Here is a 142,906-nt window from a genome sequence, read left to right as displayed (position 1 = left end):
CCGGCGGTTTTCTCATGTGGGAAGCCTGGCCAGCTGGGGCAAGGGGCAGCTCTGGTCCCAGGTAGCCGCGGGGCAGGCTGGAAGACCAGTCTGCTCAGCCCACGGCCCCTCTGAGCTCCCAGATGTCTCAGCCTGTCAATCTCAGCCTTGGGACTGGGGGAGGCGGGGTGGGGGGAGACAGGCTAGTAAACCAGGACAGGCGGAGTAGGGGAAGTAAAACCCATGGTTAACCGGCCATGCAGTTTACAGCCATCTAGTAAACTGCGAAATCCTATGTTCCCTAACCAACGGTACTTAGGAGTAAATGGTTACACTTCTCCCCAAGCAGAGGGTAAATAGCTTAAATCACCCTACTCAGGGAGACAGCAGAAATCCAATCAGTGCCAACCACACCCAAGGGCGGATGAAATCAGGGGAATAAATCTCATTTTGGTGAATCAGCATAAAGCTAATGAATATTTTATTGATCCAGCAAGACTTCCCCTAAACTCCCAGCCTTTAAAGCCCTCAAGCTGAAGGGCCAGGCACACCCTCGCCTTTCCCTCCCCGGTACCCCCCCAGGAGCAGCTCTGCCTTCTCTCCGAAGCTCCCAGGGCCCTCCGCCTCTGTCACTTGTCTGCTGAACCTCTGCAGCCCAGCTGGCTCACTCCTTCTACCTCCGTAACTTTCTAAATAAACTTGCTCTTAGAATTTGAGTTCTTGGCTCTGAATTCTTTCTTTGCCAAACTCAAGAACCAAGATCCAGCTTTGCCGCCAACACAGCCGGTAACAAGGGCAGCAAACTTTTCCAAGTGGAAAATGACGAAATCCTTCTGGAAAGCTGACTTTCCCAGGCTCTGGTGGGTCCAGCTGACAGGGAAACCGGAGCCCTGTGGCAGGCAGGGGGTCCAGAGGCAGGGGACCCCAGGGCCTCTCCATGGCGGAGTGCTGGGAAGCTGCTCCGGGGCTGTGGAGGGCCTGTGGCTTGTAGGCCCCCTCGGCGGGGGCGGGGGAGTGGGTACCTGAGTTACCTTAGCCCGTGGTCACTACAGTGTGCCCAACCAGCAGCCAGAGTGTTGCGGGACAACAAAGTCAGTTCTGTCTCCCCTCGTGTCCCCTCCCGTATTACTCGGCGTCAAGGCCGAGTCCTTACTGCAACCGGCGATGCTCCCCGTGTGATGCCAGCCGACCACCGCCCTGCTGCTCACGCACTCTGCTATAGCTTTGTAGCTTCCTTAGTCTCTGGACATGCTGGGCACACTCCTGCCTCAGGGCCTTTGCATGGCCTACCCTCTGCCTGGATGTTTTCTCCCCAGATATCCACATGGATGGCTCCCCCACTTCCTCAAGGTCTTTGAAGATCACCTCAGGGAGGTCTTTCCTGATCACCCTAAGTAATACTGCAACCTGTCCCCTCTCCCGACCACAGCCCAGCACCCCTTCTGCCTTACCATGCTTTATGCTTTCCACAGCTCTCATCGTCTTCTAATATACGTGCAGCATGTTGAAGGGTAGTCCCCAAAAGATATGTCCAGGCCCGTATCCTTGGAACCTCTGCATGACTGTTGTGGGTAGACTAGAACAGCAGTGCCCCTCCCCCCAATCCGGGTCCATCTAGAACTCAGAATGGGATCTTATTTGGAAATAGTCTTTGCAGGTGCATTTAAGTTAGGGCTCTTGAGAGGAGATCATCCTAGATTTAAAGTGGGCCCTACCTCTAATGACTGATGTCCTTATAAGAAGAGAAGACAGAGAGATGGAAGATGGAGAGAGAAGATGGAGGGATGCAACCGCAAGCTAAGGAACTCCAAGGATTGCTAGGAGCCACCAGAAGTGGGAACAGGTGAGATTCCCCCTTGAGACTTTGGAGGGAACAGGACCTTGCTGAAACCTTGCTTTCAGACTTCCAGCCTCCAGAACTGGGAGAAGCTACATTTCTGTTGTTTTAAGTCAAGTCTGTGGCAGCCACAGGAAACAGGTGCAACACTCTATAATGTACTAATTAATTATTTTTATTGTCTATCAGCATGCTCCCCCCAGGCCCCCACCCCTCAGTCTGAGCTCCAAGAAGACAGGGATTCTTCTTTATTTTGCTCACTGATCAATCCCATGCCTACCACAGTGCCTGGCATATAGCAGGTGCTCAATCAATATTTGTCAAATAGTTGGTGAATCAATTAGGAAAAAAGCAAGGATTGCAGGAGCGGGTGTGGGGGGATGGCATGTGGGTCCCCAGGGGACCGACTTGGCTGCCCGACATCGGGGCCATCAGCGCTCACTCAGTGCGTGGAACTCAGCACCTGGAAGAAGAGAGGGAGACTTGGAATCCCCGGGGACCAGCCCCGCAAGCAGGTGGTCCAAGCTCTGAGGCTTGTTTTGTGAGTGAGGCCACTTGGATCATCTGAAGGCAGCTGATTAAATGACTTAATCCCAGGTGAGGCCTGGAGAAGAGCCAGGACGACCTCAGAACTGTGAGAAATTAATAAACCGTGTTGTTTTAGGCCACTAAGTGTGAGAGTGGTTTGTTTGCAGCCATAATAACCTCAAAGGTCCTTCTGAATCCAACATGGTAGGACTTCTGGGAGCTGAAGCTAGAAATTGGTTCCCTGCGGGGTGTGGAGGGGCTCACAATCCAGTCTCTGCAGATGGAAGGTCTTGAGCTAGAAGGACTTAGCCGACTCCAGGATTCTGAGTGTCCAGGGAGACCAGCCCCTCTCAGCTCCATCAGAAAGTTTCCCCCTAAGCTCACGGGCCTCCGCCCAGCTTCAGTCCCAGCCCAGCCACTAGGACCTGGGCAGAGAGTAGGGGCAGAGCCAGCGAAGGTGTCCGGAGTGGCCGGCAGTCAGTCCCTTCTTTCTGTGTGTCCCCTGCTCTGGAGAGGCCATTGGTGAAAGGGCCTGTCCCAGACACAGCTCGGAGGTGTCAGGACAAGCCATGACCAGCGGGAACCTAGTGGGGGCCAGGGATGCTTTCTCCTGCTCCAGAATGGCCGGTGCTCAGTCTGGCCGCTGGGGGCAGAGAGAGCTATGAGACATGGCCACGGGAGAACACAGCACTGACCTGGTCTCCATGGCAGAGGAGAGTGGCCGATGCAGGTGTAGGTGTGTTCTGACTGAGACTCTTCCTTCTCTCTGCAAAGGGTGTTTCTCAAGGTCACCCTCTGACCCTACCACTCCTTCCACACCTCTGGGTGGCCCCACCCACCCCAGGGTCCAAATACCCAAGCCCTCACTCAGTAGGGGATTCTCCATGTGACCTTGAGCAAGACAGCACCCCTGTCCCAAGAGGAAGACGAGAAATTTCCTCAGAGCCCAACCTGCAAAGGCCCCATCTCTGCAAGTGCCGGGCCACCTGCATGCCCTGTCTGAGCCCGTTCTGATCCCGCGTGTACACCATGGGCCTTGCATGCCTGTTCTCTACACATGTCACGTGGGCCTCTGTGAGGTGTGAGTTCGACTAGCATGTGACGGGTAGGTCTGGACACAGCACGAGGTGGTGCCCACGACCCGGGTAAATAAACCTCCTGTCTCGGCTTCAGCATGAACATGGACGGTCCTGCCCGTGCCGTGGACAATGGCTACCTTGTGTGAGCCAGAAGGAAAGCGGGTACTTATAATTGCTGATTTGGGCAAGGCCCCAAACAGGCTCGGAAAGGGCCAAGCCACGGGGGGTCTGGGGAGCCAGTGCCAATGTCTGGGGCCTGTAGATGGGCAGGAGGGTGCTGGGGTGCAGCCCAGGAGGAGAGCTGAGACGCTGAGTAGGGAGAAAGTGGAGGAGCCTGAGTGAGCTGCTTGAGAAAGGAGGTGAGGCTGGCTGGGCAGGAAGTACACGCATGGGGCAAGGCCGGGGCTGGGAGCAGCCAGGCTCTGCGGGGGGGCCTCTGGCGACACTTTCAGGCAGAATGGATTCCGCTTCCTTCCTTCCCCCAGGCCCCTGGGGGAGGGAAGCCCTTCCGGAGCCAAGCCAGGCCGCTCTGGTCTTAAGCTGCACAAAGCAGCGCAGAGTTCTGAATCCTCGCTGCGTACTTGCCCACTTCCACGCTGACGGCCAAGCTCGGGGCTTTCCCTGGCTGCAGGAAAATATTTTTCACACTCTGAAAAGCTGGCCCTGCAGGAAGCTGCTGATGCTGCAGATGGCTTTGATGGCGGCAGCAAAGTGGAGGCCTGGACCGGACACTCGGGTCCAAGTTCCTCCGTGCCCCAGCACTTACTCTGGCCCGGCTGCGGTGACCAGCTCCACACAGGCTTTCTGGCTGTGTGCAGGTGCTGTCAGGGGGCGCCTTGCCTTGGCCAGGGCCCCCCCTTCTGCAGGAGGCTTCTCTGAGGTCCCGCGGGTGGACGCCTGTGGAACCACTCAGCACTCAATGTGCGTCGCCCGAAGGGAGACCTGGGGGACGTCTTTGCCCAGTGGAGGAACAGGACCCAGTGGATCAATGTCTTCCCCTTTCGCCCTCCTGGGCAGAGAGTTTCCGGACGCATTTCATAAGGCTCTTAAATAGGTCCCTGCAGGGCCACCTGTCACCCATAGGGCGGCCAACGTGATAAAATATCCCGGAACCGGCTGATCCCCATTCCCTGTTTCACTCTGTCCCCTGCCCTCAGCCCTCAGCCCTGTTCCCTGGAGTCACTTCCCAAATCAGCTGTCTGCACCCCAGCCCAAAGCCCACTCATGCTCTGCTTTTAGGGGCAACCAGGCTAAAACAGAGGCGCATTCTCTGAAAGAGTCTGATTGTGGGGACGGGAGAGGGAGGTGAGGGGAGCAGTTGGTACTGGCCTCGCTGCCCCCATGGACTGTCCCGGGCCTGAGCATCTCCCCGAGATCCTGCGGAAGAACCTCATGGCCGGTGATCCAAATAATTAGCGTATTTTACACCAGTAGCAGGTTCAAGTCCATTCCCTCCCCCATGGGTCCTCCTGAGGGAGAAGGTGGTGACCTTGGCCCCTACTGACTCCCAAGGGCAGGGCCCGGCCTCCTCTCTCTGACCCTCCCTGTTAGCACAGGCCTTCCACTGGCAGGGACTGACTTCTGCTCGGGGCTCCTGCCGGTGCGGACCCTGCCCAGGGACACCACCCGAGATGGGGGCTCTGAGATAGCCCTGCATTCTTCTGATGCCTGGGAGACAGCAGGGCTGTGTCACGGGAACTGGGCTGGGTTTGCCTGGAGCCAGGGGCTAGGAATGCAGGAGAGCTGGCTGGGAAGCTGGGCTGACCTGGGGCCTTGATTCTGACCCACTCTAGGGATAACCCACGTCTCCTCCGACCTTTGGAGTATGAGGAAGCACTGATTTCCTCCCCGATCCCCCAGACTCGGGCTCACTGAGTCACTGGCCCCCGCCGTCTCCCGGGGCCTTCATTTCCCACGTGCGCAGCTGCCGGCCGGGACGTGACGGGAAGCCTCGCTGTCTCCATCCCGAGTTCCTCTTCCTCTTCTGGATAATCTGCCCTACAGGTTCCCCGATCCCCACACCCCCCTCTGTGCTCCTCAAGGTGCTCTGAGTGAGCGGGAGCAAAGGAGAGAGAGGATGAGGAGAGAGGGACACCTGCTGGGGGTTACCTGGGTGGGGGCAGCGTCGGGCTGGAACCTTCGGTCGAACCCGACTCTGGGGGGAGAATCTCAGTGTTGAGCAGGCTGAACCCTCCCTGCTGCTGTGAGGTGGAAATGACCCAGACCTGAGAAGGAGCGCGGCCCCACAGCCCATGCTGACCCCAGGGGTTTGATGACAGCGTCTGTGGTGACCTCAAGGTCTTCCCTCCTTAAACCAAGGGAAGTGTGGAGTTCCGGCCAAAGTGTGGGCCGAGAGCTGGGAGGACGCAGGTCTGAAGCCAGCTTTCCCATCTGCTGGCTACGTGGCCTCTGAGCCTCAGTTTCCTCAGCTGTGCAATGGGGATGGTGGTGTGAGCCTGACTAAGGCTGATGTCAAGAGGAACCGAGGTAATGAGCTTAAAAGGCCTCCATGCAGGTCATACCCTTCTCTCCCTGGGTGGGGGCACCAGTTTCCGGTCCCGTCCCTCTCCACTGGGTATGCTCCGAGGGACCAATGTCTCTTCTGCAATATGACACCCGCTGCATACAGAGGGGCTGTGACCTTGCTTGTCTCCTCCTACCGAGGTCCCACCCACCCTCAGTCTGGTGACCAGAGGGTGTCCTGTCCTGGAGAAGGTTCTGGGTGGCATGCTAGGGCCAAGAGCAAGGCAGGAAGAGGGGTCGCTCAGGAAACATGTGGGTGGACCCTCAGGTGCCCCCTAGTCAGGCCCACCAACCTTCCTCTGATGCTCATTTCAGGCCAGGACTCTTGCTCCCCTCCCTTCCTGTCATTGCTTGTCACAGACCCGAGGGCAGGAACACAGCGTCTGTGCGTCACCACTAGAGGAATGGCGACTTGGTTCGACTGCATCTCAGCGGTGGGAGCGGCTCCCCTGTTGGACCTCAGTTCATCCCCTTTAACCCAGCTGTGGACCAGAAGAGTTTTCTGAGGGAGGGAGGGAGGGATGGGGTGGGGGAGAGCCCAGATTTGTACCCTTTGGGACCTGGCACCTGCCTGAGCTTCAACTGTTCTGGGTCAGAATGTCCCCTCTACTTGCAGCCCAGTGCCTCTGATTGTCCAGCAGCTCCGAGGCGGGAGGAACAGACTGAATCTGTCTGCCCCAGTGTCCCCCCTACGCCACCTCTTCTCCACTGTCCATCTCTGTCCACTTCGCAATTCCACAGCCCGAGCATCTTCTCTCTGCTGGAGTCTGTCCCCTGGGGCCTCGTCACCGGACGGCCTCGCCACCCCCACTCCCTCCCGGAGGGGACAGCAGGCCAGAGGTGGGTGCTCTAGAGGGTGTAAGTGGCATATTTTTCCCAGAATGGCCATGACACAATTTCCCATCCTATATGTTCTAAAACCTCGGCACCCCCCACCCCCAAGGGTTGAAGTCTAGTTCCCCGTCGCCTTGAATCTGGATGGCTTTGTGACTTGCTTGTACCCAAGAGAAAGTGGCAGGAGAGACACCACATGTGCTGGACCAGAAAAGATGACAAACCTCCACATTGCTGGCCGGAGCCCAGGACGGCCATGCTGTGAGGAAGCCTTGTGTGGTGAGACCCCGGGTGACGCCTGAGGTTGTGTGAAGCGAGAGATGCCGGACAGCCTCCCCCGCCCGGCTCCGGCCACTTCCCACTGAAACTGCAGGAGGGAACTGTGACACCCCACCCCACGCTGAGCCCTTCCCAGGCCCCAGGCCCAGGCACAGGGAAGCTATAAAATGACTGTTTCAGCCACTCAGTTTTGGGGTGACCCATTATGGTCAGGTGGTGGGAGGTTCTTAGTGGCGGGGGCGGAAACAGTGCTACCTGGCCCGGCACTGGAACATCCCTGCCAGCACCTGGCCCCTGTGACTGCAGGCACATGGCTTCCTTCCGTGGACGTCGGTTTCTTCTCTGAGCGCAGGGCTGGGACTGTGGACTCCGAGGCCCGGTACCCGCACTGCTGGGACAGCAACAAGTCTGGACTCTGCGGCTCTCCCTCCTCCTACAGATCCAGGCCCCTGGCACTACCTCCGTTATGAAGCTCCCTGATTTCTCTCTCGCAGGACACTTGGCACGCAGAATACCCAGCCCCTCCTCTGCCTGTGCCACAGATACCAGGGAGCTGGCCTTTCCCTCCACGTAGCTGGCGAGTGCTTGAATCTCAAGGGCCGTCTTCCTCCACTGTGTTTCCCCCAAGCTTTAGACATAGTGCCTAGCACATAGCTGACCCTCCTCTCTTACCCCTCATTAAAACTAGTTAAATTGCCCAGCTGGTGTGGCTCAGTAGTTGAGCGTCAACCCATGCACCAAGGGTTTACTGGTTCGATTCCTGGTCAGGGCACATGCCCAGGTTGTGCCCGATCCCCAGTGGGGGGCATGCAGGAGGCGGCCACTCGATGTTCTCTCTCATTGATGTTTCCATCTCTCTCTCCCTCTCCCTTCCTCTCTCTCTAAAATCAATAATGAAAAAAATAAATAAAACTGGTTAAATGAATGAACGAATGACGTTGATCATCACTCTGATTGTCATATTGGGCACTTAATTATATGCCAGGCACGGTACTCAGCTTTTTACAAACATCAACTTATTTAATCTTCATAAGAACCCTGTGAGGTGGGCGGTATCTCCAGACCTGTTTTACAGTGGAGGTCACCAAAGCACAGAAAGGTTAAGTAACTTGCCAAAGGTCACAGAGCTTATGAGTGGCCGAGAAGATGGGAACCCAAGGAGTGTGCTCCTAACAACTACTTTATGGTGCAGTTGATCATTCCTGCTTAATAGGTGAGGGCAGTGAGGGTTGAAGACCCTCAACAAACCACCAAATCACATCGCTGGTAAGGGTGGAACAGAGACGTTGATCTGGTTCTGTCTGCGCCCCAACCACTGGGCTCCCTTCGCATAGCAGGGGCTGTGATGCCTCACTCTGCACCTGGGGACCATCGTGTCCTGCTGAGAGGACAGGCAGGGCACACAGAGACAGCCACAGCCTAGAGAGGGGCTGCCGTCCCCTCTGACGTGATGGTGACGGTGCAATCAGGGGCCCTGAGCACTCCTGCTCAGTCCTAGGCAGGGGTTTTTTGTAGGGAGGGCCATGAGCTGCCTGACACGGCCATCCTCTCAGCCCTCTCCACTCTCTCTTACTTTCCCTCTAACCAGATGTGAAATCTCTTAACTCACGGGGCTTGCATCTCCGCTGAGCAATGTGAGAACATGTGACTCAGACAGGGTCCAGTGAGGCCCGGCAGGGCAGGGGCTGCCTGGGGCTGCATTGCATTCCCCACTTTGCCAGCCGATCACCCCATTCTCTGTCATCGCATGCTCTGCGGTGGTCGGTGGTCGGTGGTCGAGGCCCAGGGGGCTTTTCTGGGACAATGCATTCCAGGCCCTGCCCACAGCTGCCACTGTGGTCAGCGAGCTTCCTCTCGATGTTGAAACTTGGGTCCCCGAGGAGCTGCTGGTGTGCTCCTGACGTTCCCTGAGTGGGGGCAGGAGGGCGCGTGGCCCTGGAGCTGGGTGTCTGGGCTGATGTCATTCAGATGGACTGTTGGGAGCAGCACTTCGGGGTGAGTGCGGAGGAGCAATCAGTTCAGGCCGGACCCCTAGGAAGGAGTTTTTTTAGGCTCCTGTTATTTTCTACGTCAAAGAAACAAAATCCTTGCTCTTTAGTTTATTTAGGCATTATTGGACTCAAAGAAGTGAGTTACTGAACCAAGATGCTTATATGAGAATGTCCAGAGCATGTCCAGAGCAGCACTATTGACGACAGCAAAAACTGGCAACTGCCCAGATGCCTCTCGGCCGCAGAGTGGACAGACCGGCTGCAGCTGTGTGGTCACGTACTATACAGCCGTCAAAACGAATGACCCGCTCTGCACGCAACAATATGCATGAATCTTGGCAACGTGAAATTGAGATGAAAAGGTCCCCAGAGATTATGTACCACATACTCTTTCTATAGAATTGAAAGTCATTCAAGTTAAAAAAAATAAATTTGTGAAATCCATGTGGAGGCACTTAAACTCAATAAAACACTAAGTCAGGGAATGATGAACCTGGAACTCAGATGACAGTTACTGCAGGTGTAGGGACGGGAAGTGGAATGGGGGGCCATGGTTAGATGCGGTTTTTGTCAAGGACTAGCTATTGTTCTGGGTGGTGGGTTTATGGATGTTTATTGAATTATTAACACCAACTAACCAATGTAAATAAAAGTGGGCTGTGCCTGGACCATTAACAAGTGTCATGGACCAAGGATTCTATTTTTTAAAAATATGTTTTACTAATTTTTTTAGAGGAAGGGAGAGAGAGATAGAAACATCCATCGACAGCCTCTTGCACGGCCCCCACTGGGGATCGAGCCCACAACCCGGGCATGTGCCCTGACCAGGAATGGAACCGGGACCTCTCAGTTCATGAGACGATGGTCAATCCACTGAGCCACACCAGCTGGGCTGGACCAAGGATTCTAAAAGCGTGAGATCCAAACAGAGGAACAAAGCAAAGAAAAACAGAAGTCATGAACTGGGAAGGTCCTCATGCACCCTCTTCCCCCAAAAGGAGGCATCAAGAAATGTTCGAGTGGTGGAGAACGAGAATGGGGGCCCATGAGGCCCAGCTCTGGGGCCCTGGGGAAGGCCCTCGTATTAGTTTTCTGTTGCTGCATAACAGATTGCCACAAACACAGCAGCTTAAAACCACACCCATTTGTTTTCTCAGTGGCTGTAGGTCAGAAGTCCGGGTGCAGCATAACGGGGTTCTCTGCTCAGGGTCTCACCAGACGGAACTCAAGGTGTTGGCTGGGCTACGGTCTCCGCTGAGGCTCCCCTCAGCCACGTTCCTTGCAGTTGTGGGACCGAGAACCTCAGCTCAGACGTCACTGCCACGTGACTCTCTCCACCACATGGCAGTTTGCTTTTTCAAGCTCAGCAGAAGAGCACCTCTGCTGCTTGGAACCTCTCTGACTTCTTCCATCTGTGCCCTCTGGTCTCTCATTTAAAAGGCATATCTGATTAGGTCGCTTCCACCCAGGAAAATCTCTCTTGTGATAAACTCAAAGTCAGCTAATTAGGGACCTTAACTGCATCTGAAAAATTTTTCATTTTTGCTGTAGAATGTGATCCAATCACAGGGATGATATCTTATATCCTTAGGTCCTGCACCTACTCAAGGGGAGAGGGTTTTATGGAATGTGTACACCAAAAGGTGTGGATGTTGGAGACCATCTTAGAAAAATGCCTGCTACAGTTTTTCCAAGCCTTGCTTTTCTCCTCCACAAACTAAGGAATATACTCTTTACCCTGTAGGGATTGTGAGAAGATTACATGAGATTACAGAAGTATTGTCATTCATTCAGAATAGTTAGTGAGGGCCTGCTGCATGTTGCTCAGTGTGCAACATGGATGTGGTTTCTTCACTCATGTGGTCGATAATCAAACAGAAGAGACAAGTATTAGCTGAACAAACAAAGACCATACCATAATATGTGTCTTTTGTATGCTGTAAACTACCAAATGTTGCTGCAAGAAATCAATGAGAATCTATATAAATGGAAAGGCATACTATATCCATGGATTGGAAGACTCAACATAGTAAATATGTCAATTTTCCCCAAATGAATTGTAGACTTGACTCAAAACTAATTAAAATACCAGTAGGATTTTTTGGGGGTAAATATTAATAAGCAAATTTCAAGTTTTTATGGAAAAGCAAAAGAACCAGAATAGCTAAAACAATTTAGAAAAAAAAGTGAGAGGAATCTACTCAATTTTAAGACTTAGTATAAAACTATGGTATGGTATTGGCAAAGAGATGGATACATAGATGGATGAGGCGGAATAGAATGCCCAGAAATTGATCCACACAAATGTGATCAATATGTACAAAGGTACAAGGGCACTCTGATGAAGAAAGGGCAGTGTTTTCAACATGTGGTGTTGAAATGACTGGTCATCCATAAGCAAACAAAATAAAAAACAACCACATAAAAAAGTCAACGTAAACACAAAGAGGAACTCAAAATGGATCATAGATCTAAATGTATAACATAAAACTATAAAACTTTCAGAAAATCTTCATGACCTAGGGTTGGGGAAAGGACTTTATAGATGATATCAAAAGCATGAGTCTTAAAAGGAAAAATTGATAAATTGGACTTCATCAACATTAAAAACTCCTGTTCTGCTGAAGACACTGTCATGATAATAAACAGATAAGCTACAAACTGTGAGAAAAATATATTTGCAAATCACATATCTGATTAAGGAATTCTATCCAGATTATACAAGGTGGGGCAAAAGTAGGTTTCAGTTGTTCGTATAAAAATTAATACTATAATTGATAAATAATAATACAAGAATAAACTCTGTGTTTTGTGTACTCACACCTGTAAACTTTCATCTGCCAAGCCCTGTATAAAAAGCTCTCAAAACTCAACAGTAGAAAATAAGCCACCCAATTAGTTAATGGGCAAAGGACTGGTACAGACACTTTACCAAAGAGGACATAAGGATGACAAATTAACATAGGAAATGATATGCAACATCATTTGCCATGAGGGAAATTCAAATTGCAACTATGATGAGATACCTCACACGCCTATTAAAATAGCTGTTATAAAAAATACCGACAGCCCTGGCCGGTTTGGCTCAGCGGTTAGAGCGTCGGCCTGCGGTCCAGAGAGACCTGAGTTCGGTTCCCGATAAGGGCACGTACTTCGGTTGCAGTTTGTCCCCGGCCCTGGTTGGTCGTGCGGGTGGCAGCCACTCGATGTGTCCCTTCACGTCGATGTTTCTCTCTCTCTCTCCCTTCCTCTCTCTCCTTCCCACTCTATCTGTACAAAAAATGGAAAAATATCCTCGGGTGAGGATAAAAAACAAAAACAAAAAACCGACAAAACCATTTGCTGACAAGCATGCTGAGGAACAGGGCTCTCATGCACTTCTGGTAGGAATGTAAAATGACACGGGCACATCAAAAGTGATTTAACTTTCTTGTAAAGTTAAACATACACTTACATATGACCCAGCCATCTCACTTTTACATATTTACCTCAGAGAAATGAAAACTTTACTCACGTGAAAATCTGTACATGAATGTTCATAGCAGCTTTATTTGTAATGGCCAAAAGCTAGAAACAATTCTAAATGACCTTCAGTGAGGGAATGGTTAAATAGAGTGTGGTACATCCACACAATGGAATACTACTCAGCAATAAAAAGAAATAATAGTGATACATACAACAGCTTGGATGGATCTCAGACGCTTATACTAAATGAGAGAAGCTAGTCAGAAGGTTATATACTGAATGACTCCATTTATTTGATAGTCTCTAAAAGACAAAATTATAGTGATAGAAAACAGATTAGTGGTTGCCAGGGTTATGGGTGTGGTGAGGGTGTAACTAGAAAGGGCTAGCATGAAGGAGCTTTTGGGGGATGATGGAATTGTTTTGTATCTTGAATGGGGTGTTGGTTACATGAATCTATACATGTGTTAAAATTCATAGAACTGTACACCAGAAGGGGGAAAAGTAAATTTACTGTATGATAATAATAATAACAATAACAACAACAACATGGACATGGGCTCTAAGAGATGCTTGGGATACAGGCTCATATTTCCGAAAGGTTGTCCATGTGGTATAGAGCAGTTGGCACAGTGAGTAGGACTTAATGCTCGATACATGAACAGTAGCAATAAGGCAATAAATGGGTTATGAACTCGGTGAGTCTAGGAAGTAATGTCTCTCCGAAACCAAGCAACAAGTTCTTCTGGAAAGTGGATTTCTGAAGTGAAGGCATGGTGCCAGAAGATGCCCAAAGCCGGAGTTGCCCTGACACAGCTGGGAGATGGGACTGTCCCCTGAGTGGGACATAGTAGGTGGCCTGCAGACTCCCTCTTTGCTGTGGGACCTTGCTCAGAGATGCCCAGAGAAGCTGGGTCTCCATAGGTGAAGGAGGAGCTCCAGCTCTGAACAGAGATCCTGCTCCTTGTCCCTCACTTCCCAAGTGGCCCTCAGCCATGACCTACCTTTCCTACCTGTCCGCACAGGTGAACTCCCCAGCCCACAGCTATTTTTATCCGAGCGGGATTCCCAGCTATTTTTACCAGCCCAGCAGTGGTGGGAGAGTTAGATTGTAGAGCTGGGATTCCTGTTTCGTGGGAGACCCTAATGGACATTTTCTTCCCTCCTCCCAGTGAGGACAGATCGATCCCACAGCCACCCCTGTCCCCGGTGTTTCTCCTGCTGCAAAGCCTGCAAGAGCTCCTCATTGTCTACGGGATACAGTTTAAACTCGAATTGAACATTCAAAGCTCTCTCTACTGGGACCCAGCTTCCCTTTGGTCTCATGTCTCTCTACACCTCATGGCCGGCCCGCCCAATGAACTGCCTAACTCAGGCCACTTGCCAGACGATGACAAGGCCTCTCGATTTCCTGCCTGTGCACCAGCTGCTGGGAATGTCCTTTCCCTTTCCTGTCCACTGGGCCCAGAGCCAAAGCCACCTCCTCCATGGAGCTGTCCTTGATTGCCCAGCTGGCAGGGATTGTGCCACTCCTAGAGAACTATCTTCCCAGGAATTCTCAGCTGGCCCTCTCTGCTCCTCTGCCTCAGGGGTGTATGTTTGTAGATCTGTCTGTCTCTGTCCCTGGTTCTTGGGGCCAGCACTAGTCCAACTCCACCCCGGCACAGCACGCGTGCGAGGGTGGCAGTGTGCTGCTGTCTCTCCTCCAGCCTCCAGGCTGCCCTGATGCTGGCCTCCTGGGGTAGGGCGGGGGCTCTGCCATCTGCTGGCTGCTGGGCTCGCCACCTCAGTGAATCAGCAAACCCTCCCCAGGGCCCACAGTGGGCTCAGCACTTTTCTGAGGGCTCCGGGGAGGGTATGGGGAAGGAAGTCAGAGGCCTTGCTCATCCGGGTAGCCTGGGCAGGCAAACCTGAAGCTCCAGGGACTACACACATGGTGGGGCATGTTTGGGGGTCCTCTGCATTTCACCCACCTCCTCCGTCGCCGCTGTCCCATATTTCTCCTCTTTCTAGAGAATGTTCCTCCCCCACCCCCCTTGGTCTGCCTTCAATATCTGCCTCACCCCACAATCTAGCCCTTGTCTCTGTCCTCTGCAAACCTTGCTAGGACCTCCTGGGCACCAAATCTGCTGGGTGTCATTGAGTTCTTATCTTCCCGGCCCGCTCAGAGCCTCCGATGCTGACCTCCCCTGTTCCGAGGATGCCTTGCCCCTGGGTCTCTTTCTTCATCCCCTTGAAGGGCTCGCGCCTCTGCTGGAACTGGGGAGGGCAGACGTCCTCAGGGTGAGACTGTTGCCTTCGTGAACCCACACAAGGCCTCAACCGTCAACGCCAGCCTCCAACCCCATTCTTCTACCATAGTCCTTTCCCCTGCGCCCCAGACCCCACAGGTTCCCACGGTCCCTCAAACTTACCTTGATCTAAACTCAACTACTCCCTTTCTTCCCGAACCTGTTCATCCTCTGCTCCCCCGGCCCCCCGTGCCCCCCGCCCCAATCTGGAGGCCTCTCCCTCTCAGTGCTGCCTTGGCTTCCTAAGCACCCAGGGCAGGCCTCCTGTTTCCTAGCCGCCCCAGCCTCCTGCCTTCCTCATTCCTGCTCCTCCTCCACGCAGCGGCCTGCACACACCTGGAAGGACCCCTTGAACTCTGTTGTTTGCAGAATGACGTCCAAGAGTCTTAGGAAGGAAGCCAGGGGTGCCTAATGTCAGGGAAGCCAGGCTGCTGGTGCACAACCTGATGAGGGCTGTGTGACCCGGGCAAGTGTGTTTTCCTTTTGGAATCTCTATTTCCTTCCGAGTTTATCAGGCGTTTCTACCCCCAGGGCAGTTGTGAGAACCAAGGGAGACAACAGTGTGATGGGTCCAGAACGGGGTCGGTCTCAGCGGACATGGGCATGAGTGTGATCAGCCAGCTACCCCCTCTCTAGGCTTCCTGCAGCTTCAACCCCCACCTCTTTCCCGACATAAAAGTCTGCATACCGCCCGGCCAGTGTGGCTCAGTGGTTGAGCATCAATCCATGCACCAAGAGGTCATTGGTTCAATTCCCGGTCAGGACACATGCCCAGGTTGTAGACCCAATCTCCAGTGGGGGGCATGCAGGAGGCAGTCAATCGATGTTCTCTCTCATCGATGTTTCTCTCTCTCTCTCTCTCCCTTTCCCTTCCTCTCTGTCTAAAATTAATAAAGAAAAAAATTAAAAAGAAAAAACTGGCATAAAAAAAAAAAAAAAAGAGCCCTGGCCGGTTTGGCTCAGCGGTTAGAGCGTCGGCCTGCGGTCCGGAGAGACCCGGGTTCGGTTACCGCTAAGGGCACGTACCTCGGTTGCAGTTTGTCCCCGGCCCTGGTTGGTCGTGCGGGTGGCAGCCACTCGATGTGTCCCTTTCACGTCAATGTTTCTCTCTCTCTCTCTCCCTCTCTCTCCCCCCCACTCTCTCTGTACAAAAATTGGAAAAATGTCCTCAGGTGAAGATAAAAACAAAAATAAAAAAAAATAAGAAAGTCTGCATACCTCTGACCTTGCTTTTCCTGCTGCAGGAGATATTTTCCATCTACCTGCCCATCCAGGGGACTTGGTTAACTTCAAGGCCAACCGTGAATTCTATCTCTTCTGTGCAGCCCTGCAGAGCTCGACCAGTGCCCCCCTGGGGCTCACAGAAGGGAATGGAGCCACCTACCCGCCATGTACCCCTGGGGCCTGTGCCTGGCTCCTGCTCCTCGTTCCAGCATCCAGCATCCAGCGCGATGTCAGGGCCCTGCGGGGCACAGCAGGAAGTATGTCGAACAGCCATCAGAGTCTCAGGGACCTCAGGCCCCCAGAGGAGCCTGTAGCATAGGAGGGGTCCTCCAGCAGGAGGCCCTGGTGAAGGAGGACTGCTGACACATGTCTGTTTCCCCAACAGACTCAGGTTGCTAAGCATCCACTAAGGAGGGCTGGGTCCCCTGTACGAGGGAAGCAGTGTCCCTCCCTGGTGTCGCATGAGGCTGTCAGCAGTAACAGGCCAGGCTGCACAGGGAGCTCACTCAGACCCCGAAGGCCAGCCCCAGCCCCGGCCTTCCGGGACACCTCTGGGGACAGGTAGGGAGTATGGAGGCAGGTGTGGGAGGACTAGGAAGCCCGCACAGGGGCACGTGGGAGAGGAGCGCTTTCCTGGAAGTCGGGCTAGGAGTGGCAGGAGGAATGCAGAGGGAGGATGAAAGGGACACATCTAGATGGCCCCTGTCCTGCCTAGTGGCTCAGCAGAGTCTGCAGAGCTGAGCTGTCCAAATAGCCCCCGTGGCTATTTAAATTAAAATAAATAAAAGTAAGTAAAAGTAAAATCCAGTTCCCCAGTTGCATGATTCCTGTCTGACTTGAAAACCACGTAGGACCAGTGGCCACCACACCGGACAGTGCAGAGTCAGAACATGCCACTATCGCAGGAAGTTGCAGCTCAAGCGGCAGCCCTCCTCCGCGACCTGGGCTGCTAAGCCTGGCCATTTGCTGGGCCTCTGCGCTTCGGCTTCCTCTCTAAATGGGGACAGCAGCCATCATTAGGAAGATTAAATGACTTAACACATGTAAAGGACTTACAACCGCACCTGCTACATGGAAAGGGCCTGTCCGCCTGCTGGTAGTCAGCGTAGCCTATGCACGGCGTTAAAAAGAAGATACTGTGTACTTTGTTGAAGGCCATGCAAAATTCAAATATACAGGGAGAAGCCACCATGTCACCCTACCATTGGCAGTGTGCTCCTGCCTTGTGTGCTAGGATGGCATTGTCACCTCCCTTCTGCAGAAGACAGAAAGGACCCGCTCAAGGCCAGCGAGGTGCGAGAGGAGAGCCCCCTCTCTGGACCCAGGCCCGAGCTCACCTCCTCTGTCTTGCTGGGGCCGGTGACCCTGCAGTTCCTTCAACATGCTCCACAGCCCCTCTCCTTGCATAATGTTTGCCGCTGCTTATTGATCACACCCTCGCTCAGAAGTCAGTTCATCCTGATGTCTAACCCCACTCCCACCCGCCATGGGGAAAGCCTGTCTCTTCTTGCCCGTCCTTGGAAGACACAGGGCATTTCCTCCAGGGCTTCCGTATCCTGCAGAGACAGATCAAGGCCTCGCCGCTCCTGACTTGTCTCTTGGCAGGGAGCCCGTGGTTACACAAGGGAGGCGCAGTGGCAGCCCAGGCAAGAAGGCACATCCTAACCTGGCAATCCAGCAAGGAGTGGCCTCTGCCGACCCCTGCGAGGCGCATGCTGCCTGGCGCACAGGCGGGGGACTGAGTCCCAGGGCGCAGAGGGGCTTTCCCGGGGCACACAGCCGGGACGCAGGTCTCCCGGCCTTCGGTGCAGCCCGCTCTCCCGTCTGTCCGGGTCTCTGGGAAGGCATGGGGGGTCGGTAGCGCCCCAGAGCCCGGGTCACAGGTGGAGGAGAAGCAGACTGAGTAACTGTCCTTCACGACTCCAAAGCAGGAAGCTCCTCTTGTTTCCGGAAAGTCCAGCCTGGAGTCAGGAGAGGAGCCAGAAAGAACTCGCCGCCAGGAGGAAGCGAGAAGCACCGCGGGACTCACTCTTCTGAGGGGGTTGATGGGACAGACGGGCAGGGGCTGCCTCGTGCAGTGGTGCTGGGTGTCCACTGTGCTAGGAGCAGAGGGAGGGTGACATTCTCCTTCCAACCAACACGCTCCAAAGGCCGGCGCGGGGGTGCTGTGGACTAGCCGCCCGCTGAGCGTGCTTTGCCCAGGTCTGGCCGGGGAGGGAAGCAGGGGCGTCCTGGGGGCATCCTGGGGGCATCCCACTCGGCCCAGCCTTGTCTGCTCTGCGTCCCGCCCTCCCGGCCACCCTGGCTGCCTCCAGTCTCCTGTGATTGAAATCTCCCTGCTGCTCTCAGACCTGACCTTCCCGCCTTTAATTCAATCAGGAATCACAAGCCCTTTTAATTTAGGAAATAAAAGGCCGGCTGCTGAGCTGGCTGCTCCTGATTGACGGGGCTGCCAGCGTGGTCAAGCCGGCCTGGGGAGGGGCACAGACCCATGACCTCAGCCAGCCTCTCTGGGCGAAGGATGCTCCCCGGAGGCCTGGGGAACAAAGGAGAACCACCCCCATCCCAGCCCCCGACAAAGGACGGGCCAAGGCCACGTGGTGGGGGGTGGCTGCCCTGTGGGTCCAGAGAAGCTGTGGAATGTCAAGCTTTCACTGTAGCCGTGGGGATTCGGGGTAGACATGAGGCAGGACTTCCTAACCAATTCATTTATTTCCCCCTTAGTCGATATGTGACTCTGGGTCGATGTTCCGAAGTGCCCCGAAGACACATCTTTCTTTTCCAAGAAAGTAGAAGTGCTGGAGGAATCCCTGCTGGCTCCTCTGGACGTCATTTTCTCCTCTGTACATGGGGATAGTCATGGGACCCAGCCATAGGGCTGTTCTGAGCAGTAAGCGAGCTAATGAGAGCTCACTGGCTCATGATAATCTCTCATTGAATTATAGCTAATGATACTCCTAATAATATTACTCTGCCATAGGCACACAGAGGTCCCCATCTCCACTTGCAAGTGGCAGAGACTTGGGAGAGAGTGTCCAGGGCCCTGGGGTCTGTTCTATTTCTCTCCCAGGAGACAGCCAAGGGCAGGTCCTCCCAGGGCCTGGTCCCAGTCCCCCGGGAAGCAGGACAGGGTAGCTGGTGGAAGGCTGCTAGCTTAGGGTTAGAATTGTAGCTGAGCACATTTTGACTCTGTGACCGTGGGCAAGTTTCCTTATTGCTCTGAGCCTCAGTTTCCTCCTTTGAAAAGTGGGCTAGTAGTACCCACTGGCAGGCTGGTTTTGATGCCCAGGCCAGAAGCTGACCTAGAAGGTGCTCAGACTATGGTACCTCCCTCCCCCAAACCTGATCAAGTGCTCAGCATCCCCGATCCAGGTGGGAAGCCCTATTACCCTGTGGTCTGAAGCTGAGCTCTGAGCAGCCCCTGCCTTTTTCCTGTTCGACCGCCTTGCTTGATCCCCCCCGGGTCCTGCCTGTGGCCTGGGCCTGCCCCAGCGCTCCCACGGTGGCTGGCCTCACCTTCTTCCTGAGCTGCTCCTGTGGAAGGAACCACCCAGGGCAGACCCCGATGGCCTGCTGCTCCCTGGCACAGCAAAGGTGCCTGGGGAGGCCTCTCCCCAAACCCTGACCCATCCTCCTAGCACAAATGCACTATACAACCATGTGCTATAGTAGCATGCTTTGGTTTCTCAATAAGCAGTTCCATACAGCTTCTGTATAAAATGGGTTTGGAGCTGAAGGCAATTGTCGCAGTAGCCACTCACTGGACGCAGGCTTGCTGCTGCTAAGCCCGGGGCGAGCCACCGACCCTCCCACTGCCCTGCGAGGAAGGCTTCGCTGCACAGCTCAGGGCTCTGACGCTCAGAGACGCTGAGTGCCTGCTCCACCCTCACCCAGCTAGGAAGCAACAGTGCTGGGATCCGAACCTACGCCCTCCATCCACTTGGACGGACAGGTCATAGAAGTCTCTAGCATCCATTGTTTCAATTGCTCTTACAACAACCTTGGGGTTACGCCAAGCATGATTGCCATCACTATCATTCTGTCATACAGAGGAGACAACGGAGGCTCTCAGGTCACACAGTAAGTCAAAGATGAGACAGGGACTTGGACTTTGACCATGTGCTCAGGCCCTGACTCCAAGCACAGACCCCCACCCTGAATTTAAACACAGTGTCTTACTCCTGAAACTCGGTGTTCCAACTGGATGACGCCTTCATTCATCCATTTGGCAAATATTTATCAGGCACCTACTATGTTCTAGGCCCTGTGCCAGAGATGAGTGCGGAACAAGCCAGAGCCTGGCCCCTGCCTGAAGCATACCACCTTTGTGAGCCAGAAACCCAGAAACAATCGGCCACAGAAATGATAAAATGGTAATAGGCATTGTTCCTGGGGTTGGGTGAACGGTCAGGGAAGGTCTGCCCAGGGACATGGAGATCTGAAGGCAGATCAGGAGTTTGCCACTGGAAGTGGGCAGAGCAGCCGAGGCAGAGGGAACCGCATGTGCAATGGCCCTGAGGCAGGAATAGCCGTGTAAATAAGGCTGCGAAGTACTCAGGTGAGCAGGAGGAAGGGGCCAGAGCCTGCAGAGTCTTGAGGGCTGGCCTTCATCCCAAGAGGAGAGCCTCTAGGGTTGGTTTGCATTTCAGGTTAGTGGAGAAGAGATTTGAAGGGGTTGAGTGGATGCGGGGACCACAGTCAGGAGGCAATCCTAGTGGTCCAGGCACAGGGCCAAAGTGGGGCCGGAGGGGAGAAGGAAGAAGGTGGGGCAGGCTAACTACCCACAGTCCCTTCCAGGGCTCCTCCAGCCCTTTCCCAGGGGCTTACTGTAGTGGCCGATAGTGGCTGATGCTCATGGCACCCTGACCCCGAGGCAGTGCTGGTAATTAATGGGCTCTCTGAGGGGGGGGGGTCTTTAATTGTAGCCTATCAGTGGTGTAGAAACCGCCACCATGATTGATTTCAGTGTACCAACCTGAAGTCAATGAATGAGCGCTGGAAGAGATGTTTACAGTTTCCCAAGCCAGAGCAAGTTGGCTCCAACACGGGTCTCAGAAAGGCAGTGATTCTAATGATACGTTATTCACACATGTGTCACTTCTCTGTGCAATCCTTGTGTGTGTGTTGGGGGAAGGAGGTGCAGGCTGAATGGGGAGGGGTTGAAGAGAGGGCGCAGATAAGGAATTAATAGCAATGCCACCCCCACGCCCAGTCTTTCCAGTGACCCTAAGAGATTGGTACTATTATTAGTCCCACTCTCTAGACGAAGAAACTGAGTCACAGAGAGGTCAAACCACTTGTCCAACACCTCACAGCAATAAAGGGCAGAACTGGTAATGCAAACCCGGTCAGCCCTGGGGTGACAGCTGTGTCCTCCTGAACCTCTGTCCTGTCCCCACCGTGAGCTGGCTGAGAGGGAGGGAGATGAGGGAAGTTAGCAGGGAGGGGACAATGAGCAGAGGATGGGCTAGCCGAGAGGGAGGAGGAAGGTGTCAGGGGAGAACGTTGGGCTGAGGGGTCATCTGAAATTTTCTGGCCTGTAACCCTAATTCCGAGGGGGTGACCTCTAGAAGTTAATTTGAGGTGAAGGCAATTTTTAGAGGGTGATCATGAGTTTACCATGCAAATGCCCCTTGGAGAGGGCGCTGCAAGCTGGGCTGGGCACGGGTCAGGCGCCTGGAAGCACCCCTATCCCACCCAGGTTCCTGCGCAAGGTGGGGGCACCAGGCCAGAGTCCACGCAGCTGCAACTCTCTCTGGGTGTGTGGGGCAGGTGACTCCGCCGCCTGGGTCAGCAAGGACCTGGAGCGCCAGGTCGGGTCAGCCCAGCCAGCCTGAGAACCGTCCCAGACGATGGGTTGCCCTGCTCCCCCCGTTTTTTTGTTTTTTGTTTTTTGCATTTATCTTCAGATAGAGCAGGAGGGAGAGAGGGAGGAAGAGAGAGAGAGAAACATCTATGAGAGAGACACACATTGAGTGGCTGTCGCCCACACGACCCCAACCAGGGCCGGGGACAAACTGCATCTGAGGTACGTGCCCTTAGCGGGAACCGAACCTGGCCTCTCTGGTCCGTGAGCCGACACTCTAACCGCTGAGCCAAACAGGCCAAGCTCCCCCCCCCCCCTTGTTTTTTTTTTTTTATTCCTCACCCGAGGATATTTTTCTATTTATCATACGATAGAGTGGGAAAGTAAGGAAAGAGAGAGAGAGACAGAGAGAAACATCAATGTGATAGAGCTACATCAACTGGTTGCCTCCTGCATGACCCCAACCATGGCCAGGAGGAACTGCAACCGAGGTACGTGCCCTTGACCAGAATCCAACCCCGTGACTCAAGTGTCTGCAGCCGTCACTCTAACCACTGAGCAAACGGCAGGGCCCTGCCCCTCTCTTAATTCCCAAGGTGTCAGGCCGCTCCCGCCCAATCCCGGGTCAATGAACTCGGAGTTACCATCTTCTCTGGCTCAGTGCAGATAGGACCAGGAGTGAGGATGGGGCTCCTGCCCAGGGCCAGGAGAGGGACGAGGGGTGCCGAAGAGATCCCTGGGAGTCTGGCGCCCTGTCAAGCTGCCCCCTGCATTCTCCCTGTGGGACTGGTGACGCAGAGTTAGTTCCCCTGTCCCCACATCCACACCCTGCTCCTCCACGCACCACCTTCGTGGTCAGCTCCCCTCCACTGGTCTCTGCTCTGCTCAGGATTGAGTAGCACCTTTGACATTTCCTTTTCGAAGTTCTTTCTGGCCATGGGAAGTGCAAGTCCTGCTTATGTTCTGAAGAGTGAGTGTCCTCTCTGCTTCCCTGTCCGCACGGTAGAGATACGTTGTCATGAGACCGTGAACAGACGAGGCAGTCTACATAGTGTGTGTGTCTGGGGGGAAGGAATTTCAGCTAAGCCCACAGTAGGCGCATTATGGATTGGTTTGGTGGAGTTGCCTTGCTCAGGAGATGGGAATTAGAAAGACATGCAAGGGTCCGGCCAGTGTGGCTCAGTGGTTGAGCGTGGACCCATGCACCAAGAGGTCGCTGGTTCGATTCCTGGTCAGGACACATGCCCAGGTTGTGGACATGCAGAAGGCAGCCAATCGATGTTCTCTCTCATCAGTGTTTCTATCTCTCTCTCCCTCTCACTTCCTTTCTCTCTAAAATCAATAAAGGGAAAAAAGAAAGACACGGAAGGGGCAATGGGGCAATGGGCCTGCGGTCCAGTTGTCACCCCAGGGATGGGTTAGGAGTGGCCCCTCTCTCTTGCCCCAGGACATCCTGCACACCCTCCTTAAATATTACTATTCTCATCACCCTCATTTTACAAACAGGGAGACAGCTCTAGAGAGTTTACATTGCTCCCCAAGGTCATTCAGCTTGTAGGTGGCAGAGCTGAGATTTGAATCCAGGCAGCCTGGCTCCATGGCCCGTATCTCTAACCATTAGACCACATGTCCTTCCGGTAGTTGAGTTTAATGGTCTCCAAAGTAGAAAAGGTTCAGGGAAAAAAAAGACCAGACATTAATATATATTAATTTTATCTCATCCTTAAAAATTTTTTTTGGTAAACATATATTTTAAATGCAATATACACACATAATTCTAAAGGAGCTTTATTGAAAATGATTTATAAGCCATAAATTCACCCATTTTAAATGTACAATTCAGTGATTTTTAGTAAACACAAGTAGTTGTGCAACCATCACTGCAATTTAATTTTAGAACATTTCGTCACTCAGCCAAGGAGATTCCTCCTGCCCACTTGCAGTCAATCCTCAGGCCACTGTCAATCTGCTTTCTGTCTTTATAGATTTGCCTTTCCTGGACATTTTATATAAATGGAATCATACAATGTATGATATTTTGTGCCTGGTTTCTTTAACTTAGCATACCGTTTCTGAGATTCATTCATGTTTTAATATGTATCAGTATTTCATTCCTTTTTATGTCTGAATAGTATTCTGTTGTGTGGATATACCACATTTATTGATCCATTCACCGGTTGAGGGTCATTCAGGTGTTTTTCACTTTTTGGCTGTTATAAATAATACTGCTATGAGCATTTGTGGGTTTTGTATAAACATATTTCCAGTTCTATTGAGTATATACCAAGGAGTGGACTTGCTGCATCCTATGATAAACTCACATTTAACTTTTTTGTTAAAATATGTTTTTAAAATAGATTTTTAGAGAGAGTCAGCCTCCTGCACGCCCCTAGTGGACATTGAGCCCGAAAACGGGGCATGTGCCCTGAAGGAGAATTGAACCTGTGAGTTCTTGGTGTGTGAGATGACACTCAACACATTGAGCCACACCAGCTGGGCTATACTTAACTTTTTAAGAAACAGTAAACATGTTTTCTGAAGTGGCTGCACCATTTACATTCCAATCAACAGTGTATGAGAGTTTCCATTTCTCCACATTCTCATCAATACCTGCTATAATCTGCCCTGGCTGGTTTGGCTCAGCGGTAGAGCATCAGCCTGCGGTCCAGAGAGAGCTGGGTTCGATTCCCGCTAAGGTCATGTACCTCGGTTGCAGTTTGTCCCCGGCCCTGGTTGGGTTGTGCGGGTGGCAGCCACTTGATGTGTCCCTTTTACGTTGATGTTTCTCTCTCTCTCTCCCTCCCACTCTATCTGAACAAAAAATGGAAAAATGTCCTCGGGTGAGGATAAAAAACAAACAAACAAAAAAACCTTGCTATAATCTTTTTTATTACAGCCATTTTACTGGGTCTGAGGTGGTATCTCATTGTGGTTTTACCTTTCATTTCTCTAATGACTAATAATGTTAAGCATCTAAGTGTCTAATTTGTTGGCATAAAGTTGTTTATAGTATTCCCTTATCAATCCTTTAATTTCTGTGAGGTTGGTAGTGATGTTCTCTTTTTCATTTTGATTTTGGTAATTTGTATTTTTTTCTTCGTCAGTCTAGCTAAAGATTAATCAGTTTTGTTGATCTTTATATTTTGGCTTCATTATTTTTTCTTACTGTTTTTATGATTCATTTAGTTCTGCTCTGGTCTTTATTATTTCCTTACTTTTGATTGCTTTGGTTTTAGTTTTCTCTTTTTTTCTCATTTCTTACAGTAGAAGTTTGGGTTATTGAATTAGCATATTTTTCTAGTATAAGTTTTTGAAGCTATAAATTTACTACTAATCACTGCTTTAATTGTATTCTATAAATTAAAAAAATTTTTTTTCCTTTATTGATTTTAGAGAGAGAGAAAGTGAGAGGGAGAGAGAGATAGAAACGTTAATGAGAGAGAACATTGATTGGTTGTCTCCTGCATGCCCCCCCACTGGGGGTCAGGCCCACAACCTGGGCATGTGTCCTGACTGGGAATCGAACTGGCGACCTCTTGGTGCATGGGGTCGATGCTCAACCACTGAGCCACACCTGCTGGATGTATTCTATAAATTTTGATATGTTGTACATTTGCGATCATTTAGTTAAAAATGTTTTTAAATTTGCCTTGTGATTTCTTTTTTGACCCATGAGTTATTTAGGAATGTGTTGTTTAATTTCCAAATATCTGTGGATTTCCCACATCTCCTGTTGTTGATTTCTAATTTAATTCTGTTGTGGTGCAGAACATAGATTGTATAATTTTAATTCTTTTCAATTCATTGAGAATTGTTTTATGGTCTAACATAAAATACCCTGGTGAATATTCTTAATGCACTTGAAAAGAATGTGTATTCACGCTATTGTTGGGTGAGGTGTTCTGTACATGACACATTAAGTTGGTTGATAGTATTATTCAAGTCTTATATATACTTGCTGATTTTCTGTCTAGTTTTTCTGTACATTATTGAAGGTGGGGTAACAAAATTTCCAACTATTATTGTTAAATTCTCTATTTCTCCCTTTGATTCTGTCAGTTTTTGTTTTATGTATTTGGGGGCTCTGTTGTTAGTTGCACATGTGTTTAATTATTACATAATTCTGATGAATTGACCCCTTTATCATTAAAAAATGTCTCTCTCTTTCTCTAGTATAATTTTTCGGTCTTAAAGTCTATGTTAGCTTATATTGGTATAGATACTTGAACTCTCTTATGTTTATTGTTTACATGGTATATATCTTTCCATTCTTTTACTTTCAACCTGTTTGTGTTTATGGATCTAAAATGTCTCTTGTAGGCAGCGTGTAATTGAATCTTGTTTTAAAATTCAGTCTGATAATGTTTGAATCATTCACATTTACTGTAATTATTGATATGGTTGGATTTATCTCTGCAGTGTTGCCTTTTTTCTATATGCTTCACAACTTTTTGTTCCTCTGTTCTTCCCTTACAGCCTTCTTTGGTGTTAAATAAGTATTTTTTCTAATGTACCACTTAATTTCTTTGTTGTTGTTTCTTTATTTTACTTTTGAGTTATAATCTTAGATGTTGTTCTAGAAGTTGTAATATATAATTTTTCAAAATCTACTTCACCTTAATACTAACTCAGTTCCAGTAAATTATTGAGACTTTGCTCCAATAGAGCTCCAGTCCCTTCCCCATTCTCTATGTTGCTGTTGTCATGTGTGTCATAGATCCAAAGTGTTGTAATTGTTGCTTGTACTAGCTTATGTCTTTATAAAACTTTAAGAGAAGAAAGGATAAAAAGGATATTTACAGAATTTTTAATATTAACCTACATATTTATCATTTCTGGTTTTCTTCCTTTTCTTCTGTGGATTCAAGTTGTTGTCTGGTGTCTTTTCCTTACACTGGTGCCCCAGTGTAACTCTATTTCCTCCCCTGTCTTTGTGCCATTATGTATTTGTGACACACACAATGACTTTATTATTTTATGGATTGTCTTAAATCAGTCAAGAGAAGGAAAGAGAAAAATGTATTTATTATTGTGTCTTATACATTTACCTATAAAATAACCGTTTTCTGGTGCTCTTTATTTCTTCATGTGCATTCAAGTAACTGTCAGGTGTCATTTCTTTTCATTCTAAACAAGTTTAGTATTTCTTATAAGGCACGTGCACTAGCGACAAATTCACACTGTGTGGAAGTGTCTTTATTTCACCTTTATTTTTGAAGGATACTTTTATTGGATATAAATTTCTTGTTCGACAGAGTTGTTTTTAAATCCTCACTCGAGGATATTTGTCCATTGATTTTTTCAGATAGAGTGGGAGGGGTGGGAGGGAGGAAGGGGGGGAGAGAGAGAGAGAGAGAGAGAGAGAGATCGACTAGCTGCCTCTGGCATGACCCTGACCGGGGCTGGGGACTGAACTGCAACCGAGATAGATGCCCTTGACTGGAATTGAACCCACAACTCTGTTCCATAGGCTGACGCTGTAACCACTGAGCCAAGCTGTCCAGGACTGTTGTTTTTTTCTCAGAACTTTGAGTATGCCATTCCACTTCCTTCTGGCCTCCAGTGTTTCTTATGTGAAATAAGCTGTTAATTTTATTGTGGTCCCTTGTATGATGCATCATTTTTCTCTTGCTACTTTCAAGATTTTCTCTGGCCCTGTCTTTCAACGGTTTTACTATCATGTCTATGGGTGTTTATGTGATCCTCCCATTTGAATTTGGTTTGAATGTGTCAATCAATGTTTTTCATCAAATTTGGAAACTTTGGGGTTATTATATCTTTAAATATTTTTCTGTTTCTTTCTCTCTCTCCTCTTCTGGAACTCCTATTAAGTGTATATTGGTATGTTTGATGATATTCCACAGATCTCTGAGGCTCTGTTCATTTTTTTTTTCTTTCTGTTCTTTAGATTGGATAATTTCAATTGCTCTATTTTCAAGTTTGCTGATTCTTCCAGATCAAATATACTATTGAACCCCTCTAGTGAATGTTTTATTTTAGTTATTGTACTTTTCAACTCCAGAATTTTTATTTGGTTCTTTTTAAAAATACGTAATTTCTTTATCTTTATTGATATTCTCTACTTGATGAGTCTTTCTTTTATTTATACATGGTTTCCTTGTTTCTTTGATTTATAATAGCTGCTTTGAAGTCTTTGTCTGCTAAGTACAACATCTGGACCCCCTCAGAGACGGTTTCTATTTACTGCTTTTTCTGCTATGAATGAATCACACTTTCCTGTTTCTTTTCACATCTTGTAGTTTTTGTTGAAAATGGACATTTTAGATAATACATTGTAGCAATTCTGAATTCTGATTCACGACCACCAGGATTCTTATTTGTTTGTTTAGTGACTTGTCTAGACTAATTCTATGGAATCTGTCTTCCTCACAGTGTGAGGCTGCTGATGTCTCTGCTCAGTTTCTTTTTTAAATTTTTGTTTTGATTTTTTAAGCCTTGCTTCCTAGTCACCGGCCCATGTCAGCATAGCTCAGTGTTATGCCAATGGTTGGTCAAAAATTGTGCTTAAATACCTCAATCCAGTAAGGCTTTTCTACCCTCTGCCAATGAATCTGTGAGTGGGTTGGGGAACACATTCAAGATTCAAGCAGTTCAATAATCTGCCCCAACTTTTACTCTCTATGTGCTTAGCCAGGGATGAACAGATAGCTAAGGCCCTCTCCAGTCTCTTCTCGGTGTGCACACCGCCTTCCAGACCCCCAGGGATATGCGGGAACTTATCAAGTCTCACCATGGCTTTCTTGTTCCCAGATATCCCTGTAAAATGTCTTGCTGTTCTGCTGATTTGGTTCTTGCCCAAACTAGTGTTATACCTCAAGCTAGCTGCAATGTTGGCCTTCTATACAGAATTTTAAAGAACTGATACACGCTCAACAATAAGGTTGCACAATGAAACAAGTTTGGCAGCCACTGGTCTAGTTTGGGGTGAGAAGCACTCCTGCTAGGGGCTATGCCTGGATGCTGAGCTCTGGACCTGACATCCCTTGACAGGGGTGGGGAACGGGACACTTGAAAAGAGCTGTTGCAGCAACAGGATTCTCCAGAAGGCACCTCAGGGACAAGTGGTGGTCATTCAAGGTGGTTGAACTTGCCTCTCAGGGACAGCCGGCCCTGCCCATTCTGGCTCGGCTTTTGCTCCCACAGGGGTGCAGGCCTGGCTGCTCTGTCAGCAGGCATCGGGTGGGGAGCCAGGTGCCCTCTACACGGCTTCCAGTTACTGGAAGCCTGCCAGGCACTCGGGAGGAAAATTTAGTGGAGCTGGGAGAACGATCAATTCCCTCAGGTAAGGGCTGCCAACGAGGGGGGTCACCCAGGAAGCGGCTGGCTCCGGCCCCAGGAGCCCAGCCTGGAGAGGGCTGGGGCCTGTGGACGCCTCTGTTCCCTGGGTGCTCACTTAGATGACAAGGAGTCAGAACAGTGCCCTCCTCCCTGGGAACTGCCCCTGTCCTTGGGGTGGGCACGTAGAGAGGCCTGTGCCAGTGAGCTGAAGGTCAGTGTGCTCGGCAGGCACTGCGGTTGGGAGGGGTGGAGGGCACAGGGGAAAACTGGGCTGACAGTCACGTACACTGATGTCACTGGTCACTCCGCCTCCGCGAGGTATCGCTTTCCTCATGGTCAAGCCTCAGCTGAGTTCAGGGGGCAGTCACGTCCCTTCCCTGGCATGGCTCTTAGCCTTCACTGCACCACCTCTGGGGCTGCTGAGGTCAGGGTGGCACCAACTAGCACTGCCTGGTGTCAGCGCCGCTCTGACGGTGGAGAGGAGAACCCAGGAGTGGGGAGAGTGTCAGGGACAGGTGCCGGGGGCTGGCAGTGGCCAAGCTGCTGAGAAGGTATCCCGGGGTGCCTGGGGGCTAAGCTGGGTTTATCTCACAGGTGAGCAGTGGCACAGCTCAGGAGCTCCCACTGTGAAGGGGGTGACAGCCACAGACAGCTCCCAGTCTGAAGGAGAGGAGAGAGCCAGTCTGTTCTCAGGGAGCCTCCGGCCCGACGGAGGAAGCGGTCCCTGTCTGCAGACACAGGCTGTGTCTGGGCTGGGCATGGTGGTGGCAGTGGCTGGAATCCCTCCCCTGTTCTCTCCTCCAGTGTAAGGCTTCAGGTCACCCAGAACAGATCCTTTGGAGGATCCCTTCCCCACACACTGGGGGACCCAGCAGGTGCCCCGAGGGTGACCACCACATGCAGTGGGGAGGGGCTGCCAGAGGCTAAGTGCAGACAGACAGCAGTGTCCCTGTGTCTGAGCCCGTCCTCAGGGCTGGGTCCAGCAGAGGGAGCTGACAGCCAGCAGGAGCTGAGACACTGTCCCTGACCTCTGCGATGGCCTTGCGGAGCTCCCGCTGTCCACCCAGGGTGGGGCATTCACCCCATGGCTGGAGCTGGAGTGTCAGCGGCGTACATGGGGGCTCACGCCTCTTCAGCCCACCCCAACAGCGCATGCTGCCCCACAGAACCACACCTTCCACCCGCTTCCAACTAGGCCTAGAAAGTTCTTCCCACAGTCCCCGAGGGTAGGTAGTCATGCAAGGGGGCGAATTCTGCTAGTTCCGGGCAAGTTACATAATCTCTCTGGGCCTCGGTTTCTTTATCTGTAAAATGTGCTGCTGCAGAGAGAAGGTGCGTGAAACTTCCCATTCCATTCCTCTTTACTTCACTCAGGGGCGTCTCCCTGGGCTGAGGCTGAAAGGTCCGAGTGTGCTGGAGTGAAAGCCGGCCCAGGGTCCGGTGGCAGGAACCAGGGCAGCTTTCTTAGGAGATGAGAACTGAGTGGGGTTTGGGGAGATGCCCCCTCTCAGCCCCTAGCTCAGGCACATCAAAGAGCAGCCAGAATGAGGTATTACTGAGGGGGAGGAGGCATAACCCTACTGGCTCTCCGCTGATCATCCTGCCTGGCAGCTCTTTCATTCATGTGCCCCTGGGGCTGCAGGTCGGCCCCCAGTGGGACTGTCTGGCCTCCTGCCAGCCCTCTCAGTGCGGAGATCTCTTTGGGGTATGTAAGTCTCTGGGTGTTCCTCCCTTTCCTGTTCAACGTATTTACTGAGTATTTAGGATGTGCCAGGCTTTGGGGAGACAGCGGTGAGCAAAACTACAGAGGTTCTGACCTCACGGAGCCGACATCCTAGTGGAGGGTTAAAATATTAAACAAAATAAGTATATTAGAGGGTGGTAAGTGTTCTAGAGAACAATGACGAAGGGATGAAGGATAGGAGTGTGAGTACAAGGGAGTGATGAAATTTTAATAGAGAAGGCCACATTGAGAAGGTACCATTTGAGTTACGACCTGAAAGGGGGGAGCCATGTGCATAACTGGGGGGAAACAGCATGTGCAAAGGCCCTGGGGTGGTAGCAGAGCTGGCTTGTTTGCAGGCCAGCAGAGGGGCCAACATGGAATGAGAGAAAGAGTAGTAACAGATGAAGGCAGAGAGGTAGGAGGGATCCGATCCTGTAGGAAGTGGTAGGCCACTGTCAGGACTTTGACTACAGAGCAAACATGGGTACAGAGAAGGAACTGGGGGCATTTTTTTTTTTTAACCCTGATAGGCAATGGGACATTAAGGAATTGTCACCTGGTCTCTGTCACTTTTTCAGATACACTCAGAAAGAACCAGCCCTCTGAGTTGGTGTGGCCAACAATTCCTTTTCCACTTGGGGTCTCCTGCGGGATGTCTATGCTGGGTCCTGGGTGGCATTTCTGTGACTGAGCCGCATTACATGCCCCCTGCCCCCAGCACACACACAGCTCAGATAGGCAGCACCTTCGGAGGCTGACCTGTGCGTCAGGAGTCCCACTCCTGAAATCCAGTGTCTTGTCTGAGGCCCTTCTCCTTCCTCCCTGAGCCACTCCAGGAAGACCCACCCCTTGTGCGGAGCCCCCTACACCCCCACGCAGGGCCGTGGGCTTGTGGACCTCAACCGAAGGACTCCAACCGCAGGCAGTGATGGGGACTGGCCTAGAGCCGCGTAATAATACGAATGACAACAACAATGGCAGCAACTCACAGTTATCAAGCGCCGACTCTGCCTGAGTGTCCTAAACATGTCCCTGCGATATTCAGCTAACTCAGAGGCCTCCGTGCGCAGTTGAGGGGACCCGGGCTTCAAGAGGCCAAGGGACTTGTCTGGGGATACTTCCAGGTGCCCGGGCTGGGTGGGGGTGGAAGACCTGCAGGTTCCTGGTCCAGAACTACCCCCTCCTGCTGTGCCCTGGAGCAGCCAAGCAGAGGGGTTCACCCCAAGGCAGCCCCATCTCCCGTGACACCTGAACTAAGTATGTCAAACCCCGCACCACCCTTCAGGGGAGAGGCTGGTCCTGGAGTTGGGGGCGTGAGCCGGGACAGCTGGGGCTGTGGAGTCTGAGCGGCTCCCTGGCTGCCGCCGCAGGGACAGTGGAGGTGGCTGCCAGGGCGGTGTCCCCAGGGGCGTCCCCGGTCTGCCATGGCTGCCGCTGTCGCCCATCCTTTATCTCAGGCTGGCCCCTGGGAAGAGGCGCTGTCAGTAGGGACAGCCCCAGCCTTCCTCCCAGGCTGAGAACGGGTCTCCTGTCTGCAGAAAACAGATCTGGGGAACCTTGTGTGCAGAGGAAGACCCCAGAGAGCCTTCTGGAGCCCGTGCCCCCCACCCGGGTAGAGGAGGCTGAGAGCAGGGTCCCCTCGCCCCTCGCCCTGCTCACTCCAGCCTCGGCTACCCTCTCCGGGCCAGCGATGCCGCCTCCCTCGCCCGCTCAGGGGAGGCGAGAGGACAAGAGGCAGGAAAACTGCAAAGTTGCAAAGCGCTCCGCAAACTGGGGTTCACACAGTGTCACCACCTTTCACAGCTGGATGGCCGTTCCCCTCTCCGGCACAGCTCACCTTCCCCTTGACTGCTGGTCGATCATGCACATGCCTGACCCCCGAGCACAAGGACAAGCCCGGAGGAAGGCAGGACTTGGGTGTGAGTCTGCTCAGCACAGGACCTGAGTCAGAGCTGGTTCTCCTTCCTGAGAACAGCAGGACGAGTGGGTAAGGGGTGGGGAGTGAGGCCAGGTGGGCCGTGTGCTTACGGAACAATAGAAAGAACCTGGGCTGGGGTTGTGCTCTGGCTCTGCCCAGCTGCTCCTACTTCCTGTTTGTCTCCCTCTGAAATGTTGGAGGGCAGGAGAGATGCCTTTGGGAACACATGCTCAGGCATCAGACCAAGGTTCTATAAGTCTCAGAACCCAGAGCTGGCAGTACGGGACGATGTACTCCTGATAGAGATTGCAAAACTGCAGAGAGGAAGCCTGCAGAAGCAGCCAACCCCACCACCTTGACACGGGCAGCATTTCCAGCCAACCCATCGCTGCAGCCAGGGGTGGCTAGGTCTCCTCGCGTCTCCTCCAGGGCAGGAGCTGGGACGGCTTCCATTGATTTCCCAGAGCCCAGTGCAGCATCTGGCCCGCAGCCTGTCCATGACACTTGATTGTTGAACACATTTGGCCAAGGTGAGCGGGTCCTTGCTTTTGTGAGCACCAGCTGGAATGACCATGGCTTTGTCACTGTGGATGCTTGCTCAGCAGGGAGCCTCAGGAAGTGGGCCCAAGGGGGATGGGCATCCTGGACTCCAGGAAAGGAAGGACCCAAGGGCTTTACACTTTGGAAGTCATCGAGAGATGCAAGGCGGGGAATTACAGGCCTTTCCAGACCATCACGGCCAGGCCAGGGGGGAGGGGGGAGGGTGAACTTCCGGTGGCGCTGGGCGGGGAGGGGGTGCTGAAATAAACTCCATTTTGAGAGCCTTTATTCAAAATCTGATAAAATTAACTCGACCTTATACCAGTGCTTGGCTCACCCTGCAGAGTAACGACGCTGAGGCAGGAGGAGCTCAGAGCTCAGGGATGAAGACCTCAGATGGCATCTTTCTTTTAGCTCTGTTGGAGCAAGAAATAGCCCCAACTCTTTCTATAAGGGGGATGAAACAAAAGCAGAAAAGAGCGAGTCAGTCCTGGCAAAGACAGGGGACATTAGGCTGGAACGGGCCACATTCACGGGGCTCTGGTCTGGGCCACAGGAACTGTCGTCATCTCCAGAGCTCAGTCTCTGCTGCATGGGGAGCGCAGAACACCGGCGCGGGCCGACCACGTTCTCGTGTTTAAAGGTGGGAAGAGTCTAGTTGGGAATGACAGACTTCTGAGCTTGAAGCCAACTGCTTGGGAGTTGTTTATTTAGCATGCATATTCCTAGATAAGGAAGACAGACCGACAGACAGAGAGCAGTAGAACTCTCCTTCAGACAAGTCATTTCATGTATTGTCACAACACGAAGAGGTGGGTTTTGTTACTACCAGTTGGCAGGTGGGGACTCTGAGGCCGCTGGAGGTTAAGCAGTTTGTCCAAAGTCATGTAACTAGAAATCGGCAGATCAGGGTCCCACCTCTGATGACCATGAAGACTGGGGGTTCGCTCTCCAGACTCCAGCGGGTCTACTTAGTGCAAATAACGCCTCGTCAACCTGCCTCGGGTCCCTTTCTCACCAGGAGGCAGGGCTATAGGGGTGGGAGTGCTGCATGTCCACCAGACGGTGACAGCCTGTTGGGATACTCAGGTGAGGCTGACACCCTGAGGTAACAGCTGATGAATGGACCTGAAATTCTCTAGGGCTTGCATCAGGGACCTCGTTCTTGGCCTCACCATCCTGGATGGTTTAATCAGTGGCTTGAATAGGGCTTGAGGGGCTACCTCCACTGCTTGCTGATGACCCACCGCCGAGAGGAATGGGCTCAGCAGTGCAAAGAAGACCCAAATCTGCCTGCCTGTGCCTGCGATGACGGGCAAAACCAACGAGAGGTCAGCAGTAGGCAGAAGTGACAAAGTCCAGCTCTGGGGTGGAAACAAATCCAAATCAAGGGCACATGGGTATTGATCCTGCAGAGGTGCTGGCACATGTATTGGGTGGCTTATGTGCAAAGGTAGTCCCTACAGCATTGTCTGGGGTGCTGCAAAGGACTGGAAACAACCTAAATGTCCACCATCCGGGGATGGGTTAGATCCCCTGGGTGGTTCCACACAATGGAAGGCACAAGCTGATACACAGAACCAGGGAAGAACTTATATACTGATAAGGAAAAGTCTCCAAGATAGATGGTTAAGGAGAAAAGCAAGGTGCATGTAAGTATACTCTGATAGTGGAGACTATGCTTCTCTCTGTGCAATCAAGAATGTGTGCATATATTTGTGGAATGACAGATCACCTCCAAAGGATACACAAGAAACCAAGTAAGTGGTTGGGATCTTGCTTTACACTGTATATCTTTTGTTCTTTTATTTTGTGTGTGTGTGTGTGTGTGTGTGTGTGTGTGTGTGTGTGTGTAGGAATGGACAAAGCAGGACTCATAGCAATTCTACTGAAAAAAACCTAGAAGTTTGACTGACCATGAAGTCACTGAGAATTGCTTTTAAAAAAAAGCAACTGGCCCTGGCCGGTTTGGCTCAGCAGTTAGAGTGTCGGCCTGCGGTCCCGAGAGACCCGGGTTCAATTCCCTCTAAGGGCACGTACCTCGGTTGCAGTTCGTCCCCGGCCCTGGTTGGTCGTGCGGGTGGCAGCCACTCGATGTGTCCCTTTCACATCGATGTTTCTCTCTCTCTCTCTCTTCCTCTCTCTCCCTCCCACTCTACCTGAACAAAAAATGGAAAAGTGTCCTCAGGAGAGGATTAAAAACAAACAAACAAACAAAAAACAAAAACAAAAAAAAGCAACTGTAACCCTAGGTTATATTAACAGGAGCATAGGACCCTGGTTGAAGGAGGTATATGTCCTGCTATACTCTGAGCTGTTCAGGTTGTACCCAGAGTGTGGGGTCTCTCTGAAGGAGCCATGCTTGGGGAGAACGACTGTTAGCTAGGTCAGAGCTGAGGGGACCACCTGGCTAGAATGGAAGTGGGGTGGATGGGGGAAACTTGACAGAAAGAGATGCTGAAGTCATGGAGGTCATTGAAGGGCTTCATGGGAAAGCAGGAGGGACCTGACTATTTAATTCAATTTGCTCCAAAGAATAGAACTTGGATCAATAGTTTGAAAGGTACAAGGAGATAAATTTTGACCTCAGGAAAACCTTTCTAATAATTAGAACTAAATATAATATAATATAATATAATATAATATAATATAATATAATATAATATAATATAATATAATATAATATAAATAATATAATAAACATATGCTATAATTTAACAATATAATATAATAAGAAGTACTTTCTAAGGATTTGTACAGGAATGAGCTCCATGTTACTGGGTATATTCAAATAGTCACTGATGACATCTACCTAGGATGTTGCAGAAGGTATTAACAGAACCACTGGGACCTGTATTTTGGCCTCACTGCAGGATTATTGAAGCTGAATCTCTGTAGTCAAAGTCTAGAAATCTGCTTTACCTATTTATTTTTTACCACAGATGCAGACAATTGAACTAATTATACTCCGGTTCACAGTATACTATCATTGGTCTGTTCAAAAACCCCTTTAATGTCACTTTTTCTTTATTTTTCTCTTTCACTCCCGATCTTCATTCCTATTCCCCACTGTCCCCAACCCCTTGCCCCCCAGACCCACTTACATAGGTCTTGAAATATGCATCATCTTTGTGTAGTGGGCTGTGTTGTTTTCTGCACATTTTATAATTTATATAAATAGTTTTATGCTATAACTCTCCTGTTTCTCACTTTTTTAATTCACTACTGCTGCTAAGATCTGTGCATCCATGTATGCACCTGGCTTATTCCTAGCAGCCACTTGGAAGGAAGCCACCACACCTTACTAACCCATTCTCCCAGGTCTGGTCACCCAGGCTGCATCCAACTCCCACCACCCTCAATTTTAATGGATACCCTGTACATGTCCTCTTTCTGCCTTGTATAATCTTTTCTTTCTTTTTTTTTTTTTTCAGGCTATATACCCATTTATAGGATTCTGGGATGCAGGGTGTATGCATTATTAGTTTTCCTAATTACAACCAGATTACTGCTTTCAGAATAGATATACAGGCATATCTTGTTTATTGCACATTGCTTTCTCGTCTTCATAAATGTTGCATTTTTCACAAATTGAAAGCAAGACCCTCCACCAGCAAAAAGGTTTTCACCCCCTTTATTGCGATACTCTTTTATGGTGGTTGTCTCCGAGGTATGCCTGTATTAGTTTAACCTCTCATCTGCAGGACAGAGTGTCCCTTCCCACATCGGGTATATCCACCCACCCTTCTAACCCGTGCCATTCAGTGGGTGTGGCGAAGTATACTGTTGTGTGAGGTATGCATCTTTTTTCCCCCCATTCCTCACCTGAGGATACTTTTCTCTTTATCATCATATAGACTGGGAGGAAGGGAGAGAGACAGGGAGAAACATCAATGTGTATCAACTAGTTGCCTCCCGCACAACCTGACCAGGGTCAGGGAGGAACTGCAACCGAGGTACATGCCCTTGACCGGAATCAAACCTACGACTCATTGGCCCTCAGACTGAAGCTCTAACTGCTGAGCCAAACCGGCCAAGGCTGAAGTGTGCATCTCTTTACATCTCTCTAATGACTAGTGAATTTGCATATCTACTCATATACTTGGCCATTACACTTCCTTTTTTTGTGACATGTCCGTTCATATTTTTTCAAAATATATTTTTATTAATTTTTTTTAGAGAGAGAGGATGGAAGAGATAGAAACATTGATGTGAGAGAGAAACATCCATCAGCTGCCTCCTGTACGCCCCCTACTGGAGATCAAGCCCAAAACCCAGGCATGTGCCCTGACCGGGAATCAAACCAGGACCTCTGAGTCCGTGGGGCGACACTCAGTCCACTGAGCCACACTGGCCGGGATGTTCATGTTTTTTGCTCATTTTTCCTATTATATTTTCTGTCCTTTTCTTGTTGATTAATAGTTTAAGTTTTAATCTCTGGCATATTTTGAAGTTGTGAATATCTTCTTCCAGCCTCAGAACCTTCCATCTTAGCAGGTGATCTAAGCATTGGCCAGGTTAGATACATGCCACCTGAGATCATTTCCAATTCTACCACTGCATGTTTTTAATATTCTTGGGATTTCTGAGGGGTTTCCTGGCCACTTTTGTGGGGAAAACAGATGCCTCAGGAGGGGTGAGGACAGGGGGTCCTTGTGAATGTGGATGTGGAGTTGGGGCACCCCCTATACCTTGACCATCTCTATCAGTGTGTTGTGTTGTGAAGATATTCATGTGACATGGCCCAGACAGGCTTGTGAGGTCCTTCTGTGGCTGATACACAGTTCATTGGATAAACTTTAGAATATCTCATTGTTCAGAAGAGATCATCAATCCACTGGAATTTTCTCAACAATAGAAGCTTAACTCTTTGATCTCTGTGGAAGTTTTAAAATGTGACTGCTAATTTTTTTTTTTATCTTCACCCCAGGACATTATTTCATTTTTTGTTCAGATAGAGTGGGAGGGAGAGACAGAGAGAGAAATATTGACGTGAAAGGGACACATCGAGTGGTTGCCACCCACACGACCCAACCAGGGCCGGGGACAAACTGCAACCAAGGTACATGCCCTTAGTGGGAACTGAACCCTGGTCTCTCTGGACCACAAGCCGATGCTCTAACTGCTGAGCCAAACCGGCCAGGGCGTGACTGCAAAATTTTTAACATTCCTCACATTAAGAGGTAGTAGGGAAAGGTCTGTGTTTCTCCTCTTGAATCTGGGCTGGCTTTAGTTACTTCTTTGTGTCCAATAGAACTTAATAGAAGTGATGTATGACTTCTGAGGCTAGATCAGAGAAGGACCTGCATAGCTGCTTTGGGACACTCACCCTGGAGAAAAACAACTGCCATGTAAGATGTCCAACTATCCTGAGACTGCCATGCTGGAGAGGACATGCATAGGTGCTTGGTCAACAACACTAACTGGGCTCTCAGCCAATGACCAGCAGCAACTGCCAACCATGTGAGGGAGCTGTCTTGGATGCCCAGCCCCAGCTGACATCTGACAGCAACTGTATGACAGCATGGAGTAAGAACTGCCCAGCCGAGCCCTTCCTGAATTCCTGACCCACAAAATTGTTATTTATACCACTAAATTCTGGGGTAATTTTTTACACAGCAATAGTAATCACAACAATGTCCTGGAACATAGAAGTATAATTACTTTAAATTTTTGCTGATAACTCTAATATATGTATTTTTATGGGTCTGTTTCTATTGCCTATTGTTTCTAATGTTTTTAAAAATATGTTATCCGACTCCTCATGTATGTGAGTATTTTTGATTATGTGTTGGGCATTGTATTTAAGGACTTGTTTGTAGATATAACTTGAGACCTAGAATGATGATACCTTCCTTCAGAGAGGATTTGCATTTGTGTCTGCCAGATGCCTGGGTCACTGACAATACCCAATCACCAACTTCAATTTTAAGGACTGAGTGATTAGAAACTGAGCCATCTACTTGTGGTTCACCCTTAACTCCTAGGGCACAGCCCTTTGGGAGTGCTTCCTCAGAAAGAGAGTTCACTAAGTCCCATCCCTTGATAAGCCCAGAACACTGATCCAAAACGATTGTTCTGCTTCTTGGACTCCTAGCTGACCCCTCCTGAATGGGCAAATACCCTCAGAGGAAAAAACAATCTCACATGCCACTCTTTGTTCTCTATGTCTCAATCATGACCCAGAAATGCGTCACTATCTTGTTAGCTCCCTGAGGCCTTCAGACAGATTTTTACAATATTTTCTCCTGCTGTTCTAGTTGTCCTCAGTGGGCGCATCGGCCTAAGTCACTCAGTCTGCCATTATTAGCTCTCATTTACTTAATTCTTTAAATGTCAAAAACACAAAGAAGTATGAGATTGTGTTCTTTAAAAATCCTTGTAAAAAATGCATCACACCATCTCAAACCTCCTTAAACAGAGATTATCCATAATCCAATTTTCCCCTGAACACTCAGGGTCCCCATTAAAAATAACTCCTACTGTAACTGAAACATAGTGATGCCCCTAGGAGGTGGGGTATGTCATTTGCCTCTACCCCAAATAACTCAAGATTCATTTAGTTTTTATTTATTTTTTTAAATTCTTACCCAAGGATATTTTTTTTCCATTTATCTTCAGACGGGGGGGGGGGGGGGGGGGGGCATTGATGTGAGAGGGACAGATCAACTGGTTGCTTCCCACAAGACCCCGACCACCAAGGCTGGGGACAAACTGCAACCAAGGTACGTGCCCTTGACCAGAATCAAAGCCGCGACCTTGGTCCTTGAGCTGACACTCTAACCACTGAGCCAAACCAGCCAGGGCTGATTTAGTGATTTAGCTTCTTAGTTCTTGGGTTTACTTTTTTGTGTATCTTCACCACCTGACACCTTTTGCTGTCAATGAGAATATCCTTAATGACCTCTTTCCCATTGTGATTTTATTCCTTTAATACACATGTACATTAGATTGCCAAGTTTATTAGGACAGTAAGGTAAGAGCAGATGCAGGTAGGGAAACATCAGTGAGTGAAGTTCTAAAATGTACTTGTCAGACTCCTGCCAGGTAATTGTCAGGAACCCCTTTACTGTTCCCAGAAGCCTTTTGAGTTCGGATCCCCGTCTGGAGGGTAGAGATGGTCAGGTGTGTGGGCTCTGGATAAGTGAGGGGCTGCTGTCCTTTCCCCGGAAGCAGGGACTCTGGGGCATGCTCAGTGCCCTAGAGCAGATCAGGGGCTTTGGCCAGCCCTTCGCTTCTCTCTCTTTGTTTCTGAGGCCCCACCCTGTCTCCTGGCCAAGAAGACTCAGGAAATCCTGGCAAAGAATACGGTTCCCTGCTGCCCTGCGGAGATGACCACTTCATGGAGAGCAAGGGAGGAAGGAGGAGAAAAGCGAAAAGAAAGGTCCTCTTTCAGGCTTAATGTGGAGTGGCTGTCCACGGCCTGCCAAGAGCTGACTCACCGGCCGGGACAAGGCGCTACAGGTGCACTCGGGCCAGCAGACAACAGCCGCCTGTTGCAGCAGCTCCACACCCGAGACAGACCACTGGGGTCAGGTGGAGACAGTTTCTGAGGGAGTGTGGGGGCTGGAAGGGCAGCGAGAGAAGGCTGGGCTGGGAAGCTGTCCCTGTTCAGCCTCCCCAGGGCCTGGCTCTGAGCGCTGACAACGATGGATGGGGACGCTGTGATTTCATGGCCAAGGGACAGGAGCGCTGGACCAGGCATCCAGGACCTGGTGTGGGGTGACCTCTAACGCAGGCCTCACTCCTAACCTCCCGGCTCTAAAGTTCTGGTTCTAACGGTCACTGGCTCGCTCTGTGACATGACAGAAGGCGCACACACCTTCCAAGCTTCATTTTACCCCTCTCTGGGTGACTCCTTCACCTCCAGGAGCCCTTTAACTCTTCACTCTCCTCTGAAGTTGGTATCATTATTAGTCCCGCTTTGCAGATGAGGAAACTGAGGCACAGATGGCCCTACGATGCGCAGCTGAGAGGTAGGTTATAAAGCCACAGCCATGTGAGTCTAGAGCCCACGCTCGGCCCTGCATCAGGCAGCCACCCAAGAAGCCACTCTAGTGACCCAACGCCCTGCAGCTTGGCAAATATAAAGACTGCTCTGGGGGTCTTGCAGAGGCGGTGGGGGAGTGCGGTGGTCAGGAAGCTTCCTGGAGGCAGGGGAGATTGGGCGGCTCCTGGCATGGATGGGCGGCCCGGGAAGTGAGGGTTGGGAGCTGAGACCTGCATTCAGAGCTGAGTCCTGCGTTCAGCTGACTCGGGGTGGGGTGGAAGCAGGGGGAAGGATGCTTCCTTCCACCTCACCTCAGCCCTGAAGAGTGACCTGGGACCCCTGCCAAGACCGGGTGCCAATCGTGTGGACTTGGGCCAGTTCTACAGACTTTCCGTCTTCAGTGTTCTCATCTGTAAGATGGGAATTATAATATGGACCTCATGAGGTTGTTAACATAATGAGATTTAATTAATAAAGTGACTATGTAGAGGCTTAGAACAGTCCCAGTACCCCTCACCCACACCTTCCCGGCTCACTCTCCTGCCGTTCCTGAGGCCTCCTTGCTGGAGTCTCAGATGTCCCCTGTGGCCCAAATCACCCCTCCCCGGGGGAGTTCACTCCCTGAGCAGCCAGCTCCTCCTTACCCTGTCCTCTCTCGTCTCCTCTCCCCGTGGGGCCTACAGCCTGTTCCCAGGCCACTCTGCCAGTGGGACCCCAGTCTGGGACCCCATAGCGTTCTCTCCCCGCCTTTGCCCCCCTGCCAGGAGATGAGGTCCAAGATACCGGGGTTGAGTGTCTGGAGGCCCGGGTTCAAGGTGGGCTCCAACGCACTGAACGGTTGAGTCAGCCATCAGCCCTCACTGAGGTTTCCGGTCTGAAAAGCAAGGTTGTTTGGGGATCAACTCCCATGGGGAGCTCAGGTTCCAGTGTCTACACTCCCTGGGGAGGGAGGGGCGGATCAGGTGGGAAGGAGGGATGGAGGGAGAGCTGCATGTACCTCCCTCCCTCCTCCTGTCCAGAGGCCTCCAGGGTTCTTTGCCTGGGAAAGAAGCCGTCTGCCCTCCCTTGTCAGAAGACAGGGCCCTGATAAAGAATTAGGTGAGCAAACCCAGCTTGCATGTTAATCCTTCCCTGCTCTGAGCTGGCCAGAGGACGGAGCGAGGGCCCCGCCCCAGGAGGAGTCATGTCTAGACCTTAGCTATCAAGGTAGCAGACGATTAGCCAATTAGCCTGGAGGAAACGGGGTCTGGCTCCTGGGAGCTCTGGGCTGCATCGTCCCAAGAGAGAAGGGGCTTCTGGGAGTGCTGGTTTAGGTGAACAGGGGCCACTGTGGGGCCATGCCCAGAGCCCACGGCATACCCAGAGGAGGGGGCCTTTCTGCCTGCCATGTATAAGGGAGGGGGCAGCAGGGCTCAGCACACCAGCCTGGCCTTCTAGGTATGAGTCCTGTAATGGCAGAAAGGACTTGGCACCTAGCCAGTGCTGGGTGAAGGTCAGCCACTGTCACTATTATTATTGCTGTTATTGTTTCTACCATGCGTTGAGCGTCTACGATGTGACATTATCTCTAAAGTCATATAATTAACCCCACTTTAAGGATGGGGAGAAATTGAATGGAGATGCCAACTCAGGTCTCTAAAACGTGATTTCTCAAATATTACACTTTGCTGTGATTGTGCCACCCTGGGTCATTTGGGTGACCCACTTTTACAAATGCAGATTTTCTGACCCACCCCAGGCCTGCTCAGTCAAGATCTCTTGGGGACGGGGACAATCCCCCGGAATCTGCATTCTCACTGAGCCCCCTACCATGACCTCTCATTGGACTTTGTAAACATTTTTTTTCTTTATTGATTTTAGAGAGAGAGAAAGGAAGGGAGAGGGAGAGAGAGAGAGAGAAACATCAATGAGAGAGAACATCGATTGGCCGCCTCTGCATGCCCCCTGCTGGGGATCTGGCCCACAAACTGGGTACATGCCCCAACCAGGAATCAAACTGACGACCTCTTGGTGCATGTGTCAATGCTCAACCACTGAGCCACACGGGCCAGGCAGTCTTACCGTACTTTGATGCAGATCTGTGGTCTGACTCTGAGAAACCCCAACCTAAGAGACCCCTGTGCCTCCTTCCCCTCTTCCATGTGCCCTCTAAGATGCTGGGCAGGGGAGCCCCACTCCTTTGAGGGGAGGAGAGTTCCTCTCAGCCACTTCTCCTCCTCATTCACTGAGGAACACCCGGTGCCTCTGGATGCTCACCAGAGGCATGGCGATGGTGGGAGGGCAGGCAGGCAGGTGGGTGGCATCCCTGGCAGAGGGGCTCACCAGCCTCACCTCAAGCCAGCCTGGCAGCCCTGACCTCATGAATCACTTCTCTGCAGCTATGACAGGGAAGGCAAGGCCCCGCGAGGCCCTTGGCTGCTCTGAGGCCGCTCCGATCCCGGGAGAGGGAAACCCTCGGACTTACAGGTTCCCACACTTGGCCCACCCACACCCACAGGCAGCTCAGTCAGGTCTGTTTCTCATCAGCCTCTCTGAGCCTTGAGGAAACCAAGGCTTGAGGCCGGCCAGCAGCCTTGTGGTTTTGGAAGCAAGAGGAGGCCAAGTCTTCGAGTTCCCAGGGCCTCTGTATTCATCAGCCTGCACAGACATACGTGCACACACACACGTGTGCATTGGCAGGCATACATGCAGTGTGCAAACCCCCACATGCACATGTACTCGGGGCCAGGGCTGCGGGCCTGAGAGGGAGCCCTGTTACAGACTTTGACCGCCAGGGAGGCAGGAGGGCCGGGTCTGAGAAGGCCTCACTCTGGCTGGGCATCTCCCAGCTCCGTCTCTCCCTCCTTGGGCTGCTTGGACTAGGACAGGGGAGCCATTGGCTCGGCATTAGCTCTGAAAGTCCTCCCTTTCCTACCTGCCCTAGAGGGGCTCCTGGCCTGGTGAGGGAGCCTCGTGAGGGATGAGGAGCCCCCATGGTGAAGCCTGCTCTGTCCTCTGTGCCCACACAGTGAGGAATAGGACTGGTGTTTCAGGAGCACTATGGCCCTGGCACTAGTGTTGCCGGGTGGGTCAGGCAGTCACGTCTGGGTGAGACCTGAACTGACCGCCTGGCACCTCCTCCCAGGTTAGCTTCAAACAGGAGCTGACTCCCCCAACGGGGTGTAGGGCGAGGTCCTGCTGTCCTGGGCCAGGAGGTGAGGGCATCAGGGGCCTGGGCCATGAACACAGTCCTGGTCATCTGGCTCTGCCTGTCCAGGGGGTGAGCCAAACTGACTTAGGGAAGGAGCATCCCACCCAGTCTCTCTTTGAATTTGGGGGCTCAGCTACCACCAGCTTCGAGATCTCTTTGAAGGCTGGGGCTTCCATCCCTCCATGTACATCCAGGCCAGCACTGCGCCAGGTGCACAGTAGGTGCTCAATGCACACTGAGTATGCCAACGCACCCCTTTTGCTTCCAATCCCTTCCTTTCTGTGTATTTGGTTTCCTTCCCCCTTTCTTGCCCTGCTACGTCTCAGACCTAGGACATCCCCCAGCTCTGCTGAGTCTGATTAGGACCCCCGGGGAGGCTGAGCTTCCCCATCAGGGGCAAGTCCCCCAAACAATCCCTGAGATGAGGGCTGTTTCTCGCCAGCCTCTCTGGGCCTTGAGGAAACTGAGGCTTGAGGTGAACCAATAGGATATTTCCTTCCTGAGACACACTTCCGGATGGGGGAGGGAGGAAGATGCTGGGGAGGCCATTTGGAGATCAGTACTCCCCCAGAGTCGTTACGGGCAGTGCCCCTGCCCTGGCCACCTTTGATGTTGCGATTCTGCCAACCCTCAGCACCCACCGTCTTCCTGGAGGGTTGGCCTCCTGGCCAGCTCAAGGTGTCCAGCACTGGGCACACGCTGGGCCTGGCGTTGAAGAGATTTCAGGCTCTGCCCACCAGTGGCTCACAGCCTGGCTTGAGAGATGCCCACTCTCCACAGAGAGCTGAACCACAGGCAGCAAGCCAAGGCCCAGGAGGGGTGCGTGCAGGGTCAAATGCAAGTCACTTCTCTCAAAGATGACGCTTCGGCCCTGGGCAAGAAGCTGGGCACACAGTGGGCCTGTCACAGGGCACCCCGCAGGGGGAGGGGCCGGGGGAGGCCTGAGGTGTCAAGCCAGCCTCAGGCTGCGAGTTAAGCAGCCTGGACTTCAGAGCTCAGCCCGGCCCAGACCACCTGGTCTGCAGGCAGCTCTGACCCTCGTGAGCTGAGGCTGTGGGCAGACAGCACTTCTGACGGGCCTCCCTGGTAGAGCTGTTTCCGGAATGAAGTGAGCTTCCCGAGATAAAACGTTTAGAACAGTGCCTGGCACACAGTAAGCCCTCAGCTGACATCAGATATTCTTGTTACAGACTGGAGTAAACTGAAACGCACCGTAAAAGGCTTTTATTGACTGTTGACATTTGGCTTTTCTCCGCTGGACTCTGAGCTCCCAGGCCCTTTATCTCCGATCCCTGCCACATTTCAGGGACTCGGAATCACACGTTGAAAGAATGAACACAGGAACGCGCGAATTAGGGAGAGTAGGGCATCAAGGGAGACTTCCTGGAAGAGGCAGCACTGGGAGAAAGTGCCCCATAAAGGTGGGAAGGTAGCTTGGCCGAAGACTGGGAGGCCCTGGCTGGGTTGGCATCAGGGGAGGCTCTCACGGAGAGGGGCCAAGCCAGGCCTGAGGGGCAGGGAAGAGAGGGGGCCGGAGGGAGACTAGCCACCCACAGGGGCTGGACAGCCGAGTCCGCTCTCCTGGGTCACAGGGGTCTGGATGCAGGCTGCCCCCAAGGTGAGGACAGATGGGAAAAGAGCAGCAAGAGGCACCCAGAGTCTTCGGCTTAAACCCCTCTTCCTCCTCCACCCAGGCACCCATGGGCTGCGTATGGAGCTTGGCATTTTATTGTCACCAGGAGAGAAACCAGCCTCGCTCTACAGACCCTCAACCAACCAGGGGAGAAGTAAGTGCTGGAGATAAGAGGGTTTAAAACAAATACACTTCCCTGCAGAAGACTTGAAAGAGGAAAAGGTTGTGAGTTTTCTCTTCTTCCTCCCCTCCCCTCACCTCTCTTCCCCTTCTCTCTCCCTCTTCCTCTTTTCCTTCCTTCATTCTCTCCCTTTCTCCCTCCCTCTTGTCCTTCTTTCCTTCCTATCTTCTTCTGTCTGTATTAGCGACTCCCCCCATCATGGTGTCATCCTATGCTGAACACCGGGAACCTATAAAAGGTTTTATTGACCAGAAGAGTCAATAAAAGGGTCATCATGTCCATTCTCCTGCCTCCTGTTGCAACTGCGTGGAGATCTCCACGGGTGATGCCGTTTCCCTCCGAGGAGCGCGGGGCCTCTGCTCGGGCCCGCGGTCCCCCATCAGGCAGCACCCTGGGCGAGATCCTCAGGCAGCGGGGGCCCCGTCTAGACTCAGTGCCAACCACTGAGCACGTGCAGCTGTGCTGAGAGCAAGTCGGGCTGGATGATGGGCAAATGTCACTGAAGGAGGACATACAGCCCTGTCCTCAGGGACCCCCGGTCTGAAGGGAGACACAGCCTCTGCTCTAGGAACCCCCCACTTTTAGGGAGTGGATAAGTAACAACACCACGGATGGGGTGGGGCAAGGGCCACCCAAATCCGTATCACACTGTGGGTGAGTAAGAATGTGTGCTAAGCTGTCAAGTCAAGGAAGAGTGGGGAAAGCTGTCCTCTCTTAGTTCCCTCTTTTCCTTTTCTGTCCCCAGCCTGACTGACCACCAGGGAGGGACAATGGAATCCAGTGTCCCCTTGGGGCAGGGGACAGTTCGGGCTGGAGAAGCCAGGGGTTGGGGGAGGCCTCCTGAGTGGCCACGAGAGAGAGTCCCGCGATAAGGGGCAATCAAGCCCCCTCACTCAGCAGAGTCTGTGGGCGATAAGCTGCGCCCTGCAGGGCCCAGGGTGTGTGTGGGGTGGGGGGTGGGGTGGATGCCATTCAGGAACTCAGCCTGGGTCCGGGCTGCTGGGCAGCCTCCCGGCTCCTCCCCAGTGGGACCTCATTAAGATAGAGATGCTGGGGATGGAGTGTGAGGGGCTCTGGATTCCCAGCGGCTTCTCGGTTCCTCCCCAGTCACATCATAATGAGTGTGAGCTGACGGCAGCAGGCTCGGCCATTGGTCCACTGGCCCTCCCTGAAGCCCATGTGACCTGGGGACCAGAGGGAGTCTTCCGGGGGGAAGACTGAGCCTCAGGATGGCGGAGTTGGCTGCGGCCTTTCCACCACCGCGCCATCCTCTCTGGGGCTGGGGTGATAAGGTGGGGTTGCCTGCATGCATTTGCAAAAGTCAGCACTGGAAAGACTCTTACGGTCCAGAAGGGGAAACTGAGGCTCCAGGCGGGGAAGGGCCTCGCCCAGGGTCACACAGGAGCTGAGAGTTTTCATCTCTCGTCCAGGCTGCACCAGAACTGCACAGGCGTCCACTCTGCTCTGTGCGTGGGTTTGCCTCCGTGTGTGCGTGGATGCCGGGGGCGTGCTCCGCAGGCCCAGGGTCCCGGCCCCTGACCCTCTGGTCAGCTGAGGTGACTCACAGGGGATGGCCCCCAGACTGCCAGGCGACACTCACTCATCACTCCATTAGCTGCTCTTCGGCCGACAGTCCGACAGTCCGCAGGCAGCTCTGGCCTGGCTCTCCCCTGGCCCGGCAAGAGCGTCAAGGACACAGCTCAGCTTACAGTCCTCAGGGACCTGGGGAGCGTACAGCAATTTCAGCAGGAGCACCGTGCAGCCAGGCAGGCAGCTCAGCTCGCAGGAGAATTGTGTTCAGCCTTCACCAGCAACCCCACAGAGAAGCACTGGGATTGTCTGCAGCTGGGCATGGTCCGTGCCCTGTCTTCCCTTCCAGAAGGGGGAGCAAAAGATATGGGGACAGGCAACAGGGCAGAGAGCAATGACAGAAATCAATATGCCTGAAATGAATGTGAATAGGAACATGCTTTATGCAAATATATTCAAATAGGATGCAAATCCACCCAGGGTGGGGGGGGGCATATGCAAATCAGGGCTCCAGAAAGTCCTGACAATGAGGCTCTCTGTTCTAAGGAATGGGACCCCGGGGTCCCCAAATATGCCCTTGCATAGAGCTCGGGTCCTCCTGCTCTACCAGAGTCCCACTCTCCCACTCCTTCCTGCATGGGCTCCCAGGTCCCTCAGGGGCTGGGGCCAGAGCACCCTATAGCCCAATGCAACACCACAAAGGGTCCACCTCCCTCAACCTGTGCCAGGCTGCCCTGCTAAATGCCCTCCAGCTCCTAACCACTGACCCCCTCTGAATGGCTGGCAAGTGTCTGTGACTGCCCATCCCCACGGCTGCAATTTCCACCCAAGCCTGGTCTGTCCCTCAAAGTGGGGCCAAGAGAGTGACCTGCCCATTAAAAGATGGCCTTCTTCAGGGGCCTCCTGTTTCTTCCCGCACACAAAGATGAGCAATAATAGATGAATGATGGAATAAATGAACCCACAAATGCAAATTCAAATGCACGCTCACTTCCCTCCGGGGCCACGTGCTTCTTCTCAGTATTTCTCAGCTGCCCGTGTATTAGGGCTGAGAGTGTGCTCCTTTCTCGTGTCCTCCTGGCCCGAGCTTGCCAGGCAGCAGTGTCTGGTCACTGCCATGGCACCACCCTCGGAGGACTCTGCAATGCTGGTTGACTCATGAACACATACACACGTGGTTTATAAATGTCTGCTCACCTCTTCCCCTGCCAGACCGTGAGACCTGCAGGGTGAGGACAGGCTTACTTGTCTGTAGAACCGGGGGCTTGGCACACAGTAGCACTCACTACACGCTGGACGGATAGATGGGTGAATGGGGTCCTCTGGGGTCTCTGCGGACAGATCTGTCTTTCTTACTAGACTCTGAGGGGCTGTACTCCCTGGGCAGATAGAGGATGAAGTGAAGGGATGAACGAGTGAGTGAGTGAGTGAGTGGACAAATGAGTACTGTTAAGGATCTGAGGAGACTATGTCTGCTGTATAGTGTTCCTGTCCTCAGCCCAGGACACATGTGTCCTGTGTTCAGATTCATATTCCTCCTCCAGTGTCTCCCCCAGGGCCTGCTCCAGCCTTGAGTCTTGCTTCTGTATCTGCCAGAGGGCAACAGACATACTCTTCTCCACGCTTCGTTTTCCCGTCCGTGAAATGGGGATAATACTCGCTGTTAGGAGAATTAAACAAGGTTCCGAATTGACTCCTGGAGTGGAGCCAGCTGCTTGGTCAAGTGCTCGATGCGTGGGGCTCCCCTTCCCTCCCTGTCCTTGCTGCTACCCCTGCAGTGCCCCGTGGGGCCCAGGAGAGCCCCCTGCGTTCTGGAAGCAGGGGTGGAGGGCTGCCTGGCTCCTGCAGGGGAGAGGAAGTGAAGCCCTCCGCCCAGGTGCAGGGAAGGGGTCGGGACCACGAAGCCAGAAAACAGGAGGTGCCCTAAGAGGCCATCGGAACTGGAACCCAGGTGTGAAGGGTTCCAAAGTAGCAGCTAAAACCGAAATGAGAGAACTTGAGGTTAGGTATGAGAAAGGATTTCCCAGTACTGGGCGTTGAGGGAGAACACATCGGCCGAGACAGATGCCAAGTCTCTTGACTGAGTTTAGGGGGCTTTGAGAAAAAAAAAAATCATTTGAATTTATCTTCCACTTTCAAGCTTTCAGAATGTTTGCCTAACCCTCATTTTATTTCATCCCCGTAATAATCCTTTAATCCGTGGCAACAGTGTCATTTATCAAACAGGTGTGGTTTCACGGGACCGGCCCAGGGTTGCCCAGAGGAGGGTCAGGGAACTGGGATGAGAGCCGTCTGAGGACAGAGCCCACGTGACTGGCTGTCTCTCGCCCTGCCCAGGGTTTAGTAAACCTGGCATATTTTTTGAAGCTGAGGTTTAATGCTGATTTCTTTGCTTCTAAGGGAAGAAAGAGAAGTGGGGGGCGAGGGCGGTCTCCCCAGCACCACTGTGAGTGCAGTGAGGCCCGAGTGGCCCTGCATCCCTGGGGCTGGGTGGGGACCGCTGTGGGGGTCGTGGGGAGGACTCTGAGGCAGGAAAGGGACCATCAGGGCAGGCGGAGGGACTGAGCCTCTGGGCTTCTATCTGACACCTCTGACCCCATCTGGGGGGCCGGCCTTTGGCTGCCTGTGCGGTCAGTTCCCCACCCGGTTCCCACCCCAGTCCGGCCCATCTCCGCCTGGCCCCAAACCTGCAAACAATGCTTGTTGACAATCTGTAGGGGCTAAACACTCGATAACACGGTCCCGCCATGCCAGACATCCTAACAGCGGGGAGGGCTCTGCGCCGTGATGGGAAGATGCTTTAAATACATCATCCTGTCAACTGAGTTTATTATTCTTTCGTTCAAGATAAACTGCAGCCGCCAGCGAGAGGCTGTATAAATTCCAGGCTCAGAAGTCGAGCAGGCCCCACTCCATGTTAAATACGCACTCACACACGCACGTACACATAAATCCTGCCCAGAAAACACCCCCCTCGGGCCCCCAGGTCTCTTCAGGCCTCAGTAGCCACCATCTCATGGGGTGGTCCCAGGCGCAGCTGCAGACATCGGGGACCCAAGGCTCGGGCCTACCCTCGGGTCACTGCCCTGGCCAGGCCTGAGCAGCCTCACACAGGGGTCTAGGGAAGGTCTCCTCATGGGAGCCAGCTGTCCCCGGGTTAAGCCCAGCTTCTTGACTCCTGGACTTCTGTCTGTCCAAGGCCACATCCCTGTGTGGGTGGCCAGAGCACCCAGATGACTGGGTCGGACAGAGAGAGGCTTTCAGACTCCAGAGCTGACAGCCAGGGCCTAGAGAAGGTGAACCCAGATGAGGCCATCAGGAGCAGCCAGCATCCTTCCTGGGGGGAAGGAGGCCCCGTGGCCTGCCCCCCTGCCACACACACACACACACACACACACACACACACACACGAAATGCTGAGGCACCCACGTGAACTCCACGTGCTATCCAGTGACGGCGTCCCTGGACCCAGCATACAAACCCAGCCTTTTCCTCCCAGGGCCCCTGGCGAGGACCCTAGGGAAGGCCCTCTGAGCTCATTCCAGTCTTGCCCTGTCTCACTTAGGGGCTTAGAATAAAATCAAAACAGAAAAACAAAACCCCATGCTAGATGCAGGGACAAGATTGGGAGGCAGCAGGATGCAGCGGGAAGGACAGGAGTTTGGGTGATGGACCTGGGTTCAGCTCTCCAACTGTTTCCTCCTCCGTAAAACGGGAGAATCGCTTTTCATGCCAGAGTGCCACCAGGACAGGGGCAAAGCATGGCACACAGCAGGTGCCTGCATCATGTCCCGCCACTCACCATGGCTCCTCCTATTCTGCACCAGGCCCGGGAGATACCCGTATTATCCCCATTCTGTCGATAAAGAAGCTAAAGCTCCAAACAGTCCAAGGCATCGCATATAAAAAAGCTCATCTCACTTCTAACTTTAAACCACGATTATCACGGAAAATTTATTAGCACCTCTTGTATGCAGGGAACTGTACTGGATGTTGAGGGAGCGTATAGGACTTCGACCTGAGGTTACCCTTCTGGAGTGCAGGCTCTGGCCAGGCGGGGGTCCGTCTCTGTCTGTCTGTCTCTCTGTCATCTGCAGGGCATCTCTCTTCTTGTCTAGTTTGAGGACTTGAGGTTCAAGGATTGGTCTTGCCACTCTTTTAGGCACGTGACTCCAGGCAGGTCACTTTATCTCTCTGAGCCTCATTTTTCTCAGCTGTGAAATGGCCACGGGGTCGGGATCTTGGGGAGGATGGTTGTGGAAGGACTTGGCCAATTCCAGGGGCCGGGTCAGGTAGATGTGTTCTCACGATTCCAAGGCAAGAAAGGAGGGTGGAACCAAGATGCCATAGGTCCTGCTCATGTGGAAGCCAATTCCTGCCCCCACCAGCTAGACGGCTGCCACCCACTACACTGGTCCCCAACAACGTGTCTGAGGCTACTTCCCAAGTGTTTGCGACGTGCCTTCCTCCTCCCCAGAAAGGACAGCAAGCAGGTGAAGGAACCTGGCAAGCTCATGGTGTGCCCAGCCCCAGGGCCGCCCCCACCCCAACCCCGTCATCAGCACCCAGGCCTCCCCAGAGCTCAGAGCTGCAGTTAGGAGCAGGCTCCTTGGAATGCTCCCCAAACGGGATTTATGGGACCCACATCAGGGCCACTGGGCCACTCCAGGGGACACTGCTTAGGAACCAGAGGAAGCAGTACAGATGTATAGAACTCAGGACATCTGGCCAAGTGCCTATGCTCTCCAGAGACACCGGCTCAGGAACTTGGTCCGTTATGCTTTAGAGTAGTGGTTTCTAGTGCCAACCCTTTAATACAGTTCCTCATGTTGTATGTGGGCGTTGCTGCATGTAGATGTATCTGCATGTGGGCGGACCTGCCTGGAGACAGATAGAGGAGCCGTGTCTCGGTTTCTAAGACCATCGGAAATATGTGTTTTCCGATGGTCTTAGGCAACCCCTGTGAAAGAGTCAGACACCCAAAGGGGTTGCGACCCACAGGTTGAGAACCGCTGCTTTCGAGGCTGCCAAAGGGATAATGGCCTGAATCACACCCCACGCCCTCAGATAAAGCTCCTTTGACCTGTGTCGTCATACCTTGGGCTCCACCTGAGACCTGATTGAATGGAGAAGTCTAAGGCTAGAAAGCAAGTGCGAATTCACTGATGGAGCTCAACCCTCTTGTTTCACAGATGAAGAGACCGAGGTTCCGAGAGACTGCAGCCACTCAGAGATCAGAGAAGAGCGGGGGTAGGCTCCTGGCCCAGTGCTCGCTCCTCCACGCCAGCCTGCCCACAGCCATTGCTCGGTGGCTCACCAAAGCTCAGGTCACAAAGACTCTGTCAGAATCCAGCTTGTCAACATTGGAAAACGTTCTCTTAGATTCTTCATGAACTCCCTGAGTGATTCTAATTCATGACTGGGAATCAGTGCTCTGGGCCGTCGAGGGTCACAAATCATCAGTATAGACTTACAGGCCTGCTGTGTGACTTGGGCAGATTACTTTTCTCCTCTGTACCTCAGTTTCCTCAGCAGCTAAAAGGAATAACAACAGCACCTGGCACACAGCACTGCTATGCTATTAAATGAGTCGACATGACCAATGCAATGTTTCATCTTCTACGCTCTCTTCTTCCCTCGCCCTACACCAGCCCAGCCGCCTCCTGGCTGTTCCCTGAACACACCAAGCATGTTCCTGCCCCAGGGTCTTTGCACTTACTATTCCCTCTGCCTAGTCTACCAGATAGTCCCATGCTCCCTCTCTCAGCCCCTTCAGGATTTGCTTGAATGTCACCAAATCAAAAGACTTCATTGATCACCCCTTCTCCTCATTTACTTTTCCTCACCCAGACTATTTTCTCTCTACTCGCTTTTTGGCGTATTCCGTCTCTCCCAGTAGAATGGAAGCTCCCTGAGGGCAGGGACTTCGTTTGCCTTGCTTACTGCCGTATCCCAGCACCTAGAACAGTGCCCTGCATTCAATAAATAGTATTATTGATGGAGTGAATGAAAAGAAAATACTTAACACTATGCCAGGCCCATAGCAGGTATCTAATATCTGTAATTATTATTGTCATTCATACTTCTACCTACATTGGTAGGGACCAAATATGGGGCACGGCTCAACCCCAAGGTGGGAAAGAAGGAAAGGATGCGTTTTACAGGCTGAAATTGGTCCCTATAAACTGTGTGACCTTGGGTAGGTGTGTCCACCTCTCTGAGTCCCAGCTTCCTGTCCAGTCAAATGGAAACACCATACCTGTTCTGTGCTTTCTCGTTGCCAGGAAGGGTATCCAGGCACTATATCTCTGCTGATATTTTGGTTCTCAGCTCAGAAGCAGACGGGACCCAAGGACAGATGCCTGAGTGAGGTCACGACTTAGGGATCTAATGTCACTTTGACATGGGAGCAGAGTGGTCACCTGCCTGGGCAATGCAGACGCAAGGTCAGTCGCCTCACCAACAGGAGGATGTGCTGGGAGCTCCTGACAGGTGGGAGGACACCTCCAGGTGCCCCCCTTCCTGTCACCGCCTCCTCACACCGGCGTCTGTTGACTGAGGGAGCCAGGAGATTGCGCATCCAGGTGCAGGCCCTGCTGGGCTAAGCACACGGGGGGGGGGGGGGGGGGGGGGCAAATGCCCCACTGCCACTGCCCCTCCCCCACCCACCTTGGGGCGGCCTGCACCGGGGAGTGGCTGCAAGGACATCTGCCCCTGGGGTCAGGAGCTTCTGGGGAATGCTGACAGTGCCTTCAGTGAAGTATTCGAAGCGGACGGGTGTGGTCCTTTCCCCCCTCTCCTGCTCACTATGTGTATTCACATGAGTAAGTGAATGAATGAATGAACACATTTTCCAGACTTCACCCCACCCCTCCCCAGCCCCAGGCCTTAGGCTACACCTGCCTCTTCTCCATTGTGGAAAAGGCAACAGCTCACCCAGGAAGACACTTCTGAGGACTGGCTGTATGCAGGTCCTCCCCCAGGGAGCTCACGGTCTAGTGCGGACACAGCAGGGATGGCTTTTGAATGCGGCTGGCACTTGCTAAGATAGAACTGTGCTCAGGTTGGGGAGCACAGAAGGGGCACCAGAAGGAGGGCTGCCGGGAGGAGGTGATCCTGGAGTCTCAGATGCCGAATGTAAACTGGTTAGTTGAACGGGGTGAACCTGGCAGTGGGAACGGCTTGTGCAAAGGTGTGGCGGGGTGAAATCGCGCGTGAAGTGCTGGGAAGGGGCCTACTGCTCAGGTGACTTGGGCTGCATGCGGCTGAAGAGGTGACTTCAGTGCTTTAAGCAGGCGCAGGGCACGATCGGAGGCGGGAGCTTTAGCAATGTCCCGGGCCTGTGGAGTGGCAGAGGGCCCGTGTGACCCTCCGGGATGACGCTGGGTCTAAGAGCACTGCTTGCTAAGATTCCAGCCCCATCTCCACCTACTCGTCCGCAGTACAGATTCCTCTTCATCAGTGTAGAATCCAGGAAACTGAGGCCCAGAGAGAAGACATGGGGGCCACACCGAGCGGGCAGCTGCAATCTCATCCCTGCACTCAGAATGAAACTGGGGCCAGGCCTCGTTCAGAGAAAGTTTCCCATAGCGCGCTAGTTCCTCAACTCTGTGGTTTCCTTTCAAGAGAGAACTGAGTTCATTGAACTTAATATATCCTTGTTCTTCCTCTGCAGAGATAATGAAATTAATGGGATTACTTCCTGCGTGTAAGAATAGGGCTGCCAAGAAAGCATTGTGGAGTGAAGGCTGTTTGCAGAGGCCGGACTGAAAGGACAAAGCTTTGCCACCAGGCAGAAGTAAAGGGTGTGTCCCCAAAGGCCGGGGGCACCGTGCCACCAGCGCCTTGCTTTGCCTGAGCCTGCCTCATGCCTCTTGCCTGACTTCCTTCTGACTTCGGCTCAGATTGCAGGGCCAACAGTCCCGTCTCCCTGGTCCCCAGTGTGCAGGTTAGCTGGCTACTTGGTTAGCTTTTGGCAAAGCAGTTCATCCTGGACCCAGATAAGGTCCAAGCTGGATTCTCAAGATTGTCTCTCATTTTAAATGGGACACTGAGGTCTCAGGTCACATCGCCAGCTGTGGCTAGGCCTGGTGAGGAAACTGAGGCTTGGAGGTGGGAATGGCTTGTCCAGTCTCCCACAGCCTGCTGGTGGCGAAGTCTGGGGTTGATCCAGGTTCCCAACCCCCAGGACAGAGCTGGCTCTGTCATCAACCTCGGATCCCGTGTGGGCCCTCCACTCTTTCTCCACAGAGAGAGGGCTCAGAGGATCACTGCAGTCCATCTCTGTTTGCCGAGCCTCAGTCACCCTTGACAGTGTCTCCAAACCCCCTGCTCAGCCCCTTTAGATCTTATCGGTCCAGCCCCCGTGAGGGCTCCTCACCTGGACCATCCTCAAACAGCATCCGTGTGCACAGGTGCACTGAGTCCGCGGGGGGCTGGGCATTCCAGCAGCAGGTAGACAATGGCTGGGTTAAGAGGGTCATCTTCTTTTCATACCTCTTGATTCCTCAAGTTTGTAAATCATTATCCCAGGCCACACAAAGCAGGCAGTGAGCAGGCCTTGTCGTAGCCCCGTGACATGGTAGGCAGGGGCCATGAGGGGCAGCTCCCAGCCCCACACCCCTTCCTGGTCCCCGGGATTGGGTTACCCATCTAATCCCTGCTCCTCTGTCCGCGCTCTTTGTGCCCATTGTAATTTATAATCGAGGGGCATGATGCAACCTGCTAATTACATTGCTCGATTTTGAACACATCTCAGCTCCTGTGACTCAGGCAGCGGAGGGAGGAGGGAGCAGCTGGCTCTGCTTTGTGGCTTATCAGGGCTGGGTTATTCCGCTCACACCCGCTCACGCCACCCAGGCCCTCTGCCTTTGTTAGCCGCGGCTTGCATCGCCTCCTGCTTTCCATCTCCCTGGAATTTGTTTTAACAGCTTTTTATGAGCTGCTCCATCTTGTTAGCTAATGACTGATTGTGGAGCAGTGATGGGATTGCTTTGCGTCTCTATTAAATGTTACATGATTGCAATTATAAGTTAACAAGGGACAGCTAATAAAAAAAATAATCTATTTTGCGGCCTGGGGCAGACATGAGACTCTCATTGCCTGGTTCCCAGGCTGAATAATTCCAGGCCCTCGGTACCACCAGCTGCACAAGAAATCGACCGAGGGAAGGATGGATGTTTCCAGCCAGGGCTCTCTCTCCAAACCTCTTCAGAGGCCTCCGCACCCACCCAGAGAGCCCAGGCTCCCATAGGCAGGTGTCTGGCCTACTGTGGTTCCTTCTCGGCCCTTCCTGTGCCCACCATTGCCCCCACAGTCCCTTCTCCACGGTCCAGCACAGTGGGCGTCTACAGAGGACGCCGGCTCGGCCTCTGCCCTTTCAAACTTCTCCCCGTGGCTGGCAGGCTTCCTTCTGTCGCTGGGCCTGTTTCAGCTCTGCTCTCGGTCGGCCGGCCCTGTGGCATGCTTGTCCTCACCAAGCCTTCTTGGGAGTGGGCTGGGCCCTGGAGGACGAGTGACCCCACGCGGTGGGCAGTAGGAGGGTCTGAGAATGAGAAGGGGTGATGAGCATGAAGGGCCTGCAGCCGGCTATCACTTCCTGCGGAGGAGCCTCAGACTCACCTGGTGTGCCCAGGACCCTGGGGCATGGAAATGGAGCAGCCCTAGCCTCTCATCACCGCTCTGAGGAGCCAAGGGGTAGGCTCTTGGCTTGGATTGTCCCATGGGGTCTGCTGCGGTGTGTCCTGAGGATGGACACTGAGCCTTTGCAGGTGATGGGTACACAGAGGTACCTAGTAAATGCTCAGTGGTCTGAAGGGATGGGAAGAGGCATGGATGATGCCCACACACCATCAAGAAGACCCCAAATCATGCCCTAATGATGAAACCTGGAACACAACCTGTGCCCAGGTCACACAGCTGCTGAGTAGCAGGACTGGTGTCTCGTCTGCAGGACCAGGGACATGACAGAGCCTGTCACTGAGGGGTGTCTGAGAAGTGGAGGAACAGGACCCCTAAATCCCGATGTAGGCTAGTCATATCCTCTCCCTGGGCCTCGGTTTCCCTGCCGTCTGAGCTCGCACGTCAATGTTCTGTCTGCACCTAGTTAAGTGGCTTACATTTCAGCCCATAACCACCCCAACACCCCCCTCCCCTCACCCCACTTAGAGTGTGAGCTCCTTCTGTAGGGCTAACTTTGCTGGCTCAGCTTTGCACAGTACTTAGGAAATGCTGAGCTCAGGAGCAGCGGAAACGAGCAGGTACCCACTCTGCCAGGCTGCCTACCAGGGGCTCGCTGGCTGCCACCAGGACCCTCCTAGTAACCCTGCAGGAGGACCTCTGAATGCCCATTTACAGCTGAGGCAACTGAGACTGAGGATTTCCAGCCGCTGTCCGTGAGGTGAGCGGAGCCGTCTGCCGTGGGCTCTGCACCAGAAGCTGAGTGTGGGCTGAGGGCCCCCCTTCCTGGCTTCATGGCCTGGGTGGCAGCAGGCCACCATAGGGCAGGAGTCGCCAAGGGCCACCACAGGCTGGGCGACAGAAGGAACACAGTCTGAGGACATGGCTGAAGTGCATCTTCAAACACTGCGGCCGCGCTGTGGGCGCCGAGAAACCACAGCCGCCCACATCTCAGCAGCCGGGCCAGCCCAGGGCAGGAGGCCGAGCTGCAGAAGGGCCGGGAGGGAGTGTGGGGTGGGCTGTGCCAACCTCACCCACAGAAAGCCTGAGCCAGTGGCAGGGCTGGCTACACAATTTATGGGGCCCTGCTTCAGCCACTATTAAATATTTCAAGTTGGCAACAGCAGGACATTAAACCAAGGCTGGGACCCTTGTAAGCATGGGCCCTTCAGGTTGCACATCTGTGCGTTGTTTGCCTGGCTCCCAGCGCAGGGTTCTTGGCTTGGCACTCGGGTAGTAGACATCGTGTGAAAGGTCTGGCCCCTCGCTGCCAGGGCGGGGCCTCTGTGACCCACAGCGCAGGGCATGGCAGGGCAGGCAGAGGGCCAGTCATCAGGAAGCTCTATTTGGAGGCTGTGTGGACAGGCCAGGGCAGCATGCTGCTGGGAGGGTGGGCCGGCAGCCACGCAGCGTGTCCACCGTGAGTAAGATGGGGAGAGGTCTGGGCCCTGCCAAAGGGCCAGAGTCCCCGGCTGGGCCACCTGCAGACCTCAAGCCTGCAGGAAAGTCCAGGATCCTGTGAGCTCCCAGAACTGGCAGGCAGCTTGACCTCCAGAGGCAGGGACGCTGTCACCAGAGAGGAGTTGGGATCCTGCTTTGAGCCTGCGTCCCCCAGGCTGACTCTTGGCAGCAGGGACGACCGTGTCCACCGGCTCGTGGCCCCCTCCGCCCTGCAGGGTGCTCCTGAGATGCTTTCACACAGCACTGAGCATGAGGCCCTGTACACAGTGGGTCCTGGGGAAATACTGGTTGCATAAAACACATGAAATAATGAGAGGACTCCCCAATGTGCTTCATTTGTCTTAGGGAAGATACTCAGCGTGGAGGTCAAGTAAACAAAGTGTGCTCTCTTCTTTAGCAAAGTTGGGGGACCCACTCCACTACACATGAGTTGTAGTATGCACATCTGCATGCATGTGTGTCCATGTGGGAACCCACATGTGAGGAATGTCCATGCGTAGGGTGGAGTCATGTGTAGAGGGTAAAGTTATAGATATGCATGTGTGTGAGCGCTTACATACACACAGGATGTGCACACGTGTGGGCGGCAACACGTGCCTGAGATGCACGTGTATGTGCGTGTTTCTGTGGAGGCATCCAGGCCTACTGGGTGTGTACCTATATGCCCAGGGGCACACGTATGTGGACATGTGCCACAGACACTCAGCAATCTTCTGCTTCCTGGACTCCCACTGGTCACCCTTCCCCATCCAAGAGCCAGACGCTCCAGCCGCGCTCAGCCCGGAGCGGTGGCGCAGCGCAGTGGCTGGAGGGCAGGCTGCCCGGTTATGTCTGGACTCTGCCCTCCGCTCCCTGCGCATTCTTGGGCAAGTTCCATGAACGCTCTCTGCCTCAGTTTTGTTGTCTGTAAAAGAGGCACTCCCTTCATGAGCTATAAGGCATGAAAAACCATGCCTAGTACTTAGTAAGGGCTGAGCAAGGGTCGCTGTTTGTGTCCTGGCTAGGGCCACTGCTGCAGCCGGCGCCGGGCCAGTACTGAGAGCAGGCCTGGAGTCTGACCATCCATCTCCGTGAACGTGATGGGCAAGTTCCAAACACCAGCTGACCTGCTCAGGGAGACAAGAAGACGGGAGGGTATGGCCCAGGGCTGCAGGCGACAGGCAGCACCCTGCCGACTCCTCCAAGGGGCCTGGACGCTGCTGAGGAATCCCCAGACTCGGAACACACACGTGGTGGGGCTGGCGAGGTAGGGGCAGCTCTTTAAAAACAGTCCTCCAGGGACATCGGAGCGGGCCCCAGAGGCCACCCACCCACTGCAGGGACTGGCGGCCGCTAGGGGCGAGGTAAATCACTCGCGATTGCCCTCTGGAATGCGGTGGCTGTGAAAGGTAACACGCATGTTACTGCTGCATAAACACAGTTAAACTATTTACGACGGGCCTCAGCCGGGGCCCCAGGAGGCCCTGTGGGGGCGGGTGGGCGCCTCAGCCCTGTGGGGCACGATGGTTGGGGGAGGGAGTGATGCTGGCAGGAGCCAGAACCTTGGCACTTCCATCCTGCCACTCAACCCAAGGGCCTGCGTGGCCTGGGGGAGGCATCCCCTTGCGGACCAGAAAAATGTGTTTTGAAATTATGTAAAATAGAATAATAACAAAATCCCCTTTTTGTTTTATTTTAGCCTTTGTCCTTTGGCCCAGTTGTGGAGGATGCTTTTTTTTTTTTTTTTTTTTTTTAATAAGCAGGAGCTTTTGCTCCTGAATCTCAAGAATGCACTGGGTCAGGATCCTGGAGGAGAAACTGAGGAAGAAGACTCCACCCTGCTCCCAAAGAACCCCCAGAATGTGGGAAAGAACCAGCCCCTGCCTCCAGGAGCCTCCTGTCTTCAGCCCCTCCCGGCCCTTGCCCAGGCTAAGAGCAGAGGGACAGTTCTGTCCCCCAGGATGGGAAGCCCCTCGCCATTTGGGGGATGGACTGGACCACCTGGGGCTCAAGGCCTTAGGTAGAACCAGGGAACAGGCTGCCCAGGGGGCAAACACACTAAGGGTGGCAGTGGCCATCAAGGGAAGTATTGCTGAGAACTCACCTGGATTAATTTCAGAGTAAGGCCCTTCTATACGCTGGGGACAGGCTCTAGCCTGGCCCATTATTTTTCTCCACATGTGCATCACCTACCATATACTTGAACGGTACCAGGGTCACCTAAGAGATCACCAGGGCTGATAATTACTAGCAGGGTGGGGAGGCTTGCTCGCCTCTGAGCCTTCTCCCAGGCCCTCCAGGTCTCTCTCTCCCCTGCTCTGCCTCCGGGCTGCCTCTCCTGTGTTTGCTCCTGCAATTCCTGCACCCGGAGTGCACCCCCGCGCCCCTCCCTGCTCATCCACACGCTGAGCACCGACAGGATGGGCTTCCCGAGCAGCTCAGGCAATAAGGCCTTCTCTCTCCCCCTGTCTATACAGCCCAGCCCAAGCCATTTGGATTAATCTTCTTCTCCAGCTCTTCTGCGAAGACTCACCATCATTAATTGAAGGCCTTTGCCATGCCCAGTGCTGGCCTTGTTAAGTCACATATATTCTCTGCAATTTGCCGTCACCACTCAGTAAGTGGGAAATTCTAGCCCTGTCATAGAGATGAGGAACCGAGGCAGAGAGGTGGGGTCATCTCCCAGGGTCCCACAGTTGGTGAGGGGCCGGGGTTCTGACATCGTGTTCTGTCCAAGCACCACCTTGCCCACTGCACTGCGCACACCAGGGGACGAGCATCAGCATGTCTTCTATTAGGTGGGGTCAGGTGTGTGTGGGGGCGGGGGTTAATAAAAAATAAAAGAATTTACACACATGAGTGAGGTTATCCTTCAAAAAGTTTACCTTAGCCCTGGTCGGTTTGGCTCAGCAGTTAGAGCGTCGGCCTGGTTCAGTTCCCTGCTAAGGGCATGTACCTCGGTTGCAGTTTGTCCCCGGCCCTGGTTGGTCATGTGGGTGGCAGCCACTCGATGTGTCCCTTTCACGTCGATGTTTCTCTCTCTCTCTCTCTCTCTCTCTCTCTCTCTCTCTCTCTCTCTCTCTTCCTCTCCCTCCCTCCCACTCTATCTGAACAAAAAATGGAAAAAAAAATGTCCTTGGGTAAGGAGAAAAAAAAAGTTTACCTTAGAGGAGAGCAGTTTTTCTGATCTTGCTACTTTTCAGTGCATTTTGTTTGATATTTTATTAATTTATATCAAAAGGTACAAAACGGAGGTCAAAAAGCAAACCTTCATTCCTGTCTTATCCCAGCCCACCGGCCCCTTCCTTCCTGACCTTCAGCTGTGGGGACTCCACCCTGCCACATCCCCTGCCCCCGGGACATTCCTGCCCATCTTTCAGTAGTTTTTTTGTTCAGAAGCACTTTTTTTAAAGTTATTTATTTATTTATTTATTTATTCATTTTTTAATCTTCATCCGAGGATATTTTTCTATTTATCTTCAGATAGAGTGGGAGGGAGAGAGTGGGAGAGAAAGGAAGAGAGAGAGAGAGAAACGTCGACATGAGAGGGACACATTGACTGGTTGCCTCCTGCACTACCCAACCGGGGCCGGGGACCAACTGCAACCGAGGTGCGTGCCCTTGACCGGAATCGAACCTGAGACTCTTTGGTCCATGGGCTGACTCTCTGCCGCTGACCCACACCAGCCAGGACAATTCAGAAGCACTTTTAATATCAATTAAACTCATCATATCAGAATCAATTTTTTTTTACCCAATTTAATCCATCACATTAGTCTTTTGCCTTTATTTCAAATCATATTTTTAAAATAAACTCTTTACTTGGAGTAGTTTTAGATTTACAGAAAAGTTGCAGAGGTAATTCAGAGAGTTTCCAGACACTCTGCACCCAGTTTGCTCTGTCATAGACGTCTTAATTAGCATGTTACATTTGTTGCAATTAATAAACTAATGTTAATACATTATTGTCCACTAAAGCTTGTACCTTGTTCAGATTTCCTTATTTTTTATTAATGTCCTTTTTCTGTTCCAGGATCCCATCCAGGATACTACATGGCATTTGGTCATCATGTCTCCTTAGGTTCCTCATGTCCTTGTTTTTGATGACCTTGACAGTTTGAGGAATGTTGGTCAGGTATTCCGAGGAATGTCCCTCCATTAGTGTTTGCCTGATGTTTATCTCATAATTAGGTCCAAGCTTGGAGTTTATGGGAGGAAGAGCACAGAGGTAACACGCCATTCTCATCACATCACGTCGAAGGTACATTCGGTCCACGTGACTTATCACTGATGACGCTGTGGTGCTGACCGCAATCACCTGGCTGAGGCGGAGTCCGTCTGTCTCCACCACAAAGCTGCAGCCCCCCCTTCCCTCCTGCCCTCGTCAGAAGGAAATCTCTACGTAGACCTTACACTGCAGGTGGGGAGCCGTGTTCCTGCTCCTGTAGAGTAAAGCACCCACATAATTATTTGGAATTCTTCTGTATGGAAGATTAGTCTCTTCTTACCCATTTAATATTCAATAATTTATATCAGTATGGACCCATGGAAATTTATGTTATGCTTGGGGTTATAATCCAAAACGATTGTATTTCATTTCTCAAGCTGTTCCATCTCTGGCCTTTCCATTGGCTCCGGTGGGGCTTCTTGAGCCCTTTTGTACTTCCTCTAACCTCATCCTTTCTATTTCTTGCCCCTGTCCTCCAATCAGCCTTTGTCCCAAGGAGCCCCGATTTCTTTAAGTGGAGAATGGTATTAGAAACCAAGATCTGAGCACTGGGTGCGCTTGTCGCTGCTGGAGTGTGGCTGCTGGTGGACGCAGCTGACGGAGAAAGGAAACAGGCGTGTGCGTAGAGGCATACCTGGGAGGTCCTGAGCACCAGGTCGCGACCACTGCAATGAGGCAAGTCACCTGAGTGTTCTGGTTTCCCAGTGCATATGACAGTTGTGTTCACACTATACTGCAGTCTATTAAGTGTGTAATAGCGTTATTCTAAAACAGCAATGTATATGCTTTATTGAAAAATACTTTCTTGTTAAAGAATGCTAACCATCATCTGGGCCTGTTGGAAAAATGATGCCAATAGACTTGCTTGACTTAGGGTTGCCACAGGCCTTCAGTTCGTAAACAAACACGGTATCTGTGAAGTGCAATAAAACTAGGCATGCCTGTGCTAACCCACGTATGTACACATTTCTGTAAATATTTCTGATGTGCCCATCCATACTTATATTAAGCTAATCATGAGTTCATACTGATGTCTCCAACTCTAGTCCACATGGATCATGCTAGCCTTCTCCCCTCACTTGTCTTTCACCCCAACATTGGCTCCCACCATCTTCCATCTACCTATTTCATTGTTCGATTCCAGTATACATGTATAGTATTTTATTGTTAACCCGTATTTCCACAGGGAACAACTTTATCAACTAGAGCACAGTGCTTGTGTGCAGTTTCCTCTGTCTTTAGTCTCGCAGAGCCACTCGTTTCCACGGTGACTTAGGCAGCGTCTTTCTTCCCATCCCCTTCGATGAAGAGGTTTTATGCTTCTGTAATAGAGTGGGATTCTCTAGTCACACCTGCACTCTATCCTGTGATCTCCCAACATCCAAAATGATTATTTTAAATGTGTATACATCAAGGCTCACTCTTTGTGCTATGAAGGTCTGTGGGTTTTGATAATCACAATGTCATGTACCCGTCATTTCAGTATCACACAGAATAGTCCCTTTCCCTGTGCTTCATCGATTCAACCTTTCAGCCCCCTAACAACCACTGATCTGTTTATCATCTCTATAGTTTTGCCTTTCTAGGATGTCATATAATAGGTAGCTTTTTCAGACTGGTTTTTTTCACTTAGAAATATGCGTTCACAATTCATCCATGTCTTTGTGTGGCTTGATAGTTCATTTCTTTTTACTGCTAAATAGTATTACATTGTGTAGATGTACCCCAGTTTCTCTCTCTCTTTTGTTAATCCTTACAGACAATATTTTTCCACTGATTTTTTTTTTTTTCTTTTTTAGAGATAGTGGGAGGGAGAGGGACAGAGAGACAGAAACATTGATGTGAGAAAGACATATCGATTGGTTGTTCCCGCACAACCCCAACTGGGGCCAGGATGAACCTGCAACCCAGGTACACTCCCTTGACCAGAATCGAACCCAAGACCCTTCAGTCTGCAGGCCGACGCTCTAATTGCAAAACAACTCGAGCAACAGTTGTCTCTCTTAAAGGACATCTCTATGAAAGGACAGCTTGGTTATGTTGGCAATTATGAATAAATTGCTGCTATAAATATTCACATGCTGGTTTTTGTGTGAACATAAGTTTAAAACCAGTTGAGTAAACAACCAGGAGAGCAATTGTTGAATCATATGGCAAGACTATGTTTAGTTTTGTATGAAACTGCCAAACTCTTTTCCAAAGTGTCTATACTATTTTGTATTCCCACGGGTGATGAATGAGAATTCTTATTCCTGTACATTTTCACCAGCAATTGATATTGTCAATTTGGGGATGGGGGTAGCCCTTCTAATAGGTATATAGTGTTTTTTCATTATTCTTTTAATTTGCATTTCCCTAATGACAAATAATATTGAGCATCTTTGCATATGTTTGTTTGCTATCTACATATCTTCTGTGATGAGCTGTCTGTTCAGATCTTTGCCCATTTTTAAATTGAGTTGTCAACTAACTTTTGGTTGTTTAAAAGTAACAAGTTCACCTCTGAAAGGGGAGGGCAAACAGAACTGAGGACTATTCACATTTAGGTAAGACACCTAAGAAATATTTGTGTTGTTTTTATTACATTCCATGAAGACCTGGAATCCCAGAGCTAAAAGATACTTCAGAGTCCTTTTATAGGAAGAGAAATGGGATTTTGAGAGGCGAAGTAGTGGAGTGCCAGAGACATTTACTACCCATTACATAGCCACACTGGGAAGTGTGGGGGAACCACAGGACTAGTTCTGGCCAGCAGGCCGTGAATGGAGATGCTGACTGTTACTTCTGGGCCAAGGCATTTAAGAGCCAGTGCATGGCCCTCCTGCTCATTTCTGCCCCTGCAGGCAACCATGCAGGAAGCCACGTGTTGAAATTTGGTGTACCCAACATCCAGGGTCCCTAATCAACTATGTGGAGCGGTACCCCTGCCAATCTGACTTGACCAAATTGTATGAGCAAGAAATAAATCTTCGTGGTTGAATCCACTGAGATTTCAGGGTTCATTTGTTACTGCAGCACAGCATGGCTTATCCTGATCACATAGCCAGTCACCAGGCCATGCCTTTGGCATACTGTTTACGTCCTCAGAGTCCCTCAAACCTGGCGGTGTACTGGCCTAAGAAAACGTTGCTTAAAGGAGAGAGGTCATTTAAATGAGCCAACATCTACTGAGATCTACCACATGCCTGGCCTTATTAGGCACTATACCTCATTATCTGAGGTCTGTCTGGGGAGAAGGTCCATCTTTGCTGAACTGTCTGCTCTTGCCACTTACTGGTTCTTATCTCCCCAGATAACACGTGAGGGTTGACATAAAATCGGAGCTAATGTCCCAACAATAGAACAATCCTTATGTGATACTAAAGGCAGATCTCCCCACCCAAGTCAAGCCCTCAAGATTCCCTATAAACTCCACATCCTCCAAAAGTTCTAAAGAAAAGAACACTTCAGAAACTCTGTCCTACCTTTTGCATCTTTTCTTCAAATTTGGGGCTTGCCTCGCTGACTGTCATTTCTAGAGGAGGGAGATGTCCCCATCCCCACTGTCCAGAAGACAGGCACCCATCTGCCTTTACCAGGCTGCCTCTCCAGCCCTTCACTGCCTAGAGCAACTTGCCCTGGGCTGGGCCTCTGATAGCAGGCCACAGGCTATGCTGAAACACCATCCACAGTCTCCTATCGCAATATCTGGGGGCCTGATGCAGTCGTCTGGACAGAGTGGGAGGCTTTCTCTATGTGAAGTTATGCTCATAAGAGCTCAAAATCAAGACCTTGACCTCATTAGTGCAATGTTCTGGTCAGCTGGCTAGGGGAAATGTGATGATGTTAATTATGTGCTCATTATTTAATCCCTGTTCTTGTGAAATGACTGCATTTGCCTTCCCCTGTTTTCTCCAGGGGCTCTATCCTCCCGGGGGCACAGCAAGGGGTGGGGCTGGAGGGGGAAAGACAGGGCTGGAATGGGATTGCCCAGACCTGGATTTATTTCCTGGCTGCTGTGACCCTGAGTAACCTTCCCGAGCCCGGGATTGAGTAAGGATTATGAGTTTGGCATGGCGCCTGGCACGTAGGAAGCTTGGTAAATGATAGCCACTATTATCATACTGTTAATTATTATTTTATTCTATCAACTGAAGGATGATTTTCCATTGCTCCGTCTTGATTCTTGGGAGGCAGTAGATTGTAGATCGGTGTTGTCCAATAGAACTTTCTACAGTAATTAAAATGTTTAGTATCTGCATGGTCCCATGGGTAGCCACTAGCCACATGTGATTACTTGGCAATGGAAAGGTGGCTGGCACAACTGAGGAACTGAAGTTTTTTTTTGTTTGTTTTGTTTTGTTTTGTTTTTTATCCTTACCTGAGGACATTTTTCCATTTTTTGTTCAGATAGAGTGGGAGGGAGAGAGAGGACGAGAGAGAGAGAGAAACATCGACGTGAAAGGGACACATCAAGTGTCTGCCACCCGCACAACCAACCAGGACTAGAGACAAATTGCAACCGAGGTACGCACCCTTAGTGGGAACCGAACCCGGGTCTCTCTGGACCACAGGCCGACGCTCCAACCGCTGAGCCAAACCGGCCAGGGCGAGGAACTGAAGTTTTGACTGTATTTCATTGTAATCATTTCAGAGTTAAATAGCCCCATGAGTTTAGTGGGCACTGTACTGGGCAGTGCAGGTGTGGAGGGTAAGAACGTAGTCTCTGGGGTGGACCACCTTGTTCCCATCCTGCTTCCAAGCTATAAGATCTTGAGCTAGTTGCTTAGCCTCTCTGGGCCTCAGTTTCCTCATCTGTAAAATGTGGATATTATAGTTCTGATGATCTACGGTGGTTGTGAGGACTAAACGGGCGAATCTGTGTGAAGTACCCGTTCTGGAAGGGCTGAGGGATGTTAGCCATCATCCTGGTTCTCTTCAGCACTGCTGCCCATAATCTACACCTGTGACTGTGTCCTATCAGAGGGCCTCTGTTCCTGCTCTGTTCCTTTCCCAGCCCAGGGCAAAGCAAGCCAGTGCCCGATGACCAGGCAGTGACGGGCACTCAGAACGCCCAGAGCAGGATAAGGATGGGCAACCCTTGATCACAGCCCAGGCGCTGCTCTCCACAGCGGAGCGGGCCTCTTGCCCTTCCCGAGAAGGGATGGGCTATGCGAGGCTCATCCTCTGGGGCTGGGGCATTCAGGGTGAGGCAGCCTGGAAGAGGACGTCAAATGGGCTTAGGGGCGAGGGACTTTCTTCATTCCAGTCTCTCAGGCCAGGGAGCTACAGGAGCCAAACTGTATCCCCTCGACTGTGTCCCCCTTCAAACATGGGGATGATCTGCTCCACCTGCCAAACTCAGCCACGAACCCAGGGAGGCCAGAAGTCAGGAGGGCTCCCGGAAAGCAGCGGGCTTCTAAGAAATGGAGGCTCTGGGTCCAACGCCAGGACCCTGGAGCCAGGTCTTTGGAATTCCCCCGTCCTCCTCACCGGATAAGGAATCGAACTCCTCAATTTCAGGGAACGGGCGCAAGCCTGTGTCCTTTCCCCTCCACTTGTTCCTCCGAAGGGGTGAGAGGGCCACGTGGGGATTTCCGGATCTCAGGACTTCTTGGTGCCCCCAGAGGCACAGCCTCAAATTCCCCCAAAGAATCAACATCAGAAGCCAAGGACCCTCTGAGGGGGTCATAGTCCCTGCCTTCATGCTGGCTTGTTCTTTACCTGTCCTGGACGCAGCAGGAAGTGGAAGGGACTAGGCCTCCTCCGTGAGGTGGCCCAGAGCACTTCATCTCTCCGTACAAGGCCAGAGCCCACTCTGGGCCCAGTGTCTGGGACTCCTGCTTCTGCAGCCAGGATCTGAAGGGCACATCCACCCTTCAGAGACTATGGAACACAGTCTCTAGCGACAGGGCACGGGGCAGAGGCAGGGGATCATCTTTGCTCCACTTTCCCTAATTTCAGGGTAAGAGACAGTAGGAGACACCAAGATTAGACGTCAGGAAGGACTTCCACGTGGTGGGACTGAGACAGTGAATTGCAGGAGCCAGTTATATTAAAGTATCTGATCAGGCTGTTGGGGGAGGGCTCTGGTAGAGTGGAATGATGAGAAATCTGGGATTTAAAATACTCAGGATAGATATTAGGTTGGGGAAAGCAGAAGGGTCGTGGGAGTGGGGAGGAGGGGGTCAATGGGAGAAAAAGGGGGACACCTGTAATACTTTCAACAATAAAAATGATAATAAAATAAATGAAAACGTTCTCTCTCTGTGCTATCCAATATAGTAACCACTAGCCACCTGGGGCTACTGAGCAATTAGAATTGGGTGGCGAGACTACGGAACTGGATTTTTATTTATATTAATTCAAATTTAAATAGATACATGTGGCTAATGGCTACTGGACAGCACAGCTCTAGAGACACAAACATGAGAATAATTAATTCCTTACTAAAGTATAATCATATTCGGCTTTGTTATTCACAGAGTTGTTACAAGGATTAAGTGAGAAAACGTGGAGAACTTCAAGCAATGCCTGGCCCATAGGAAGCACAAAATAAAAGTTAGCTTTTCTATTAATAAAAAAAAATGCACAGGGTACACGGCTGATATGTATGCTCTCTCAGCTGGACTTGGAGTAACACGGATTTAGGGTTAAATCCTGCCACTGGCTGGATGTGTGACCTTGGGTTAATTGTTTAATGATGTTTCTCTTCAGCTTCCTCATCTGTAAAATGGAGATAAAGAAATCCACCACCCAGTTTGATGGAGAGGTGAGGGAGGCCTGTGGGTGCATTGCCCTAGCCCAGTGCCTGGCATATGCTAGGGAATAGAGAGGTGGCCGAATCTGGGGGGTTAGGCACAGTGGGCGGGGGACGACCTGCAGGAAGGTAGGTGGGGGGCAGGGAGCCAGTCCCTAGTAACAGACTGGTCTCACAGCTGGAGACAACCTCAGGCCCAGGTGCAGACCAAGGACTAGGCCCCACTCCCTGTGCCCAAGTGAGAGGCTTCTGCTTCCCAGCCCCATTCCCACACCCCACTTCAAGGCAATCATGGGGGGACAGTGAGAGAACTGGGGCCCCCTCCCCGGAGATCTCTGCTCTTTCAGCAGGCCCCATATCCCACCTCGACCTGAGGACCTTCGTTTGCTAACCCCAGGAAGCCCTTCATCAGCCACTCAGAGACCTTGTTTCCCTCGGACGGTCCTACTCCTTCCCCTGCCAGCCCCCAGGGAGCTCTGAGAAAGACCCTGGCCAGGGCCAGCCTGCCTCCGACCCCTGCTGAGCTTTGGGGTGGGGAGGCCATTGGTGATCTGGGACCAGCTGGGGGGCAGGTGTGCTGGGGCCCCACTTCCCACCACATTCAGGTGTAAACTGAAAGCCCCCTGGACCTGGAGGGGGGTCAGGAAGCGGCTGCTCTGGGCTGGCACTATGGCACCAGCTGGCCCTGGGCTGAGCAGCCTCCGGGGGCTCCCTCCCCTGCGCCCCAGCAGCGGTGAGAAGGGCTCTGTAGCCACTGGGCTGTACACAGCCTCATAAAGTCAGCCCAGGCCGGACGCTCCCCCTGCCGAGGAGGAAGCCGGGGGACAGTGGGGGCTGGGAAGCCCAGAGCTGTACCACCCGGGGAGTGTGTGTGATCCAATTTTAGGTGCTTGGTGCAAAGGAGCAACGCTCCTGTCCTGTGTCAAGGCACAGCCCTCCCCTCAGACTGGGGCCTCCCTGGGGTGCTGTGATTCTCCATCAGAATGGCCTTGGCGGGGGCTCCGTCAGCTTTGACTTACCCTCACCGGCTGAGCAGGACCACCGTGTGTCTAGAAGAGAGAAATCCCTAACGTGTCCAGGATCTGAAAGTGATTCGTTAGCATTGAGGGTAACCCACGTGGGGTCAGGGAGCATGTTTAATCTTCCTTAAGAGCTGTGGGCCCTGCAAGGTTTTCTTGGTCTTCTCCCATTCTTGTTCTTCCCTGACCTTCCAGGGACTGGAGAGTTAGGGGTGGGAGTGGGGATGCAGAGTAAGGCCAGCACCCCCAGACAGCCCCTCTGTCCTCCCAGAAGCCCTGCCATGCCCAGAGCAACCCCAGCAGGGCACCCCCCTCCCTCTTGTGCCCACAGAGGAGGGCTCCCGGCACCCACAGCCAGGTACAGAGGATAAAAATACACAGTGGAAAAACACATGGATCCAGGTGAAACATTAACCTGCAGGACCTGGCATGCTGGCCACATCCCTTCCAGGTTACCTGGCCACCGACGTACGGCTGGAGACAAGTTCCTGTCCCTCTGACCATCCCTGTAGTTCCCAGACGTTTACCCACATGCTTCCAGCAGGAAGCAGCCACCTGAGGACCCTGTGGACAGACACAGATCGGCCCAGCCCGGGGCAGCAGGGGCGATTCTCCTTCTGCTCAGCCTGGGGTCTCCCCTGCAGCTCTCTGGGGTTCAAAGTTCAGCCCAGCTCCCAGGTGAAAATAGCACATCTGACCCTCTGGGGAGCAGGCCAGCTCAGTGATCCTGGATTCCTCCGGTTTTCTGTCCACCTGCTGCAAAAGCAAGCTCACTTAGAGTCCAGAAGGAAGGACAACGGGCAAAGGAAGGAAAGTAGGGAGAGGAGAGAGTCCAGCCAGCAATGGCACACTCTCAGCATCCTGGGAGGCCACCTGAAGGAGGAGCTGGGAGAGGCAGGCAGGTGAGAAGTCCAGCCCTGGCCCCAGTGCACCCCGCGTGTGTCCGCTCTGGTGTTGTCTGGGGCTGGGGAGACCAGGGGGCGTGGGTGTGCTCCCCATGGGCCCCGGTGACTGTCCACGTGCCTCAGGCCTACCTTGGTATTACCAGGCAGGTCCTACTGGCCCTACTGGTCGGCATCCCCATAGCTACCTGGTTTCAGCAGGGTGACAGCCCGCCTGGCCCTCCCTCCTCACACCTCCGGGACTCGGTGCCCAGTGGTTCTAGGAAATGCCTGCACGGCAGCCTTGAGCCTGGGCCAAATGCCCCATATTTTGGTCAGGGAAGCTTGACTGTACACAGTGCAAGAGCAAAGTCCGTCAGGGCACAGCACAGTGCCCCATCGCTCCGGCTCCTGGGGCCGATGGGCTCACCGAGAGTGTGAAAGGGCTTTAGAGAGCCCTGGACCAGGGAAGCCCTCCCGGCCACTTCGATGTCCATGCAGGACTGCAGCCGCACGGTGGGCAGCGTGTAAACACCAACTTTTAAGGGGAAGCAGAGGGTATGAGTGAAGATCAGCAAGGGCCTCGCCCACCGGTCTGGGGGCACTGAGGGCTGGCCAGCTGGGCTTGGCCTCTGTGGCCCTGCCGCCAGGTCGAGAGTCCAGCGCCGGACAGGGAGCTGGGAAGCCTGGGGCTTGGCCGTGAGGAACAGCATGGCTTTCCGGCTCAGGGATTTCCACCCAGGACTGTCCCGCAGGCTCCTGCTGATTGTTTCCCAACCAGGGAGGCCTCACTGCCAGGACAGGGCTCTGGAGGGGGCGCCTGAAGGCCTGGCCCTGCTGCCGACCCACCAGCCACACAGGAGGCCCTGTGGGCTTCGAAAGCCTTGGTTTTGAAGCCAGATTCTGCCGCTTACATAGCCGGGCGGTCTTGTATGCGTTACTAGGCCCCAGTTATCTCATCTGTAAAGTGAGACAGTGACGTCCAGCTCTCAAGGCATTCCAAAGGCCAAGTTAGCTGCTCTCCCTCCGGTGCCCGGCTCGGAGAAGTCATTCTGTGGACGATTGCTCCGGTCAGTTTTTCTCTCCATTCCGGGCTTCAGTTTCCATGGGAATAAATGCCCTGGCTGGTTTCTCAACAGTTAGGGTGTCGGCCCACCGTCTCAGGTTAGATTCTCAGTCAAGGGCACGTACCCGGGTTGCAGATTTGATCCCCAGCCCCAGTCAGGGCACGTGTGGGAGATAACCAATCGGTGTGTCTCTTACACCGATGTTTCTCTCCCTCTCCTTCTCCCTCTCCCTCTCCCTCTCCCTCTCCCTCTCCCTCTCCCTCTCCCTCTCCCTCTCCCTCTCCCTCTCCCTCTCCCCTCCTCCCTCCCTTACTTCCACTCTAAGAAGCAATGGAAAAATATCCTCAAATGAGGGGGAAAAAAACTATTAAAATGGGGGTAATCATGGCCAGGACTAAACGAGCGGGCCTGTATATATTGTTGTTTCGGATGCGCTTCGATTTCCTCGTCTGGATTTGGTCATTTCTATGGACCTGAGCTGGCAGCCAGGCTGCTCGGCACCTGCTCCCTGCACACAGCCGCGCACCTTGCTCTCCTCCTGGCCGGGGCCAGAAAGCATCTCACCGCCCTCCTTATCGCGCCTACGTTTGCTTTGGCTCCCGGAGCGTTTACCTGTTGAGTTGAACAAAGGCTGGGGAGAGAGGCAGATAATAAGAGAGCGAGAAGCCCTGGCTTTGGCAAGAGAAGAAAGCGAGGTGTCGGCCTAAGCCCTGACCTCAGGCCCAGGAAACAAAGCCAGTGATGCGGGAGGTAGGTGTGAGGTGGGGGTCAGGCTTCATTTCCCCAGCTGAGGAGCCAGAGCTGGGGGAGGAGCGAGTTTGCATCTGGATGCCATCTGGATGAGGGCAAACACCAAGGGGCCACTCGAGGAAATGCCTGAGCGCAAATCGGATCCCGGGAAGAAATTGCCGAGCCCTTGAAATGAGTGTCTGTGGAGGAATGTGTCTGGGGAGCGCTGCTCGTGGGGAGACCAGGTCGGGGAGAGAGGCCACGGGGGACAGGAAGGGACCAAAACCGGGGGGCCTCCAGGGTAGGGGAAAGGGCCTCCCTGGGCTGGTGGCCCCTAGCAGATACTGAGGCTGGATATCTGGGGTTGGGGTGAAGAAGGTAGGGCCCCCAAACACACAGAAGGTCTGCGTTGCCTCAGAATCCTGGTCTGGTTCCCTGGGGCCCCCAACCACTTGTCAGAGCCCAGGCCCCAGCGTGCTGCTATCCTTCGGATCAGTGACCCGGTCCCCTCCACACACAGGGCACAGCACCCACGGTGGGAGCAGCCCGGACTCTCACGGCTGTGGATCAGCAGGGCGCCGTGGCTGTGGGTCTAACAGACTCAGAGTCAAATGCCCTCTCTCCTCGAACAGGCTCTCACAAAACTTAACTCTCTTGGCCAAGCCTCCATTTTCTCATTTGTCAAAAAGCATCACCTCGCAGCTTCTAGGGCTCTCTGGGAGCGTGGTCAGTGTTAGCCTCGGACGGGGATCCAGAGCCAGACAGGAGGCCTGAGGGAACCTCCACCCTCCACAGACTGCGTGTCCCCGCCGCTGATGGAAGGCAGCTGCTGCCCCAGCCCTGTCCATGGAGGTGCACTGTGATTAACCCCAAGGGAGGGTCCCGAAACACACTCACCCCAATTCAGCTGTTGGTTGCAGGACCCGGACACCAGCCTTCTCCCACGACTCCCCTATAAACCAGGTCAGGCAGGCACGTGTGTGTGTGTGTGTGTGTGTGTGTGAGTGAGCGCATAGTGTGGGTGTGTTTGTGCACATTTTTGCACCTGTGGGTGTGCACATGTGCTTGTACATGTTTGTACATATGTTGTGTGTGTTGTTTATATGTATATGTTTTGGTCATGTATAAGCACTTATGTGGTTTAACATGTGAAAATATCTGCATGTTATGCAAATGTGGGCATATGTTTCTGTGGGTATATGTGTGTATTTATGTGTTTGTGTGTTTGTCTATGTGATATGTGTGTATACTGTATATATGTTTGTGTGAATATACAAGCATGTGGGTTTGTGTCTGTCAGTAAGGTGTTGTGTCTGTGTAATGTGTTTCTTGTTCATATATGTTTGTGGATATATGCATCTGTGTATGATTGGCAGGCCTGTGTATGATTGTGGGTTTGTGTGCCTGTGTGTGTGGATGTGGATGTGAAATACAATTGTACCTGTATGTAGGTGTATGTAATATGCTCATGTGCAAATGTGAGTGCATAATTAGCAGATGTGAAGAGTGTGTATATGTGTGCATGTTAGTGTGTGTAACATGTGTGGTTGTATGTGCCTGGGTCTGTGCCTAGAGGAGGCAGCCTGGCCCGTCAGGAACAGCCTTGGGCTTGCAGCCAGAGGTGGGAGTTCGAACCCCGTCCCCTGGCGGTGAGGCCTAGAGGCACTTAATTGTCCTTCCTGAGCCTCTGAAGGCACAGCTAGAACCACACCAGCTACACGGCCTGCCTCCCTCCTGTGAGGAGCAGGGTGGGAAACAGGTGGACAAGTAGGCAGCCCAGGGCAGGACGGTCTGGCAGCACTGGAAGGGCTTCCGGATGCAGCCCGCCTCTGGGATTGCAGAGGAGCAGGGCAGGGCTTGCCCTCACCCCGAGCACAGTCGAGCTGTAGAGACGGAAAACAGTGCGGGGACCAGGAAGGGCCTGGACGAGACGGCATCGCGGTGTGTTCCCCGGGGCAGGTGGCACAGGCCCTGCCGTGGAAGAGCCCGGGTTCACAGCCTGGCTTTGCCACTTACTGGCTCTGGGATTGTTTGCAAGTCACTCACCCTCTCTGTACTTCAGTTTCTTCATCTGAAAAATGAGATCATAATAGTGTGACCTCAGAGGACTATTGTAAGGATTAAATGAGTTAATACATGGAAAGCACTTAGCAGAGAGCCTGGCTCAATAGAAAGTGCTCAATAAGCGTTAGCTGTTGTTATTATTATTACAAAGTGAGAAGCCCTTGAATTAGTTCTAAGTACATAAGAAATTAAGCAAACAACCCAAAGGACCATCATCAATTCCAGGGAGACTAAAACATAGTACAAAGGAAATAAGAAGCAATCATAGTTTACTAAATGGCTCGACCCTGGATGTCAATGCTTTTACAAGGTCACGTTCCATTCCCATCTAACCAGAACGACATGGAGATTATGGTGGGGGAGGGTTAGGGGTAGGGGTAGGGGTAGGGTTAAGACCAGGGTTAGGGTTAGGGAAGGCTGTGCACATGAGTTGTGGCAGAAGCCTCTGTCATGGCAATTGACTATGATCACGTCTGCTGGGTGAGACCGCTGTTTGTAAGCAACCTCGTGGAGCTGCGTGACTCTTCGTGCATAAACAGCTTGGATCAAGATTTCTAAAAATCCATTAAAATCCATCAAGTAAAAAGCCGTGCCTATGGCCAAGTGTACCTGAGCACTAAGTACTGAATGCAGTGATGTTGGCTTTCAGTCTCAGCAGAGGGAGAGACAACACCTGAATAGAAACCGCAGGAACCAGGGTGCTGGGGAGCAGAACTCTCCTGACTCCTCCCAACCATGGATGGCTTCAGAGGAGAACAAGGGGGTATCCTGGCAGCTCGGCTCTGGGTTTTAGTAAAGATGACCACAGACCATCATCACTTTGCCCTGCTGACCCTCCCCTTCCTCTGTATTGGCTATTTAGTCATCAATCTAAATGCATGGGTAAGAAAATAATAATGTTCACAAAAACTCTTATGTTGTTTAAGATGTACCACGGTGCTAAGCCTTTTTACCTGTTTTATGTAACTCATTTAACTCTCATGGCCATCCTTACAACAATTTGTTTTGATTTCCATTTTAAAGATGAGAAAATGAGGCACAGAGAGGTTGAGTAACATGCCCAAGGCCACACAGCAAAGCCAGGATTGGAACTCAGGCAGTCTGAGCCTGGTGTCCATTTCTTAATCACGAATTCTTTAAGAAGGCTGGAGGAAGCAGGGTGAGGAAAGACAGACACCTGGCCCAGTGCCTTGGGAGCAGCCGGCAGCCAGTCCACACCAAATGACCTCGATGGATGCGGCAAGGAGAAGCCAGGTTCCCACAGCGGGCGGGATTACTAGGCAAGGCATTCCTGCCTGGGCCCCAGCAACGATGTCCCGTTTAGGCTGCCTGTGAGGGGCCAGGTGGGTGGTAGATAGAGAAGGAGCCAGAGCCAAGAGGCCTTCAGATGCCAAGCGGCTGACTTCAGTCCCAAATCAGTCCAGAAACCCAGGCCTGGTCCCCTCGGCCCTGCCCCACCGTGTGCCTGCATGTCTGCGCGCTGGCCACTCAGTCCCCACTCCACAAATGCCCACCACGTACTCATGGTGTGGCCAAAAGTGCGTTCAGGATCCAGGACGCTGGGGTTTCACTCGTGTCACCTCCTGGTTGTAGGACTGTGGACAAGTCACTCAGTCACTCCGTGCCTCAGTTTCCTCTCTATGTACATGAAGGTCGTAATAGAGAGACCTCACTGGGTGGTGAGGATTACCGGAGCTAAAACCTGCGAAGTGCTTAGCGCAGGGCGAGATCACAGTATGCGCTTAATCAATCCAGCTACTGCTCGGTCCCTTGACCTCGGGATATGAGTAATGACGGGTTGCCCTCGAGGGTCCCCTACTGACTCCCTAGGTGTGGTGATCAGGTAAGGGCTTACCTCTGGGCCCTCATGGCATTTTCAGTCTATCAAGGGGAGCTTGGACAGATCCATAAAAGATGAACGAGGGAGCATTTGAAATCTTGCTCCCCAGCATATGTCTTCAGTTTTGGCTCAGATGAACTGTTATTTTAAAAAAAAAATTTTCTTCCCCTTGAACTAAGGCATAAACGAGATTTTTGTGCCCGCAGGTAGGTACCTGACAATCTCTGGTCCTGGAAAGTAGCCCCAGGGCAATGGGCTCAGATGTGACATTCCTTTTCCTCCTGCTTCGATCAGGAGAGCGAAGTGGGCAGGCTGCCTAACCCTCCTGAAGGCAGGGCTGCGCTGGCTGGCGCTGGCATGGAGGGAGGCCCTGGAGGCACGGCGCGCCCCTCCAAGGCCAGCGAGCAGGGCCTGGAGGAGCCGATGCCCACGGGCGCAGCGCACACGCTGTAGTTTTGCTGATTCTATTCTATTCTCGAACTCGACTGCCACGACAGCCCTCGCCCACCACAGGGCCAGGCAGACCTTCCAGCCTTTGCGGTGATGTTTTCTCCTGGATGGGAATGACGTGACTTCGACTGTGGTTGGATTCCCGCGGTCCAGCTTCTTAGCAGGAGGGGGATGCAGATGGTACGGACAGGCACGTGCCTGGCCTGGATGGCAGGCCTGTTTCTCACCCCTCTGGGCCGATGAGGGTCTTCCTTGGGCGTTGATCACCCTGGGTGCGGTGGAGGAAGGGGGCCAGGACCAGTCATTCCCTGACTCCCACTCCAGATGTGCCAACAGACCCTCACCAGCAGCCCGAGACAGAGGTGAGGGCGCACACCTCTGCTCCCCAGGCTCCCTCTGCCCCACTTCCATCCGGTTGCTCGTTCCATGAATGTTTGTGAGCATCTGCTTGGTACCAGACACCATCTATGACCTTCCTGGGAGGCAGGAGGTATCCCCACTTTACAGACGAGGAAAATGAGGCTTTGAGAAGTTAGTCAGAGCGCTAGAAGGATGTGAAGTGGGGATTGGACATCATGCTGTCTAACTTCAGAGCCCAGACATCAGCTACTACCCCTTATGACCTTCCCTCCGAGAGTCGAATGGCAGTGACGATCATGAGACCATGCATCGCACACGTCTTATGTGCCAGGCATTACTGAGGGCTCTGCGTGTCTCATCGCTTCCACCCGCACATCGCAGGGACTGAGAACTTGTCCCAGGACGTCTGGCTCCCGAGTCATGCTCACGTCACTCCCAGGTAGGGACAACCCCTTGACAAGGGGAATACCATGCCACGCTCCGCCCACTGCTGTGGAATGTTAACAGATCTCCAAGAGATTGCAACTTGGAAAACAGCATGGTTAGGAGGTTATTATTTGCCTGAGGGAGCCCTACTGAGGTAGACCTGGCTGACCTTGGAGGCTGGGGGTCTGGGGCCTGGGGGTGGCAAGATCAGGTGTGGGGGGCGGCAAGGCCTGACAGTGGGTGACCTCTGCGCTTTAGTGGGGCCACAGAGCACAGGGGCTGCATCCTCGGGTGAGCTGGCTTATCAGCGGGTGGAGGGCTCGTGACACCTGACGGAAAGGTCTTGGGGGAGACACTAAGAAGAGGAGACATGCCAGGTGAGGTGAGGCTCTTCCAGGCCTCTAGCAGGTGGGGCTCAGAGAGCCCCGAAGCCTGCTGACGGTGTTTGGTTTTTTGTTTTGTTTTGTTTTTAATTTTCTTTTTCTTTATTGATTTTAGAGAGCGAGGAAGGGAGAGGGAGAGAGAGAGAGAAACATTGATGAGAGAGAACATCGATTGGCCGCCTCCTGCATGCCCCCCACTGGGGATCGGGCCCACAACCTGGGCATGTGCCCTGACCTGGAATCAAACCGGTGACCTCTTGGTGCAGGAGTCGACGCTCAACCACTGAGCCACACTGGCCAGGCTGCCAAGGGTGCTTGTTAAAATACAGTTTCCCAAGACCCAGCCCCGGAGACCCGGCTTTATAGGAGGTCCAGCAATGGGGCCCTGTTTCGTTTGATTTAGAAATTATTTTTATAAGATTTTGAAAAGGTGAAAGGAACAAAGGAAGGAAGAACCAGTACAGAAGAGAATACAGTGAATTCAGCAAATGTGCTTCCTGTGCTCGTTCCTAGGGACCGTCCCCAGGGCCAGCGGCGGCCAGCTACCACGGTCTTTCTAGACACGTCCTTGGCACACACGGCACCATGTCGATGCAGAGAGCTGCTCATTCTCTCTCGTGGCTTTGTTGTAAAGATGTACTTTTAAAAAAACTTTTCAGGAAATTTTGATAAACGGCTAGTTTGGGGAACGATTAGCTTAGAGACCTTCTTTGGAACCGACAGCCCCAGATTCCAATCTCAGTTGTGACATTTACAGGTTTAAGTGGCCTTGGGCAGGATGCAATGAGCTCTCCAAGTTCCAAGACTTAGCTTTCCTATAAATAGAAAGGATTTTAATGAAGATTAGAAACAATTTATGGCCAGTGCCTGGTGCGTATTAGGAGATAGTAATAATGGGGTGATGAGACATTTACACACATACGCAGTAATGGGGATGATCACGAAGAATGTGGCAGCGGATGCAGAGAGTTCCGAGACGGGAGCCTGCAGAATGGGTCCCTTCAGATCAGCGGGTGGAAGACTCGGGAAAGAACGAGGTGGACTAGTGAGCCCCCATCCCCACCATCCACAAGTGCTAGCAGGAGGCAGGAGAGGCGATGGGCCCCATGAGGTGTCGTTCCAGCTCTTGCCGGACGACTCTGAGCGCTAAGAGGTAACTTTCTGGGAAAAACAGACAAGACTGGATGGACTCTGATCTGAAGGATCCGGATGGCAGGTGTCACTAAGTCCCGGCTGGCGGGCCAGCACTTGCTGGAACCTGCAGCTATGAGGAGACTGGCTCAGCTGTCACTGGAGCATTGATCGGGCCCCGTGCTCTCTGTCCCGGGGCCTGGGGCTCAAGGGATTGGGACTTCTTGGGCACCCTATCCAGCATCGGGCACGCACAGGAACTAAACAAATCTTTGTGGAATTACCTTTTGGATCACAAAACTAATTAGAAAAAAAAATTCCATGGAATTTAGCAAAGAAGTTGGGAAAGGGGCGGAGTCAGGAGTGGGTTTGAATCCTGGCTGTGCAATTTCCTAGAGGTATAAATTCAAGTGCACTACATAATTTTCCCAGGCCTCGGGATTAAACAATACCGTGTCTGGAAGGGTTACACAATGTAATGTCTCTAAGGCAACTGGCATAGGGCTTCCTATACAACAATCACAGTCGTCTAAATTCATCATTTTCCCTTTCAAAACAGCCAGTTAGAATTCATGGACTGTATTTGCGAATGCATTTGACAGCTGCTGGGGGGTCGCCGTCACTGCCGGTGGGAAAGCTTTATGAGGAGTTTCTGGTAGGAAATGAGTTCTGAATTAGTGTTGAAAATGAAAATGGACTCTAATTATTTCCTTTTTTTTTCTTTATTGATTTTTAGAAAGAGAGGAAGGGAGAGAGAGAGAGAAACATCGATGAGAGAGAACATCGACTGGCCGCCTCCTGCATGCCCCTCCTGGGGATCAGGCCCACAACCTGGGCATGTGTCCTGACCAGAATCGAACCGGCGACCTCTTGGTACGTGGGTTGCCACTGAGCCACACCGGCCGGGCTATTTCCACAAATTTTTCTTGAGCACCTACCATGTGCCAGGCATGGCCTTAGGCCTTGGGGATGAAACAGGGTACAAGGCAGCCCCAAATCTCTGCCCTTGTGGTGTTGTCTCAGGACTAAAGCTCCCAGTCTGAGAAGGGGGCTTTTCCAGACAAAAACACCCCCTTTTCTTGGTCTTTCTACACTGAGAGGGTCAGGGCAGCCGGCTTCCCCACCCAGGGAGAAATGGCCTGGCCAGTGTCCCTGGGACACTTTGCTGACCCGTAGACGCCCAGTCGGGATGGCCTGGACGACTCGGGGCGCCGAGGCTGCCCCTGCCCAGCAGGATGCTCTAGGTAGTGGCGGGGCCCAACCCAGTCCTGACTCCGTCCAGGCCCAGAGCGGCTCCCTCCAGATTCCTACCCCAGGAGTTGTGGCCTTCTCAGGGTGAAAAATGAGGTGGAAAGGGCAGGGCAAACCCTGCTTCTCACAGGCCCAGGCTGTTTGGTGGCTCTGTCTCTTGAGTCTATAGGCAGTGTCTCCCCTCAGCCTGGGCTCCCCGAGGACGGGGCCGTGTCCCCTCAGACTGGGCTCCCCGAGGACGGGGCCGTGTCCCCTCAGACTGGGCTCCCCGAGGACGGGGCCGTGTCCCCTCAGACTGGGCTCCCCGAGGACGGGGCCGTGTCCCCCTCAGACTGGGCTCCCCGAGGACGGGGACGTGTCCCCCTCAGACTGGGCTCCCCGAGGACGGGGCCGTGTCCCCCTCAGACTGGGCTCCCCGAGGACGGGGACGTGTCCCCCTCAGACTGGGCTCCCCGAGGACGGGACCGTGTCCCCTCAGACTGGGCTCCCCGAGGACGGGGCCGTGTCCCCTCAGACTGGGCTCCCCGAGGACGGGGACGTGTCCCCCCTCAGACTGGGCTCCCCGAGGACGGGACCGTGTCCCCTCAGACTGGGCTCCCTGAGGACGGGGCCGTGTCCCCTCAGACTGGGCTTCCCGAGGACGGGGCCGTGTCCCCTCAGACTGGGCTCCCTGAGGACAGGGCCGTGTCCCCTCAGACTGGGCTCCCTGAGGACGGGGCCGTGTCCCCTCAGACTGGGCTCCCTGAGGAGGGACCGTGTCCCCTCAGACTGGTTCCCCGAGGACGGGGCCGTGTCCCCTCAGACTGGGCTCCCCGAGGACGGGGACGTGTCCCCCTCAGACTGGGCTCCCCGAGGACGGGACCGTGTCCCCTCAGACTGGGCTCCCTGAGGACGGGGCCGTGTCCCCTCAGACTGGGCTTCCCGAGGACGGGGCCGTGTCCCCTCAGACTGGGCTCCCTGAGGACAGGGCCGTGTCCCCTCAGACTGGGCTCCCTGAGGACGGGGCCGTGTCCCCTCAGACTGGGCTCCCTGAGGAGGGACCGTGTCCCCTCAGACTGGTTCCCCGAGGACGGGGCCGTGTCCCCTCAGACTGGAACTCTTTTCCCCTCGCCTGTTTTTTAGGCGCTGGCCGCGGGGAGCGCGTTTCCGAGGTGATGCCCTGCAAATTAAGAGCTGAGCTGTCTTGAGCCCAGTCCCCCTGGTGCCTGAATGCTGTCCCCCACACAGGACGTCTTCAAATTCCCAATCTCCCTTTATCTTCCAACAAGCCCCACAGTGGGCTGTGTCCTGTCTGTTCAGAGTGGGGCCCGGCTGCCCTCCGACCTCAGGAGAAAGGAGCCTCAGGCCCACGCGGGTCACCTCGCCGGCCCTGCAGGGGGCATCGGCTCCTCTGAAGCCCTCGCTGCAGAGCCTGGGGTTGGTTCTGGTCCATTCACTCATCGGTCTGCTGGGCGCTAGAAAAGCACGTCTCCCTCGCGTAGCACATGTTCAGTAAGGACCGTCAGGTCTGCCCAGGAAGTGCCGGGGCCGCAGGCTTGAAGCCGTACCAGCCCCAGGGAGCAGTCCGAGTCCAGCCCGTTGCCCCCACCCACCTACCGTGCCTGCCCCGGGCCCTGGGCACAGGCCTCCCTCGGCACTGCCCACGCCGTGACAGCTCGGCTGGCGGAGGGAACCCTCCCTGGCCACTCCAAAGTCCTCGCTGGGTTTTTGTATGGGTCCTGACTCCTCCTTCAGCCTGGGGGCTTCCTAGGGCAGAGCTCCCCTCCGACTGGGGCTCCCTGGGGCCAGGGCTGCGGCTCTCTTCTCCCCCAACCCCACCTGAGCCTGGGACCTTCCTTCCTCCCGTCTCCCCGCCCAGCCCAGCGCTGAGCCGGCCACGGCGCCCCGTGCGCCATCCACTGCTGGCAGACAGAGCCCCGGTGTGTGTGCGCGCTGGCCCATGTTAAAGATAACCCTGCTCGGCCCTTCAGGAATTAGTCTAAAATACACGATTGTATTTCAAGAGCCATAACGGTGTTTCTGAAACCTTGGGGCCCAAGACAGTTTTAACATATGTCCATTTTAGACTCTGGAAAATAGGGCGCTATAATTGGAAAAGTTAGCGAAGCACTAAGTACAGGGAGTCGGTCTCTTTACATCTCAAATACCAGGTATTTAGGTGGCTTTCTTGGAACCTGGCATTAGGGACATGTGTGAATAGCCAGGCTCATTTCTGAAGAGTAAGTGGGAACGGCCGGTGAAGGTGCTGGGGCAGGGCAGACAGTGCCCTCTGGGTTCCACTGTTAGTGATTCTGCTGCCTGGCACATGGACCCCAGACTCACCTCCCTCTCCTTCCCCTCTTCTTCTCACCTGGGGTTTCCAAGATCCCAGGAGCCATGGTAGACTAGGGGTAGGCATTCGTGCCCTGAGGCATGCTGGGTCCGGGCCTTTTCTCCAAGGGGGGAATATGTCGGAACACGGTGGCATTGCCCTTGGGTGCTGGTGCCAGACTGTCTGAGTTCAAATCTTCCCATGCTCGCTCAGGCTAGTTACTTAACCTCTCTGGGCCCCAATTTTCTCATCTATAAAATGGGATGAAGGTTATAATACTTGCATCCGAGGGTTGTTGAGATGATTAATACCATGACATATAAAGCATCTTGCACAGTGCCTGGCACAGGATAAGAACGCAATAATGTTTGCTACTATAATTATATTTTAAAAGGGTTAAAAATATTTTCAAAGCAGTTTTTCATTAGACCTCGGCTTTCTACTGACCCTCCAATCTGGAGACCCCGCTATACCCCTCTCACCTTGACCTTCTGCTTTGATCTAGAAGAGTTACTTCTTGTTCACAATTCATTCATTCATTCATTCATTTCCTCAAAATGTATTCATGGGGTCCATTGCTGACACAGACATCCCTCGCCTGACAGCTACTGCTCTCCAACCCTTATCTAAGGGACTGGCACTTCAGCAGCTTAGAAGAAAGCAGGGGTGGTCCCTGGAACCTGTCCTCACGCCCAGAGCTGCAAATGCAAGCATGAAGCCAAGTGAGGGAGAGGTTGAGGGAGGGGCATGGCGTTCTGGAGGGAAGGGTAACCACCACAAGGTCCTTCCAGAGTACGGCAACTTCCTGTGTTGTGTTTTAGTCTCAGGTGGTGTGGAAGGCACATTTGGCATTTTGGTGTAGAAGAAAGTGCAGGGGATGGAGAGTTTTTCAGACAGTACAAAGGGCCCCGGGCCATCCACATGTTCCAGTTACCTAGTGCTACATAACAAGCTACCCTGAAAGTTAGTGGCTTAAGACAACAATTATGTATTTGATCCCGATGCCGCAGTTTGGACAGGATGTGATGGGGACAGCTGGTTTCTGCTCATGCCTCAGACCATAGGACCCACTTCCAGGATGGCTTCACTCACGCACTAGCAAGTCGGCGCAGGGTCAGCGGGGGCTGAGGCCGGGGCCTCAGTTCTCCTCCACGTGGCCTCTCCTCATGGCTAGGCTGGGCTTCTCAGGATTGACAGCTGGGTTTTCAGAAGGAGCACACCAAGAGCCAGTGCTCCAGGAGGACAAGTCCCATTGGGCAAGTGCTCTGCTTTCATCATGCTTGCTTATGTCCCATTGGCCAAAGCAAGTCACATGGACAAGTCCAGAGTTATGAGTGGAGACCACACAAGGGTGTGAATACTGGGAAGGATGATCTATTGGTGACCACCAAAGTAATAGTCTACCAAAACATGGACTCTCCAGCTCTCCAGCGACCAAACATACCCATATAGATGTGCTCGTTCCATTGAGAGACAATGACAGTGAGTATATCGGTTCAGCCGGAACAAAGAAACCCCTTCAAACAGAGGCTCAAACAGGACAGAAGTTACATTCTCTCACACATAAACATCCAGATATGTAGTCCACAAGGATGTGGTAGCTTAGTGGTATCAGGTATTCAGCTTCCTTCAGTCTTGTTGCTCTGTCTTCCTCCTCGCGCTACTTTCATGGTCCAAAATGACTGCTCCAGTTCCTGCCATCGCCTTTGCATTCCAGCCACTGAGAAAGGGAAAGACGAAAGGGAGTGCTCCTTCCTAGCCATCCCATTGGCCAGGACCTAGTCACAGGACCTATGTAACTGCAAAGGAAGCAAGACAATGTAGTCCTTGATGGAGAGCTTAGTCCCCAACTAAAACAACCATAGAGGAGGAGAATAGAAATAAAGGAACAATAGGAGGTCTCAGCCTCAGGAAACAAATGACCAGCCCCAGGACACTCTGCCAATTTTGTGAGGTAGGAGGAACCATATTGAGCAGGGATTTAAAAAACACCCCTGAACTGTGGCTTACGAAACAAGGAAAAAGGTGACCCATGGGTGACAGGCAGCCTGGGCTTTGCACTTTCAGAAACCATCCAACTTTTAGGGAAGCCAGCCGATAGGAGCACCATTTCCTCCAAATTCTATTGACTTCACTGCCCCTGGGCAGCTCCTGAGCATCTCCAAGGCCCAGCAGAGAAAGGTCCACTGAGAGGCCGCCCAAAGAGGAGGCCACAGATAGAAGTTGGGATGGAGTGCTGGACTGCAGAGGCCAAGGTCGCATGTGGGATTCCACAGGTAAACCTCAATTTCTGGCTTCAGAAAACATGTCTTGTGCCACCCCCCACCCCCACCCCCATACACACACGCTATTCTATAGCTGGGAACAGTTGGTGAGAGCAGGCAGTTCAATGCCACAAAATCTGACCTCTGATTAAAGGCTGATCACAGGGGCTTCTCCTGCCTCAACATCTCTGGTGTCCTCACACGTGTCTCTCGCCAGGCCTGGAGTCCTCCCTGCCTGTGGCAGCTGCAAGGTTGACTTTGTAGCATGCCACCATCCAGGCCTTAGCCCCCGATGAAGGCTCTGTCCTCAGAGCTACAGCAGTGTGCCCTTGTCACCCACAGGGTCTGGAGACAGAAGGCAGGAGAGAACCACGGCTTCTAATAAGAATAATAGCACATTTCCACAAAGAGAGGTGCAGACACCGAAACTCTTTCCCTGGGGACTCAGGAGCAAAAGTGTGTACACAGTCAGCTCAGAATCAGATGAAAGAAAAGCCTTAGACCAACAAACAGCAGATGCGGGATGCAGCTCAAGAAAGAGTCCCACAGCCCGGCAGGTGTGGCTCAGTGGTTGAGAATCAACCCATGCACCAGGAGGTTGCCAGTTTGATTCCCGGTCAGGGCACATGCCCAGGTTGTGGACCCGATCCCCAGTGGGGGGCGTGCAGGAGGCAGCCAATCAATGTTCTCTCTCATCGATGTTTCTCTCTCTCTTCCCTTCCTTTCTCTCTAAAAATCAATAAAGAAAAAAAAAAAAAGAGTCCCACAGTATGAGCAGCAAATCGGGGCCCCTGAGAACTTCTAGAGGATGATTTATTCAGAAGAAGAGACCAGAGAGGAAAGGGCAAATGCAGAGGTCCTCCTGGCTGAATCAGTCCCTGTTAAGATGGCCTCGTCCAAGAAGCATGCCAGTTTGGGAGGGAGAAGGTGGTTTCTCAGAAACACAGATCAGGAGGCCAGTCAAAGCCCCCCAGGCCTTTAGGACGAAGGAGAAGTGATGTAGTGAGAAATCATCCTCGATCCACTGCCACCCTGTCGACACAGGGTTGTTCTGTGTGGTCTTCATACCTGTAAGATATAAAGCATGACTCAGCTGGGCAGATGTGGACAGCACACACAAAAGGAAAGGAACATGCAGAAACATGTTCTGCCTTACAAACAAACAAAGAAAACAATTAGCATTTATACCAATTTTCCCATTCTTTTTTTTTATCCTCACCTGAGGACATTTTTCCATTTTTTGTTCAGGTAGAGTGGGAGGGAGAGAGAGGAACAGAGAGAGAGAGAGAAACATCGATGTACATCGAGTGGCTGCCACCCGCACGACCTACCAGGGCCGGGGACAAACTGCAACCCAGGTATGCGCCCTTAGCGGGAACCGAACCCGGGTCTCTCAGGACCGCAGGCCGACGTTCTAACCGATGAGCCAAACCGGCCAGGGCTTTGATAGCTTTTAGCAAAGTTCAATTCTGGGACTTGGGGATGGTCTGTCCACCTGCCTTCATGGACCAGCCCCCTCCTGTCTAATCCCGCCCCCATCACAGGTGATTGGACTTTGACGTACAGGCTGCTAGTCCATAGGCTAGCCCGAGCCAATCAGATTTGGAATATAAACTCAGCTGTAAAAGGCAAAACTAATGTTTGCTGATAGAAATCAGAATCCTTCCCCCTCCCCCAGAAGACAGGAGACTGGCTGCAAAAGGGTACAAGGTACTTTGTGCGGTGATATAAATGTTCTATATTATAATTGGAGTATAAATAACAAGTGTCTATAATGTGTGTATGGTTGTCAAAGGCATACAACAGCACACTTAAACTTGTGTATGTTATTGTGTTTTATAGACCTAAAATTTTTTAAACTCAGAGACACAGAAATGATAGGCTATTGGTGGTGGATTTGGGGCCTCTGTGATTCTAGGGAGACCTGTATAGTGGTCCTGAGGACCTGTTTGAAGTGAGGTGAGTCAATGAGGTAGGGTCTGGGACCACCAGTTACTGACTGCATCTTTGAATGAGTTACTTAGTCTTCACATGCCTCAGCCTCTCCATCTGTAAAATGGGGATCGTTATAATCTCTACCCCAGAGGGTGGTGTGAAAATCAAGATAATCAATATAGGCAATTGGCACAGTGCCTGGGACAAAGTGAGCCCTCCGAACGTGTGAGAGCGGCTGGTTAGAAAATAATATGTGCTCAGAGCTGAGAGCTTTGCTAGGTCAAAACACAGTTCTGGAAAGAGATGGAGCAGGGAAAGCAGAGAAGCTGGGACAGGCAGGCCCCTGGGAGCAGGAGGCAGCTGTTGGAGCTCCTGTTGGCTTCCAGCTCCAGTTTCCCTGAAGCCTGGCTGCACTTGGCTCCCAGTGTGGGATGTATCCTTACATTAAACCTCCTTCATTTTCTTTGGAAAGCAGTTTGGCAAACCACATCAAACGGGGCACAGAAACAGCCTTGCCCACTGACCTGGACACTTATCTTACAGAAATAATTAATGAGAAGGAAAAAGCCACATGCATAAAGATGTCCAGGGCAACTTTATTTATAAGAACAGAAAACTGGAAGCCATCAAATGCTCATGATCAGGGGATTAAAAAGTCCCTTGGATGGAATATTATGCAGCCATTAAGAATGACAAATATGCCTGGCCAGTGTGGCTCAGTGGTCGAGCATCAACCCATGCACCCAGAGGTCGCCGGTTCAATTCCCTGTCAGGGCACATGCTCAGGTTGTGGGCCAGATCCCCAGTGAGGGGCGTGCAGGAGGCGGCCAGTCGATGTTCTCTTTTATCGATGTTTCTATCTCTCTCTCCCTCTCCCTTTCTCGCTCTCTAAAATAAATAAAGAAAAAGATAAATAAATAAAAAAGAATAACAAATATGAAGACCATATAGCAACATAAAATGTTTATGAAAAAATAAGTGAAGAAGAGCAGAACCAAAATAATTGTGGCAGGCTCTGATTATACTGGGTAAAAAATAAATAAAAATAAAATATGTGTATGGCTGTGGACAGGGCTGGGATTACCGAAAATGACAAAACTAAGCTTATTCTTGGGCTATCTAGAAGGAAGGGCTCTCTGAAAGGAGGGGTCTCCTCGATCACTTCCTAGGCACCCCAGCCCCAGGAAGGAGAAGAATGAATGCCCTTCAAACTCCTGGTCCCCACACCCTGCTCCTTGCCAGCCCCCACCCCGCCTCTCTGGGGAGAGGATGCTCAGGGCTTGGGCTGCTGGTATTTTTAGCCAGGCCTCTTGTAGTCCAGTGTTCTAGGGTAAAAATAGCTGGGGTGGAGGGCACAGCACTAACTAACTTTGCTGCTTTCTGCCCCCCCACCCCCACCCCCCGGACCAGGCGCCTCCTGGTCTTGGAGCCACAGCTTCTGCTGCTTCTCTCTGGCTCCGTCCCATCTCTTGAGGCCTCAGCGGCCAGGGAGGAATGTTCTGGTCTGGTTCAGCTTGGAGCCTTGGAATTCATGGAGGCCAGTATTCCATTTTATGGATAAGGAGACTGAGACCCAGATAGGAGAAGGGAGATGCCAGGAAGTAGTTGGCCAGGCTAGTCCCCCTCCTCACCCACAACCCTCCCTTCCTGTCCGGACCCCACTATGAAGGAGCTGGATAAGACCAGCCCCGATGGCGTTTGCATCCACGAGCTGCTTCCTCCATCCCTGGCTGGAGGCCAGACCTGCCTGCGTGTTGCACATTTACTTACCATCTCCCAGGACCTGCCAGATGCTGGGAACTGTCAGTTACCCAGATGGACAGCACACCTCAAGGATTATCTGTGGCTGTCACTGCCTCCCATGTAAGCCTTCCCCGGCTCCAGGCACACATTTGAGCCCCTCCTTCTGTTGGGGTATCTTCTTAAGGAATGCATACTAATTGTAACACCAGCTGAAGCCAAATCTAATTACGGAGTTAAATCTTCCAGCAAAATATAGACCCAAAAGTGCAGTTTAAGGCAAAATACATAAGACTTGAAGACACTCAGTTGCTAGAAGCCTGGTAGTCCTTGCCACTCCTGCAGAGCATAAAAAGTTATCCTAGCAAGGAAGTACCCAAATAAACCCACCCCACCAGAGACTGTCCCAGTGTGGTGTGCCTTCCATGTGGTCTCCAATTCTGCTCCCCTTCTGGACCTCGGCCCTGCCCAGAGAGCATGGCATGCATTGCTGGGCCTGTGATTCCAGTCCACAGTCCTATCTCCTGGCTAGATTGTAAGTCCCTACATATCACTCAGTTTACAGCTCATGCACAAAGGGCTCAAAATGAACTACCTCAAGGGAGAAATCACAATACCTGGAGTCAGAAGATAAGTTGAGCCCAAAGGGACTGGATTAACAAGCAATTCACAGCAGCCCAGCTGCTGGTTCTTCTGGGTGTGTACATGCACGTGTGTGTGCGCATGTGCATGTGTGTATGTGTGCAAGTGTGTGTAGCCCATGTGTGCCACAGAAGAGTCCCAGGACTATTCTAAATGACCCCGGCTTGGTAGCCCAAACCCTCAGGAGTCTGTGATGATAGTAAGGATGGCCACCAAACTCTTTTCATTATTTTAATGAGAATTTTTTTTGGGGGGGGTACGTGCCCCTAGCGGGAACCGAACCCGGGACTCTCTGGTCCGCAGGCCAACGCTCCAACCGCTGAGCCAAACCGGCCAGGGCCTTTTCATTATTTTAAACATTATCCTGGAACTCCTACCGGTTTTCTCCTTTGATAGCAGCTTCTGACTCAAACGTCAGATCTCTGCCCTTAGCTGGCACACTATCAGTACAGAAACATGGCAAATGGTGATGATCTTCGCAATAGGTATCCTTCTTTGATAAAATGGGAAGTGGATCAGTGCATGATAAACGCGGCATATGTGGTAGACAAAACATGGAACCCCAGTGGGGACACTAGTCCTGAGGTCCCAGGGCTGAGGGGTAGAAGCCCCAGATCAAGGACTCTTTGAGGTAGAGCTCAGAGGTCTTGAGAGCAGAGGTGGCTGGCAAGAGGTCTTCACGCTAGGGTGAGTCCTCAGACCACATGTGAGACACTCGTCTGAAAGGAGGATGGAGTCAGGCATGGGAGCGGGGGGCTGTGGGACACGCCCAGGGCACCAGCACCTGTCCTTGTCTCTCGCTGCTCCCCGATCCTGACAGCCAAGGGCACCGCTATGCACTCAGCCCAACCTGGAAAGGATAGAAGTGGGCAGGCGTTTTCCATCCAGCCCGTCTTTCTGCTTCATGTCACCTGTGGCAAGACCCTGAGGACAGGGCACAACTGGGGTCCCTAATCCAGCGAGTCACCTAGCAGGTCCCCTTGGCATAGCCCTGAGACTTCTGAGCTCTCTCTCTGAAAGCCCAGTGTCCCCTAGATATGTGTCTACCATGTGGAGGTCAGGAGGGTGGTCCAGTCACTAAGGTTTGGAAGAAAAAGCCTAGACGCTTAGGTTTCATTGGGACCAGTTGCGAGGCTCTGTTCCCACTGTTCTCTGCTGTGGTGTCCCTGCTGGAAACTGAATTGCAGACAGGCTCCGGGTTCCTTACCAGTCCCACTTGCTAACTAACCTGGAGCAAGTCACTTGACCTCTTTGAATCTCAGTTTCTCTGCCGGTAAAAGGAGGAGGAGGATCCCTGCCCCGCCTTCCTCACTGGACAGGACAAGGATCAAGTGCTGGAGAGCGTGGGCCCGTGGACCAAAGGGTCACAGATTCGACTCTGGTTGGGACCATGTACCTGCGTTGCAGGTTTATCCCCTGTCGATGTCCCGCCCCCCCCCCCTTCCACTCTCTATAAAAAAAAAAAAAAGGAAAATTATCCTCAGGTAAGGATTGACAAACAAAAAGAAAAGAAAGCAAATGAGAGTCTTCATGATCACTGGGGAGCATCATTGTGATGCAGGGTGTCCAGTGCACCCCACCCCGGCCCTGAGCTGCAGCCCTGCCCTTCGCCAGCCTCGGGTGTGCTGGAGAGGTGGCATGATCAGCTCTCACTCTGACGGGGGCGTGAACAGGTACCTGAGAACTAAAGGGCTCCATAGCTGGGGGGGGAGGGGATCCTGGAAACCCGGGCGGGGGGGGGGGGGGCTAATCCAGAAGGCGTCCTGGAGGTGAGTCCCTCCAGGGAATGAAGCCCTGCGGGTTGGAGGGGGCGTGGCTCTGGCCTGGCCCACCCCACACCCCTTGAAGCCCCTTACTGGGCTTTTTAGTTACAACACATCATCGTACTGGTTCTCCAGAACAGCCCTGTTCGTCAGTTTCCACATATGCTCGTTGACAGAGAGGTCCCCTAGCCAAGCAGGCGTGGAGGGGGGCTCAGATGCAGGGCTCAAGAGGCCAAGTGCGGTCGCTCTCAGCGTCTCCCTTATGCTGGCTGCCCTCCCCCTTTCTCTCCAGATCCCTCCTCATCCCGCTACCTGTAGCAAACACAAATGCAGATGGCTCCTTTTATGTCTCCAGGGATCAAAGGGTTGGCTTTGGAAGAAAGACATGCTGCTCGAAAGCCACTCCGAGCCAGAGCCCTTTCGTGCCTTTTTTCCACAGCTCGGGCATGGAGCCCCCCTGGCAGCTGTCGGTGGGCGCCCACACCTGACCTCCCTCTGCCCCCCCACAGCACACACCGCCGAGCCTGCCCCCAACGCTCCCCTGAAGCATGTTCTCTGCGCCTTTGTTGGGTAATTTGTCTGTGGAACGTGTGGTCCCTGCTGGGCCAGGCACTGTCGTGTCTCCGAATAATGGGAAAGGGAGAAAGACAAAGTGAGACAGAGAACGGCAGAGAAACAGACGGGGCCCAGGGTGGAGAAGAAGCACTAAGAGCCCAGAGGAGGAAGAGAAACAGGTGACTAGAATGAGAGAAGGAAGCAGAAACCTGCCAGACACGCAGAGGAGACAGAGGAGAAAACACGGAGACAGCGAGAGGAGACAGGAAAAGCACAGGGAAGAAACAGGACGAGGTAAGAAGGTGAAGGGGAGACTGATGAGGCCCTCCACCGCCTGGAGAGGAAGGACCTCGACTTTCTGATGCCAGGGTGTCTGGGTCCCTCTATTCCCCACCCCACCCCCACACGGACTGGTTGGGTGACCTTGAAGCTGTCACCTCTTCCCTTTGAGCCTCATTTTCCTTATCTGTAAAATGGGAAATAATCACAGCGCCTGCATCACAGGATGGCGGTGAGGATTAGATAAGACAAAGGTGACCTGACCATGTGCCCAGGGCAGAGCCTGGCACGAGGCTGTCCAGGGGTCCCTGTTGTGGCTGTTGCCAGTAACAGTAGCCATGCCGGTGCTGAAAGTGTAGGGTAGAAATTCACGGGGACTTTGGGAAGCTTGTAAGAGCTAAGGGATGGGAAAGGCATCCTAGCGCAATGGCCAGGCTCCCGATGGCTCCTCCGCCCAGGCCCAACTTACCCACCGACGGGGCAGGCTCGGTGCTAGCCCATAAGATGCTCAGGGACCCATGGGAACGCTTTGATTTATTCTAAAATCAGAGGAAAAGTGATGTTTTAAGTCAAAGAAAATGTTTTCATATATAATATGAATATATTTATCTCTCTCCCAACGCAGTTGTAAAATGTAACTTTTGGTATTTGCTCATGGAGAAAGAGGCCCACGAAGCAAAGGTGCCGGTGACCCACAGAAGTCATGATGCTGTCCTGCCGGCCGGTGCTGCTGTGCAGACAGGCCAGGCGTCCTGTTAGTGGCCCCCGTGGATGGATACCAGACCAGAGGACGTACAGGAGGCCGGAAGCCCTGCCAGGGATGCAGCCCTGGGCAGTGGGAAGGGAGAGGAGGAGAGGGAGCCGAGACATGACCTAGGAGAGATTCAGCCTCTGTCCTTGGGGAAGCCCCAGGCCAAGGGGCAAGAATAACCTCGTACCTTGGAAGAGCCCTAATCTAAGGAAAAAGCACATTCTCTATCCTCAGAGAGCCCAGTCTAAAGACAGACAGCCCTGGCTTCAGGGAGTGCACAATTTCATAGAAAAGACAAAATACAAACATTTAAAAGATAGCAAGCCCCGGCCAGTTTGGCTCAGCGGTTAGAGCGTCAGCCCGCGGACCAGAGAGTCCCAGGTTCGGTTCCGCTAAGGGCACGTACCTCGGTTGCGGTTTGTCCCAGGCTCCGGTTGGGGTCGTGCGGGTGGCAACCAGTCGATGTGTCTCTCTTGCATGGATGGTTCTCTCTCTTCCTCCTTCTCTCCCTCCCGCTCTATCTGAAAATGAATGCAAAAATGTCCTCGGGTGAGGATAAAAATAAAATAAAATAATAAAAGAGAGCAAGCTACTAGGTGGGGGTGGGGCCTCAAAGGTTGTCCCATAAGTAGCCGCATGGCCATCGGAGAAACCTGGGGGAGCCCAGGATGGCCGCAGGAGGACTCGGTCAGCAGAGACGGAGGCCCTGGGCAAGGCGGGGAGGGCCTGGAGGAGGGAGATGCCGGCTGCGGTCAGGGGAAGGAGCTGTATGGGGAGGCAGGCCTGTGGGTCTGTGTACAGAGGGGTCTCGATGTCCAGCCAAGCCCCCCCACACCGTGCCACACCTGGGGCCTTCACAGGCCATGGCTGTCCCTGGGGTATCTGTGTCCAGGGCTGCACAGGGACCCGGGAGTCACTTCTGGTGTGGTCAGGTAACCGCACGCCCCAGGTGCCCCCCCAGCCAGGCGCCCTACAGAATTAAATTACCATATTGGAAATAGCAAAGTAAACACCAATAGGTAAAGTGCAAATTAAAGCCGTTCCTCCCAGATACCTTATTTATAGAGCTGAGCTCAGTGGCGCGCCCTCCTAGGCAGGAGCCACAGGAGCAGAGCAGGGCACCTGCCTGGTGCCAGCCTGTTCCCAGAACACTGGGCTTCTTTCCAGCAGGGGTCGGGGCAGGACCCACCTGCGGCCCGGCCACCTCAGCACCTGGTTTCTCTGCCCCTTGGCCTGGGGCCCCCCAAGGGCAGAGGTTGAATCTCTCCTAGGTCATGTCTCGGCTCCCTCTCCTCCTCTCCCTTCCCACTCCCCAGGGCTGCACCCCTGGCCGGGCTTCCGGCAGCCTGTACGTCCTCTGGGCTGGTCTATCCATCAGGGCCACCAACAGGAGGGGGTCATCCATGTGACCTGGGCCTCAACAGCACAAAGGTTGTGGGGCCAGTGAAGCTGGGCCTGGAACAAGGGAAGGTGTCTGTGAGAAATGGAGGTGAAGGGATGGAGGCCCAAGATGAGGGGAACAGAGCTCATGACCAGGTTGGGGGCTGAGATCCACCATGATGACCACAGAGCAGCTGCTGTTCTCCGTGCTGTCAAGCCTGGGCTCACTTCCCCTTCACAAGAGGCCTCTGTCATCCTCATTTCACAGATGAGGACACTGAGGCACAGAGTGGTCAGGCCACGAAGTGTCCGGTCAGGGAGTTGAACCCCAACCGGCTGCTCTCGTAATCACCACACCGCTACCTCTCCAGGGGTCTTCCGAGCAATTGAGACCGGCTCAGGGGCCTGCCGCTGTCTTCGTCTCCAGGGTTTTCCCACCAACACGCAACCAGCCTTCACATAAGAGAGTGCCCAGCCTTGCCCAGCAGCGGGCAGGTACCAGCTCAGGCCTTCTTCGGGGCTGGGAGCACAGAGGTACCCACACTCTCACCAGCCTGCACCTTCCCCAGGCCTGACGCCCCAGTCCTGGCGGCACAGGCCTGAGCTGAGGGCACCCCCTGGGATGCTGGCCTGGCCAGGGCAGAGCCTGACCTTGGCCTCGTTGGCGTGGTGCTCTAACCCACGGAGCAGAGGCCACGGATGGTTAGCCACAGGTTTATTAGTGGAGGGAAGATGTTGGCCAGGGCCAGGAAACCACACTTTGCCTGATTTGCTCATCCCACCAGACCTGGGAAGGCTGTCCCCATCTTAGCGGCCAGGAGCCAGGAACAGAAGCTGTGGGCTTGGCAGAAGGGTGGACGGGAAGAAGAAATGGCCACATTTTGTGAAGAAGGGAAAAACCTCGCCAAAGCCTCATGCTCTCAGACAATCTGCTGCACATCCGAGAGCTGTTTCCAGTTGGAAGCCCAGGGACACCACCAGACTGACCCTTCACAAATATCCCCCACCACTGGGCAAACACCACATGATAAAAATAGCCCCTGTCCTGAGTGGGCTGGCTGGAAGCACCAGCCAAGGGGCAAGCAGGCCCAGGAGACAGCTCAGCCCGGCTCCCACTGGACACACCTGTCAGGGCCCCGCCTTCTCTTGCTGGGATTGGCCAGCAGAGCTCCTTGTGTATTTGATGAGGGGCAGGGAGAAGAGGCCAGTGGTTAAAGATCCAGAGGCAGTCCCTGGGCAGAGAGGAGCCCTGAGGAGGCCTGGGTTGTGCCATCCCAGCTGTGCACTTGGAGTGGTCACTTCCCCCACTGAGGGCTCAGCGACTCCATGCACAGGGGCAGCGATCCTGCCTCGTCTGAGAACAGGAACCATGTGACAGGGGCCAGGGTTGCCACCCAGTACCAGACCCTGGAGGTCTAAGAACACCGACTTTGGTCAAGGGCTTTTTTTCCTTTATTGATTTTAGAGAGAGAGAAATGGAGAGAGAGAGAGAGAGAGAGAGAGAGAGAGACATCGATGAGAGAGAGCATCGATTGGCTGCCTCCTGCAGGCTCCCCACTGGGGATCAGGCCCACAACCTGGGCATGTGCCCTGACCGGGAATCGAACCGGCCACCTCTTAGTACATGGGTCGACGCTCAACTGCTGAGCCACACCGGCCGGGCAACATCGAACACTTTCTATTTGCCCAGCTTGGTGCTAAGCTCTTCACCGGTATCAATTCCTTTAACCCTCATGATGACCCTATGAGACAGGTACTAGCATAGCCCCATCTTATAGTTGAGGGCAACTGAGGCACAAAGGGGTTCGGGTACTACCCAAGATCAACCCTCACCTAACCAGGGCCTGAAACTGAACTTGAACCGAGGCAGCCTAGCTCCAGAGCCCGTATTTTAACCACACTAGACATGTGAGGCATGTGTCGTGTGAGGCGTGTGTCGGGTGGACATGAAAAGGGGTGTGTGTGTATCATCCTAAGTGTTCCCAAGAACCTACCTCTCCTTACAGACTTTCTAGAAGCCAGAGGCCAGGATGAATAGGCAAGTGACCCCTCACGTCCCCGTCGTCTCTGGTTCTCCCCCCGGGGGAAGGGGCAGACAGCTGGGAAAGCCACTGCCAAGCGGGCAGGGTAACCATCGTGCGAAACGTGCCCCGGTCACAGTGCCGGGTGGGGTGGGGGTAGCAGGCTGCCAGCCATGTGGTCCCCAGCCCACGCACTGTCTGGCCATCCGGGGGGTGGGATGGGGGCCCCATAAATAGCAGGCCTCTCACCAGTGTTGGGAATAGAAACCCAATCCAAACAGTGTGGTGAGTCGGGGCTTTCCAGAGTGGCCACAACCCCCAGGGGCCTGCAGGCAGCTGTGAGGGCCCCCTTCTCCTCTCGAGTCTCCTAAAGGATCAGGTCATCTTGGAGAGAAAGCCTAGCTGGCCCCAATCCCAAAATCCTTCAGAGCTCAGGAAAGAATGCCAGGTGGTGACAGGAATACAGCAGGTGGCATTTATTGAGTACCTACTACGTGCCTGGCACTGTTCTAAGTGGATTATCCCAGTTCACTTTACCGCAGTCCTATGAAATAGACCTATTATCCTGCTCATTTTACAGAAGAGGAAACTGAGGCATGGAGGGGCAAATTCATGTGACTTATGAATGTCACATAGTTGGAAAGTGGTGGATGTAAGACTCGAACCCAGGCCACCAGCTGCTGAGTGTGCCTCCTGCTGCTGGGCCTGGGGGCAAAGATCAGTCATACTGGGTCCAACCCTGCAGCTCATCTTGGTCTTCCCCAGCATCCAAGGAGAAGACAATAACAGCTCAAGGTGCATGAACCGAAGGCCCACCAGACCGATTCCCGGGCTAGTCCGCCCTGTGCAACCTGAACACAGGCGCCCACAGAGCAGAGCCTGAGCGCAAGGGGGCGGGAGTCCCAAAGCGCTGACCTGCAGGACGCCAGCTTAGCCTCCAAAGGGAGACCCTGTTCCTGGGCCCACGGGGTCCTGCCGGGGACCAGGGGTGTAGAGGAAGCACGAGGGGACCCCCAAGGCCATAGAAAGGCGTACACAGAACCCCAATGAGAAAGGTCCTGCCACGCTCTCAGAGGCCCTTCTAGGACTCTGGCGCAGACAGAAAGTTCGCGGTCAGGTGTGGATGACTTTCTGAGATTTTATCAGGCTTGGGAACCACCTCCTGCTATGCGGACCTCTTCACACTCTCTGTGTGTGTTTGCTTGTTCCCAGTAACTGTGCTCCCTCAGGGTCCCTCCTCGGGACAGTTGGACACTGATTTGCTGGCCAGGTGAAGGCATTCATGTCTCTCCCCTTTCAGGATTCAGTGCCAACAGCCAATGAAGACGTGGGGAAACCTGGACAGAAGCCTAGTGCCTGTGATTTCTTGGAATGAGGAAGCTTCTCCGGGGCTCGGGCAGGTGGCAGCCTGTGGCTGGTGCTGGGAGCACAGATAAAGGTTGCCCGCCGCTCCCCTGGGGTGGGTTGGGAGAACCAGACCCCTGCATGGCTCCTGGGCACTCCGCAGGAGGGGCCCTGGGCAGGCACTGGGCATTTCAGGAGGAGGAAGTTAGCCCTGGGGTGGGGGAGGGGCGGCGGGAGGGGGAAGGCTTTCTCAGAACCGGGTTTGAGGAAGAGGTCTCAGCTGCCAGGTCTCCCTCACCTCGTCTGCTCTCCTCCAGAGGCTGGCTCCGCCCTGCTGACCCAAGAAATTGCCTCTCTCTCCCAAGGGACTAGGATGGGGTGGGCTGCCCCCTGGGGCTCCCTCTTTTGCTCCCACATTCTCAGCCAGAGCGTGGGGTGAAGGAAGGGGAGGTCTGGGCCCTGCCTCAGCCTCCCAAGCCCCTCCTGCCTCCGCTGCTTGTCATATGGCTTCTGGGCCAGGTCGGGCCAGCCGTGGCTCAGAGAGCTGGGCACGGGGTCCTTGTCCCCACTCTCCGCGTGCCTGGCTCGTCATGATGCTCGGTAGGTGTGATTTCACATAGACAAGTGTACAGAGGGTCCAGGAGGATTTTTTTTTTTTTTTTTTTTTGGTTAACCGTCAGGTAAGGATATTTTCCTATTGATTTTTTAGATAGAGCGGAAAGGAGGGAGAGAGAGAAATGTCAATGAGAGAGAGAAACATCGATTGGTTGCCTCCCAAACGTCCCCGGCTGGGGCCAGGGATCGAACCTGAGACCCTTCAGTCCGTGGGCAGGCGCTCTAAGTGCTGAGCCACACCAGCCAGGGCTGCAGGAGGACTTTCGGAAGAAATTCGAGACGGGGAGTTCAGAATCTGGCGAGCTCCCCTGAACTTGAAAATCAGGAGAATCCAGGGTTAGAGAGAAAGGGCAGCACTGCCCTCGGGCCTCAGAGTCCAGAGAATACAGTGAGGGAGAGGCAGCCCCGTCAGTCCGCCGAAGGAGGCTGAGCAGTCAGTCAGGGCGCAGGAGACAGGGTGCCCGGGGCCAAATTCTCTCAAGATCACTGTCGTCTGTTCCCTCTGTTCCAGGGCTCAGCAGGACCTTGGCAGCCACCCTCCCCAAACCACCGGGTGCCTGGTGGCTCGAGCTTGTCCCGTCCAGCCTTGCACCACCTTCAATCATTCCTCACGTGTTTACTGAACTCCGGCTGAGGGTCACACTGACCAGTCTAGTGGTGAACAGAAGGCAGGATCAGTGCCATCATGGGGCTTGCGTTTTCCTGATAGGAGACGATATGTAAGAGCTACTAAAGAATAGCAATACTGAAGCAGAGGCAAAGGAATAGAGAACACTGGGGCGTCCGGGAAGTGACACTGGAGCAGAGACCTGAGCGGGTGAGGAGGAGCCAAGGGTGGCTGGGGGAGGAGCCTGCCAGGCAGAGGGAGCAGCCAGTGAGTGCAAGGGCCCTGCGGTGGGAGCTAGTGTGGAACGCCCGGAGGTCAGGCACTGGGAAGCCAGATGAGCAAAGGAATGGAGGCCGGGGTAAGGCCTCGAGCTTTTACCCCGAGTGAGCGGGAGCTACTGCAGGGTCCAGTGGGAGGACAGCCTTGGGCTGCCTGTGTCCACTAGTCTGACTTCACCTCTTCGAGCTTTAATCTTCTCTGTAAAAAGAGGATCCGGGAGCAGTGACCTCACAGAGTTGTGGTGAGTTTTAAATAAAGTGGTTTCTATAAAGGGATCTGCCTGAAACATAGGATGAGTCAACACACGGCAGGTGATAACAGGTTATTCTTGTTATCCTCAGTGTGGGATCCCCTCTAGAATCACCCCCAACGGGTAGCCTTGCTGCCTCTGCTCGAATCCCCTTGGTAGCTTTCCAGGAAGGGCTGGGTTTTCACAAAATCTGTTGGGCCGAGCCTGAAATGTTCTCCAGTGTTCGCTCTGGTGCCCAGGCTGTGTCTCCCTGGGGAACACGACAAGGCCATGACTTGGGCAGCAGCCCAGGTGAGTGGGATGGAGGCAGGGGACAGGGAAGAGGTGGCAGGTGCAGGGTTTCTAGGATGGATTAAGGGGGTGCACATGGCTGCCAGTTGTCACAGCTTCTCCCTCCTTCCTGACACCAGAGCCCCAGGGCAGACCCAGGGATACCTGCACTGGCTGGCATTGCTGCCCATCTACCACCATGCTCGGGCAGCCAATGTAAGCAGGCTCTTCTCATTGGTTCCTTGATCACAGATGGAGTCACTATTCTACATAAATATATGAGGCTCTGGGCTTGGTCGCGACCTCAGAGTAACCATGGCTTTGGACCAGAAGCAGCCTGTGACTGGTGAGGCAGAAAGACCGGAAGACCGTTGACGAAGCACCTGCCCCGCTCATTTGCTCCTCTCTATGGAGGAGACTGTTGGTGTCACCCTCAGATCCCCCAGACTCCCCAGATCTCTTTAGCGGGCCCGTCCCCGCCTCCCGTGTCTTTCCTTTCTGTTCACTCTTCCTCGAGTGGCTGCCCCAGGCTAGACGAGCTGCTCTGGGGAGCTGGAAGTACCTGGAATTGTACCCCCCGAAGTGGCCCTTCGCCAATGACTGGGGTGCAGGAGAGTGAGGTCTCAGCTCCCTTACCTCTGATGGGGACAACCCTGAGGTGTCACTTACTCTCCAGAGTCTCCTGCAGGACAGGCTGAAGGCATCCTCTGCCCCTTATCACCCCTTCCTCTCCTGCCCAGCTTCCCCGTCCCTCTCCGGGCCCCAGGGAGCACTCCCTCAGTAACTCTCAAGCCTGGAATCCCCATCTCAGGGTCTGCTTCTGGGGAACTCGACCTAAGACACATTCAAGGTGATCATAGTTGTAGCAGAGGCAATAGGAACACTGATGGAGGGCTTGCTATGTGCAGAATGCTGTCTTCAGTGTTTATGGTATTAACCTCACACCAACCCAATGAGTAGTTATTCCCATTATCCCCATTCCACAGATGAGAAAACCCAGGTCCAGGGAGGGTAAGACATTGCCATGGAGATGTTATTATCTTCATACTGTTAAGTGGCCCAGACAGGATTCTTCCTTGATAGCCCTTCTGGTAAGGTGGGAGCACACACGTATACGCACAGACACGGGCATAAACGTACACACACATGCACACTTTTTAAGGGCCCACGGGCCAAGCCACAGCAGAACCTGTGCCTGGTCCTGGTAGGCATTTGGAGAACGTCCCATGATATGGTGTGGCTGCAGACCCAAGGCAGGCCAACCCGCCAAGTCATGATTTGTTTATCCTCACAGGTTCATCAAGGGCAACTCCGGGGAAATTTCTTGTTCCATCCCACCCTTCCATTCAAGGGGACTGGGCACAGTGTGGCCCAGCGAGCAAGGGCAGCCCTTGGGTCTCCAGATGCGTGGCCATTACTTGGCACATGCCATGCTCATAAAAATCTGCTGAATAAATACCCAAACCACTTCAGGCCTAAAGGTGGGGCCACAAACCAATCAGGATCCACAGAACTAGATTTTTGGTGCAGAAAAGCAAATATGCACATTAAATTGAATCCAAAAAAATTACAGTAACTTCTGAACAAAGAAAACCATAATCAGACCCAGAACTGTGGCACCAGGGCCCCCACCCTAGGCCGCTCATTTTGCCGGGAGCCCTGGGGCCCCGGACATACAGGATAAAGATTCTGACCTTCAGAACCGTACGGCCTACCTGGGCTGGGGTCTTGAGGGGGCCTGGGAAGCATCCCACCAGGGTCCCAGGAGAAGGGACTGTCCAGCAAAGAGCAGCTGCATTTTACACTCTCAACGAAACACATGAGCCGGCTCCACCTGCTCCCAGGCCCCCAGCCCAGCTCCGCGGTCGCTCGGGCCCAGACACACCAAGCAGGTCTCCCACCTCCTACACCTTTCAGGCCCAGAACCAGAAAGAGGGAGAACCCAGCCAAGCCCGCCAGGCGGACTCGGTGAGAGAATGTCGTCCCCGTCTGGATCGCCCCCATCGGGGCTTCCTTGTGCGTGTGGACAGGCGGCCCTCCTCGTCTGGTGGAGGACGTCAATGTACCCTTTGTCACGAGCCCCTTTCAGAAAAGAAGCTATTCAGACAGGGCGGCAAACTTCGGGACCATTCATTCCCAGGCTAGGCAGCAGCCTGGGGCTGACTCCTTCTCCGGGTCTCTGTCCTTCCTCGGGGTGGGGGTGGCATGTGGGGAGTCAGTCTGGGTGGGAGTCCCCCCCCTCCTCTCAGAGCTCCTTGTGGGTGAGACTCAAGCAGATCAAGACTGACAGGGCCTCAGGGCTTCAGCGGTGTCGCTGCCGGCCAGTGTCCTCCGAGAAGCTGCCTCCAAGGCCCCGGCAGAGGATGCCTGCGGTCCAGAGACGGCAGATTCATTTCCTCAGGGCTGCAGACCACCGCGAGGGCTCTGCTCCTCATCTCCCTGATCCCCCTTCTGAGAGCAGAGAAGAGGAGCCTGCACCCTGCCTAGTGCCAGGCACACAATGGGCGATGGGCAGCAGCTACTGAATAGCCGGCAGGTGGCCGCCATCCGCTTATGACACCGCCCCTACCCCCAGGAGAGTGACTGGGGCCAGAGCCTCCAGGATGGAGAACCCACCCGTGCCCCGGCCCCGGCTGTGGTGGACCTCCCTCCCACTCCTGACATGCCTGCGCCGAGCCATCTCCCCCACTGGCCCTGTCCTGTGGCCGCCCTTCCTTTCTCCCCGCCCCTTGCCACCCCACCCTGTTCTCGCCTCCTCATTTTTTCTCTTTCCCCATTCCTCTGCCTCCTCTCCCTTCTATCCACTCAACATATTTTCCTGCACTCGTACACTGTGCTGGAGAACAAATAAGCCGTGGCCCCTGTCCCCAGGCAAACAAGTGGCAGGGAGTCACCATATGTGGACGTTTAAGTGCCAGCGAGAGCTGTGTGCCAGGGGCTGCGCAGTCCTGTCCTGCCTCCGGGAGGAAGTCGGCTTCCCAGAGGAGGGGCTGCGGAGACGACTTCTGACCAATGTGTGGGGTTTATGAAATGGAGGGGGAGCTGGAGGAAGGGCACTGCTGCTTGAAGGAACAGCTCCTGCTGACAGAGCATGGGCGGGGTGGGGGTGCTCACAGATCCGGGGGAGCTGGAGCTCCTGCCCTGCCACTCGGGCCTTCTTCACATCCTCCTGCCCAGGCTCCGTTTCTCCCTCCCTTTGCCCTGACCTGCTCTAAGGGTGGGGGGTGGGGGTCTGGAGTCAGCTCCCGGCTCCGCCGCCTGTGGGGGCCCTGCCCGTCTCCCTGCCCAGCCTCTCCCCCCTTTCTCCTGCAGCACCTAGTGGGAGCAGCCCAGCCCCCACTACGTGCACTTCTGGCAGAACTGCCACCCACTGTCCCCATCGACCTGGCCATAGGGAAGTCCCGGGATCAGAGACGGCCAATCCCAGAATCCCATCCCCTGGGCCAGAATGACTGGTCCCAGGATTGGGCATGTGAAGACCCTCCCCAAGCTCTCCCCGCAGCCCTGCTCTGTGGGTCCCGGCTCCCACAAGTTCATTCCATGCTCTGCCCTGCCACAGCCCAGCACAGGAGCCGCCGCGGGCCATGCCAGGCCTCTGGGGCCGCTCTGCCCACTAGGTGCTGCAGGAGAAAGGGGGAGAGGCTGGGCAGGGAGACTGTCAGCGCCCCCCCAGGCGGCGGAGCTGGGTGCTGACTCCAGACCCCCACCCCCTGCCCTTAGACTTCCCTGGACTCCACAGCCAGCCCCCAGGGGAGAGAGACGCTCTGTGAACCGCAGTGAAGGGCAGTCACAGGACTGCCGTGGAAAATAAGTGAGATCATAATTATGCGATGTAAAGAGTTGGATTCAATGCCTCTCTTAGCGCTCAATTACTGTTACCTTTTGTTTCTATTTTCTTCTCCCTTCGCAAACACACACTGCACAGAGCCCAGGCTAGTCCCGGCCTCTCGTGGCACACGGGGAGACACTGAGCCTGGAGACAGGCCATGACTGGCTCGTCCCCGTCCCCTGACTCGTGGGCAGTCCTCACCCACGGCTGCTCCCCAGTGACAGCGGCTTTCCCACAGTGGCAGGTGCTGGTAGGTGCGTGCGGCTCTTTCTTACGAAAACTGCCGTACAGGACACTGACCCCCCGCAGACACGCCTCAGCCGCCACACGGGTGTCGCTGAGTGAAGACCCTCCCCAAGCTCTCCCCCCAGCCCTGCTCTGTGGGTCCCGGCTCCCGCAAGTTCATTCCGTGCTCGGCCCTGCCACAGCCCGGCGCAGGAGCCGCCACGGGCCATGCCAGGCCTCTGGGGCCGCTCTGCCCAAACCACCACATGTTTCAGAGTAACCTCCGCTGTTCCCGTGGGAGTGGGACAACCAGGAAAAGGCCTCAGAAAACCAACCTGGGAGGCTCTTCAAACAAAAGAGTGTGATTTCCTTCAGGGGAGGGAAGGGAAAGGAAGGAGTACTCGCCGCCGTCCTCCTTGGCTCCAAGAGCCTCAGTCACTGTCCTGGGTGCAGTTAGTGGTTTGGCAACTGTGGGTGGATTTCAAAATCTGCTGTCCAGGCAGAGAAACAAAGGAGGCTGGTGTGGGGCCAGGGGAGACCTCAGAGGACGGGGGTATTCATCTCGTTAAAAATACCCACCCTGTTGCTATTTCTACTGAGGTTGGCAAACAGAGCTGTATGATTTTCCCTTTTCTCGGCCATGCTTTGCTTGAACCATCTGATAAAAATAGTAGATAACAAGCTCAAAAAAAGCTGGGATATTTTTACATGTAAGCCCCACTTGGAGTGAAGTGGGGTGGACAAGAAGCGGAGAAGCCTGGGGTGTTGGGTGGGGGCAGGGTCCGGGACCACAGAGCACCAGGGAAGTGAGAAGAAGGTCAGAACCCAGCCAGGGAGGAGACATGGGTAGGGATGTCATGCTTTCTCCTGTGTCCACAGCTCGGGGTCAACAAACAGAAGCTGGGCCCTCCTGACCCACCGTGGACTTGGCAGTTTCCCAGGCCCTGCTGGCCCCGGCCCTGACCTTCGGCATTGTTCCCACCACCCTCCCCAGAGGTGGGAGGCTGGGCTGGATAGAAGCAGGCACTGGGCATGTCTCTGGGCTGGGTCAGCAGTGCCAGAGTCCATGGCAGGGAAAAGAGCCTCTGGAGAAATACCTGAGGCCCGAAGCTGAGGGACAGACGAGGAAGGATCAGGCTGAGCAGGCTGGACAACTGGCCCATTCAGTGGCATCAGTCAGCACACGGATACTCAGCTCCGAGTGTGGCAGCAGCATGGGCACTCGAGAGAGCCCCGGGGCGTGTGTGTGTGCGCACGCGTGCGGTGGTCATGCACACGGCTGTCTAGGGTGCACTCCCCTACAGTGGTGTCCCCATGGAAGTCACTGCCGGTTCCCATCCCGGCCACCACCCTGAGTACAGAGTGTGTACTCAGGGCCAGGACCTGAACGAACTGAGGTGTGAAGACACAGCAGAGCTCCTTACACTGTAGGAGGCACCAGGGCAGAGGGGCTGGGGACCCGATGGGGGTCAGCCTCCGTGCCCAGAGAGAGGCCTTTATTCTTTCAAGCTAGGGATCAGGGCAGCTTCTCGAGCACTGTGGGGCTTGGTGGAACACAGGGCCAACTCTTCATAATTTGGGCCCTTAAAGTGTGAAGTCTGGGGACTTCCCATAGGCAGAAGTGGGTCTCCCCACAGCTCCCATAACCCACAGCTGCAGACTGTCGGGCAGTGATAGGCTTATGAGATGACAAGCCGGAAGCACAGAAACCCAAGGAAATTCGGGACTCGCCTCCCTGCCCCCAGGTCTGTTCTTACCACCACGTGACCTTGAACTGCTCCATATGTATTCACATTCCCCACAATGACCTTGGCAAGTTGGCAGGGCAACCCATTCCCATTTAAAAGATGGTGAAACCGAAGCAGGGAGATGACCTCGAGTGGGCTGAAGCCACACGGCATGTCAGAGGCACCACCGCCTTCCTGCTGGTCCCCTTAGCCCAGCCAGCCTGGAGAGGTGTCCAGCTCTGCTTCTAGCTCCTGCAGCCCTGAGCTGGGCACAGCCCCTGTCCGCCCCCAGGAGATGAGACAGACATAGACTCACTAAGGAGGGAGCACCTGAGGACGGGCACAGGCTGGCCTCTGCCACCCAAGAGGTGGCCAGAGCAGCTGGGGCACTTGCTGGTCAGAGCTCTGGACAGGGAGTCAAGAGTCCTGGGTGGGCTTTGTAGCAATTCCCAGTGTGACCTTAGGAAAGTCACTTCCTCTCTCTAGCTCTCACTTTCTCCAAGGATTGCTCCTTGTAGAACATTTTTAAGCCTGGCCCCTGGCACACAACAGCTTCAGTACTTTGCATAAGTAGATGGAAGTCAATGCGAGGGTGCCTCAGAGCTGCTGGACCAAGCCCCTTCTGGGCCTGTCACTTCAGCTCCTAGGCCGATGTCCCCCACGGAAGGCAAATGTCCCCAGCTGCCCCCAGAGCCATCACTTGTCTAGCATAGCCAGGGCCTGTCCACAGCGAGGAGGGCCAGTCTGCAGGCCTCCTGGCCCTCCCCTCCCTGGGTTTGTTTCCCATCATTACCTCCAACAGTCAGCCCAAGTGTCACATGCTCTCCAGGGAGCATGTCAGGCTGCCGTTGTCCCCTCCCCTTCATCGTTCCTGGGCCCTGTTGACTTTGCAGGAGCAGCGGGAAGCCCAAGGTGTGAGAGAGTGTGTGTGTGTGTGTGTGTGTGTGTGTGTGTGTAGGGGTGGGCAGCAACTAGACTGGTGGGGCCAGTTCCTTGGCTGAAACTTCAATGCAGGTAAAAGGTAAACAAATAAACAGGAATCCTGGGCACCTCTGCCCAGGGGCAGGGCAGGCAGTGGGGGAAGGGTGCCCATCTGAGCCCAAAGACAATAGGCATTTAAACGTGTTTAAATCTCTCCCTCACTGAGCCAGCTGACTCCTCAGATCTCAGCTCTTCTGGGCTTCGGGATTTGTGCTTTGAGTGCAGTGGGTTCCTGGGGTTAATAGTGACTGTGAGTTGTCACTGGTGAGCACCAAATGTGTGCCAGGCACTGTGCTTGTGTCTCAGGTAGGCACCACAAAAACCCCCCTAGGTAAGTAGGTGAGTATTAGTATCAACCTTGTTTTCCAGATGAGAAAACAGAGGCTCAGAAAGGTTAAGTAATCTGCTCAGGGGCACACAGCTAGAAAGTGGCAGAGCTGGGATCTGACTGCTTTCCGTCCATGACTCACACGGCCAGTGCTATTCCCTATCCAAGCCACCATGTCTCACCTGGACTGCTGCAGGGCTTCCTCGCTGGTCCCCTGCTTCCACCCTCCCCTTGTCCCCTATAGTGAATTCTCTACACATCAGCCAGAGTGAGCCTGTTAGAGACTAAGTGAAAACGCGTCCTTCCTCTGCTCACCTCACTCATGACTGTACTATGACTAATGAGGCTCCACGTAATCTACTTCCCTGCTACACCCCCTCACTCTACTCCAGCCATGCTGGCCTCTGGCATTGTCCCATCAATGCAACAAGCATACACCTGCCTCTGGGCCTTTGCACTTACTGCTCCTGCTGCCTAAAGTGCTCTTCTCCATATATCATATGACTCACTCCTTTAGGTCTCTGCTCAAGTTTTAGAGAAGCCTTCCCTGCCCTGCATGAAACAGCCTCCTATCTCCTATCTACTCTCCACCCCCCTTGACCTGCTTTATGTTTCTTCAGAGCAATTATGGCTACTGACATGAGTATGAGCATGTTAATCTAGTTTTTTACTATCTCTACCTACCAGGATGTGAGCTCCATGAAGGCAAAGGTGTTTATCTGTTTTGTTCATTGCTATATCCCCAGAGCCTAGAATGATGCCCGGCACATAGTAGATGCTTAATAAATAGTTGTTGGAAAAATGAATGAAAGAATAAGTGATTCTAGAACTGGAGTTCTTATGTGCTTTGCTGGTCCCGCCTCTGTGCTCTCTATCAAACTCCCCCTGTGGGTGTCAGTTATGTCTGCGCTCCTGCAGATTGGAAGCCCCTCAGGTGGATTGATGACCACCGCCCCCCACCGGCACCCAGCTCCTCCACCCTCCACCCCAGCAGCCCAGCAGCATGTGGAACCATACTCAGCTTCCCTCTCTAAGATCCTGCCAGATGCTCGAGCCCACTGTCAGGCGCTGCTTCGGGCACCGGATCAGACCCCGTGCACAGCAGATGCTCAACAAAGCCCCTTGTCCACATGAATGAAGGTCCACTCACTCAAACTGTGTTGCTTAACCAGACTCCAGCTGACCCTCCACTAGGGCAGCTGCCCTGGTTCCCCCAGCCGGCCCCACGTGGCAGCAGAGGCCCCTACTGCCATTCCCTGCTCTTGCCTGCCACGGTCCAGTCTGCCTCCTCTCAGCTCCTCTCTGGGGAACCGACATTCTGCCCCAGACACTGCATCCTGGCCCTGCCTTGTTTCCTCGTCTGTAAAATAGGGAGCCCAGGGCAAGCTTTTGGTTCCCTTTAAGCAAACCCAGATTTGTTTGGTTTCCTCAGGGTACCTCCACTGAACAGAGGGATTTACCACGGATCTCTTTAAATAGCCAGTGGCCTTATGGCTTAGAATATAGGATGCAATTGACAAAGTAATCCTGATCGGGGGCTAGTTCCCAGCCCTTGGTACTGCCACACCTGTTCCTGCTGTCCCGGGTAGGTGTCTGGGAGACTGAGGAGAGGGCCAGTGTACTAATAGAACTTCGACAGGCTCTTTGTGTGAAGTTGAGGTGACCTGGTCCCTCTCAGGCCACCTGTCTGTGTCCTGAGGGCTGTGGGGCTCAGTGTGGGATCAGCGTGCTCTGGGCACCGTAGGCATCCTGAGGGCCAGGGTAGTCAGTGCTAAGCCGAGGCCAGGGGAGCTTAGGGGGAGCTTCCCCTGGACCCTAGCAAAGGTGTACATCTGATAACCCTGGCTACTCTCCTGGAATTCTCTGGACAGGGGCGTCAGGACAGGGAAAAGGAAGGGAGGTCTCTTTGTGCCCTGACATGTGGGAAGTGCCACTTGGTGTCTTCACCTATCAAACATTATTGTGCATCACATGTGCCAAGGACAGTGCCAAGAGCGGGTAGAAGTGCACAGAGCAAGCCCTGGAGGACCTCACAGTCTGAAGGAAGCAAGCGTGAGGCCCTGGTGCAGGGCTGGGCCTTGGTAAGGCCTTGGGAGGCACACAGGGAAGTTCCTCAGGGGGCTTTTGTAGACCTTGCCGCAATGCTCTGACGCAGGGACTGTCGTGCCTGTCCTGCCTGTCCTACAGATGAGGAAATGGAGTCCTGGAGAGGTCGGTTTATAAGTGGCAGAGTCAACACCCAAACCTAGCTCTCCTGGCTCCAGGCTGATGTTCCCGCCACTCATTCCCTGAAGTTGGTCCTCTGGGGACTTCCTTCTCCCTTGCTTTTGCACTTAAACTTGAACTTGTATTTTTAGGACAAGCAGTAGATTTTCTCTAGCACTTCCATTTTTCTGTCCTGGATCCGTTGTTTCCACAGAAGCAATCGTCAAGAAGATGAGTGGGAGTTGGACATTCAGAACTCAGTGAGAAAACAGATTCACTCTGGAAAAGCAAAACGGGGTAATGGTTTAGCACAAGGACTCGAGCCAGACCCCCCAGATCCCAGCTCTGCTGCCTGTCAGCTGGGTGACATGGCTTTGCCTTTCTGTGTCTCGGTTTTCTCTTCTGTAAAATGGAGTGAATAATACCCATCTCCTAGGGTCATGAGATAACCCTTGAGTTAGTTGACAAATGGAAGACACCTCAATAGTGCAGAACACAGAGAATACTAGATAAGCATTGACATTACTGATAAGTGAGCTTTTCAGCACCATGTCTGATCCTTGGTGATATGGACCCAAAACTTTTACATAAAAAAAGAGACATTACTACAAACTCCTACTCATCCTTCAGAACCCATTCAAACAGGACTCCCTCTTCCAAACCCTTGCTAGAGTGTTTGTTCTCCCTACTTAGGGCTGTCATAGTAGTTTGCATCCCTCAAATATCCAAAGTAGAGAAGAGAAAGAGAATCCATGTCTATAAGCATCTAACAAATGCCAGGCACTGCTGGGCCCTTTCTAGGCTGTACCATTTATTCTCCACAGTGACACTGAGAAATACTATAATTTCCCTCTTTTTAAAGGTGAAGAAACTAGAGTTTAAAGAAGTGAGAGACTTAGTAAGGCAGAAATCAAGCCCACTTAGCATTTGTCACAATGCATTTACTCCTCGGTTACATGTCTGCCTCCCCCGCAAACCAGATGGCATTTGGGAGTCTTTCACCCAGGCTGGTGACATAGGCCGTTTTCTGGGAGAAGAGCTGTATACTGTTCATCATTCATCAAGATTTGCTTCCAAAAAGGTTAAGAACTCTCGTTTTCCACTTCCTTAGATTCCAGAGCCCAGCAAAAGGCCAGATACTTGTCAGGTACTCAGAAGAATTGAATGAATGAATGAATGAATGAATGAATGAACGAACGAACGAACCAACAAACCAACAAACCAACGAACTAACCAAGGAACAGAGGAAGGAACAAACAAACAAGGCAAACCGTGAGGAAGGGATGGATTGAATCAGTGAGCCTGAAGGAAACAGAATCCTTGTCTTGATTCTCGTTATGCTCCGGAGGAAAACCAGCAGCAGGGGACCAGAGCCGTCCTGGCGGGGGAGCTGGGTGGAGGGTGAGCGTGAGCTGCTTTCCTTCGCCTTTCGCCACCTCGCCACCGGGGAGCACGCTGTTGGTGTTCCTCCTCCCCAGTAAAGCTTCACCCCCCGGGGCCCACTCCTCCACACCTGGCCCCTCTCAGAGGAGGCCCCTCTCTGCACCACTGGCCAGGCTGAGTGCCCCTTGTCCTCGGGTGTCTGCCCTCCAGTCTGAGAAGGAGGCCTGAGAGGATCTGTTGGGGCCTTTCTGGTCTCTTGGTCCCCATGCTTCTCTGGGGGCCAGGGGGGGGCCTGGCGCACAGTAGGGTGTGGTGGTAGTGGCAGGAAGCCCAGCCCAGCTTTCGGCCCTGGTAGGCCCTGAGAGGTCTCAAGTACCAGGGCCGCCGAGGCTCCCTCGGGGCCCCCCGCAGTCTGCCAGCTGCTCGGCCTCCAGCTCAGTGCCCTAGTCAGTGCGGGCTTTGCCAGGGCCCAGAGCCATGCCCATAAACACCCTCCTTGGGGTCACTGCCCCCAGTTCTGGAAGCTCTGGCTTTCCCATCAAGGGACCCAATGGGAAAATGACCGGGGGGGAAGGGGCAGAGGCCAGAGCCTTGGTCACTCGGCCTGTGGCTGGCGTCCTGTGAGGTGCCGGCTGATGAGGGGCACCGCCCTCTTCCCCACACAGAGCTGGCAGGACAGCCGGCTCATCCTTCTCCAGCCGCAGCCTACGGAACGCATGTTCCCCTCAGAGCCGTGGGCCACTGGCCAGTCCACTGGGGACGTCTCTCGGGGAAGGCAGCGGAGGGAGGGGCAGGTGGACACCCCCGCTGGCTCACTGTGGCCGGCCACCCTGCTCTGCTGACTGGCGGTTTTCACAGCTGGCTCCCTGTGGCCCAGACGGCCCCAACATGTCACTGGGGGTGGGGAGGAGTAGGCTCCTGTCCAAACTCGAACTCACAGCTTCAGTTCCCAGAGGCTCTGAGTCAGGGCCCTGAGAGCAGGGATGGGGAGAGAACAGAGGCCTCTGGAGCCTGAGCAGGGCCCCCAGGCAGGGCAGAGGGGGAGGGTGCAGGACTTGGTGGTGCTGAGCCAGAGAGGCCAGGAACACTGGGGATAGCGGAAGGGGTAGGTCAATCTGTAGGACCCCTGGGCAGTGGGGCAGAAATGGGAAGAGAGCCTGGGGGGAGGGGGAGGGAAGACTGCACAGGGCAAAGGGCAGAAAATTGGGTGGCTGCCAGAGCAATGCCACCCCGTCCCACTTATCTCCTGACCCTGCCATCCCCAGCAAGCTTCCCAAAGACACCCAGGGCTCTCCTGCCTCAGGGCCTTTGCTCATGCCATCCACCATCAGAAGTGTCCTTCCCGACCCCTCTCAAAACTCCATCCTTTAATGCCAGCTCCCAAGTTGCCCCTCTGCATTCTTCTCTGATTCTCCCTAGCTAGAAACTGTCCCTCTGACCTCTCAGGGCACATGGCTTATATTCCCCATGTCTGCTTTGCCTCCAACACATTCATTCATTCCGTCGACAAACATTGTTTAAACAGCCACGGTATCAGATGCGAAGGGCCCCTGAGCAGAGTTAAACTTGGTTCCTGCTCACAGAGGAGATGTGATCGTGGGGAGACGGCAACATAAGCAAATAACCGTTCTGCTGGGGCACAGGTGCTGGAATTCAATTTAATGAGCCTTTAAATGAACACCTTCCAGAGCTGGGCAGGAAATGTGTGTTTTTGAAACACGGTCCTGACCCTCGGGGGGAATGAAGAGACCAGGACAACAAGGAGAGCTAAGTGCCAGGGGGCTTGGAGGGGCAAGTCCCAGGCTGAGCAGGCCTGGGCAAGGACAGAAAGCTGGGGAAGGGCTTTCCAGGCCCAGGGAACAGCATCTCAAAGGTGCAGACCTGGCAAGCTGGGCACTACAGGGCTGGGGTTCTGTTCCGCTGGAGCCATAGAGGGTGTGAGAGCCGTCGCTGGGGAGGAGGGCTGGAGCCAGAGCCCCAGGGCAACCACGCCTGGAGCTGGGTCCCTGACAGCTGCTGTCCCGGGTCCATGCTCTGCCCTCTCTGTTTGGGGAGGCTGGCTCCCATGGACTACATCACTCCCCTGCCTTTTGGCTTCTGACCGAATGGAGCCAATGGGAGGCACGGGCAGGTGATCTGAGACTGTGGGTAGAGAGAGGCCCTGCAGCCAGCAGCCTCACTAACTGCAGTCTGTCCCTCTGTCACTAGCCACACTCCAGCAGGCCACCCCCCTCCTGCAGCTGCAGCTGCCCCCCTGGTCCTCAGGCCAGCAGCCCCTCCCTGGGTTGCTCTGTCCCACATTGGTCCCCCAGCTCTGCTCACACCCCCGTAGATAGCCTTGCATCCCTCTCTCTTCAGTTACCCATTAAGACAGCATCAGAGGCCCTGGCTGGTTTGGCTCAGCGGTTAGCGCGTCGGCCTGCGGTCCTGAGAGACCCGGGTTCGGTTTCCGCTAAGGGCATGTACCTCGGTTGCAGTTTGTCCCCGGCCCTGGTTGGTCGTGCGGGTGGCAGCCACTCGATGTGTTCCTTTCACATCGATGTTTCTCTCTCTCTCTCTGTTCCTCTCTCTCCCTCCCACTCTGTCTGTACAAAAAATGGAAAAATGTCCTCGGGTGAGGATAAAAAAAAAAAAAAAAGACAGCATCAGAGGCCTGTTGGGGTCCTTGACCCCTCAGGACTTGGTTCCGGGGGACTTGGAGGGATGCCAGGGGGTTAGGGTGGAGAGAGCCTTGAGGTCCCGCAGGCTGCGCTGTGTGGGTTGAGGAAGAGAAGGAATGGATCTGGCGGAGCAAACGCTTCCGCCACGGCACAGAGGTTGGAAAATGGGGGGCACAGGCCTGGAGACCACAAGTGAAAAGGCCCGAGGAGCAGGGAGAGGGGGAGGCAGAGGGGAAAGGGCCTCACCCTGCCAGGAAGTTGGCTCTTTATCCCATAGCTGGTTGGCAGCCACCAGAACTTTTTGAAGCATGACACAAGTCCATTTTAAGCAACTCCCTGGTGACTGTTGGGGGGAGATTGGCGGGGGGACTGCATGAGAAGCCAGAGAACATGCTAGGGGCCTGCAGAGGGAGCTTGGGAGGGCTCAGGAGGTGTGGAAGGAGACTGACAGGACCTCACAGACGGCGGCTGCCCGGGAATAGGTCCTCGAGTGGTGCAATGGCAGCCGTCTTGGGTGCGCAGGGAAGTCAGGGGAGGAGCCGTCTGCCTGTGGAGAGGGGAGGACAATGCGGAGGGAGGAGCTGTTGGTGTGCTGGAGGCAGAGGTGGCAGGAGCCAGAGAAGTGGGCGAGCTCCTGCCCCACAGCAGGCAGAGGGAGAGGTCAGCGAAGTCAGAAAGGGGAGTCCGGAGCCCCAGGAAGGACATCTCGCTAGTAGAAAGGAGTGGCCTGTTCTGTAGGGCACTCCACCATGCCCTGGGGCAAAGACCTCACCAGGCCCAGGGGCAAAGACCTCACCAGGCCCAGGGGCACACATCCCACCGAGTCCAAGGGCCTTTGCAGCAGGCTAGCCCATGGGGATTCTGAACCACAGCATCTCTGAGACTTTAGGGGAAAGAGGACAAACATTTCTCGAATCATTATCTTATTTAACTTTCATGTAAACTACCTCAGAGGGCTAAGTGGCTTGCCCACATAGCTGGTAACTGGTCAGGGCAGGATTCAAACCTGGGCAGTCTGGCTACATAGCTCTGCTGGTTCTAAATGCTCAGTTTGCAGCCCCACTTGGTGATGCTGTCTGCTCTCTAGCCCTGGCCTTGTGCTCCCACACGTCTCACTCACTCTTTCCATGGGGGAGCTCACTTCCTTCCTCCCCAGGGCAGAAAGGAAAGGACTTGATCGCTACAAAGTCTGGGGCTCTGTGTAGTCTTATCTTGCCCACCGGGGCCCCAATCCGTGCCGCACGGGGCTGCGCTCCTGGGTTTGAAGTCTGCTCCCCCAGCTCCCACTGCCCACTCTCCTCTCGGAGCTGGGTTTCAGGGTCCCTCTCCATTTCTGTTTCCCAATCCTCGGGTTTTGAAAAACTAAAACATAAGCAAAGCCTCCTGGGAATTTAGAAGCAAACTCTGCTTCAAATAAATTCAATATGTGAAAACTGAGACCAGCGATGACTGACGCCAACTTCCCATCTTCTCCCCCTTTCCGAAGTTGCCCGCTGCAGCCCCGGGCCTGGTGGCAGGCTGGGGCCTGGGTCCCTCCCAGCCCCGAGATTCTGTGGTTCCAGAAAGTCCTCTGCAGGGTCCTGATCTCCCCGAGACCAGGAGGTCTCCCCTTGAGAGAGTTCCCAGCCTTCTTTCCTGGTCCCACAGACACCTCGCCCCCACTCTGTCCCCTACACGGGAGGCGGTGCGGCCAGCCCCGCCAGGCCAGATGCCCCCACACACCCAGGCACCCACTACATCTCACAGCTGCGGCCTTAATCCTAGATTTGTTTAAAACTGAATTATGAGCCTGTCGTCCAGTAGTTGAAAAGCCCAGGCGGAAAAGGATTTACTGGCCACATTAAATCATGTGGTTTTTGTTAAGTGAGCTGGGCTGAGGAGGTGCTCATGGGCTCCACATCCCTCCCCCTCGTCCCCAGGTCCTGCCAAAATGCTACCCTCTCACCCACAAAGACCACTCTGGGGCTCTATCCGCCTCTTCCAGAGCCCCACTCCGGTCTCCTGGGCCCCACCCCCCCACAGTGGTGAGCAGTCCTTTTGTCCCCATTGTACAGATAGACCCTGAGGCCTCCGAGAGGGGAGGCACTGGCCCTCAGGCTACTGCAAGGAGGCAGAGAGAGAATGAACAGGCTTCTTAACCTGGTGACCCCGCGCCCCTGACTCTACAAGCACATGTAAGCACTCTGGGAAGAGCTCCTTGGCCCTGGGCAGGAAGGGCACAGAGCCCAGTCCCCCTCTAAGATCACAGCCTATTCAGGTGAGACTCTTGAGAAAGCACAGAGGCCTGGCCTTGGGGGGGTCAGAAGGAGGAACCTCAGTACGTCCTCCCAACCCCACCCCACTCCTCAAGCTGGTGAAGTGCTGGTGACTCCCAGCCTGAGTTCTGGGGGACAGGTTCACAGCCCAGTGTGGAATTCTGACCCGGGAACCAACCCTCAGCCTCTGCCCTCACCTCCAGTGGCTCCGGCTGCGGTGCCCTCACCCCGCCCCCACTCCGCATCCACATTCCCGCCGCTGCCCCCGAGGCCCACCGGCCCACCCGCTGCTCCTTCCACTGTTTGCTCTCCCACTCTGCTGTCCCTGCTCGCATTCCTGGCCGGTCCCCTCCCAACCCGTCTCCAGGCATCCCCTGTTCACCCCCACCCCCACCCCAGGCACCCCTGGACGAGTCAGGCCCTGACCCTGCAACCCTGTGAGGTTCCTGCCAGGCCACCTCTCCAAAGGAACAGGCTGCCAGGAACCTGCTGAGCCCAGGGTGTTTGACCAGGGCGCCCAGGTAGCCAGCTGGCTCTCCATGTTGGTGTTGGCAGGACTGGCTGCCTCCCGCTGCCCCCCCAAAATTGAGGCATCTTTGACTCCGGTTAGCTGGTGGAGAGGCAGGGCCAGTGAAGCATGGCCCCTTGGCATCGGCAGCCTTTCTGCCCACTGAGAACGTGCTGTGGTCTAGCCCGAAGCCCACAGCCCTGTCCAAGTCCCCACGAGGGACCCAGTTCCATCTGAACAGCCCTGCAGGCACTTAAAAGTGTTTGTCATTCATAATCTTTCAGATGCTCATAACATACCAGTTTGGGCAGGCTTGGTGAAGGAGGGAGAGCTTTTCACCCATTTTACAGAAAAGGAGACTGAAGTCCAGGGAGAGTCCAAGGTTGGAGACAGTGGCACAGTGGAGGCAAGTTCCCAGGAGTCCTTGTCCCCATCTGGGGTGCTCCCCCGCATGGAGGAGGACAGAGAGGGGGAGGCCACCCAGGTTCTGCAGAACCCTAGCTGACAAATCTTGAACCCCACCCCCACCTGTTCAGGGGCTGCTTTCTGTTCAGCTAGAGCAGCGGTTCTCAACCTTCCTAATGCCGCGACCCTTGAATACAGTTTCTCCGTTGTGCTGACCCCCAACCATGCAATTGTTTTCGTTGCTACTTCATAACTGTAATTTTGCTACTGTTATGTCTTAGGCGACCCCTTTGAAAGGGTCGTTCAACCCCCAAAGGGGTCGTGACCCACAGGTTGAGAACTGCTGGGCTAGAGATTCTTGTCTCCCTGCCCAACCGCATCCTCACCTAACAGGGTGAGCTGGAGAGTTGACAAGAAAGCAAATGTCCCCTCATAGGACATCCTAGATAGCTGCTTTGCTTAGTTTGGGGGAAGTAGCAAAAGTTAGGCTCAGAGCCCGGCTGGCGTGGCTCAGTGGTTGAGCGTCGGCCCATGCACCAAGAGGTCACCCGTTCGATTCCCGGTCAGGGCACATGCCCAGGGTGTGAGCCTGAACCCCAGTGGGGGGCGTGCAGGAGGCGGCCAATCGATGTTCTCTCTCATCGATGTTTCTGTCTCTCTCTCCTTCTCCCTTCCTCTCTCTCTAAATATCAATTTTTTAAAAATTAAAAAATAAAAGTTAGGCTCAGAGACTGCTTCGGTCTTTCTCAGTAATTTATTTAGCACAAGCTCACTGTGGAAATTATAATAATTTCTCAAGCCAATAAGATTACAGGGTAATATCTCTTAATAAGTCAAATAAAGAAATAATATACTCCAAACAAATGACAGATCGATCACACTGCTGTTCCAGGCTGGAGTGGTAAAGGAATGTCATCCACATATAATGAGGTGCATCACCCTAGGCCAGGCGGCACTCGGGGGAGAGGGCGGCCCACCCCAACGCCAACTTCCACATGCCGGTGCAAAAGTAGAAGCCATGGGCCACCTGGCCCAAACTGAAACTCTCGGTGGTCCTCACAAACTCTCAGTATTTAGCATCTAAATGACCCCTGGCCATCATTTCTTTCCCACACACTTTTTTTAAAAATATTTTTTCTTTATTGATTTTTAGACAGAAAGGAAGGAAGAAGGAGAGAGAGAGAAAAACATCAATGAGAGAGAACATCGATTGGCCGCCTCCTGCATGCCCCCCACTGGGGATCGGGCCCACAACCTGGGCGCGTGCCCTGACCAGGAATTGAACCGGCAACCTCTTGGTGCAGGGTCGATGCTCAACCACTGAGCCACACCGGCTGGGCCCCACACATTCTTATCGATAAGCCCCAGGAGGACCCTCAGCTGCTGGGCCACTGACTGTTATCAACGACAACAGCTGTGGAATGATGACATTCTGACACAATTTATTTCACACTTTCATCAAAACAACATTTTTGTCTTTGGCATAAACAAGTGGATTAAAGTAACGTCACTTGTCATAAACAGCAGATTTAAAAGCCTATCGACCAATGCACAGCAGTGGAGCGTGCTGATCTAACAGTGCACGTATCCCTCTGAGCCAGCCCCTCGCGGCATTGAGAAAGGGCTTCGGTTTCCCCAGCACAGCCAAAGCCCAGGGCTGGGGGAAGTGAGTCTTCCAGGGAAAACAGTGTCCTGGGCTGAGGAAGCAGAGAAGGGGGAAGGGTGTCTGTGGGTCTCCCTGTCTCTTCTGGGTGGGAAAGAGCTGGAGAGGCTGCAAGGGAGAGCTATTGCCCCAGCTCCCCCATGCCGCTCATCATCCCTCACAAGAGGGTCCCCATTTCCTCTTAAGCAAGGGCAGGCCTGGGGATGGTCAGGGAGCTGACAAAATTGGGCCAAGAGTTCGGGTGTTTCCAAAAGAGGTGATCAGTCATGAGGAGGGCCAGGAGGGAGGGAGGGGGAAGCGGTGAAGCAGGGAAGAGCCTGGCAGGAAATCAAGAGGGAAGAACACACCGTCTCTGAGGGCATTGGGACGGGCATTTTATATATCGAATTGTAACAACAGCTTTGAAGGAATGCAGGGGCATCCCCATTCTAGAGATGAGAAGACTGAGGTCAGAGAGGTTAAAGTGACTTCCTCTCAAGGTCAAACGAAACCAAATGACCCTCTAAGCAGGAACCCAGACCCAGACTCTGTGATCCTGAGTCCTAAACCTTCCTTCCCCACCAGACTACGCTCCTGGAGGACGGTGCCCGTCCGTCCTCCGCCACACGTAGCGCAAGCTCAGAGCCATGTCCTATAAGAATAGGTGTTCAATAAATATTGTGGCGCTAATGACTTGTCAGGGCTCCAGTTCCCTTGTTTATAAAAACGAGCTAATAATCCCTGAGGTGGACATGCCCAGAAGTGGTGTTCGGACCGGGGCCCAGGGAGCCCCCTCCAGGCCCCCAGTCTTTGATCTGGGCCTGCCAGACAGCCATCCTGGTGCACCCGGGCTGGCGAAGGCCTCGATGTCCCCATCTATGAAATGACATGGGAAGAGGAGATGACCACTTACCTTCCTCCCAGTGTCGGTGTCCACGACTAACCTGTGGCCAGGAACCACACCTCCACCCTCACCCCTGGAAGGCTCCAGGCATCTCAGGAGATTTATTTTAACAAAGTTCCCAGGAAGCACATGAAGTCTAATTCATTTTATGCTTTGGGAGGAAGTCCAACAAATAAATGAAAAAAAAAAAAGTAGTGATTCACAGAGAAGTGGCTTGAAAGATTCAAGTCTCAGCCCTGCCCCCTCTTCAGTCACAAGACCATGGCAAGTATCTCCCCTCTCAGCCTCAGTTTCCACAGCGGTGAAATGGGGGTAACTGTACCTGTCCTGACAGCCTCATAGGACTGTTGTGAGCCTCTGATGAATCAACGATGAAAAAGATACCTTTGCAAGCAGAAAAGAGGTGTGCAAAGGTTATTTGCACTTATGCACCTAAATTATTGTAATTTCCCATTATTATCATAATGCCCAAATGGCTTGGGAGGCATTTCTCTAACTGAGGAGCCCCACTCACTCCTGCTTGGGAAAGTGTTTTCATAGATTGAGGTGACTGTAGGAAATTGAGCTGCTTAAAACAGTGTCTCGTGGTCAATAAATGTTGGTTCAGAGATGAAGGAGGAGAAATACCACCGTGCATGGTTGTTACTGTGTCCTGTGCTAGGTATCAAGGTGGTGACATACAGTGGGACTCCTTTCATGTCCCCAGGGTCCTGGAATGAATGTCGAATTTGTCTCTGATACAAGGTTCATTGTGGGGAGGAAAGGGCCACAGACACAAACCTTTAGGCATTTTTAACCATTTCAGGAAGCAGTTCAGATAGCTCTAGGCAAAGAGGTGTCAGATGAAGGGGGAGGGGTAGCGCTGAACCGTCCGTTGCTGTCCCACCCCCACCACTTGCTCCTTCTCCCTTCTTCCCCTCCCCTTTCCTATTTCTGCTCCCTGCCCCCCACACCCTCTGTGCAGCCAGAACCTGGCCTTGCGTTGGGACAGTGCAGGAAGCCGTGGGAAAAACAATCAAACCTTGGTCAGCCGGATAATTAGTTGTTCCTCTGTGACCGTGGCCTCTCTGTCCTCTCCCCCTTGCCACTACCCCTCACCCCCGCCCCTCAGGACACGGGTTTCCGAACACCCAAGCGACATCACCTCATTAATGTTAATGGGAAGTCCGGACATAAGCTGGGAGGGTCATAAATTGCCCTGTGTGAGAAAGGGTGAAAGAGTTTGTGTTTGTGTGTAGTGCATATGTGTGCATGTGTACACAAGTGTGTGATATATGTGCAGGGTGTATCACTTGCGGGTTGCATACGAGCATGTGTGTATTGTCCAAAAGAAAATGTGTACAAACTGAATGTGTGCACACTCGAATATATCTCTGCAGCAATGTGTACCTTTGTAATACATGTGTATTCATTGATGCCGAAGTATGCACCACATAATATTTATGTGCCTCCACATACACATCACACATACATGTGAGTACATGCATGATATACACACGCATGCTGTGAGTGCATTTTGTCAATATTTGTGCATCTCTGTGGGATATAAGCTGTTCAAAACTAATGCCTGGCACACATCAAACACCTAATAAATGTTGGTTATTTTTACCATTAATAGATCTATTTACACATGTAAACCTATGTGTGCCAGAAGCCTGCAGATGTGTAAATATGGGTCTCAGGGTGTGTGAATGTCTATATCCCAGCAGGCTTTGTGAACATGTAATGTTCACGTCCGTGTGGATTTGTGTCCATCTGTCCACGTGTATGGATTTCCTGGCACACTATTTATGGAGACCAGCTGGGCAGCTGCACCCTGGCTCCATACTCCTGTCCCACGGGGCTGCTCTGAAGGGTGAGCTTGGCTCAGCATCCACACCCCACGCTGGGCTAACAGGAGAACTAATAAGCAGATGTGCCCGGTCTGCCCAGCACCCTGACCACCACCCAGGGGTGAGCTGGAAACCCGGAGCCTCTTCCCTCTCCCCCTCTCCCAGTTCTGTCAGCTCCCACCCTCACTCTCTCAACGTGTCCCCTCCCCTCTCTGTCCCCTCTCAGGACAGCAATAGCCTCTAGTCCCTCCTAATCCACTCTCCACACAGCAGCGAAAGTGAAAATGATCTTTTAGAAATGCAAATCTCATCACCTCAACTCCACCAGTTTAAAACCCTTAATAGCTTTGCATCCGCTTTTGGATAATGCAAATCCCCTCCACAGCCTCGGAGGAGGCCCGGGCTCTACCCCACTGCCCCAGCTCCTGCCCTTTGAGGACCCCACGCCTTCCTTCCGTTCCCTCTGCCTGGAATGCTCTTCCATGCCCTTCCCCAGCTTCTCCTACCCCTTCCGGCCTCGCCTCTGGAAGCCTCTACTCACGCCCCCCCAGTTTTATGCTTTCTTGACACCTTATAATTCTCTCCACTGCCCTGAACACACAGACAATTCCGTAATTATGTAGTTGTGTCTTCCTCGTCTCCCCTGAGCAAGCGCTGTGAGCTCTCAGGTGTCCTGGTCGCCATGCATCCAGGTGCTGCACAGGTGGCCCGGATCTGGTGTGGCCTGGGCCGGTGCTGAGCCCCGGCTCTCAAGAAGCCAGCAGTCCCTTGGGAGAAAGAGACACACACCAGAGAAGGCTTCTAGTAATTGTACTGAGAGACAGGAGGAGGGGTGAGGGCCCTTCAGGAGGTGCAGGAAGAGCTGGGCCATAAGAAATGAAGAGTAAGCCAGGACTGGACATTCCAGAGAGTGGGAATAGCCGGAGCAAATAGCAAGTGTGTGTAGCTTGCTGTTGCTATAACGTCATTTATAACCTGGGAAGTAGTAAGAAGTGGAACTGGGAACGCCGGTGGGGACCAGAACACGGGACTTCAAACAGCTTCTCTTTCTCTTTTAATCCATCAGACACCTATCAGTCTGAGATTCCAAAGTCCCATTTATTTATGTTGGGGACACTCTTATCTATCGGGCAAAATGTAACTGATGTCCGCTGGAACCAGCTCAAGGACCCCTGGGATGGCCATTGGGTCCACGGCCCCAAATTCCCACTTTATCAGCAGGAAGGAGGCCCAGGGAGGAGCAATGATTTCCCCTCAAATCCAGAGCTCAGCCAAGTGTCTGAGTTCAGCCCAAATTGGGCCACCCAGCCTGCAAAGAGACTGTGCCCCAGGGGTCAGGGGTCAGAGGTCAGACAGCTCCTTTCCCCAGGAAGGCTCCGGTCCCCTCTAAGTGCAGGGGACCAGCCCCTCACACAGGCCCCAGGCAGGAACTCAGGCAAAGCAGCAGATTAGCTCTGTGAGGAGGCCCAGGCAGGGACCAGGGGGGTGGGGCCTCTGAGAGGGCCGGGAGCTTTAATTCCCCCCTTTCAGTTGCTGTAGCTAATTCAGGTCCCAAGGGGCTTGCCGAGTTGGTCCTGGACCCGCCACTTAATCTTATAATACCTCCCAGCAAAGCCCCTTTGTTCTCCTTCTTGCATCAGGTGGTAGGAACTGCGGGCTGCCACCTCCTCCCCCTCACACCTCCCTCATCTCTCAGCCTGGAGCCTCTGCTGGTGGCAATGGCTGCACCTCCAGTCTCTCCTGGGGTCCCCAAGAACTTTCCAGCGGGGATGTTTAAGGCAGACAGCTGCTAATAAAGACACATCTCTGAATGTCTCCGCCCGCCTTTGGGAGGCCCAGCATTGCACCCTACTGACAAACTGCAGCGTGTCCTCATCTTTGAAATAGGAAGGCTCTGGCTGGCTCAGAGACCGTCCAGCTGTGAGGTGCACTGCCTCTGACCTCCCGCAGGCGAGCCTGCTGGGGTCTCCCTTCTCCCTCTCCCCACTCCTGGGGTGCGAGCCGTCTCTGTAGATACGTGAGCCATGCGTTGTATAAGAGCCCGTGTTTAGAAGGGTCACATCTGTTATCTGTCACTGTACTAAAATTCTTAATTATTTTTGAACAAGTGGGGTGACATTTTCATTTTCCAGAGGGCCCATGAATTATGAGGCTGGTTTTGGAGTTTTGGAGCAAGCCCAGAAGGCAGCCAACCTGGGAACCTGAGGAAACCCGGGTTCTGGTCCCAGCTCAGCCCTGGCTGGATGTATGAACTTGGGTAAGTCCTTGTCCTCTCTCTGGAACTCAGTCTCCCCAAGAGAAAATCAGTTCAACTAACATCGACTTGGAATACTAAACTTAGTTTAACTAGTTCAAATGTTAAACATACTGTCAAGAACTACCCAAAAACCATGCTCAACAGGGGCCTAAGTACGATGGAGATCATCAGAGGGGAAGCGACAGAAAAGAAGAAGGTCTGTCAGTGTTCACCCACGGGGTTCTCTCCAGAGTCTGGTGCAAGATACTGGGGGAAAGTAGGGCGATGTGCCTATCCGGCCTCTGGTCCCTTCCCTGGAAGCCCGGAAGGCGGGGGGCAGGGGAGGACAGTTGAGTTGGCCATGGGCATAGAGGGGGGACAGGCACGGTCCAGGCACCCATTACCCCTGTTAAAGGCACCCCCCTATAAACAGAGCCCCCTGAGGGGACCGGTGCTCTGATACCATCCTTGCCATTGCTGGGCATAGGCAGGCTTGTGGGAACATCCAGGGGCCAGCTGCCCAAGTGCACCAGCCAGGACAGCTCCTTTTCACCCTCCCAGGTTCTGATCACTTCCACAAACAGTTCCCCCAGACCCAAGGTTCTATGAGGCCCTGTCTAGCCTCCAGTCTCTGACTCCTCTCACTGGACACTGTATTAGCCCACATGCCTGGGAACAGCCCCAGGAAGAAACAGCCTTGTTCCTGGGACGCTGCAGGCCTCAGCCAGAACCCTCCTGCCTTTGCACCTGCCGACACCAAGCTTCTGTAGGTCCCTGAGGGGTTGGCTGGCTTCCCCACTGGCTCCTTGGATATGGGCTGGGTGTCTGCAAGGCTGAGGGGCTTCCTGGAGCAGGGACTATTTGCTCTCTCCTCCACTTCCCCTTCAGTGGTTAGGACAGGCCTCTCCACAGTCAGGGTGGATGGTTCCTACTGGGTGTCAGGGCTCTTGGGCCTTACTCTCCAGATACTACACATGGGCCTGTTGTATTCCAGCCTCTCGGGAAAATGGGCCGGGCCAACCCGTGAGTTCCAGTTGGGACTCTGGACTGCCCATCTGGTTATCAGTAAGTCCCAGGTCCTAGCATAGTGCCTGGCATATAGTAGGTGCCTCCTAATATTTATTAACCAGATGAATGAAGAATTAATGAATTCATTCATTCTTCAATTTCACTGAATGAAAGAATGCTTTGAATCATGAATGAAGCAGTACCTGGAAGCTTTCAAGTCAGATCCAAGAAGTCTTCCTTACTCTTATACAGGCTGTGCTGAACCAGAGTTCTTCTCTTGCCTGTGGTTTGCTCTGCGGAGTTGGAGTTGATAGTGAATGAATGAAGAGGTGTGGGTGTGCCTCTTGTCCAGGGTGGTCTGGGGAAAGGCTGCACAGTGTCTCCTGAGCCTCTAGGTCCCAACTCAGACTCCCAGAACACCAAGAGAGAGGGCACCCTGGATCATCATCACCTAACTCCTCCGGCTCATCCAAGGTGACTGAGGCCCAGAGAGGGGAAGGAACTTGCCCTAGGTCACACAGTGAGTTGATGGGGGAATTAGGACTAGAACATAGGATGCCTGGCTCTCTGCCCAGAGCTTATTCCATCCCTCCAGGGACCCGGCTATTCTAAGCCCAGACACTGTGAGCTAGGTTCACCCCCGGTCAGGCAGGCCTGGCCTGTGACCTGGGCCCTGGCCGTCCTGATCAGTGCCAGCCTGGCCACCTGCTGGCTAGAATGCTTGGAATTGCCAGGGAGATAGTAGGTTTATGGTTTGTTTGGAATCAGGCAGCCTTGCACAACTGTGAGGCCTGCAGGAAGCTGGGCAGACCCCTCTTCTCCACCCCTACTCTGGAGCCAGAGGCCCGGCAGGCCACAGGGCACGCAGGGTCGAGGCTCCAGATCAGTAGAAGAAACCTGACTGTTTACGGTGGGAATAGCTCCCCGGCTCTGTTATCAGACCTCACGCAAAGAGGGGCGTCCGACAGCTGCTCAGGCAGCAGTGGGGATGGTGGCCAGGGCCCCAGGCTGGGAGACCAGCTCTGGCTCCCCCAGTCGAAATCTTGGAATGAGCTCCAGCCACGCCCTCCCTGGGCTGCGTTGCCTGCTTCCAGGGCAGACCCTTGCACTTTGCTACCCAACCTAGTCACTAGTCATCAGTATCAGATCGCCCAGCGCCACTCGATGGGCAGCTTCAGTCCCTTGCCAGAACTCAAACAGTGAGGAATCCAAATCCAGGTCTTTCTGGCTTGGAAATCTTCTCCCTCCCCCCAGATCTGCAGGTGAGTGACTCATGACACTGTCCAGTTCACAGGGCCGCCTGCCTCCCCACAGCTCTCTGTTAGGAAAGATGCATGGAACCCACAAAAAGATACATGGGGTGCTGAGGTTAACGGACAGGGTCAAGTTGGCAGACCTGACGAGGTGATTCTCTTCTAAGTGAAACCTTCCATGGCTCCTCATTACTCCCACGATGAGAGCCTACCTCCCCACACTCGACTGTGATGTCGCCCCTGCAGGCCCCTCCAGCCTCGGCCCCCGCTTTAAGCCTCATGACCTAGGCCCTAGAAAGGGACTTCTGAACCAGCCCTGGCCATGCTGATTCAAGCTTGCAGACTTACGTTTGGGCTATTTATTCCGCCTGCGCATCCCAGCCCACTCCTTCCTTCTCATAATTTGACACACAGATAAAGCGTTACCTCCCTTATGGAGATTTCCTTGTCTTCCACATGCTCCCCATGTCTGAATCATACTCCTCCTATGCCCCCTTTGCCCCTTGGTACACTGAGACCACACGAGGGAAAAGATCTGCTTCTGAGCCTGCCCACTTGTCTGTATTGCGAACCCCACCTCTTCCTCTGGATCTCAGTGCCTGATGGGACATTCATGAAGGCGAGTTGAGTGAATGAATGAAATGGAGCAATGACCTGAGGAGGTGAGGCTGGGAAGGGAGGAGTGTCCAGGGGCCTGGGAAAGTCCCTGGCCAGTGGAAGGAGTTAGGGGAATCCCCAATCTCTCTGGAAACACTGGCCTGAAACCAACAAGGTGAAATTTAACTGTAAATGAAAAAGAATTTCTATGGCAGTATCCAAGAAGGCTGTGACCAGGTGGCCTGCAGCCCAGCCCAGGGGAATGGAAGGTCACCTTCTGTTCTCCCCACAGGAGGGCCAGGGACCCACCAGGGAGCTCCTGGGACTCCATCCAGCTCTCTCTCCTGCTCTGAGCAGGAAAAATCCTCCAGCTCTGGAGCCGCAGGCAGGCCCAGAAGTCCATTCATTCTCAGAGGGAAAACGGAAACCTAACCAGAGAAAATGTGTGTAACCTTCCAGAAGCAAGCCACATGGCAGTGGCCACAGAGCAGAGTCATCCTGCACAGCCTCTCTGCCTTCAGCAAGGTCCTCAAGATGACTGAGCACCTCGGCATCAGGATTTTTGTTTAACAAATGCATTGGGGTAACGTTGGTTAATAACGTTACATAAATTTCAGGTGTGCACTTTATACTACAACATTTGTGTTGTCTGTTGTGTGCTCACCACCTGGATAGTCTAGTCTCCTTCCATTACCATGTATTTGACCCCCTTTGCCCTCCTCATCCTCCTCCCACCCCCTTTCCCTCTGGCAACCACCATTCTGTTCTCTGTATCTATAAGTTTGTTGATTTGTTTTTGTTTGATAGCCCACACATGAGTGAAATCGTGCAACTCTTGTCCTTTTCTGTCTGACTTATTTAACGTAGCATGATACTCTCAAAGCTATTTTGTTGCAAATGGAAACCTTTTTTGATGGCTGAGTAAGCAGCAGGATTCTTTACCAAGGGGCAGGTTAGGGAGAGAAAAGCGTCTGCAAAAACATTGTCAATATTGTAATTTAATATTTGTAAAATGGAAAGACACACCCTGGTATTTTCATATACCAACTTCAGACAAACGTCTTGGCTGGGGAACTACGCAGAGGAGAGTGGGGGAAGCACGGCCACCGTTCAGACAAAGCTCATTTGCATCATTTACGTGGTGTTTTTCTGGACAATTGTTTATAGACGGTTGGTAAGTTACGACTGATAATGACTGTTTGCATTATTCCTCTCCTTCACACTGTACCAAGACAGCATTTTTAGATAATACATTCTTTTACTTTGCCTCATTTAATGCATTAATCATGCTTTGATTTATATTTCTGTGCTCGAAATTCATCTTTTGTGGTTTTGCCTGAATTCTACCTTCCCAAACACGTGCAAATGCTTTAGGATGGTTAAACAGCTACGTTTTACACAATTCTTGCAACAAGTCCAATTTTAGCTTACCGCTGTAACTTCTTCAAAGGCCTTCTGGGGCCTTCTCTAAAAACTAGCACACTGTCCTGGCCAGTTTGGCTCAGCGGTTAGAGTGTTGGCCCGCAGACCAGAGAGACCCGGTTTCGGTTCCCGCTAAGGGCACGTACTTCGATTGCGGTTGGTCCCCGGCCCTGGTTGGGGTCATGTGGGTGGCAACCAGTCGATGTGTCTCTCTCACATAGATGTTTCCCCCTCTCTCCCTCCCGCTCTATCTGAGGATAAATGCAAAAATGTCCTCTGATGAGGATTTAAAAAAAAAAGTAGCACATCCTTTTGTTCTAGAGATCCTTGGTGCCCACCCTGCTCACTGAACTCACAGACAGCATTACAAGGTGTTTCCCATTGTCCTTTTTTAACATGATCAGCCTTTTGAGGGCAGATCCCAAGAGTATGATCTTAACACTGTGGCAGCAGAATCGCCCAGGGACTTGACTGAAAGTACAGGTTCCTGGGCAGCCCCCAGCCCCTTTCTGCTCCAGAGTCCCTGGGGCGGGGCCCGGGAATCAGCCTTTTCACAGGTTTCCTGGTTGAGTCTCCTGTGCACTCAAGTTTGAGAAGCTCTGGCCTAAAGCACGGTAGGTATTCAGGAAATATTTGCAGAATGAGCTCTCGGTGAGTGAGTTTCGAGAGGCGCAGTGTAAACAGGAGCGCCATCTGCAGAGTTGCTCAGTGTTCTGGCCACGACGTGGGGCAACGCTGCCTCTGAGCCACTCACAGCGCCTCGCCTGGGCAGCGTGCTCTGGCCCCGTGGGGCTCGGGGTGGTGTTTCTGGTGACTTCTCAAGCTGAACTTTCTCTGCGATGGTGAGCCTCCCCACCTTTCCCTAGTGACTCCTGCAGGGGGGCACTCAGAGTGGGCGGCTGAGGAATCCGCAAGCTCCCCTCCAAATTGCAAACTGTATTCTCTGCTTTCTATGGCCAGGCAGGCCGGGGTCACCTTCTGTGGCCAAGTCATAGGTTCAGTTCCAATGAAAAGTACACACTTACCCCTTGGTACCCATTTACCCCTAATTCTGGGTATAGACTACTTTATTCCTGGATACAGCCTCTTCCTTGATCCTATGTATAGACTGACTCCTAGTCCTAAATATAGACTATTCCCTAATTCTGGGTACAGCCTGAGTCCTGGTTCTAGGTACAGACTAATTTCTAATCTTTTGGTTTTTTTTTTCGTACGTGACTCTAGCGGGAACCGAACCCGGGACTCTCTGGTCCGCAGGCCGATGCTTCAACTTCTGAGCCAAACCGGCCAGGGCCTAATTTCTAATCTTAAAGATAGGCTGACTCCCTACTTCTCATATATACTTACCCCTGGTCCTGGGTTTAAACGGACTATTAATTGAAGGTATAAACTGATCCCTAATCCTGGGTACAGCCAGACCCTTAATCCTACCTAGCCAAGGTTTAATCCCCCTAACTCCGAAAACAGGCTGACTCATAACCCTGGTCAGAAGTTGATCTTAAACTCCAATCTCAGTGCCCCTAACCCTAGCCACAGAGGGGCCCACTTCTATGCATATTATCCAAAACTGCGACCACAGACTGACCCTCTGGGGCTGGGATAGGAGCGTGTGGAAGATTTGGGTCAGCCAGTGGAGGCCAGCGAGCCATGTCTAAAACAGAGGGATGGGGTCTGACCAGCCAGAGTTTTCACAAATTATATCTTCCCTACCAGAGCCCCGAGGCATCAGTGGGAACTGAGGGCACTGGACAGTTGTGACCTTGGCCAGGTGCCAGGGCACCACCTTCCACTACTCCTGCCTGCCTGCCCCTGGGTCCCTGTCCAGCCTCCACCCCACCCACTGGCTCATGGGACAAAGCCAAACATGAAAGGGAAGATGAAGGGTCTGATACAGGGCCCAGGAATGTACAGGTAGCATTAGTGGACAGAGGTCTGGCATGCTATGGCCTGCTCGCTCTCAACCCCTTCCTGGCGTGGACCCTAGGACAAACCCAAAGTATGGTACTGGCAGAGCACGGGCCTGGCTTCCCCCCACCTGACGTATGCCAGGGCCTCAGCTGAGCATGAGCAGGGCCAAGGGTGCTGCCAGCGGGCTGGTCCACAAGACTCAGCTGGCCCCTACCAGTTCCCCACTTTGCAGGCACGTCTGAGGGCAGTTAGTCTTGGATCTAAAGGATTGGGGGTGGAGACCACGTCTTTCAGTTTCTCTTCCCCTGCCAACCCATCTTGGCCTGGGAGAGCTGGTGTCCCGGCCTCGGTCCTTAAGGAATTCCCAATATGAAGGGGAAACATAAACCCTGACCTCAGCAACTCCACTTGGAAAGAAGACCCAGAGGCCCTGCTCAAGCTCAAAACCAACTCCCTTCGGTCCAGGAGTGAAGAGAGGTGTCCACAGAGCTGCAGCCCAGGCACAGGGCAGATTGAAGGGAGTGAGTGAGACAGATCGGTCTGTCAAGCAGACTCCTTGGAGATGGTCCCATGTGGCGAGATACGCACGCACTCACGAGGCCTCGCTGAGAGCACCCCAGCCCCAGGAATGCTCGGGGCCCAGACCACTGCTCTCGAAGCTGCCCAGGCCTGGCCTGCCAGCAGCCTGTGCTCACTTCCCCCTGGGAGCCGAGGGGTGGGGGACAGGAGCAAGCCTCCCAGGCATTCCTCCCGCATTCCTGGGGACCATTTCTTCCTTCCTCCCTGCCTCAGCCTGGCCATAAACTATTTCAGGCTTGCAAAATCTGCTCAGTTGCTCTCCTGCTCACAGTCCCCAGGGGCAGGGGCCTGGGTCCCAGCCAGGAAACCCGTAGCACCCACAGAGCCTTCTGGTCAACTGGGACAGAGGAAACCGAGTGACCTTTTGGGCCAGCCTCTTGGGGAGCACAGAGGATGGGGACTGGCCGACACTCCTGGGCAGAGCCCCAGAGCTCACTCCCTAGGGAAAGGAAAATTGCTTAGGAGGAAAGGCCAGCATGTATGTGGGGGTCCACAGTGGGCTGAGGGCATTCAGACAGATCATCTCATATACAGTTCACTTCCCCACAACCCCCAGGGTCATGTCATCATTCCCATTTTACAGTTAAGAAAACTGAGCCTGTAACCAAAGCTCTCCCTTGGGTTTGTGTACTGTCTCCCCGTTTGACCATATGCCTTTCAGGGCTGGAGCCTGGTCTTCTGTCTCACCACGCTGCCCTCACTCTCCAGCCACCCCCCCCCCCAAAACATCAATAGATGTCAGTGTCCTTCCTCCACCTGCCCAGCCCCCAAGCCTGCAGTGGACCTTCAGTGCTCAGACCCCCAAGGTTTAATCCCCCTAACTCTCCTGCAGGGATCCCACTCCATGCTCCCACCCCACCCCCTTTCCCCCCCCTTCTGCCCACAAGCTATCTGTGTTCACACCTCTGGCCTCCTCTGTGCCTTTGAGGTTCCCCTGTCTCTGCTCTGGAATGTGACCTGGGTCTTAGGGAGAACTCTCCTCCAGCCCCAGCTCCATCTTCCCCAAGGGGACCCTCCAGAGTGCTGGTCATGGTAAGGTGATCCCTCCCTGAGGCCTGGAAGAAAGAGCCTAAAGCCACCCACTCTGAGGGCCAGGGGCCAGGTCTGACGCCTCTGTGTGTTCAGAGTCTGGAATGGGGAAGAGAGCTGGCCAATGACCGAATGGACAAACCAATGAATGAACGAGTTCCACAATGCTTTACCGAGCGACTGTGTACTGTACATGCTGACAACATGGCAATGAATAAAACTGGGGCAAAATTCTTGTCCCCAGGGAGCTTCCTTCCAGTGAGGGGAGGGGACAGGAGAGAGCCAGCATAAATATGTAATGTCAGGTACTGCTCTGAAGCAAAATAAAGCTGGAGGTGCTCTGGGAGGGACAGGCCGGGTGTGGGTGAAGGGTGTTCATCAAAAGGGTGCTTTCGTGCATATGAAGCCAAAGGATGAATATGGAAGATGCTGCACCAAGTTCTGACCCTACATCACCACGAACTGTAATCCTGAGCAAGTCTCGCCTCCTCTCGGGGCCTCAGTTTCCTTATCTGTGAAGTGGGACGGAGTGAAGTGGGGGAGACTGCAGGTAGCTTGGGAGCAGTTCTGAAGGAGACGCTTCTCTGCCCAGCATCTCCTGCTCCTGCGTCCCTGCTGATGTCAGAACCTGCACACTGCCGAGAGGATTTGCATCCTTGGTCCCCAAGCTCCTGGGACGGCATGCCATGCAAATGTCAACAATTAGCAGAAATAAGTAGACTGTATTCAGGCTTCTTCCTAGAGCAAGGGGAGGGGGCAGGGTCACCTTGGGCTAGAGGAGGGCAGACATCTCTGGAGGCCTGGGGGCCAGCCCTGCTTCCTCTCCCCCTTCCTGGTCCCCTCCAGCCCTTTCTCTGCCCCTAGTCAGACACGCCTGGCAGGTCTGCCCTACAAATGCCCACAGGGACCTCCTCAGGACCGATTCCTGATGGGTAGGGACATACCTACCCATCTGGGTTTGGGGGACAACCTCACATCAACCCCTAAGAGGAGATGCCCAACACTGGCACCAGCCCTGCCCTGCCCTGCCCCCTCCTAGGGCAGCAGCCTTCAGGGTTTGCAGCAGCCGGTGGGGGCGGGGGAGGGGGGGCGGTCTCAGAGCACCTCCCATGCCAGGCACCCCACCTCATGCCAGGCCAGTCCTAGAGGTTCCAATCTCTAATGCCTCCCAAGATCAGTCAACACTGTGGCTTCTCCTCACTGTGGCTGCCTGGCCAGAATTTTTCCATCTCTCTCTCTCTCTCTCTTTTCCTCCCTCTCTTCCTTCCTTTCTCCCTCCCTCCCTCCCTCCCTCCTTCCCTCCCTTCTTCTCTCTCTCCCCCTCTCTCCCTTCCTCTCTCTCTGTTCTCCCCCATCTCAGTCTCAAGCATTCACTCTCACGCACACTGAAGCACATACAAAATTCCCTCCTGGGACTAAGGCTTTGGGGAGGAGAAAACTAATGTTCATAGGGAGCTTTACCGACGCCCATTTCATTTAATCCCCCCACACCCAAGAGCCACACTTACAGAGTCATTCCCACCCCAGGTGAATGGCAGACCCAGGAGACAGCCTGGCTCTGTGGCACCTGCCGTGAGCCCACAGCCCCACACCCCACACCCCACACCCACACACAACTGCTGCCTACAGGGTCCAGAGTCAGGAGTCCAGAGAGGCTGAGCCTCTCACTGCCGCTGCCCCAGCAGGGGATCCCGGGCAAAACTCTCCCCCCACCCAGGCCTCAGTGTCCTTATCTGGGAAATGGAAATCATAATACCTCGCTTTTCTCTTCATGGGATTACACCAGATGGCCCTTAAAGGGCCCTCCTGATTCCCCCGGCCAGGGCCTCCCAGGATGACCTCTTGCCTTGCCTCCCCACTGGGGTGGGGCCAGAGGAGGCCATGCCAGGCAGGCCCTTTCTCCTGCTGGCGCCGGGCACAGCCTGCAGAGCGCTGACTTCCAGCTCACCAGTGCTGACACCAGCACCCAGCTGCTGCGGTGAGGAGGGAGGCCTCCTGGGGAAACAGGTTTGCTAAAGCTCAGCCAGGCAGGACCTCCCAGCGGGGCTGTTGGAGCAGGTTTGGTAAATACCCTGGGTAGGTGCCTGTGGGAACAGGAGTGCGTGATCCGAGGCCATGCCTCCTGCAGGCCGCCACCCCCGCCCCACACCAGCCCAAACCGTGATACAATTTCCATCCCCCGCTTGGGACCTTCCAGAGCTACTGAGCCCATCAACCTAACAAGCATCCCTCCTCTAACATCCCATCCCCTGCACCCCCTCCCCCGCTGCTCTCACCATCCCATAGCTGTCATCTCTGACCATCAAAACCCCTTCAGCCCCCACCTTCCTCCTCCATCTTCATTCCCACCCTCTCACCAGCAGCACTCATCCACCTCAACCTAATCTAATCCATAATCAATCTCACTCCCTGTCTAATTTTTTACTGTTTTTTTATTTAGAGAGATAGAAACATCCATGTGAGAGACATCAATTGGCTGCCTCCTGCACGCCCCCTACTGGGGATCGAGCCCAAAACCTGGGCATGGGCCCTGACCAGGAATTGAACTGGGACCTCTCAGTCCATGGAATGACGCCCAATCCACCGAGCCACACAGGCCGGGCCCTGTCTAAATTCTTTACGAGCGATCATCTTTGGCTGGAATCACGTCCACACCACAGATCTGGGGCCCACTAACAGTTCCCAGAGGCAACAGTGTTACGTCTGCGACTTGATTGGCGTCCCTTCCAGTGAGGCCTATCCATATGGCCATCTACAAACACTTGGAGGATGTGGACACTTCCCTTACTTAATAACCACCTGCCCCAGGGTGGGCTGAGGGGGGCCCAGCTGGACACACTGCCATCTCTAATCCCTCTGAGCGAGCACCACTCTCCTTGTGCAAACACTCGTCCAGGTGCTGAAGAACAATCACTGCAATCCCAGCAGATCCGCCCTCGGATCACCCTCACCTGTCGTTAGCTCAGATCAGCCTGGAGAGGAGCCTGTCGCTCTGTCATTTCTGACAGCAGATACGCTGGCTTGTCCTTGCAGGGCCAGCCGGGGCGGACGGAGCTCACACTCCAGGTGCTAGCAGAGCTGGCCTTAGCCTCCCTCCAGCCTGATGTGTTTGCAATCTGGCTAGAAATTATTCAGGGGAAATGGAATTAATATGCAGCTATGATGGAGTCAAAACAAAACAAAAACCTCACTTTGGGGCCCAAAGTCTGAGTTGGAATCAAAAAAAGGCCTCGTGTTGGAATCCTGAATCTACCATTTAATGGCTGTGCCTTAGTTTCCTTGTGTGTGGAATGAGAATGAGAATATCGGCCTCAAAGGACTGGTCTGAGGGTTGACTATGTTAAGAACTCTTATGGAACTTTTTCAGGCCCAGCTTGACCACAAGACTGAGCTGAATCCGAACAATCATTCTAGAACACTGCCAAGAAAGAAAAAAAACTCCCTCACGATCTTATCTGACCTATGTAATTTTAAGAGTTCGTTTTACATGGGTCACTTCCAAAATCGAAATTAGGTTTATTACTGACACTACAGTTAAAACAAAATAATGAGTTCTGATGATTCTTTTATGAAACCACTTATTTTTTTATACTCAGACACTTTCCAGCTTTGATCTGTTTCTATTTTTATGGTATGTTGGAGACAAGACTTTGTATCTGCTCTTGCCTGTAAGCCTTGCCATGTCCTTTCGCCAAAGGCGACTTGAGAGTGACTGTCACTGTCACGGTCATTAGGATCCCAAGGAAGCCGATGCCTTTCCCTTTCCCCTTCCCCACCTCCCACCACACAGGAGGAGGGTACAGGCTGAGCCCTTGGAGGACAGAGCAACGCTTTGGAGCGGTGGTTCTCAAACAGTAATCCGGGCCCAGCAGCCTGAGGATCACCTGGGAACTTGTCAGCCATGCAAAACGCTCGGGCCCCGCCCCAGGTGTGCTGAATCAATAATCCTGATGGCTGCACTTGAGCGTGCCTCACTCAAGTGGGAGAACAGAAACCCTGGGCTACGACATGCACGGACAGTGAGCCGTTAAGGCATCGAGGTTCCCGGAGGTCATTTTAGCGTGGAAAAGAAGGGAGGGAGGACATCACTGGCAATGCCCAGGAGCCCACACCCTTGGCATTCCTGGAAGCATGTGGGAAGTACGGCCTGGGGTCTGGAAAGACATCAGGAATCTTGGGAATTACGGGCTGAGAGGGAGGTGAGCAGGGAGCAGCGTCTGGCTCTGCTCGTGCTGCGCACTGGCTGGGGGTCTCAGCAGCCTCCCCCAGTGGCCTCGGCCTCTGCTGGCAGGAGACCTCTTGTTCCCCAGGCTCACACTGAACTCGTTAGTGATGCTGGCATCCCAGCTGTGGTTTGGCACCAAGGTCTAATGACTTCCTAGAGCCAGCTCAGGGCCGTTGCTCTAACAGGGACCTCACCAGAGGGCTAAAATGGGGGCGTACAGGTTTTGACTGCAGAAAGCCGCCCAACTCGCTGCCCTGCGCATCATCCTTCCTCCTCCCTTCCTGTATGCGGGGAGCTGTCCCAGGCCCTGGAGCTAGAGTGAAAGGACACAAAAGTCATGAATCTGCCCTCAAATTACTCATCAAGCTGTAGGGGAAAGGAATAACAAAGGCCACTATTTCCCAAGTCCTAAACCGTGTCCCACATTGTACCGAGCTCTTGGTGAACACGATAGGACTAGGACGGACGCAGTGAGACCGTCACCTGTGAAACAGCGACCACCCAGGACAGTGAACCGTGAGCCAGGGGAGGTGCGGGGCCAGGTTGCAGAGTTCAGAGGGAGATGGCTGAGAACAGGGGGTCCAGGTTTCCCAAAGGAGAGGAGGCCCAGCACTGACTCGGAGGCAACAAAAATGCTGTTTTCTCTGTCTCGAACTCTCTTTGCCTCTGTCTCTGTCTTTACCTTTAATTCTTCCCATAAATAGACCACTCTATAAGTGAGCAAGATCTTCTTATGACAGTCTGTGATCCTGTCATTAAAACCCCATTGGGGTGCCCTGGCCGGTTTGGCTCAGGGGTTAGAGCGTCCGCCTGCAGTCCAAAGAGACCCGGGTTCGGTTCCCACTAAGGGCATGTACCTCGGTTGCAGTTTGTCCCCGGCCCCGGTTGGGGTCATGCGGGTGGCAACCAGTCAATATGTCTCTCTCACATCGATGTTTCTCTCTCTCTCTTCCTCCCTCTCTTCCTCTCACTCTATCTAAAGATACAGTGATACCTCGGTTCTCGAACATAATTCGTTCCAGGAGGACGGTCGAGAACCAAATTGTTCGAGAACCGAAGCAATGAAACCCAATAGGAAATAATGGAAACTGGATTAATTCGTTCCAAGCCCCAGAAAATGCCTATTTACTGGCCTAATTTGTATATAATATGTAGAAAAACATAAGTCTCAACAAGAAATAAAAGTGTACAGTATGTCTAAGGGTTCAATTCAGTGTAAAGCGTGACTCTCTCCACAAAGCGTGACTCTCTCCACAAAGCGTGACTCTCTCTCTGCACTCACACTGATGGCGCAAGCAAGGCGCGCTGGGCCGAATGAACGCCATTCGGCTCAACTCGGCTCATCTCGGAAGTTCGAGTTCCAAATATTTGTTCGGATTCCGAGACAAAAGTTTCTCGAATCTCCTGGTCGAATACCGATTTGGTCGAAATCCGAGGCGTTCGAGAACCGAGGTATCACTGTACATGCACAAATGTCCTCAGGTGAGGATTTAAAAAAAAAAAAAAAAAAACCCGATTGGGACAATGAACAGAATGAATAAACAAATCGTGGTATATCCACACATCAGAATACTGCTCAGCAAAAAAATGAGCTACTTGTATGTGGTTGAATCTCAAAAGCATTAAGCTCAATGAGAGAAGCCAGACAGAAAGCACTATTTACTACTATATGATTCCATTTATATGACATTTCTGGGAAAGGTAAAACTACATAGAAAGAAAGCAGATAGATCAGCAGTTGCTGGAGACCGGGAGCCAGAGCAGGGACTGCGTACAAATGACACAGGGGGACTTGGTCAGGGACGAAGTGTACCAAACTGGTGTGCTGCTGGCTGCACAACTAAGTGTACTTAAATCGTTAAATGTATACTTAAAATAGGTGAATGCGATGGTATATAGATTTTACCTTCACACAGAAGCGTGACAATTAAAAAAGGAGATCGTTGATGGAGTTGATGGATGGAAGGTGATAAAATGTTGATCACATGGTTAGATCATGTGATCTGATCGTGTAGCTATGGGTGCTCACTGTTTGATATTTTCAGCTTTTCTGCATGTTTGAAAGTTTTCACAATAAAAAGTTGGAGAAATTTTTCTAAATCTGGAAGCAGGAAAGTGATCAAAGGATGTAAGGTTCAGAAAGGTCATTTGGCCACCAGAAGGATCAAATAAAAACCACTGACAGTAGTGTTGGTGAGGATGTGGAGAAACTGAAACCCTCAGATATGGCTGCTGGGAACAGAAATCAATATAAGCCCTTCAGAAAATTAGCGGTGTCTACCCCATGACACATATTCCTCTCCTGGGTATACAACAGAAATGTGTACACTTATATACCACAGGCACAGATAAGACTGTTTGCAGTAGCACTGTTCACCCTAGGCCTCAACTGGAAGCAACCCAGTGATTATCAGTGGAATGAATTACACAGCCACGAGAATGAATGAACCATGCACACCACATGTTGAATTCACAACATGTGAATTTCACAATGTTGGGCAGAAGAAATCAGACACAATGGCGTTCACATGATGTGATTCCGTTTATCTCATGTCCCAAAGTCAGGCAATACTAATTGTCACAAACAGAAGACAGAAGAGTGCCTGCCTTTTGTGAGGGTGACAACTGGGGGAGGACATCAGGCAGGGGTTTGTGGGAAGCTGGCAACTCTCTAGTTCTTGATCTGGATGATACGTTTCATGTAAAACTTATAAACTGCATGTACAAAATTATCAAGCGATATACATGTGATTTGTGCATGCTTCTGCGTGTGTGCTTTGATTAGATAAAAATACAGTTTATTAAACAATCGGAAAAAAAGAAACCTATTTGACCTTCACTCAAGGACGCCCTCACCTTAAACCTGACTGCTGAGGGGCTTCTGGAGTTGCAGGCAGTTTGCTTCTGGCTCTCTGAGCAGCCTGGGATGGTCTCTACCCCCGATCCAGCAGAGGCAAAGTCCTTGGCATTTGTCAGATTGGCAAGGTCATCGGAGGGGAAAGAGGCGTCAGAGGCTGCAATGCCAGGCTAGCTCAGGGAGCTCACAAAAGTCCTAGAAAGTCTGGCATGGCCCCTAAATCAGAGTGAGTCATGGGGAGCTTTCCAGCCCAGGCCTGTGTGGGATCCAGGGATGTGCAAACTCCGGGTGCGAGCAATAAGAATTAGTGTGGGACGTGGCCTGCTCTCCTGCCTGGAGCCGCCATCCTCGAACAAGTCTCTGCCCTGTCATAACTGTCTCAAAGGGCTTTACCGACGATCAACTGAAAGCAACTCGGCAGGAACTCCTTTAGGTACAGTTCATGTTGGCGAGGTTTCGGTTTTCAGATGACAGGTCTCTCCGTGCAGGGTCTGTCTTTCTTTTTCTTGATAATCGAATCCAGTTTTCCATGACGGGAAGGGAGGGGGTGGGCTGATAACGTTATCCATACCAGGAGGTCTGGGTCCGAGCGGACCAGTCAGGCTCCCCCACTATCAGAGCTCACTGTGTAGTCTGTGTGCCTTCATATGTGTGATAAAATGTTAAAAATGGGATCAGAAATTGTAAGTCTCTGGCTCGGGACTGAAATGGTGATAATAAGCACATTCTAAAGCATTACCAGACTTAACCAACGGCTTTGCTGTGCTAACAAGACCCAGAAGAAACAGCCATCGACCATGTATAAACTTGGGAGCTCCACAATGTTTAATAAAAAGTGTGCGAGGTGAGTGACGTGTATGGGCCTTGTCAGTAAACTTTGGGAGACTTTTGCTGCCTGGGGACTATTTGCCTTCACCGTGGGCTGACCTGTCCCAGCGAATACCCTGAGAGACTTGGGTGGGGAGGCGAGGAGGGGTTCAAAGGCCCACTGATCCCCCACAAGGCTCCATACAGGTTCTGTACCCCACTAAGTGTAAGAAACGCTGCGTCCAAGTGAAACAGCTTCGTTGGCAAGGCTGTGGGAGAAACAGGCTCAAACACAGCTGGCGGCGGCACAGCCGGGACCACCTCCACGCAGGGCAACCTGGCAGTGTCTTTCGAAATTAAAAATGCACATGGCCTTTGACCCAGCAGCTCCACTCCCTGGCATTTTTCCTGCGGACACACTCCCCCAAGTACCAAGTGACGTGTGGACAAGGACATGCATTTGCGGCATTGTTTATAGTAATAAAAGCCTGGAAACTGCCCCTCTCTCTCAAAGGGGGTCTGGCAGAATCCTCTGGGCAGGAGTGGTTGACATGTACCGAGCGCCGGCTGCACCCCAGGCAGCTTCCTAACCCTTGGCAAGTACTATCTCATTTAATCCGCACAGATCAGGCTGAGGGAGATGCCACTATTTTTTTTTTTTTAACTATCTATAAATAATCACTTAATCTTTGATTATTATTTTTTTCAATCTTGGACAAGTTTGTTTTATTTGTTCGTTTTATTATCTTTATTGTTGAAAGTATTGCAGATGTTTCTCCTTTGTCCCCCCCACTGACACGCTCCTCCCTGCTCCCGCCCTTCCCCCTCCCCACCTTCACGGCACTGTTGTCTGTGGGAGATGCCAGTATGAATCCTGGCCCACAAATGAGGAAACTGAGTCACTAAAGAGGTTAAGCCACTGGCTCAACAGTAAACAACTGGTTTGTGGAGGAGCAGGGACCTGAATTCTAGCATTCTGTCTCTAAAGTCTGTGCGCGTAGTGATGTTGGTGTCCAATATCTTCCGGATGAACATTTAAACCTCCTGTTCCGCGGAGTACATTGGAGCCATCAAAAAAGACAAGACAGCTCTGTGTGTACCCACGACAAATGGTTTCCAGACACACTGCTCAGTGAGAGGGTCAAAGTGTGGGGCCGAGTCTATGTCTGCTTCAGACTATCTTTAGAAGGGTGCACAGGAAACAGGTAACTCGGGGGCCCCCGAGAAAGGGAACTAAGTAGTAGCCGGAGGAAAAGATGAAAGAGACATTTCTGTTTGAATTGGTCTTTAAATTTTTATTTTAGTTTGAAAAGTGGTTGAAAACTTATAGAAAACCTGCACGAATAAGATAGAACTGCCTATACCCTTCACCTCGATTCACGAATTGTTACTGTGCCCGAAGTTGTTTTCACCGTGTCCGTTGAGTACCTCTTTGAAACGAGACAAAGTTGAACGAGGATTTGCTGACACTGGGAGAGTTTAAGGTGGTAGGTGTTCAACCCTCTCAGGAGGGAGTCGCCCGCATAGAAGCCGATCTCCAACGCTCATCCTCCACAAGAGCTGCTTCCTCCCCCAGCAGGGTGTGCCTGAGCCTCCGGCTTTAAAGAAGGAGCCTAAGGAAACTTCCAGAACCATAGCGCTAAGACCAGGAGCCGCTGAGCTTCACTCAGGAGAAGGGGCAGGACAGGGGCAGGGCTGTCACAAGCCCAGGAGATTTTCTCCGCAGGGTGAGCACCACAGCGGGTGGGGACACAACGGAGGTGTGCCAGGTGTCAGGCAATGTCAGCAAGCCCTCCCAGTTCCTCCCGGTCCCTTTTAACACCTGCTCAGGCCCTGGTGCCACTGGTCCCGGTGCCTGAGATGGACTGAGGACCCTTACCCTGCGAGCCAGACATGGGGGGGGCAGGTGTAAACTTGGGGCTGGGGGTTCCCTGCCACCTTTGAAGGCATTGCCTCCCCTGAGCACTTGTTACTTAATGCCGAGTCTCTCACGCCCCCTTCCCAGCCCACTGGTCCTAGAAACCTGCGCTGATTGTTCTAGCGCTTTGCAGGGGTCATCCGTCTGTTTCAGGGGCACATCATTCTTTCCTGCCCCCAACTTCACCTGGGATTTTCGTGAGCTCTTTCCCCTCAGACTCAGCTCCCTGAGGACAAGGCCGTGTCCCCCCTCAGACTAGGGCTCCCTGAGGATGGGGTCGTGTCTCCCCTCAGACTTGGGATCCTCAAGTCAGGGACCTTGAAGAGCAGTAGACCAGGCGCGGTCTCCCTCCTCCCACCATCTCTTTCGGTTCCAAGGCCAAGGCTCTGTGCAGGCCCGTTTCGTGCACCGCCAGGTCCGGGTGCTACCCTCCCTGAGGCCCTTCGCCGGCCTGCGAGGAAGCCGAAGGCCTGCGGCTGACAGCAGCCAGCCAGGGGGCCGTTGCATAACAGCAGCGGGCGCAGGTTTTTGATGATTCAGCACTGGGGCCTGCACCGGACTTCTGTGGGGCTGGAACCAGGGCGGCATTCCTCAGAATCAAGATACAGGAGGCCCAAGGAGCCCAGCTCACCTGGGGACCCTGCACCGTAGCCCTGACAAACAGCAAGGGGACACACTTCTGGGCCTCTCCTGGCTGCCCCAGGCCTGGCCTCTCGGAGCATGGGTAGGGGCCTGAGTAGGGTTCCAATCTGGTTTGGGACCAGGAAAGCCACCTGCCATCGAGATCCTATTGTTGAGGCTGTAGACCCCTCTAACCTGGTTGTGGCCCAGGAGGAGATGGGCCTGAGGGCCAGTGAAGGGACCCCAAGGGACAGACTGGGCCTGGGGGGGGCGGCGTGGCAGTTCTTTTTCAAACCACTAGATGTCACTTCCATTTCAAAGGAACCTACTGGTTGGAATTTTCCCGTCAGGTCCCCCAGCCCCCACTAAGCCTTCTCCAAGTCTTAAAGACACACAGTCTGCACAAGAAACTCCACCTTCCCTTGAGGACTGACACACTGGAAACCGGGCCCGGAGTTGCTTCCCAGCCTGAGGTGAACTTTCCAGAACCTCCATAACACCCCACCCCACCCCTGCAAAGAGCCAGAAGGAGCAGAAGCCCCATTTCCCATCCCCCACCCACCCTACAGGTTATTATGGGGATGGTATTTTCTGAAACCCAATGAAACACATGGTCAAACGCGTGTGGGTGTATGTAGGGGGAACAATACTTAAAACAAGGAGTAACACCCCCAAAGAGCCTCCTCAAGGCCAAGAGATTCCAGGTTCGCCAGGGCCCATGCCATCCATCGCCCTGGCTTCAAACTATCATCAGGAATTTCTGGTGAAGTGAGGTTCCAGGGACTCTGCCTTTTTCCACCCACATCCCCAACATTCAGCCAACATCTCTTGGTCAGCTGGTGCCAATTATTATGATTTATAATGTGATTTATTCTGCTTGAATCCCACAACGACCTCCATGCGGTAAGTATAATTTTAACGCAGTTGTACAGATGAAGAAGGGCAGAGGAGTGGAGAAGTAAGAAAGTTCTTCTTGAGTCCCTTGCTCTCATCTTTTCTCCCTTGGTCAGACCCCTACGAGATGGCG

The sequence above is a fragment of the Molossus molossus genome, unplaced genomic scaffold, assembly GCF_014108415.1.
Source record: "Molossus molossus isolate mMolMol1 unplaced genomic scaffold, mMolMol1.p scaffold_m16_p_8, whole genome shotgun sequence".
In the NCBI taxonomy this organism is placed as follows: Eukaryota; Metazoa; Chordata; class Mammalia; order Chiroptera; family Molossidae; genus Molossus; species Molossus molossus.
Note: the sequence above shows the minus strand (reverse complement) of the source record.